This window comes from Lepisma saccharinum, chromosome 15, assembly GCF_977018435.1.
Source record: "Lepisma saccharinum chromosome 15, izLepSacc3.1, whole genome shotgun sequence".
NCBI lineage: Eukaryota > Metazoa > Arthropoda > Insecta > Zygentoma > Lepismatidae > Lepisma > Lepisma saccharinum.
In genome coordinates, this window is record NC_139243.1 from 69,875,015 (window position 1) to 70,019,193 (window position 144,179).

The following is a 144,179-nucleotide window of genomic DNA, read 5'->3' on the forward strand; positions in this document are numbered from 1 at the left end:
GTTTTTAGTATTCGTACAGCATAAAAAGCTATAACCCCCCTCTCAAAATATATACATTGTATACGCCAAGATGCCCAATAGCCTGGCAACACATCATGAAAAAACATGCCAAGAAGACCCAGTGGGTTTATAAGTCAGTGCTGCCAATTCCTATTTGTAGGTTAGCTTAGCCAGTGAAAGATCATATAGTGGAATTTTCTTCGGATGGGTTGGCAAAACCCAAGCCTCAAACAAAACATCCAATAAAATTGCCAGATGTAAACAAAAAGCAATAGACCCCCCTCATAAAAGGCTACAGTAAACCCACAGTGTTGCCGACACTCTAGGCCCCCAACAGTATTGCCAGACATAAAAAATACATGGACCCCTCAGGTCCTTTGATGAAAATTTACAGTGAAAAAACCCAGTAGGTTAACAACACTGTCAATCTACGGTAGTGTTGCCAGATGTAAACAGAGGGCAATAAACCCCCCCCTCATAAAAAGCTACAGTGCCCCCCCCACAGTCTTGCCAACTCTGCTCTCAAAATATACATCATAAAAAACTACGACGAGCGCCACAACCTTGGTGATTTTTTCGAGTAAGAAGTTGGCAACACTGCGAGCCCCACCGAGCCCCACTTCCGGTTTGTGAACTCTCAAGCAAAATTGTCAGTTCTTTGCTTTTTAGGTTAGGTTAGACCAAAAACCTTGGTGATTTTTTCGAATAAAGCGTTGACAACACTGCGAGCCCCACCGAGCCCCAATTCTTGACTTGGTACCCGGACACTGGGTCTACTGCTAAGAAAAAAAAAATCACGTCATGATCAAAATCACGCATTGTGTATTCAGATATTAGTTTCCATTTCCAGCTTCCACCAGTTTCAAACTTACAGGACGATACGAAACAAGGAACTGAGATGTTTCGATTTCTACAGTAAAGCACGGGTCTTTCTTGTCGCACAACAATTTTGCTACCTTGTGCATACATAGCTAGCCTGCCTAACCTAACATTAAACCTAAAATTAAAAAGCTTTCCCCCGTGACGTCAGAACATAAGGTTGCTCAAGTGTTGTGCGATAAGTGAGACCTGTAAAGCACGGATTAATTGACACAGATTTAATGAAAAACATGGTTGCCAAAGAAAAAAATTATCACAGACTATAAAATATTTACCACCAAAATGTGTTTTAAACACTTGTAAAAAAAACATGTTTAAAACACATTGTTTTAAACGTTTAAAACATTTGTAAAAAAACAAAGCCGTGTGTTTTAAACGTTTAAAACAAAGTGTTTTAAACACTTTTGTTTTAAACATGCCAACCCTGAATAAAGGCCAATTCCACGTTGGGGAAATGATGTTATGAGGCGCAAGCGCAGATACTTTCTTGTAGAAGAAGCGTGAAGAACTCGAAGGTCGAGACATTAATAATAACGGTTTGTTGATATAAACACTATTATTATTATTATTATTAATATGTAAATATTGTACATTTGACTACATGCGTTGTACCTCTCTATGCATGTTGTTGAGCGAAAAAACATGATGTTAATAGTAAGCATGCTTTCTAAACTTCTAAAAATATGAAGGTACGAGTAAAAATCATTTTAAAATTTACTCTAATATTTATTCGAGAAGATCATTCAACAATAAAGCGTGAATTAAATGCAACACACGTAATAAATAATTGACAAGAAATAAAATACCCTTGACCAGGACTCTAAATCGTATTACAAAACACAACACGCTCTGAAAGGTGGTGCCGCTAACCACTACACCAAATTACCGATTGATTGGAGATTGTCCCGCCTAGTAGACTCGATATCCTGACCACAAATTCTCTAACACAACCTTACCAAGCGAATTCTAGCAACTATGCTGCTTAATTTCCATATTTGCATTGACGTTGGTAAGCTCTGCCAAACAAAACAAGTCTTTTTCTGTACCAATTTAAAAGTTTTATGAATCATATCTTGTTTAATCTGACAGTGAAGTTGCGAGTGTGGAACTCCGATAGCTGCATGGGGCAGCCATGTTGCTCCGCAACTTCCAGTTAGGCTGGTAACTGCAAGAAGAAGTACCAGTAAAGATAATCGCCACCAGAGTTACAGTTACGAGCTAACTGTACATTGAAAAACCGAAATTTTCACTAACTTCCAGTTACGTGCTAACATGAACCTTAACCCTTCGTCGGTAAGGTGAATTCTCAGAACATAAGCGGTAAGGTTGGGTCGCATCCGACCCATCTGAAATTTTGTCAATTTGATGTTCAAAAAAAGAAAGGTAAAGCATGATAACTTGTTAGATTTAAAATTACTTTAGTCATAAGACCTTTAATACTATTTGATTACAAAATTTTCTAGAAAAGAAAAGTATTTGCCTTCCCGCGTCCACTGATTTCCAAAACTAGCAACTTTTCTTTATCTCATTTACAGAATGGATGGATTCAAAACAACTGTAAAGTGAAACGAGATTGTCTAAAAAATAAGTAACAAATGCATATAAAAATCTTGAAAACTAAATGCAAAATTATTAAAAGTACATCCATATAAACAGAACACGAAATTGTAGTTTCAGCATTTGAACAGGTAAAGTGTAGTGTAGTCTAGATTTCTTTCTTTTCAAACTACAAACAGTTATCACTACGAATGAATACATTAGTGGTGGAAAAGTAGTCATTAACACAGTTTGTAAAACAAACTTAACACATTTTGTTTTCTTCATCACTACAGTCATTAGCACAAGACGGGCCCAATACTACCTTATGCTCACCACGCAAGCAACGATGGCACATCCTACAGAACTCGTTCCCTTTTCTGTCTTTTGAAGAATTGCAGAATTCACACCTTCTTTTCTTTTGGAATTGGGCTTCTGGTACTGTTGATTTTCTTGCTTCCTTGTCGCTTTCATGTTCTTTCCCCATCAACTGAACGATTGTTCTGCGAAGCTCCTTCGGAAGATGTTGGTTTTCTTTTATTTTCTTCGTCAGAGGTGTAGTCAAGGCAAATGCAAGTCACTTTAGGAAGGTGGAGCGTGCATCATTAGGGTGAGAATCCTTGTTTACATTGCATTTGTAAAGCACAAAACTGTTTACTGCTGCAATATCTAGAATTCCATAAAAGTTCCTCATTGGCCATCTTCTGCTTTTTCTCTTAGTGCTTTTGTCATGGCACAGCTTGTCTAAGACGTCAACACCCCCCTTAGTCATGTTGTAGAATTCCGTTGCTTCGGATTTCTTCGATTCATCATTTATGGTTCCAGCGAAGTGCATTGAAGAAATTTGTAGCACACTTTTGTTCTTCTTTGGAGTGTAAGAAACCAACATTTTGTTATCTTGATACATGAACCGAGAAGACCCAACTGGAGCTGCAGATAACATTGAAGGAGGAATTTGTACTTTATTTTTACGCAAAGTGCCCACAAAGGTTAGTTGCCTTTCAAGAAGTGCTTCAGTCAGCTCATATGAGGAAAACCAGTTGTCAGTAGTCACATTTCTGTTGCTCCCTTTCAGTGATTCTGTTAGTCGTAGAACATACTGTGCTGGCAGAGGCAAATCCCTCTTCTTCTTTGCTTGCTCTTTACCGATGTATGGAATGCCTCCAAGAAAATAAAAGGTTCTCGCATCACAGAGGGAGATAATTTTCAGGCCATATTTATCAGGCTTCGATGGAATATACATCCTGAAAGGACATCTGCCCCTGAAACTTAGCAAAGTCTCATCCACTGTGACGTACTCAGAAGGACTGTAATACTGTCCACAATTATTTTCAAAAGCTTTCCGCACTTCTCTGAACGCAGCAAATTTGTCCGTAGATTTTCGTGTATTCCTGGAGGCCTTGTCATCAAATCTTAAATTTTGCAGAAGGAAGGCATATCTCTTTTGGGACATTTTGCAGCGGAATACTGAAGGGCCATATATGGGAGAAAACATGTCACAAAGTCTCAAACCATAATTTTTTAGTAGAGCACTCATGTACAGCAGTCCGATCAGAGCTCTGATTTCCATCGGATCAGTAGGAGATATTAACAACTGTCTTGAATTGTACTTGAGTTTGGACATTTCTATTTCTTCATTAGTATGGCATACAATTGTTTCGACGATTTCATCACTAATAAATAAGGAAAATAATTTGAATTCATCAGTAATTCCACGTGCATTTCCTTTGGGTTCAGGCAAATGAGTGATGATATTCGAAGGTGGTGTCTTTGAAAATTTTGAACGCAGCGGCTTGTTGGTCCAAACTGTTTCGCCATCTTTACCTAGTTCAAATTGTCTATCATCATTTTCTACCACTGCAACTTGAGAATCACGATCCTCCTAGTCTGAAACGTCCCCACCAACAGAATCAAACACATCTTCACAATCGTCACTGTTCGCTAATGTTTCATCTTCTGACTCTGAGATGTTTTCACTTATTTCATCATCCCAGTCTCCTTCGGAGTCCTCTTCTTGTCTTTGCAACTCAGCTCTAATCTCATCCGCAGAGCAGATAAACTTCCTGAACGCCATGGTGCACAACAATTGGGACAAACTGAAAAAAAAAGAAGTGAAATTACAGGGAGAATGTCTACCGTGAATGGTAAGGTGGGGTCGGATCCGACCCAGACAGCGACAAGGGCTAATATAAATAAGAATAAAACCGGACAGTGACGTACCTAGGACGTGCAGTCGCTCAGACGCCTTCCTCATGAGTAAGGTGAAGGTTACCTGAAGCTATGTCACCAGCAAATATGGGAGGGGGAAACAGTGACCAAGCAACTTCCGCTTGGGTCGGATCCGACCAGCACCTTACCGTTTGAAGGTTAACTGGACATTGAAAAATCGGCCCTAGTTAAACTACAGACAAATGAACTAACTTGTCTGTGGTTACTTTCGACCCGGACGTCATATCTGGCAACACTGCAGCTATTTTGGCTCTTGGTGGTTTCTTTCTTGCACAGATTAGAAATAGGTTTGTTTCTTGCTTCATCTTCCTTGTTTACCTCGAAAAGATTGAGTTGTGTCAAGCTGGTTACTTTGTTCCCGTGTAAGAAAATTAGTACCGTTTCTTGTGTAAAATTGAAGAAATGTGTCTCCGATATATGAAACTGTTACCAGTACCCGCATATTTTTTTCGAAACCAATTTTTAACTATTGTAACCTATACGTGACCCTACCTAACCTAACTTTACCGGAAATGGTTCGTGGGGCTATGCGTCAATGATTGAATTTCCGCTATGAAACATTCCCACATCACACAAAACAACTTGGTACTACTTTACTATACCGGAGACACCTATCAATGATTTATTTCGCAATTTTTTACATTGCTAACGTACTATTCTCCATTGGGGAACATTTTTTTAGGTGAAATAATGAATTTCTAACGAAAATAATGTATATTTCTTACATTAACGAGTACCTACTGTTGTTCCTTATTTCCCACAAACCATCCACGGGCAGCCCCAAAAACCATTGATATTAGCCCAAAAATTCACGATAGCCTCATGAACCATCATGGGGACGAGGTATGCCTACTAGGTTAGGTTAGGCCTGTTAGGTTAGGTTCCATTAGCACTCCTTTCGTTCAATTTAGCATATATGGACAATACGAGAGCGTATTGTGCTCTCGTGCAGAAAGCAAATGGCGGCAGCAGCAATAGCGCGTCGGAAATAGATTTTCGTAGAAAACCACATGCATTCGCATTAAAATTGATCAAAACTACATTCCCGAACATCAACAACGCTACAGAAAATGATTTGCGTAAGTACTTTCTCCTATAAATTTGAAGAAATCCGTCTCCGGTATAGTAAAGAGTTACCCAAGAAACTACTTACGGAAACGAGTTTCTCCAAGGTTTACAACCTTCGTCGATATATATTCTTCCTAAAACTTCATCGTACAATGCAGCAGAACAATAAATAATCACTTTTCATGTAATAATATTGCACATTTTGTGAAAATCAACAACATCATGCCGTTGTTTCCAAGATGTACCTGCAGATGGCTCTAGCATTGGAAGCCACGCGATCTTGCTAGTGGAATCAGGGTTTCCAAACGCGCGATTTTTTTTTTCGAGAAATGTGCCGTTTTTTGTCGAGAAAGGAAAATGTTTTTTTGATGAATTTAGGGGTGAAATGAGTGCTAATGGAACCTAACCTAACAGGCCTAACCTAACCTCGTGTGAATGGTTCGTGGGGCTACCCGTGGATGGTTTTTGGGGCTAACGTCAATGGTTTGTGGGGCTAACGAACAATGTTTCATCAAAATGTACAATTTCCAGACGTGATCCCCGGTTTTTTACAACTTTCATGCACAATAGAGTTTGAAACATTGATATTCAAAAACAAAAGAAGCGTTACCATTCGCAAAGCAAGCGATATCGTACAGTGACGTGCTTTCCGTAGCATTAAGGAAAATGGTTTATTTTAGCAGAAAAAGTGTTTGTTTTCGTGCAAAAAGCTTAATGGCACCTTCCACTATGTTCCGCAATACATAATTGGTAAGTACTAACCACGAGAAAGACAAAATATCCGATTTAAATGTGTCTCCTATGTATGAAACTGTTCACATCGGTACTTGTTTACTATCCTTCGGACACATTTATTTATTTTTACAGAAGAAACTACTTACCGTAATAAGTTCCTGTAGCATTGTCGAACATCGGGAAGGTGTTTTGTGTGATGTGGGAATGTTTCATAGCTGAAATTCATGTTGTTTGTTGAAAATTAATTATCCGACGGAGAATAGTTAGCCCCACGAACCATTGGCACGTGGATAGGTTAGTTCTGTTAGGTTAGGAAACAGTTAAAATTTGGTGTCGTGTTAGTATCAGGATCTAGAAATTGGAAATAATTGCGAACCATTGGCGTGTGGTTAGGTTAGCTCGTCTCAGGCAAACGAAAAGACCTATCAGAAAGACGTACTGGTAATGTGAAAAATTGCAATTAATTTCATCAAAACAACGTTGATACACCTTCAGGAATGTTCCGTGAAGCAGATACGTAAGTACGAATGTCAAAAATTGATGAAACAAAAAATTTAGAGGTGTCCGAAGGATAGTAAATGTTTACCGTTAGCCCAAAAATTCACGATAGCCCCACGAACCATCACGGGGACAAGGTATGCCTACTAGGTTAAGTTCGGTTCCATTAGCACTCCTTTCGTTCAATTTAGCATATACGGACAATACGAGAGCGTATTGTGCTCTCGTGCATAATGCAAATGGCGGCAGCAGCAATAGCGCATCGGAACTAGATTTTCATAGAAAACCACATGCATTCGCATTAAAATGGATCAAAACTACATTCCCGAACATCAACAACGCTACAGAAAATTATTTGCGAAAGTACTTTCTCCTGTAAATTTGAAGAAATCCGTCTCCGGTATAGTAAAGTGTTACCTTACGATTGATTATTTGTCTTCCTTGTTCCGCTTGTGTGATAGATAATATGGCGTGCTCTCGTAATGGATCATCGCGCGTCATGATGCGCCAGCTTGTGTTTTGTCGATTTTCATTGCGCAAGCAGTGTTTCAAACCTTCATGACGGAAAATTACGTACTATTTCGATTTTTTTTTTCATGTTTACCTCCACAAACCATGCACATTAGCCCCAAAAACCATCCATGGGTAGCCCCACAAACCATTGACGTTAGCCCCAAAATCCATCCATAGGTAGCCCCACAAACCATCCACGGATAGCCCCACAAACCATTCACACAAGGTTAGGTTAGGTTCCATTAGCACTCACTTCACCCCTAAATTCATCAAAAAAAGAAAGCACGGCGAACATAGTTAAAAATAGAAATTTTCTTAAAAAGAAGGCACGTTTGGAAACACTGCCGAGATCGTGTGACTTTCAACGCTCTCGCCATCTGCACGCACACAATGGAAACAACGGCATAGTGTGACAGGCAATGCCAATTTCTTACGTAAAAAGTGATTAATTCTTGTTTGGCAGCATTAAACTACGAAGTTTTTACTTTCCGTGAAAGAAAATACCTCGAAGAACGTCCAGAATGCTAAAGAAACTCATTTCAGTAAGTACTTTCTCCTGTAAATTTGAACAAATCCATCCGGGCGATATCGCATATTTACCACCATTTGCGGAAACGTACGTTCTTCAGTTACAAAAACACTTTTTTTTTTAAAAAAAAAATTGCAATTACTTTGATCAAAAAAAATGTGAATACACATTAAAGAATGTTCCGTGAAGCAGATAGGTAAGTACAAATGTCAAAAATTGACAAAACGAAGAATTTGAAGGTGTTCGGGGAATATCAGATTTTTACCAAAATTTACTATTCCACAAACACATCTAAGTTCTTCGTTTCGTCACTTTCAACATTCATACTTACCTATCTGCTTCGCGGAACATTCTTGAATGTGTATTCACATTTTTTTTGATGAATGTAATGTCAATTTTTCACATACGAGTACTTCTTTATTTGCGTTGTTTCATTTCCATAAGAAACAATATGGCGCGTACACCTTCCCAGGTCATCGCGCATCGTGCTTGTGTTTTGTTGATGCAGTGTTTTAAACCTTCGTAACCCAAAAAATATTCAAGTGAAATTTTTTTGATAAATATGCGATATTGCCCAAATGGATTTCTTCAAATTTACAGGAGAAACTACTTACTGAAATCAGCTTCTATAGCATTGTCGAAGTTCTTCGAGGTGTTTTCTTTCGTGGAAACTGAAAAGTTCGGTAACAGTTTCATAGATCGGAGACACATTAAAATTGCATACTTCAAGGTGCCATTATGCTTTTTACACGAAAACAAACACAATTTTTCACATTCTGAGTGCCTTTTTTTATTCCTTTCTTCGTTTCCAGAACACACAGTATGGCGGGCACATCTTGACTCACGTTGTGGTTATGCAGTGTTTCAACCTTCTTCACCGAAAAATACCTACTATCATGTTCGTCACCAGTGGAAATTATACATTATGCACGGATAGCTGACGGATAGCCCCACGAACCATACACGAATAGTCCCACAAACCATATCCGATAAGGTTAGGTTGGGTTAGGCAAGCATAGTAAAACAAGAAAGGGGGTTGAAACACTGACAGGAGCTGACGTTATCAGAGGTATGCAGCATCTGGTTGTCGTAGTGCAAGCAAATGAAAGCAACGGCAATTGTGCTTCGCTGAGATATTTCTCTTGAAAAATACTTGATTTCCCGGTCAAATATATTCCAGATGAAAGAAAATACCTCGACGAATGTTGTAAACCTTGAAAAACTCATTGCCGTAAGTAGTTTCTTCTGTAAAATTGAAGAAATGTGTCTCCGATGTATGAAACTGTTACCAAAACTTCACCATAGAATGATGTAGAATTAAGAAATAGTCGCTTTTTATGTAAGGAACTTGCATTTTCTGTAAAGCGACAACATTATGCCGTTGTTTCCATTATGTACCTGCAGATGGCGCGAGCATCAAAATTCATGCAGTCTCGCCAGTGTTTTGAAACGTGCCTTTTTTTACGAGATTTTTTTTTCTTTTTTTTTAACTGCTTACCTAACCCAACCTGCCCTAACCTTGCCGGAAATGGTTCGTGAGGTAAAAAAAAAGGTAAAGTGCTCCCCTGTGCATAGCACCATGCCATGAAGGCGTATAGGGGGTGTGGGGGTAACGCCCCACACTTTCTTGATCCCGGTCATGAGTGGGGGTGATGTGATCAGCATCACGCCCCTGACCGCCTTTACCCCCCAGGGTTTCCCCCAGGTACCCATGTTATTCGACGCTGGGTGGGCGCCGGGGCCGCTTCCATCGTTAGAAAAGTTCCCGGATTTGAACCGGCCGGGGATCGAACTCGGGACCTTGAGCATGGTAGTCAGACGCGTTACCGACTGAGCCACTCCATCTTGAATGGTTTTGGGGCCTATCTGTCAATGGTTTGTGATGACATAATGAACACAATAGTAGGTATTTTTTGGTGAAGAAGGTTGAAACACTGCATACCCACTCCGAATCGACAAAACACAAGCACGACGTGCGATGATTCATGATGATATAATGCCATTTTGTCTGTTACCCAAGCAGAACAAGGAAGACAAATAATGACTGGTAATATGAAAAGTTGACACTATTTTATAGAAAAAGACATAACATCACCTCAAAGAATCTTCCGCAATGCAGAATAGGTAAGTATCAATGCTAGAATTAATGAAATAAATGAATGAGGTGTTCGGGCGAAATCGCATAATCACCAATTTTTTTTAAGCTTCTTCGCATTATTTTACGAACAAAATTTTAACTATGCTTGCCTAACCTAACCTAACCTACCAGAAATAGTTCGTGGGGCTATGCGTGAATGGTTTTTGGGGCTATCCATCAATCATTTGTGGGGCTACCCATTTTTCAAGTACCCAATTACAAAATCCAGTGGATCTTCCACACCCGGTATGAATTTCACCATGCGTCCACAACACGTTATCTTTTTGGAAAACAATGGCGTGGTGGGAAACCCTGCAAAAAACAAGCATGACGCGCAATAATCTACGCAAGGTGTACGCGCCAAAGGCTATTGTGCTTCAGAGAATTAATTTTCAACAAAAATAATGAATTTCCGCTATGCTATATTCCCACATGACAGGAAACACCTTCCAGATGTTAGACAATGCTAGAGGAACTTATTACCGTAAGTAGTTTCTTGTGTAAAAATGAAGAAATCTGTTTGTGTAATAGTAAATTAGTACCATGATTTCATCATGCTACGAATGCAATTTTTACATGGTTCGAATGCGATTTACGTCTGTTAACATCAGTGACGTGTGGTGACCTCAACACTTGGGGTAGCAATCAGAGGGGTGAGGATGGGTAGTTGGTGTGGGTCATAACCCTTTCCGCCCCTCACACACACGCACACCCTTTAGTTCGCAAGTTCGTTTTGTTTTATTGCGATTTCATCATGCTACGAATACAATTTTTACATGGTTCGATTTAGATGTATGTGTGTTAACACATAGTGCGGTGTTTTCCTTAAGATTTTGTTCATATTTGTTATATGCTTTCGTGGTTAGGTTAGGTTCCCTTAGCATTAAAATAAAGTCCCTAAATGCAATCTACTGAGGTTCCGATTTACTTCTACATTCATTCCATGCTTCTACGATATTTACTATCGCTTGTAGACGGAGAATCATCTGTCCATGAGAAGTGCACCTGCTTGCGTAAGGAAATATTCAAGTTGTTTTTTTTTCAACATAAATAACTTTTTTCGAGTCCAAGCAGTGCTCATTACTTTAAGGAAGGTTCATATTTTGTGTTACTTAGGGTCGATTTTTGTCACATTTTGTTAATCACTAAGATGATTTGATATAATTAAGGAAATTACAAACACAAAGAACGCCATCCCCAGGTGGTGGTTCAAAACCGGAACACCTGGTGTCATAGCACACTGTGATAACCACTCCTCCACAGTTGGTTGGTTTGGTGTTTTAAGCCCACTTAATGCACAGAAAGGCTAATCGGGACTGGCCCTACAGCTAAAAGTGGGATCTGAACCACTATGTGCCTCTACCAGGTACCGATCCAGGACTGCTTGCATTCCCTCACAGAGATCGGCTGACAACAAAGGGCTAACCCTTTGGATACATGGGTATCGGTAAAGCAAACTGCATTTTCCCTCAGTGGTAATTTTCACTTGGATTTTTGAAACACCATCTTTGTGTATATTTAACTTTTTTTCAAAAATTTTGCATTGCTTGATTTCCCTTATTTCTCCATCTCATGATCTAATTACTGAAGGATCCGAGTTCAAGCCGTGGCCTGTGCATGGGTGTTTCTTTCTATCCACCCTTCACCCATTTAATTTAATCAATGTTCATCATCATGGCAGAAGTTAGGTAATGTGATGGAAGAGCAGTGCTAACAAAGAAAGAAAGAAAATACAAATAATTTCCTCCAAGTACATTTGCAGGGCACTATGAAATCTAAAGTCCAGAGTTCTCTGTTTATGATTGCCCTCATGACTTCCATAAGTTTATTAGCTACTTACTTATTGCGATTAAATCTATACAGCTAGAGAAAGTAATCGGAGGTAGCAAAAATTCAATATATTAAAGAGATAATCGGGTAACAATACAAACCTTTTTGTAGTTTCTTCAATAATATTAATTTGGCTTTTGAGTTCTGGAAAAAAGTTTTCATCTCAAATGATTTCATTCACTGCACAGTACTACACACAGGAACAATAATGTGCACTTGTCACAGGTTCGAATCCCGGCCTTCATCAATTCCATCATATATCATTCTCATCCTCATTTTCGCGATACCAAGATGTGGCAGAAAAGCTAAGTAAAATAAACTTAATCAACAACAACAATAAGAACTTGCATTCTCTTGCCCAAATAAATACATCCATATTTATGACTGCTTAGCTTACCCAATTGTTTTCATTGGAGGCCAAGAGATTAGTATATTTAAATGAAACACTACTAAAACGAGACTAAGAGAGTGAGCGTGAGCAGATATTTGTTATTTAATCATTATATATTTCTTATTTAAAAAAAAAAAGCATAACATTTTTTTTCTGCATCGTTGTCCCCGTGTGTTGTGCACATATGCTGTGAAGGCACATGGGGTGATGTGGAGGTATAGAGCTCCACATATTCTTGATCGTGGCCATAGTTGTGATGGCGATCAGCATCTTGCCTGGCTGCTTTTACCCTCCAGGGTTGCCCACACGTACCCATTTATACGAGGCTGGGTGATCCTCAGAGCCATGCAGAAACAGCGAAATGAGTGGAAGATTTCCTTGTGCAGATCACCTGCCGTGAAATGAGCCTAGGTCTTCCGAGTGATAGCCAGATGCTCTACGAACTGAGCTAAGCGAGTCTAAATGACTAAAATTTTAATAAATACCCAGTATTTACCCAAATTTTATTTAGCTACCCAGTGTCTAAATACCAATGTTTGAACCCTACCCTACTTATGACTTCAGTCTTCTTCAATCTAGATTTCAGAGGATGACAGTTTGCCAAAGTTTGTGTGCTATCTGAGCATAGACAAGCCAGAGAATCTTGCAGGACTTCCATAACATGTCTTGTGAATCGGAAATCCTTCTCAATGAATACCCATTATCTACAGAAGAGAAGCAGAGAGGAGAGACGGGCTTTGAGGTAAAGTTAATTTTCTTACTTGAATATGTTGTAATACTAAAAAATAGTCTAATCTTATATCAGGGTGGCGACAGACCTGGAAAACCGGGAAAAGTCAGGGAATTTGACTTGTCAAAAAAAGTCAGAGAAATGTCAGGGAATTTCGTCTTCATTGACTTTTTTATTTTTTTTATTTATTTATTTATTTAAAGATATTGTTATGGAACTCTGCACGGGAACAGGAAATCTCGTTCGTAAGTTTCAGCCTCAAGTTTTATGTCACTTTTATGCGCAATACAACCACGGCGCCAGAAACCAGTGATGGCAGGAGGAGAGACAGAGAAATTTCTCTCGGTCGGGCTTCTCGGCGGGAATTTTAAATTCGAACACTCTTTGGAGGAAAATTGTTATAACTCTGGCACTATGGGAGCAATATACTTCGGATAACTTTTGATTTTCAGCTAAAACATCAGCGCATGCAGCCGTGTACAGTTCAGAACGCCGAAACCGAGGAATGGGGTTTTGGAGGCGCGACCCCCGAATTTCAATGGAAAAAAAAAACATAAAAATCTGGAGTTTGCCCCCTCTTCTCTCACTATTTTGGAGAGAAGCTGCGAACTCTAGTATTCTTTTCAAAGAATGGATATTTCTGAAGAGAATGAACCATGTTTCATGTTTTTGGGAGCCATACGAGTTGAATAATAAGCCAAAATGTGATTTTTTTTTTACGAAAAATAGGTAATTTGCTTTTTTGGAGGAAAATTGTTATAACTCAGGCACTATGGGAGCAATCTACTTCGGATAAGTTTTGTTTTTCAGCTAAAACATCATAGCATGCAACCGTATACAATTAAAAAAGCCGAATCGATGAAGAGGGGGTTTGGGGGCACAACCCCCGAATTTCAATGGAAAAAAACATAAAAATCTGGAGTTTGCCCCTTCTTCCCCCCTATTTTGGGGAGAGGGCGCGAACTTTAGTGTTCTTTTCAAAGAATGGACATTTCTCAAGAGAACTTAACATGTTTCATGTTCTTGGGTGCCAAATAAGCCAAAATGTGATTTTTTAAAATTTTTTTTTGCGAAAATAAGATAATTTGCATTTTTGGAGAAAAATTGTTATAACTCTGGAACTATAGGAGAAATCTACTTCGGATAAGTTTTGTTTGCAGCTAAAACATCATAGCATGCAACCGTATACAATTCAGAACGTCAAACCGAGGAAGAGGGGCTGGGGGGGGGGGCGACCCCCGAATTTCAATGAAAAAAATCTGGAGTTTGCTCCCTCTTCTCCCGCTATTTTGGGGAGAATGCGCAAACCTTAGTATTCTCTTCAAAGAATGGACGTTTCCAAAGAGAATGAAACATGTTTCATGTTCTTGGGTGCCATACAAGTTGAATAATTAGCCAAAATGTGAAACTCTGTTATTTACGAAAAATAGGTAATTTGCATATTGCTCAGAAAATTGTTATAACTCTGGCACTATGGGAGCAATCTACTTCGGATAAGTTTTGTTTTGCAGCTAAATCATCAGAGCATGCAACCGTGTACAATTCAGAACGCTGAACCGAGGACGGTGGGTTTGGGGGGCGTGAGCCCCGAATTTCAATGAAGAAACCATAAAAATCTGGATTTGCCCCATCTTCTCCTGCTGTTTGGAATGAAGGCGCTAACTTTAGTATTATTTTCAAAGAATGGACATTTCTCAAGAGAATGTAACATGTTTCATGTTCTTGGGTGCCATACAAGTTGAATAATAAGCCAAAATGTGATTTTTTTAAATAATTTTTTTTTACGAAAGATAGGTAATTTGCATTTTTGTAGGAAAATTGTTATACCTCTGGCACTATGGATTGGATTGATTTGGTGTTTTAAGTCCACTTTATGCACAGGAAGGCTAATCGGGACTGGACCTACAGTTTAAAGTGGGATCCGAACCACTTGTGCCTCTGGCACTATGGGAGCAATCTACTTTGGATAAGTTTTGTTTGCAGATAAAACATCATGGCATGCAACCATGTACAATTCAGAATGCCGAACTGAGGAAGGATGGTTTGGGGGTGCGACCACTGAATTTCAATGAAAAAATAAAAAATCTGGAGTTTGCCCCCTCTTCTCCCGCTATTTTGGGGAGAATGCGCAAACCTTAGTATTCCTTTCAAAGAATGGACGTTTCCAAAGAGATTGAAACATTTCATGTTCCTGGGTGCCATGCAAGTTGAATAATGAGCCAAAATGTGAAACTCTGTTCTGAAATGTGGCATGCATATGTTTCGGAGAGGGGGGAAGTTGGTCATGAATGTGAATTTCCCAGGTTTGCTCCAGACCTGTGCCAGAGTTTCCACCCAAACATAAGAGTATGAAGGTCCAAAAAGCACATTCATTTTGTAATCAGCACCATGATACCATATGGTATCATCGGGGAGTAAAGGTAAAGCCTCTAATCTGTATTACGTGGAAAATGCATTGAATTACCATTTTTTTTTCTTGTCCGTATGGGAGTAGTAAGGGGACTTGTCAACAGATGGAGGGGATAAGAGTGGGTGGTGCCGTCCGATAGTTGTCCGACGTCGTAGTAAGGCATTTTGTTGGGCAAACTAAAGGAACATGGAAACAAATAGGTTCCATTGATACATACGATTTTTGTCGAATATCGCCACCCGACAAAGTACCTCACTACAACATGCGACAGAAATTGCATGGACTGCAACATCCAACAAAAATCGAATGCATAAACAAGAAGAGCTTTAGACTGGTATTACTGGTTTCGCACAAGTTAACATACGTTTACAATGACATTGCACTATTCTTAGATATCAAGAAGAATCCAACCAAATGGGATATATATTGAATACTATCACGAAAAAGTGAAACATAAACCTGCATTGGTGAACGTTAAAAAATTGACAAGTGCATGCTCCCAACCTCAAATTTCCTGCAACACTAGTATTGCAATGAAATTAACGCCACTCCCTGTCCTGTCTGTTTAAACTCTTGATAGATGGTCATTAATCTCTCACTGAGTAAGGTTAATGTCCTATTATGAAATAAAATACTAATAATAAATATGTAAATATGTTAATATCATATTTACTCAAATCATTCAATCATAAAAGCAAATCACTTTCTTCAAGAATTGACTTTTCTCTGCGAGCCCTGCTAAATTTTCACTTTCCATCTACTGATTTATACGGAGGATGGCCAGAAAGTAATTTCCAATTAGTAGGGACATTGATTTTTCGCAAACGCCAAAACCATGAAAAATTGTAATTGCTACGAAGTTATGTTTAGGAATGTGCAGTGATGTCTGGACACATTTTTCGCCGTTTGAAATATTGAAATTTGGCATAAAATGCGAATTGTTGGCGTTTTTAGCGATTTTTTAAAAAGAAATGTCCTAAAACAACGAAAAATTCCATGAAATTCAACATTCTTGTCTTTTCTAGGCCATGTTTGTGTACATAGAACATGCAAGTTTTCCAACATTTTACTCAAGAGCAAACTATAGAGTTATACGTACATGGAATAATTCTGACAGCCACATTAAATCATGTATTTCCCACGATTTTTCCAACTTCTATCAAAACCATTTGCATCACAGAGCAAAGTGGCAGGGTTCTAACAGGAGATCGAGTGCGTATCTACCGTCACATGGGAGCCACATCTTCGTATTTGTCGCACGAGATATGTTTTGAATTACCAAGCTAAGTGCGCACCATTGGCATTTGTCGAGCTAGTAATAATGGAACTCAGTCATCATTAGGGCATCTGACTACTATCCGAGAGACCCGGGTCGATCCCCTGCGGGGGAGAACTGGGATGTTTTCCACCTATTCAAACTTCTCCGAAGCCAACCTAGCATCATATGAAGCTGGTACCTTGAGGAAATTTTAATAAATAAAGGTAGCCAGGAGCATGGTGCTGATCACATCACCCCTATACAGCTTCATGGAAAAGTGCAGGGAGCACTTTACTTTTACTTCCTCAAAAGTCTGCTCCAACATATCAAACTGTCACGAAAATACGTAGACCATGTGACTCACAATTTAAAATAATAGTTTAGAAGCACAATGGAGTATTAAGTTTCAGTATATTTGGCAGATAAATGTTCTAAAACAAAAACGTGAATTTTGGGAAACATAACACTAACAAGTCAAAGAAAGATAATGCCAATTTTTGGTGCCTTAATATATCGGTATCTGTCACATGAGATTGATTGATTTTAATTTTTTGGGTGCATCGCCACTTATGGTCATTATGCACCCTTCAGAATATACGGGGAAAAATCCATTATCTAAAATCCGTACCTTAAAATTAAAAAAAGGGTATGGAAAATAACTTTCCCAAAAAAAAATTCAAGATATCAAACTCTCACGAAGAGGCGTAAGCCATGTGACTTACAATTTGAAACAGTAGTTTAAAAATACCATGAAGGTATAATTTCAGATATTTGCCAGAAAATGCGCTAAAATGAAAATGTGAATTTTGGGAAAAATAACACCGTATAGTAAAAACTAAAAAATAAGAAAATACACCAATTTAAAAAAAAATAACAAAATATCAAGGTCCCTACCGATTAGGCATAAATAAAACAAGAATATCAGTTGTAATTTATTGCATTAGTAACAGTGATTCCTAACCTAGTTTTTGGCATAATCACCACCATTGTTCTGGCATTTGTCGTAGCATGGCACTAAATTTTGTATGCCCATGGTATATGTGTCTGACAGCAAAGACTGGAACTATCTCTACCACAGTGTAGCTGTGCCTCAGTTAAACAAAGAGATTAAAGTCGGTACATTCAAGGCCAGGGCTGTACAGGGAGTGGTCCAAGATCTCTCACTTGAAGTGATGCAAGGGGCCCGTGTGTATTCAACTGAATGGGGTTGTGCACATTCGATTGGCCTTCCGTGAATTGTCTACACCATCGTCTGACCATACTGTCACTCACGACGTCCGGTCTGCACATTTCACACGATTGCTGGTGGCTCTGTGCCAAATTCTGAGCGTGCAATGTAGGCTACATCGCAGTCGGTGGGAGACTGTATGAGAACTGCAATCTTTAACCTAGAACTGTACCAGATTACAGTTACATGCCACTTCTTCCTGCCTGCATATGTGTGTGTGTCGCTCTCCAACCACTAGTGCTGCGTATAGGCACCATTGGAGCTTTTTTCAGGATGCCCCTCGTATATGAACTTTCAGAAGCTTTTATTATTAGAGTGTTCCTGTTTTAATGTGTGGTTAGCTAAATCAGGTACCTATGCAATGCAATTCTATAAATTCCTTGCGTTAAATTGCTAATACCTACATACCATTTTCGTCAGCATTAATGGTATAACTGCACATTGTCAGTTTCACAGTTCTTCACTTGGATATACTGTACTGAAGCAGAAATCCCATTCATAATGTAAGGAAATATGACACTTTATTTTGTTCGATTCAGTTGTTTCACTTATATGCAAGAGTAGAGAGAAGTAGCTTTATGCATTGAAAAATGAGTCCGCACTCATGGTTCTTGCAAGCAGAGGGTTCCAAACCTCAGTGGAAATATCAACATATAATACCGAGAATGTATTAGGAGACTGATAAATTACAAATTGTATTTCTTGATCATTCACTCTTCACTCTTATCTCATTTAGTCGTAACTTTAAAAAAAATCAAGTATTTTATTTTAAACGTACTGCGTATGATAAAATTCCATAATCCTTCCCTAGCTTTTGAATTGTAATAAATTTCCGAATTCACTGTTTTGCTGTTTGAATAGAGAATAGAGAAATTAAGTCAATTCATATAAGATAATACAAGTATTGGTCCTTAACAAATCCATACCTGGATCTGTATGAGTTTATTATTCCCATTTGCAAAAACATTGAGTTAGTTTAGTTTGTAATTGTCAGGGAAAAATTTAAATTTTGTCCTGAAAAACCTGGAAAAGTCAGGGAATTTTATTTCTGCTTGTTTGTAGCCACCCTGTATATGCTCTTGGTGTGGTAATAGATGCATTTCTAAGGTAGCTATAGAAAGTATTATTTTTGCACCTGCTGTTACTAATAATGAAATCTGCCTCCCCGATGGTGCAGTGGTAGCGTTGTTGCCTTGTAATCAAGGGGTCCTAGGTTTGATACCCAGTGGAGGCACATAGTAGTTCGAATTTCACTTGTATTCATTCTACTTTATTCTCTCGTATGTTCATGTGTGTGTGTGGCATGGACCTCATTGTAAATGTCTTTCAAAGTATATGAGGAATGGAATATATGTAACGAGAACAAGATATTGCCATGCTTAAAAAAATAGTTTAAAAATTCATTATATTTTACCATACATTGTTTATAAATGTCTGTGTTAATGCACTCATCATAATAAAATGGTAATAATTAAGGCCACACATAGAGTGGGTAATAAGAACACCACGTTCAACTTTTCAGTTTTCTAACATGAGTGTTCATGAGGAACTTTAAACAATGAGGAGGTTGAAAGGCTAATTTGTAGGACAAATGTAGTTTTTTTTACAACATTCCTGGTGGAAACCTTTATTTAAAAAATCAAAACACTGCATTTTATATTTTAATAACCAGTCCCAGTAGATCTTCTATAACTAATTTGTATATTTTACACAACAAAATCAGATAACACTCAGTGGAACCCCATCTTTAAGTTCCTCGATCTTATTTTTTTCCTCAGAATTCTAAGCTCTTTAGCTACTGTCAACTGAGGAATATTTATGGAGCGAATTTACAATACCAGAAGTATCTCCAATGTGTTTGAAATTTGGCATACTCACTAATTTTGGCCTCCTAATCACGAATCTGCAGTTGAAATTTGACGGTCACGTCTAGAAATTGGAAAATAATACAAAATAAGTGGGTCCGTGAATGGAGTAAACGCCCTTGATTTATGAAGAAAACAACTATTTTTAGCAATGATTAGTGTTTCAAAACTATGTTTATGATGACCCTTAATTTTTACTATGCTTGCCTAACCTAACCTTACCATGAATTGTTCGTGGGGCAAACATTTTTTCCACCTTATGCAAGATGCCATTTTTTCATATGCAAATCAACACTCCATGCAACAGGTATCACTTATTGCACAACACTGTAGCAACCACACCGTTGCCAAACTTACCTCTATTCGAAGCAGCATTCCCCAATCTCTTCTCCCTCCATTTTCATTTAAATAACTGTACCACATTAACGATCTTTTCATTCCTTTCCTCCTCCATTCTTCCACGAGCAATGATCTACAAATAACAAGTAACACTGTGGCAACGCTGTAGACTGCATAACGAATAGCAAACTTCACTTGTTCACATCATCAAACATGGCTACCATAATAGTGTATCAACAATCATCGCATTAATATGTGCACGTAATTTCGCAATTTCTGGAAATAACTGCCAATTTTTAACTGCATATTCTTGATTACGAGGCCGAAATTAGTGAGTATGTGTAATATTTCAAAGCAATCGGAGATACTTCCGGTATTGTACATTTATACCATATTTATTCTGAATTGCACTGGAAGGCCAATTACTGTTTTGCATTTTCTGACTTGAAGCACCATGAAAAAAACAGATACAAAATTGGTTTGATTGATTTGTTGTTTTAAGTCCACTTTATTCACAGTAAGGCTAATCTGGACTGGACCTACAGTTTAAAGTGGGATTCGAACCACTTGGGCCTCCACCGGGTATTGAACCCGGGACCCGATTGCTCCGTTGGAACATGCTGACTGTCTTCTGTATTATTTCAAGTAGTCTGCCTGTCTTCAAGTCTCTGCCCATCCATCTTTTTATACAAAGCATAGTGCATGTTTGGTGCTGTCATGGTCTAGTAAATAGGACATCTGACTGCCACGAGGGAGATTCAGGTTCGATTCCTAGGTTGGGTGATCTGAGGTAAGAAATTTTCTGGTCTTGTCCATGCACAAAGTATCTCTTTGATTCGGCCAGCCTCAAATAAATAGGTCCTGGGAGCATAGGTGGCTGGAGAATGGTTGCTGATCATATCATGTCTAAATTGGCCAGGATCGAGAATGTCTGGTGCCCTACCCTCACATCCCTTAAATGTGGCTTAAAGGCACAGTGCAATATGCACAGGGATCTTTTATCATAGGCATGTCTCAATTGACAACAAAAGGGGTGCCACTAGTCCCTATCCTTGACTCTGCAGTTTAAGTAGCCAATTTTCTTTGCCTCTGTATCCACTAGGGCAGTGGTTCTCAACCTTTTCCAATCGGTGATCTACCTTGTAAACTATTACACTTCGTGGGACCCCGGGAGCGCCAAAACTGGGGCAGGGAGCCTCCCTCCCTGTAAGGGGTCCAATGTATAACTTTCCACACAATTTCATTTTGTTTCAAAATATTATTTGCATGATGGAAATTTCATAAATTATTTCAGGACTTGGTGGAAAATGAAGCAGGATTCTGCTCTGAAATGGGCATCTTACTCTATCTCAGTATTTCTGTTTCCAAATACAGAGGTAATTAAGGAAAACTCATTGTATATTATGATTAGGTACAAGAATAGAGAAAGAAGCAAGGGAATACTGTAGTCCTCGTGTTCTTGAGTGAGTCAGTTCATCGAAAAATAGGTAGGTTTTGCTCATGAATGTAAGCTACTTTTAACTTCCATTGTCGGCGTATGTTGGTGCATCATTTAACTCAACTTATGAGCTGCCAAAATTTGGAAGGTTTTGGCTATCACATTCAAAAGAGAGAAATGAAAGGAATGAGAAAACGAATTGATCGTCTTTGTTCAGCACATAGCAGTGAATGGACGTTTCCACTAACTTTTTTTAAATACCATTTTTAAAATATATACCATCGACAAATAATCCCTGCAATTTCCCACATTCATGTGCGTTCCTTTTTAGGTAAAAAAATTACTTTCCAATTTTCGAGCCGAGCGTTGTGCTCAAAGCACACCTGCGCCATGTTGTGACGTTATGGTTTGGCTCATCTTGTCGTCTGCACGTTGTGTTGGCTTCATTTGATATTAGGGTGCGTCTGTGTCTGCTATGAGATAATTTATTGAAAAAGAAACATAATTACTAGAATCGGAAGTGGTCCTTACCACTGTCAGCACTTTACTACAGTTTTCTCCGCGGAGTTAACATTGCAAGAAAGAGTTTACGATTGCCTTGTGCAGAAACAACAAGTTTCCATCTTGTTATAAGTTATAAGAGCCGAGCTGCCCGAATTTTGTAATTGGTCAGTGTTGTAGGTATCACAATGGAAAATAAAGAGGTATAAGTTGTACATTTTAACATTATGCACAAATATGAGTACCAGATGACCCAATATGATATTCCTCAATGTACCCACAACTGAAAAAAAGGCGACTTGCTTGTGTGCGATTTGCATGGCGAGGCCACATCACTGATAAGCTACAAGAACAATGAACCTGGTCTGTGAAAGTTATGTAAAAGTGCAAATTACTAAAAACACTGTTCTACTTCATTACAATGGAATGCATTACTATAGGAGTAACCAGAAATACGGGGTTGAGGCTCATAACCGTCAAATAGTAGAAATATTAAACATAATAATGGTTATGTTTGTCATCAGTGGTGGCGATTGGGTTCCAAAATGGGGGGGGGGCAAAGGCAGTACATTTCCCTTTGTACATAAGGTTTAGCATAGTGCGGGGGCAAATGTGGCAAAAAGTGGGGGTGCAACTGCCTCCCTCTCCACCACTGATTGTCATTATAGAACACCTATAAGCTAATAAAGTAAAGGAGTTTTATTCCTGTAATAATGTTATTACATCCTTCCTTCGAGGGGCTGTTGCATTCAGTCCACCAGGTGAGCGAATATGCAGCACAACATTTTTTCACCACATTTCAATACAGTTATTATACTGATATGCATAGTACTATATTTTGTTATTTACATTCACACGCCTTGTTAAAGAAAATAATTTAAGTTAGGGGTAAATTTTGGTCATAAAGTTTATGTTGTGTGACCTCTTACATAAAAGAAATCTATTTTTTGTAGAATCATTTGTTCTTTGGTTTAAATGGTAAAATATGGTTCTTGCATTTACACAACTCTTCCATCTCGTACATTTTTTTAACTTTGTTTTTCTTTTGGAATCATGGGCATCGGAAATTGTCCCGATTTATATAATAATAATAAAAATTGGAATAAAATTTGTTTATTTTATTAATTTATGATATTTATCATTGTATAATAACAACTTTATTTTTTATTAATTTTTATTAATGTTATTACTTCCACTATTCAAGTTTTATCATTGTCCTGAGTTTATGCATAAAATTCTGGCAACACCCTTGGTTGGAATAATGCTTAATTGAAATTAGTGTGTTATTATTATTAACAATAAAAACTTACTTTCTGTTTATTGTAACTTGAAATGAACTATGCCAACTTCTAGGAGCTGGTCAATGGATCAGTTCGAAACCCCCACCCGTCGTGACGATCATATGCATTACATACATTTATTTTCAGCTACGCAGAAAAAAATAAACTCTGGTTTGTACTGTTCTGCAAGAAGACACTGGGCCTCCCCCATGGTGCAGTGGTAGCGTCATTGCCTTGTAATCAAGGGGTTCCGGGTTCGATACCCGGTGGAGGCACAAGTGGTTCGGATCCCACTTTAAACTGTAGGTCCAGTCCCAATTAGCCTTACTGTGCATAAAGTGGACTTAAAACAGCAACTCAAGCAAGAAGACACTGTAACATTTTTCTCTAGGTAAACTTATTGCACTGTAGCAATACCACCACTACTACTAATAATAATAACTGAAGATTAGGAATGATTGCTACTCAGAAAAGTCTTGCAACAGAATAATATTGATTGATTTTGAATATTGTGTCGATAATCGTAGTAAAAGTAAAACATTCGAAATTTCCCTTGGAAATCTTAACTCGCTGCTTTCGCTCCTCTCATTTCTGCAAAACATTAAACTACCATGAATGCATGTACACATGTTAGATTACCGGAATTGGATTTCGTATATCTTTCATCTGTTCTTAATAGAAACATTAATTATGAAAATCACAGAGAATCTTTTGTGTTCTGTTCAGCATTACAAGCACGAGGAGCAGTGCCTTCTTGCAGAGTGTGAAGCAGACGACCTGCTTTCACTGCCGAATGAGAACGTCATAACTGCAATATCCAATCAGAGCCAGTTTTGATTTTCGTGATGTATATCATCAATCTGGTACAACTTCTAAGGTCAAATTTTAGCAACCTATGTCGGATTAACACAAACTATTTTGCACAACGTTCATATAAAATGAATGGCATGCAGTGATTTAAAATCATATTTTAGGTTAGAGTGGAAATATCCATTGTGGTGGTTGGATGTTGTTGAGATAGGAGAATGGAAGAAAGAAAAACTGAAACACTTTTTGACTATTTCAAGAAGAAATCCAAAAATGTGAGTAGTAACTTGGTTTGCAAACTCTTATATAAAACTTAGTTCGCTTATTGGATCTCATCAACCTATTAATTATAAACTTTATTATTATTATCATTATCATCACATGTAAAACACTTGGCTTGGATCCATCCTGAAATACAGCGTGTCCACAAAAACACTCCTCGATTTTATTTGGTTATAAAATGAAAACTGAGGAATATTGTGTTCATTTTTTGGGTAAACGTGTAAAAACTCATAAAGTTTCATGTGATAGAATTTCATTACAGACACTCAATGTGTGCCCCACCTGTTACACGGCAAACATCTAGGCGATAATCGAGCTCATTCCAGACTCTGGAAAGCATATCGGGCGTGATTGTGTTTACAGCTTCTGTGATTCTGTCCTGCAGAATTTCAATGGATGCAGGTAGGGGAGGTACGAACACTATGTCTTTGATATACCCCCACAAGAAAAAATCGCAAACCTAGGAGGCCAGGGAAGAAACACCTGATCATGGCGTCCAGCATGACCTATCCATCTGATTGGCACGACCTCATTGAGAAAGTTACGGACGTTACGATGCCAGTGCGGTGGTGCCCCATCTTGTTGGAAAAGGTAGTCACCTACCTCAGTAAGTTGAGGCATCAACCAGTTTGGTAACACATCCAAGTAACTGTCGCTGGACACAGTTTCGCCTTCAAAGAAAAAAGACCATAAACTCTCTGTTCAGATATGGCACAAAACACATTACACTTAGGAGAATCACGTTGTATCTCCAGCGTGGCGTGGGGATTCTCCAATCCCCATATCCACACATTGTGTCTGTTTACCTTACCATGCAGGTGGAAGGGTGTTTCATCACTGAAAATGATCTTCGACAGAAGATTGTCATCATTTTCCATTAACTGCTGGAGATCTGAACAGAACTGCTGTCGCTTTGGACGGTCTTCATTTTTTAACTTCTTGACCAGTTGCAGTTTATATGGCTGAAAGTGCAAGCGTTTTCGTAACACCTTGCTAATCGTACTTTTTGGGATTTGTAGTTCAATACTCGCTCTGCGCACTGACTTTTTGGGGCTCCGAACAAAGGTTTCCCTCATACTCTCAACAACTTGCTGTGGGACTGTCGGTCGGCCAGAGTGCCCTTTCCGTTTGTCACAGATGCACCCTTCTTCGACCACTTCAAAATGGACTTGTTCGAAGGTGGTTCCACACCAAATTTACGCCTGAACGAACGTTGAACACAGACGACACTCTTTGTTGTGTGTAATTCTAACACACACCAACTTCGTTGCTGTTTTGAAAGCGCCATCTTGAATTTACTGCCCTCTAGCGGAAAAATGGGTCAATTTCACAACCTGTTGGGAATAAACAAAAAATATTTTGAGTTACTACACCTTCTGACATCATACTTACAAACATATTGCAAAACGTTTTCATTTTATAACCAAATAAAATCGAGGAGTGTTTTTGTGGACACGCTGTATAGTTCTCTATACAGTACGTACCTGTGATGGGGATATATAACTAATAGTTTCACACCTGCAAACGGCCTAATCCTGTCTCTATCTCAGAGAACTAAAGTCTTTTGTGGAAATACCAGTATGACAACAATTTGGTGGAGCATTAATTATCCAACTAGGACGGTAAAATCAATATATGATATATATATATATATTAGGGGGTATCGAAAAAAGCAAATTTTTTATGATGCTTTTGCGGTAGAGCGGAAAAGTTGCCTCTATACATAAGTAACTTCTGTTCAAAATTTCACCACCCTAGGATAATGTCTTCTGTTCTGGCAAGGGACGTGAAATTTCAAAAATTTAGTAAAATCGGCAATTTTTTTTTTATTTTTGAATTTTTTTCAAATTTTACAGCACTTTGCGGTAGTGTGCAAAAGTTGCACCTATGTATGGTTAATTACAGTGCAAAATTTGGCGCCCCACGTACAATATGTTCTGTTCTGGCAAGGGGCCTGAAATTACCCAAAAATCGACAAATACACTGTTTTTTCATTATTTAACTAACATTTATTAAACATAAACCAGAATTGTCATACACTCGCATACTATTAGATATAAGAATTAAGAAATAAGTATTCAAAATTAAAAGTACGAAAATGTGTGTTTTGTAGGTAATAATAATGTAAAATATGTGTCTTTAGGTTTTGTACTGTCTCTTGCACCTAAATTCAGGCATGGCCTTTCTCGATTTCAGAGTGCAGCGAATAAATCCATCCCGTTTTTTATGACCACACACTTTCTTTGAGGCCTCCGTAACCAATTTTACTGTTCTTTCCACAGCTTGTGTGTGGCATGGGAACTTTGTAAAAGTCCAGTCAATTGGTATTGGTTCTTTCAGCATACTTTTCAAATCTTCTGTAGTCACATCATCGAGTATTGGTGGTGGAGTTACTTCGCTGGACGACCAGTCAATTAGTTCGATATAGTCGTTTGCTTCGAAGTTTATGTTTGGAATATCGAACTTTCTAATCCCAACGTGTCCAACCGTCTCACATGATTCTCGTGCTTTTATGACTCTTCGAATGCCAAGGGCTCTGATATGTGTTCTCTTATCAGTCAGCATCGCGAACAGAATGTTTTCTGGAGATGCGAAGTAAGCATTCCGAGAAATCACTGGGTCGATGACGTTGCGGTTAACTTGATCCAAGTATCTGGATGACTGAATGAAATGGTAAAGATGCCGAGCTCCATCCTTAATTGAATGATGGATTTTGATGCGGAACCAAGATGGCACATACACCCTGATAACGAACTTTACTATGGTACGTAAGTTGTCTTATGGTTCCGTGGTGGAAACATACAGTCTTAATATCCTGTTGGCTGTTGTCAACCACGGGACATGTTTAGGGGACCTGGATCGCGCTTAGCAAGACCTGGAGGACACATGCCTGAGCTAACGGCGAGAGCAATATCCCTCAGATACTTCTGGTCCTTACTCAAAGTGGATATATCATCTGATGGCAAGGTGCAGTTAACTGGCTCAAATGTTACCACTGGAAGCAGCTCACACGCCTTCAAAGATTTTCCAATGCAACCATTGTAGGAATTGTGTCCGGAGGTGGGACCATCGAGGGACTCGAACAAGTGGCGGAGAGGCAATTCGTTGAAATGTAGTTGACAAACAGCCCATTGCACAGCTATCCCGATCTTCAGTTGAAGACGACGCAGTACCCCATTGTGAACTCCAGTATTTACGACCGTTCCATCACACCCTAGAACAAGAATATGGTTTAAACCTCCGGGCACTTCTGCTGTGATATAGTCGTAAATACTTTCAGCAATGGCCAGACTTGATCCTGAAGCTGGTGTAACATGACCAACGTAGCTAGATCCTGGTTGTTTCACCAAGGAATAGTGTTCCTCTACAATTGTTCTTTGGTAGTATTTATCATCCTCCTTTTCTGTTGACAATGTTTTGTCACGTCGGCCATCGAAGTAAAGACCTATTAAATGATCATTGTCAATGTCCGAACTCTCACTCTGAAATCGAGAAAGGCCATGCCTGAATTTAGGTGCAAGAGACAGTACAAAACCTAAAGACACATATTTTACATTATTATTACCTACAAAACACACATTTTCGTACTTTTAATTTTGAATACTTATTTCTTAATTCTTATATCTAATAGTATGCGAGTGTATGACAATTCTGGTTTATGTTTAATAAATGTTAGTTAAATAATGAAAAAACAGTGTATTTGTCGATTTTTGGGTAATTTCAGGCTCCTTGCCAGAACAGAACATATTGTCCGTGGGGCGCCAAATTTTGCACTGTAATTAACCATACATAGGTGCAACTTTCGCACACTACCGCAAAGTGCTGTGAAATTTGAAAAAAAATTCAAAAATAAAAAAATAATTGCAGATTTTACTAATTTTTTTAAATTTCACGTCCCTTGCCAGAACAGAAGACATTATCCTAGGGTGGTGAAATTTTGAACAGAAGTTACTTATGTATAGAGGCAACTTTTCCGCTCTACCGCAAAAGCATCATAAAAAATTGATATTCTCATTTAGTTCTGGAAAAGTCTGTAAATGATATGCTATAGATCAGTACCCATGATGCAGAGTTAGGGCAACTATTCAGGAGGGTATTTTTATAATTTAGGCCCCTAGTCTATTCTTTTTTTTTGGCCCTGCCGACATTATTATCATCATTACTTTCATTATTTGCATGCTCTGTATTAAAAACACTTCTAAACTTTAAAATGTACACACATCTGAGAAAAAAAAATGACGAGTCGAAATGCAGTACTGCAAAAAGAAGTTATTTAAAAACTAGAAACCCTTCCCTCTATCTTTTTTCATTTAAAAGGAAGTAAAAGGACTTGATATGTTAATTTACTTTGCAATTATTACAAATTTAAGGAATTTCAATAATCACTTCTGCATCTAGCGACCCTTAGGCTATAGCCAGTGACGTCGATATTTGGGGTAGCAATCAGTGGGGTGCCCAAGGGGGGTTGGTGTGGTTCATAGCCCCCCCCCCTTTTATCGCTCAGTATTTCTAAGAAAAATGTCAAAGACAAGAAAAGATTGTAAAATAAGGAATGACGTAACTCCCATCCCCTTTCGAGAATCAAAAACAATTTGATTTGACTATTAAGCCAGAGATCCCAGGTTCGAATCCCAGCTTGGCCGTGGGTGTACTTTGTGTTTGTCCCTTCATCAATTTTATCATATCATCTTCACGGTTAGTCAAAAGTGGCAGGAAAGCGAAGGAAAATAAACCAAATCAATCAATGATTTGCTTTGATTTTTGTTACTTAGCATCAATTTTTGTCTCATTTGGTTAATTGTGAAGATGGTACGATAAAATTAATGAAGGAACAAAGACAAAGAACACTCATGCCCAGGTTGGAGTTAGAAGCCAGAACTCCTGGTTTCGTAGCATGCTGTGATAACCACCCTGCCATGGTTGGTTGATTTGGTGTTTTAAGTACACATTATGCACAGAAACCCTAATCGGTACTGAATCTACAGTGTAAAATGGAATCTGAATCATTATGTGGCTCCACCAGGTGCCGATCCAGGACCACTTGCACTCCCTCTCCCCCACGGAGGTTGGCCAATAACGAAGAAGGAAGGAAAGCACTAACCATTCGGATACGTAGATATTGGTAATGCAAACTGCATTTTTCCTCAGTGGTAATTTTCAATTGGATTTTTGAAACACCATCTTTGTGTATGATTAACGTTTTTTTAAAAATATTACATTGCTTGATTTCCTTAATTTTTCCACCCCACAATCTCGTTACTGAAGAATACGGGCTTGAACCCTGACCTGTGCATGTGTGTTTCTATGTAACCACTCTTCACCCGTTTAATTTAATTGACATTCATCGTCATGGCAGAAGTTAGTTAAAGTGATGGAAGAGCAACACTAAAAGCAAATTAAAAAATAATTTCCTCCCAGCGCATCGGCAGGGCACTGTGAAACCAGGAGTCCAGGGTTCTCTGTTTGATTGCCCTCATGACTTCCATAAGTTCATTAGCTACTTACCGCGATTAAATCTATATGGTTAGAAAAAGTGGCAGGGAGGTGGCAAAAACTCAATATATAAAAGGGGATAAACTATACACACCTTTCTGTAGTTTCTTCAATAATATTCATTTGGCTTTTTGAGTTCTGGCATAGATTTTTCATTCCCCGTTATTTCATAATTCACTGCAGAGTACAACACACAGGAACAATAATGTGCACTCGTCACAGGTTCGAATCCCAGCCTGGATTGTTCTTTGTGAGGTCCCTACATAAATTCTACCATATATCACTCTCATCTTCATTTTTGTGATAACCAAATGTATCAGAAAAGCGAAGTAAAGTAAACCAAACCAACGATAAGAACACGTATTTATCGACTGTTTAGCTTACCCAATTGTTTTCATTGGAGGCCAAGAGAATAGTATACTTATATAAAACACTGCTGAAACGAGAGAGAGAGAGAGAGAGCGTGAGCAGATATTTTGTTATTTAACCATTATATATTCCATATTCGAAAAAAGAAATAGAAAGAAAGCATAACATTTTTGTCTGCACATAAAACAGTGTCTTTTCATAAATAATAAAACTACATTCCATATTATACATACACATTGTACAACATGTAAAAAGTTGTGGTGTAAGTACAGAGAACATAAGTACTGTACAAATCGCCCCAAGTTCTTTAGAGGATTTACAATGGAATGGAGGGGAAACCAATCCCCTATCGGTTCCTATAGGAGATAGACTGGAGCACTTGAAACCGCGACCTTTCAACCATTACAGCGGGGACAAGGGTGGTAGAGGCAGAAATCTTCCCTTTCCCTTCCATCGGTTGTGTCTACCTGGAACTGGTGAGGTGGAGGAAAAGCCAGCTAGAGTAGCCTTCTAGCTTGGTCACAGATCCTGAGAAGCGTGTGAAAAACTGTTGCTTCAACAAGAGAATAAATATTGTGATTTGATAATAATTAGAGACGTGAGATTGATTGATGTATCTCTGCTAGACTAGCTACTCCTCAGTGCATGTCTCTGGCTATAGCCTAGTAGCAAATACCCACTGCTTCTATTTAAGAAAACAGAAAGACTAGTGTGCTTGCTTTTATGCTATATTTTTCTTGTTAGTTTGTTCATTCCATCGCCTCAAGAACTATTTACGAAGTACGATGACTCAAAAGCATCTTAACTTTGTGGCACTGTGTAAAGTACATAAGGAGAAACTGGATAATATTAATACTATATGGACCATGAAATATTTCATTGAATGTTGTTTCCTTTCGTAAAAGTTGAATAGAAATTAAAAATATTTTGTTTTGCAAAATGCTACTGCTTTGTTTAATCAGTGTTAGTAAAATTTTACTCACACGTTATGCCTGTAAACATGTGTGTGCTACTTCATACTGCATTACTGTGGGTAGTGCCACTTGTACAATGCGTAACCAATGCATATGTACCGTGCGTCCATTTCGATCTGCAGCCGAGAGATCGGGAGAAACGTGGCGGTCAGCGCTGACGGAGGTGCCGACATTTGCGGCCTGTAATGCCCGCATATTTTTATGGACATATGCAGACATTTATATAAATATTGCAAAACTAGCACTAACCTGTGTTATAAGAGTTGTTCAAAGTGATATCCACCTACACGCCTGGGAATTTCTGTACAAATTGCCTACACACGTCTCGACACGAGTCTGTTTTCACGTAAGTGTCATACATAAAAATTCTTTGTTCTAACGTGAACCTTGCGGCTGGCATTCCAATCGTCTGACTGACACAACACACATACACACTGCAATAACACAAACAAGTAACGGCAAGTAACCAAGAATAACACTCTTACGCACAGTACGAAATTAACACGCTCTTGGTTTACATCTGCCTGCCACTATATTCACAGCTCTGTAGTCGCGAAGGAACAAAAAACTTGAGCTAGGAGATTTCGGATTGCAAGGAAGCTCACGAACACCATTAGCTTTTAACGGTTCGTCTGCAGCGTAATCTTGATACAGTGTTGCACATTCGAAACCTCCAAACGATCCCCATCGACACAAAACTCTTTCAAGGATATAAACTTAAGCAGGACGTTACTGGTCAAAACTATGATTAAAATGTTTTACAGAGTATTATCTGTGGCTCTTAATATAATTTCTAAAGCGTATTTATTTGTGTATATAAGGGTGGAACTTGGAAGAATTACAGAAGAACTTTTGCGTGTTATAACACAGGTTAGTGCTCGTTTTGCAAGATGTCCACAAAAATAAGTGGGCATTACAGGCCTCAAATGTCGGCATCTCCGTCGGCGCCGCCCGCCACGTTTCTCCCGATCTCTCGGCTGCAGATCGAAATGGACGCACTGTATGTGTGAGCAACTGAGCATGTGCGAATATATTAAACTCCCATAAAGGATTGTGGGAAGAAGTATAGCATACAAACAGTTTATGATAATCAAATTCTCAATCAAAAGCTGCAGATAAAATATTATGTTACATAATTTGAATGTGTAGCTCATAAAGTTCAATGTACAGGGTGTTTCAATAAAATTGTAACCAGACAAGGTGTTTTGGATAAACACCCTGTACCTTGATAGGTATATTATTGTCGTTAGAGCTAGTAATTGTAATTTACAAAGTTTCTAAGGTTAAGTCAAGTGTGTATATTCATAGGTCCGTACTACGGATTCTTGATTTAATAGAATAGGTCTTTACGCTTTGGTTAGCTTTCAGGGTTGGCATTTTGTCCAGGCTGGGTTTTTCAGATAAAACCCAATTAAACCTGGGCAAAACTGGGTGTTATTGGGGTTTTTCAGGTTATGTTTGAAAATATATATTTTAAAAATGAAATACATTTTCCCCCTTGTAGTAATGCATCATAACATTCAATTTGTATAGCTTTGTACCATGGCTCAGTTATCTTTGGTGCAGGCAAACGAAAACAAGTCTGCGCAAGTAGTGATGCGAGATGGCTCCACCAATGAAGTCGTGAGAGGGAACTGGATTGCTGGTGAGGTTAAACGACTGAAGTTACCAGCCTTCACAGCAGCATGTACTGCTTCACTCTGACACTCAATTTCCTCCCCTTCTCTGATGCTATGCGCGGCCTTGCCACAGAGATAGTTGCGACAGGATATGGTTGACTGAATCAAAAACTATTAAAATTTCTGTTCTAAAATATTTTGTCCAATAGTTTTGATTCTACTCTTCCTGGATGGTGAAATAGTTAATACTGTTGATTTGTGACCAATTTTCAGGATTGCATTCCCTGATGCATCCCTGGTGCATCCAACAATCAGACTCAGGCCCGTAGCTAGAGGGGGGCAACTGCCCCCCCCTCCCTGTGAAATATACAGAACACCTGATATTCTCACTAATCTTTACAATTATATCCTGTATTACTCTAGCAACATAACAAAGACACTTATTGATTTTGTGATGTAATGAGGTGTGTGGGATTCCAAATAATGTCGTACTAGGATTGGAAAGGGGGGGGGGATCCTTTACTGATTCAGACTTTGGGAAATTATTTCGTAATTTTCAGTATCTAGAACAGTTATGACATTTTGAGAAGTCTTATATTAAAGTTGGCTAATGTATTTGGATGTTTTCCTTGGATGTGTTGCTATGAAGTTTGAACTACTTAATTTTTGGTTTCCCAAGTCTACCATTTGGTAATAGTGATTCATGCAGTAGAGAGGGGGAATGGATATTTAATTTTTGTTGCTTAGCTTTGCTTTTCTGCCACTTCTAGCTAATCGCGACAATCAGTGATGACATGAATTTGATGAAGAGGAACTCTCAAACAGTGCTGCAATCACAGGGGGAGGGCATTGTCCCCCCAACTTTGAAAGAAAGTCCATTCTAGGGGGGCAAACATTTAATTAAAAAAAAAGACTAGCAGAATCTAAGAATAGTAGGAAAAATGGATACTCAAAATGGAATTAGTTTTTTCTTCCAGACGGCCAAGGGAACTTGCGGGGGGGGGGGCAGAGGGTGAATTGCCCCCATTGATTTCAAATTTTCGTAAAATTTTCTTGCTCGCTTCGCTCACATTGTCTGCTATTATTATAGTCCAAGTTCAGAGCCATAGCTATGGGGCAAAGCAGTCTAAATGAAATAAAATATGTGGTAAAGAAAATGCCATGGTGCTGTGTGAAATTTTTTGCACCCTATTAAGTTTTCAGTTTGAAAAATTTGGATCTAAACAATTTTCTTGCTCGCATCGATCCCAATATGATTGTTTTCTGTAATGCATTCTAAATTCCCCGAGAGAGAAGTAAGACCAAATATGTAGCTACTTCAGACTGTTGCGGTTAAAAAGGTTTCTCTCACATGCACGAATAATCCTTTTGAGGAAAAGACACAAAATTTGTATTATTTTTACTGTTGATTTGTTATGAGGCAGATGAATTGATTATGTAATGTATTTAATGTATTCGCATTAATAAATATATTAACGAAACTTTGAATGCATACACAATTTAGCGTTAACATGTTGCATACTTATGTATTTTCTTATTTTACGTCCTTCCATGTTTATGGAAAAATATAAATATGCTGACCAAGGCAGTAATTTATTTTATTAAAAACATAAACTAAACGTAACGTTTCAACCTTCTAGCAAGGTCTTCATCAGACTCTGTATCAAGTACAAAAGAATAAAATAAATTACTGCCTTGGTCAGCATATTTATATTTTTTCATAATCATGGAAACAAGGCTTAATGGTGTTACCTTCCATGTTGCATAAATAAAATATATGTTGTACATGAAAGTAATACATGTCATATGTACAAATAGAATTATGTTCATCATGCATTTTGTGTCTTTCAAAAATACAGTTGTGTGCTTATTTTCCAGTATTAGCTAATGTGAAATTGAACGTGTTGGAAAAATATTTTCAAATCATTTGTTCCATGACAAATGCTTTAGCACAGACTTCTAACCCCTTCTTGCATAATTTTTAATAATGTCTTTGATGCTACTATTATTACTACCACTACCACCACTATATTACAATTATTATTATTTGCACGTTTGTCCTGGTACTGGCCCTCCTCCAGACAAAAATTCGTGCTTGCACCCACTGGCGTACGCAGGATTTTTATTCTGTAGGGACTGGAATTGTATAGGTGGATGCTTTCAGTGGCGCAAACTTATGGGGATCCTTGGGAACATAGCGCACCTAATAATTTGTCATGTTATTGTTTTATATTTTCATATTAAAATCAATAAATAATATTTTTAAAATAGCAAGTATGTTGCATATTAATATCATAATACATGGAAGGGAGAATTTGAGATTTTTTAAACTTATAAGAACCCAATGTTTTTCAAAATTTGCATCCCTGACTGCTTTCTAGTGGGCGGCATACACGATAAGATATATCGTATATTTACAACTTTCCTTATGGTGCTTTTACTTAAAATGTCGATTTTTCAAAATTTCGGAGGGGACTGTAGCGTACGCTAGTGGTGCCTCTGCTCACAAAGAACACTCATGCCCAGGCTCGAAACTGGGACCCTTGGCTTCGTAGTGTGTTGTGTAACCATCCCACCATAGAGGTCGGCTGGTGGAAGATGTAGGACAGCTTAGTTTGTCAAATTATTATCAAACATGATGAAAATGTGATAGTGTTTCACATTTATTATTTTGGTTAATGTGCGTACAAATCTTGCATGCTGGAAACTAGAGGGAAACATTATGAAGCACGATTTATAAAGGACTCCCTTAATCAGCTCTGCATAGAGGCTCAAAGCTGTTGGTACATATTAATCGTCTATTAACATTATCAACCTGTAAATATCAAGTAGATACAGTCCCAACTAGACTTTATCTTTGTATTCTTTGGCAGCCCGGAAAGGTCATTATCGAAATACTGTTATTTGATAAAGCTGGAACTTTTTTTTTGTTCGTTGAAGTTTCAAGATGATATCCCTTTCCTGTTACTTATAGCCTTAACTATATCTTCCAATATGACACAATATGTTAAAAATTTGCCCCTTCCCCTACTAAGAATTCCTGGCTACGGGCCTGATCAGACTATGGTGGTGGCAGGTAGGGGGAGGGTAAAATATGTTATAACCAGTGCTTTTTCCCCCGGCAGTCAACAACGGTAATCCACAGTAGCACCTTATTGATTTTGATTTGAATGTTGATTTGGTGTTTTAGCTCTACTTTGTGCACAGTAAAGCTAATTGGGACTGGACCTAAAGTTTAAGGTAGGATCCGAACCACTATGTGCCTCCACTGGGTATCAAATCTGGGATCCCTTGATTACAAGGCAACGATGCTACCACTGCACCATCAGGGAGGCCCCATTTGGCACCTTTTTGTAGGTGAGGACTAATAATATTTTATTTTAACAAGAGAAATTCCTACAATGCCAGAAGTCCTGGGTTCGAATCCCAGCCTAGGCATGACTATTCTTTGTATGTCCCTTCATGAATTTCATCATATCATAACTCATTCTTATCTTTGCGATTAGCCAAATTTGGCAGAAAATAGTATTAAAATAAACCAACAAGAGAAATGCGTGTGTGTACTTGGATTTATCATCATTTATGAAGATAACAGAATTTTGTTATGATGAACACAGTAACATAACAAATCAACTTGAATAGTGCCAAAAACATTCTTTCCAGAAAAAAAGCAGTAGCTGTAACATTTTTACAGTGAGACTGAATTTAATCAGTCAGGTTTGTTACTTTCTTCCTTCTGCAACAATACTCAAATTTCTGCCAATTATAACACCATTAAGCCTTGTTTCCATGATATGAAAAACTCAATATGCTGACCAAGCCAGAAATTTACTTTATTTTAAAACATAAACTAAACGTAACGTTTCAACCTTCTAGCAAGGTCTTATTCAGACTCTGTACCAAGTACAAATTTGTACAGAGTCTGAAGAAGACCTGGCTATATGGTTGAAACGTTATGTTTTAAAATAAAATAAACTTCTGCCTTGGTCAGCATATTGAGTTTTTCAAATTTACGTATGTTAAAGTTTTGTTTTTTACGATGCAGCACATTTTTTAGTAAATACTGTTTGTGAATATTCCATTCTGAACTTCAGTTTATGAAACAAATTATTTTGTGAATGCAGTGTTGTGCCTAATTTGGAATGAATTATGCTATAAAGAGATTTTTTACCTCATTTATTTCATTTCCTTACAAGCTGCCATAGACTATTAAATAATCCAAAAATACTATGCAACAATGTTTTAAATCTGCTTCAATACAGTTTGTTCACAGTTGTTTTTTCCCATAATTTTTCTGGATGTTTCAAGCAAGCATAAATACCTCCTCCATGCATTAACCATGCCAAATTACAAGTTTGCCAAATTTAATTGTCTGGCTGATTTCGTCATTATATATCCTTCAAAATATCTAGCTGATACGAAATTCGCAATTCTTACGGTAAAAACATTTGTAACCCCAAATTTGGTGCCAATGCTCCCTAAAAATGCACTATATTTCAAAACATTTATTGTCAAACTATAGCTTAAGTGACACCCCAAAATTCTTAAAAGAGTTTCCTTCGTTAATCTCCAAAAATGTAGTTTAGGTATTTGAAAGTGTCATCAGAATTTGGAATCTACTTCAGCATATGAAAAATCCATTTGTCATCTACAATCTTGAAATGTTTTGAACAAATGTAAATGCAAAACAAAGTCACTGCTAAGGTGTATCTAGTTGCGGTTAATTTAAGCAAAAAACCTCTAAATTTTCTGCAGTTATCATGGTCCCAAAATTTGTGACTTACTCCCACCCGTTGTAAAACACACTACATTACAGAGTTCTTATCTAAAACTAAAAACTCAGGTGATGCCATAACATTGCTGAGACCTGTTTTTCTTAATCTACGAAAATGTAACCTAGTCAAATATGACCTTTTAAACTGGTCTGTCATCTACTATCTTTAAACATGGTGACCAATTCTTCTCAAACGTGAGACCAATCCATCAAGATATCTTGCAATTATATAAATTGCAACTCAAAAGCTTTGCATTTATGGTGGTTATCATAAACACAACGTTTGTGATTTTACCACCACTCCTTTCCTAATCCATGAAATATTATTTTAAAAGCTTTACTGCAAAATTGCGAACCAATGAAATATTGCATTCTAGACAGTTTTGAAAGAAAGAAAGAACAATGTAGAGCATAGAATAGAGCCTGCAACATTGGGAAAATCAGTTTTTCATCCACCATCTTGAAACACATTTTCTAGCTGCAGAAATAATTTCACCTAAATGATTCTAAATTTGCAGCTGTTATTAAGGCCACTAAATAGATGGTTTATCCCTGTCTGACCATCCACTCTAACTCATACATCATATTTTGATAATTCTACTGCCAAATTATAGTGCAAGTACATAATGCTCTTGTAAGTTTCATACACAAAGCTCAAAACAGTAGTCTATTCAAAGGTTTGAAAATGTCAAAAATGAACAAAGTGTATGAAACATGTCTATGAAAGTATACATGTACACTGAATTTACTTGAGTACCCTACAACCTTTATATATATAAAAAAAAAACAACTGAAATTATGGAAGATCATGAAGAAACATGCATGACTTACATGGGTATAGAACTCCTAACCAGACATAAATAGCATTATATCAAATAACGCGTCTGATCCATGCTAAAGGTCCCGGGTTTGGTCCCTGGCTGTTTCAAATCCGGGAAATTTTCTAACGTTGGTAGCGGCCCCGGTGCCCACCCAGCGTCGAATAAAATGGGTGCCTGGTGGAAACCCTGGGGGGTAAAGGCGGTCAGGGGTGTGATGCTGATCACATCACCCCCACTCCCTATATGCCTTCATGGCGTGTGCTAAGCATAGGGGAGCACTTTACTTTTTTTTTTTTAGTTGAAACTATCATGTGCCACTATATGGTCCCCTTCCCGAATAAGGAAGTGAGTGATAACCAAAGCGCTACCACATTTGAAAATTATAGCTTTGTTCAGCTATGCTGTATCAATCAATGCAAATATTTTATTTAAAAATGTCTTGATACTTTTTCCTTTTTGTTTCTTGGATATATATTCTTTTTATTTCTGTTAAAAGTCCATTTTTATCATGATTTGGGGAAAATAGCCTGAAAAAAAACACTATGACTTGTACTACATTCATTACTTTCAGTATAATATGCTCTGCTAAACCTTTTCTTTGCAACTTTTTCAAAATTTTTTGACAATCATAGAACCTCACAAGTGTTTAAAGCAATAATTTTCAACATTTTCTGAAAAAGAAAAACACTTTTTGACTGGTTTTTTTCAAGGTGAGTTTTCTGAAGAAAAAAAAAATCCCATGTGGGGAAAACTGGGCCTGGCCCACCCGGGCCAACCCTGCTAGCTTTGGGCCCCCCTAAATGTCTGAAGGAATCAGCACTTATGTTGGGCTCATAAGCATGGGCACCGGCAGAATTACTTGTAAAGGTGTGCGTGCACCCAGTTTATAATCATATTTTTGCTAACATCGACTCTTTAAGATACCCTTTTTTATGCATGCTTAAATAAATTACACATACTTCAAGAGAAGTAAATATGTAATTTTAAAAGACTAATTTACTCTAGTCTAAAATCTAACTAAATATCTGGGTGAGTCAAAAATTATCTACACTTTTCGTTCTACAATTTATTTACACAAAGGTAGGGGTTCAACACATACATAATTTTTCGACATAGTCACCTCCCTTGTCAATGCACTTGGTCTAGCGGTCCACAAGCTTGCGTATTCCTTCCAAGAAGAAGTTTTTCTGTTGGTCGTGGAGCCACTTTTTCTTCCTGCACGTTTAAGTCAGTTGAAAATCGACGACCTCGCAAAGCATCCTTGAGCAGTCCAAACAAATGAATGTCAGAGGGAGGAAGATCTGGGCTGTAGGGAGGGTGTTCCAGTACCTCAAAATTCAACTTGTTGATGGTGTTAACGGTGTGCCGAGCTGTGTGTGGGTGGGCATTGTCATGCAACAACAACACTGTCTTAGACAAGAGACCTCGGCGTTTGTTGGGAATTGCTGGCTTCAGCTTCTTCTCCAACGTTTCACTGTAACTTGTGCTGTTGATCGTAGTCCCCTTTGCCACATAGTCTTCCAGTATAGGCCCTTGTGCGTCCCAAAGGACAGTTAGCAAAACCTTTCCCACCAATGGCTCAGTCTTGAATTTGGTCTTCGCCGGAGATCCCAGGTGTTTCCACTCCATACACTGTCATTTCGATTCTGGCTCATGGTGATGTACCCATGTTTCGTCACCGGTGGCTATCCTACTCAAAAATGTGTCGGCTTCCCTGTTGAAGCAATTGAGTAAGCGTTGGGAGATGCGAACACGTTTGCGCTTGTGTTCTGCAGTAAGCTGTCTTGGTACCCATCGCACACACACTTTACGGAAGCCGAGCTCATGGTAGATGATTTGATAGGCAGAACCATGACTGATGTTTAAAGAAGACGCTACCTCATTCATGATAACTCGCCTATTTGCCAGAACCATCTCTTGAGCTTGCTGAATCTTGTCGTCCATGGTGGAGGTTGACGGGCGTCCTGCTCTCTCTTTGTGCATTACACTCTTCTGGCCACTTTTAAACTTCTCGATCCACGAAAAAAACACTTTTACGTGATAAAGCGTTGTCCCCATATTGTGATAACAGTCTACGATGAATTTCAGCCCCTTTCACACCCTCCGACCAGAGAAATCGGATCACTGCTCTCTCTTCCTCCTTGGTGGATACTTGGAATGGAGCAGCCATGATCCATCTGTAACAGAAGAAAGAGAAATGGAGCAATTAAGATCAAACTTTTATGACATAACCACAAGGGTACAACATTATAACATCCGAGGGCAGAAGGCAATGTGGCCAATGTAAGGAGGGTTATGTTAAAAGTGTAGATAATTTTTGACTTTCCCCTCATACACATGCTGAAATTGAAAATATTTTTTTTTTTTTATGAAGCTAGCTTTGTAATCCAAGCAGTCTCGATAGCAACCTCTCAGCAACCACATACACACACACGAAGGTGGTTGGAAATATCAAGTGACACCTTAAGTCAACATTCATGTGACTACGTGCAACCAAGTTGAATTTATATTGTTAAAACAAAAAGGTTTTTAAGACAGTAAATAATTTTTCTAGCCCTACTTCGCGAACTACCAAATGCCCTCTCAGGACCCACCAGTGGGCCATGCCCCATAGGTTGAGAAACTATGCACTAGGGTGTATGAAACCTGACATCAATTTTTTTTTAGAAAGTCAAAGCCATAAGGTGTCCAGAAGTTTGTGTGATATTTTTTTTAAATATCATGAACTGACAAAGAAAATCTGATTAAATATTTTTTAAAAAAAAATTAAAGTCGTGATTTTAATCCACCCTCTTTGTGATTGTATTTCAGAAGTGGTGCTGGTCTCATGATAATCAAGAAAATATGGCTGCTCTGATGTCTGATACGGGTTTCTCCTCTGTGGAAGTGCTCATTGAGTCTGAGACAGAAAGTGCTGATCCATTAGTTTGTGAACAAACATCTCTGGAGAATGTGTGGCTTCCGGATGAGTCGTGTGTCAACACTGAAACAGAATCATTCGAGGAGCCTCCTGATGTTGATATCTCTGTTGACATCAAACCATCTAATGAGTGCATAGAGGATGCTTCTGTTGACATCAAACCATCTAATCAGTGCATACAAGATGCTTCTCTTGACATCAAACTATCTAGTGAGTACATGAAAGAAATGTCAGTTTGTAAAGTGGAAAGTGTGAATGGTGATAGTTGGATGCACTTTGAAGGCAAAACTCCGGAAGTTCCTGGTGGACAAAATGTTCCTAAAAGTGAAGGATTTTATCCCTGTGATCTTGGACAATTTGTTGAAAAAATGCCAGCTGAAGACAGTGACAATGGTGAATTAATTTTAAGTGAAGATAAGGACATGAAGTATAGTGTAGAGAATCCTGACCAAGTAGAAAGTGAAGTGGCAGAGCCTGGAGAAAGGTAGGTGAAGGAAATTTTAGTACATGGATTGAAAATGAGCATGAGAGCACTAAGGTTCAAGATTGGACCTTATTACTTAAGAGTTATGATTCATGTAATTTCTGTATTGTGCCACCAGTGCTGCAGGGTTACATATAAGATTGTCCATGAGTGTCCACCCCACCATGTCAAATTAGGATGAAATTTGTTATGTGATATTGTTAGATATATATATAAGAACCCATTTTTTTTTTATATTTGGAATATTCACTCTAGTTTGGAATTTATACTCCTTTGAAATTTCCTGCCATTTGATGCCCCCTCTTTTTTGTGGGATCAAGCAATGTATACAGTGGCTTGTCCAGGATTTTCGAAAAGGGGGTGGGGGGAATATATATACTTTTTTGGTTGTCAGCCTGCATTTTGTCATCTTTTCCTGCATCCTAGAGTTGGCGTTTTGCTTTTTTTTATATATAGAAAAAACCCAGGCAAAATTCGTTTTTTTGTTTTTTTCAGTTTATGTTTATAAATATATATATTTTAAAAATGAAATACATTTTTTCCTGATAGTAATATATTGAAAGATTCAATTTGTATTGTTTTAGTTCACTGAATCAAAAACTATTTAATATTTTCTGTTAACATGCTGAAGAATTGACAATCAAGGTCTCTCACCTTGAAATGATTAAACTAAAAACATACATAACCCGTGCTGCAACAGACAATTGAGTGCCCAGGCCTACCTACAGACTGCCGGCCGCACTTCCACCTGATTCTACTCTGAGGTGGGAGATCATCAAACCAGTTACCGGGTGATGTGTGGTCAGCACGACGAACCCCCAGTCGTCGTCATAGATTTTTATGATCGGGTTACGCTACTCGTTCGTAGCTCCCCAATTTTATCATGATGGCGAGTGTTCACCAGTCTCATACACAGGCCAAAATCTCAGGAGAAAAGCTGTTACGTTTCCCCAAGGAGACTCAAACCTGCACACGTCCGATAGCTGGAGCCCAAAGCATGACCGCACAACCACAGTGCGGGACAAATGATTAAATTATCTAAGATATTATATTCTGAAAAATTCTACTCTTGCTGGATGGTGTAACAGTTAATATATCTGATCAGTTCCCAGTGTTGTGCATTGCAATTCTATACTAATACTTGATAGCTGTGGTGGTTTAGTCGACCTTAATGGCAGAGTGGTTGGCACAGCATGCAGTGCAATGCCAGGGGTCCCTGGTTCAGACATGGATGTTTGTGTTTGTTCCAATGAGAATACAGAAAAAATAGAGAAAATTGAGAAAATAGAGAGAAAAAGGGGGGATACTACTGCTTAGGAGGATTACTTTTATTACAAATGTAAAGAAAAAAAGTAGACAGGTTGTCTGACTGCCCATGCAGAAGACCCGGGTTTGAATCTTGGGGTGAGTGATCTAAGGTCAGAATTTTTCCAGTTTTGTCCCTGCATAAAGCAGCTCTGGAACTCACCCACCCTTACATCAATGGATCCTTGGGGAAGGGGGGGTAGAGGCAGCCGGAGTTTGATTCTGATCACATTATCTTCAAAATGACCGAGATGAAGAATATATCTTTCCCTACTCCCATATCCCCTGAATGTGCCTTCATGGCATGGTGCTATATGCATGGGGAACTTTACCTTTACCTACTATACAACATACAGTAGCTGGACACACACTTTTAATTCTGCTTCAATACAGTTTGTTCACAGTTCAAGTTTAAATATCTCCTCGGTGTTTTAACCATGTCAATATTATAATTATTTTCCTGTAGTTTACGGTTATTACAAGCATAAGAAAACAGAACAGGAAAAGAATTCTACAATGCAAGCAATGCGTACATACAAGAAAAACAATATTATAAAGCTGACATATTTAATTGTCTTGACTGATTTCATCCAAATGGAATACTGTATCAATCCTCCAAAATATCTGTTTGCTATGAAACTAACAGTTCCCATTAGTGACCTGTATTTGGATCCCAACATACATATGCACTATATTGTTAAAGAAAATTATTTGTCAAGCGATAGCTTAAGAAATGCCCTAAAATATTTAGGTATCTTTTTTTAATGTCCAAAAATGTAGTTTAGGCAGATATTTGAAAGTGGCATCAGAATCTACCTCAGGATATGAAAAATCATTACCACTTCGATCGGGTGAATACACCTATAACTTATTTATTTCGTACATTTTTACATTGCTACTTACGTATTCTGCATCACGGAACATTCTTTAAGGTGTTATTATGAATTTCTCAAGGAAATAATGTCCATTTTTCGCATTACGACTACTTATTGTTGTTCGTTTTTTCGCTTCCCTAACATACAGTATGGCGCGAGAGTAATGGTTCATCGCACATTGTGCTTGTGTTTCGTTGATGTTCCAACCTTCTTAACTGAAAAATACCTACTTTCGTGTTACTAATTTTGTATTTTTTCCTAGGTTTGAAATTGTGGTTCGTGATCGCATTGCACCACAAACCATTCAATGATACACCCACAAACCATTCACGAATAGCCGTACAAACCATTCTTGCATAGCCCCAAAAATCATTTACGATCGAATAACCATCCATGGGTAGCCCCATAAACCATCCACACACCATCACGGTAAGGTTACGTTAGGTTGCTTACATTAGGCAAACATAGTTAAAAAACGGTGTGGTAGGAAACACTTACAGGGGGTTACATCATCAAACGCACGGGACATCTGGTTCACGTAGAGGAAGGAAATGAAAGCAGCATCAATTGCATGTCGGAGATATATTTTCCTAGAAAAAAAACATGAATTCGAGCTAAAAAAAGATAGAAAACACATTCACGAACTTCCACAACTCTGCAGAAAGTGATTTCCGTAAGTAGTTTTTTCTGTAAAAATGAAGAAATCCGTATTCACTACATCGAAGTGTTACCGAAAAATCTATTTTTCATCCACCATCTTGAAATACTTTCAACAAATGCAAATGCTAAATAAAATCATTCCTTGGGTGTATCTATTTGCAACATGAATTTAAGCTTAAAACTGTCCTAACGTAGCTGAGACTTGTTTTCTTAATCTACGAAAATCTATTTTCAAATATTTGCATAATTTCAAACTCTCGCAAGTCATGTTAAATCAGTCTGTCGTCCACCATCTTTAAACATTGTGACAATTTTTTGTCAAACATGACACCAATCCTTTAAGTTATCTTGTAACTCTAAAAATTGCAACTCAAAAACTTTACATTTATGCATTATACATGTCTGCAAAATTGCAGACCGAGGAATTATCTACAATGACTGGGTTTAGTTTCTTATACTCTGAATATCACTGTAGACACTTTTGGGGAAAAAGAGAACATGGTATAGATTGTGCATGCAACATGAGGAAAATCAGTTTTTCATTCACCATCTTGAAACACATTGTTCAATTTCACTGTCAAGTTTTCTAGGTGCAGAAACATGTTATCATGGTCACTAAATAGATGACTTGTCATTCTTTGCCCATCCACCCCACCCATGCTCCTCCTAAGTCATGCATTATGTTTTGATACTTTTATTGTGAATTTTCAGTGCCAGTAATGTCAGAATGTCCCTGAAAGTTTTATGCACAAACCTCGAAATTGTAGTCTGTAAAAAGGTTTGAAAATGTCAAAAATGGTCAAAATAAGAAAGTATACGTATGCATTGTATACCCCCTATATTTAAGATAAAAGGAAATCGTGGTAGATTATGAGTAGAGCCCGGAAGTTCAGGCATTTATTTTCGTTAAAATAGGCAGGCAAAAAGGCATTTATAATGTGGAAAATAGGAACTAGAAATGAGAAAAAAAGGCAAAATAAACTGAAAAAAAGGCACATTTGGAAGTCGCTTACTTTTATCTATAATTTCTGGCAACATGTTAAAATCTACATTGGGAAGAGCATTTCAATTTTCTCCGTCTTGATTGCACATAACTACAAGGTGTTTTTTAAAGTTCTCAACATTAATTGATAGTCGTCTGTCAGAGAGAATGTTTTTCATAATAGAAAATGATCTTTCTACTTCGACAGAAGTTATTGGAGCATACATAAAACAAGCTAATGTAGCTGGACTCATTTTGGTAACAGCATTTTCACCTTTGAGAATATCACAAATTGTTTAAATTGTTTCAAGTCCTCATTTGCACTCACTACCCGTTTGCATTTTTGCACTTTTCCGCAACAGCTGACCCCTTTTCTCCTGGCACTTCCATCATCTGCTGCATAGATTCCTCGTAGATTTTCACGGATGCTATAATTGTAATTGTCTCTGGCAATGCACCATAATGTGCAAAAATAAACTTGAATATCACAGGAGATTTTTCACTTCACAAATTGAAGCCGCTTCATTTTCTGGAAGAGCATCGATCACCTCACTGATTTTTTCAAGGTTGTTAGCATAATATATAGCTGCTGATATCCAGGCTCCCCATCTTGTCAAGACTGGTTGCGGAGGTAAACTATGCTCAGATGCAACTTCCTTAAATTTTCGGGTTCGAGAGGTAGATTTCAGAAATATCTTCTTTGTGTTCGAAATCAACCTGTCCACTTCAGCAGTCAATCATGCACAAGGAAATGTTAACCGAAAGGCAATATCCTAACTGAGCATGAAATACATTTTTCTCACACTTTTCTCCTTCAGCAATGTTGAAACATGCATGAGTTCAATATTACTTAAATAAGGTGAAAATTATTCACATAATAAACGGAAGAAAAATAAATGCCAACAACGTTTCTTGGGAGAAAAATAATTTATATACACATTTTTTTTAAAAAAAATGGTCAAATTTAATTGAAAGAGGCAAAAAAAAAAAAGGCATTATAATTAAAAATAGGCAGTGGGGTCCCAAATAGGCAAAATGAAAAGGCTTCTAAAACATTCGAAGCAACATAAGAAACGTATATCCGGAAAAAAATTATCAATATATGCAGTAGATAAAAAGGCATTTTGCCAAACTTCCGGGCTCTAATTATGAGAGTGCTCGTCTTCTTGGGTATAGAGCTCCTAACCACAAATAAGATTTATCCTACATTGGCAAGGAACCCATTACGTTCAAGCAATGCACTGAACTGGAGGGAGAGGTCAGTGCCCAGTGCAAGGCATTGGAAGGAAAACAGAACATTTGCACACATACTAAATTTTGAGAAATGAAATGAATCTTTTGAAAAGTGTTTGGTTTAATTATACCACAGTTTACTTTATTCTGCTTTCACGACTTTTCAATAAAATGTCCACTCCAGACTCAAAATTGTATTGAGTAACTGACAGTAAAATATTTTACTTGGCACCCAGTTGGTGTGTGTGCTGGTAGCGGGGTTATTACTTTGACCATGTGGGGAATCAAAACTTAGGTATTTCAGCTTGTTGGCAACACTTGTGACAGTAACAAGCATCATGTGCCTAAATATTGACCATATATTTATATGGAGAATCATAAATCGTAAGTTTGCACTGGAATTTTGTACACTTGGCAACACTGTTGCTAGATGCCAGTCCACGTAGCTTGTTTTGAAATTCCAAGAGCTAGTCATAAATACAGCAACTAGAAGTCTCTATTTTGTGGAGACTGTATATTCATTTTAATCTCTATGACTTGTTACATTTTTCTACGCGGATTAATAATAAAAGCATTACGTTATATTACCGCATAAAAAACCTCACAGTTTTCCTCATTGCTTCGGTATGCATTGCGTCAGTTTTTTGTTAAGTTTCTAGTTGTCTGAATCGCCGCTAAAGGCCCTCAGCTTCATCATTTGTTTCTGCGATTACGCATAGATACAGCAGTAGTTTCAGGAAGCAGTCTCGACTCGAAAGAACACGGGACACGTTGGTCACGATATATTTCCTCCTCCTCTTGTTCAATCTTCGAGAACAGTGTCTGCGTTTTAACTCCTACTCTCGGATCACGTCGAAGAAGTTATTTCGAAACTGTATTGTGACGAATACCTGAGAGAGTTCCTGCTGTTTAGAAGGAATGAACATGGTATTGGGACTATACGAAGTGTTTGACTGTTGCCCACTTTGATTCCTGTTTTCTCGAAGTTGACTACGCACGAGGCGATGTTCGAGGGAAGGATAGAAGCTGTCGTCAGGAAGTTACGTCGCGTGAAGTGTGGTTAGAATGCTGACGTTGGAGCGATTGCAAGTTTGAACTATTCGCCTTTTCTTCACTGCTGCAACGTATGGACGTCGTTTTGAGAAGGGACGTGTTTGGTCAAAACAACGCTTAGGGAGAGGATGATTCACTTTTGACGTTACGATTGTTCAAGGAACCACGCAGTCGAACGACTTGTCGCTGAGGTATGTACTTTTTTGTGGTAGTTGGTAGTGAATAACGAAGTGTCATCATGGAACGTACATAGTCATGGTGGATTATTTGCACGTGTGAATTATCAAGAAATATTGTAAAGAGTGTAAACAAAAGGGTTACATTTTTCTCTTCACAACTGTCAAGACGAACGTCACGATTGGCCCAGAGTGACGAGGTGCGACTTTTTGCTCCCCTTTTTTGCCCACTTTTGCCTAATTTGGCGAACTACACGTGTACAGTATTATCGTAGTGTTACGCTTTATAATTATTGAAGAAACATGTTCCCTACGAGTATCTAAAAGGGATTTAAAATGCACTTACATAATTTCACGCCGATGTATTGGGAAGAAATTGATACGCAACGTACCTTAGAAATACCTTGTAAGAGCACCAAAGAATTGAGATTTGTATAGTGTCGTTTATAGGTCGAAAATTCATGATTAGGTCTTCATAGTATAAAAGAAGGAACATTTTTATAGAAATCGCTGCTAATCTAGTGTATTGTCAAATTAGTAATGGTTTAATATGGAACATGTTGATGTCATTTCACTTGGAAGTAATTTTAAGAGATAGATCTAATCTATTGTTATAATTTTCGTGAAAGGTTGAACTATTGAATGGACGCCGGTTCGTCTAATTGTTATATTGATGTATTTGATGTTGGGAAATAATAGTCATTCTACGTTGCAGGACTATTATAATAAAATTTGACCATGTGTCGCAAATCATAAATTGTGTTACCTATTTGTCCTAGAAACTATACGCTTGATCAACTTGGACAATTAGAATTCTACGTATTTGGACACGGAACGGACCCTCAACTCCTCTTCTAGACTAAAGTGCCTTTTTTTGAGAAACTAGCATCTCTTTGCATTAATACTGGTGGTATTCTTTTTAGTTTAATCAATTGGGTTGTCCCAATTTGTGGTTCTTTTACGAGACTGAGGCGACTGTGTAAAAACACGTCATTAGCTTCAAACAAAACAACTTTTGTAACTGTTGGGTTTGGGTACGTTTAATTTTGATCCCACGGCCTCAGTTCACGACTTCCCCTTGTAATATTATTTAACTACCCACCTAATTAGTTACAGACTTATTTTCCAAAAAGTACAGATTGGCCTTTAAATGTCCCAATTTAGTCATTCATTGAGTGAATATATTTATATGGTCCTACATACACCTCATGCATTGCTGGTTTCCAGAAAATGATATTACTTACTGGGCGTCGTGTTTAGCACAAACCCTTGCCTCTGGAGTGGAGGACCATATGTCGTGTTCCTTAGGGTTAATTCAACTCGGATGTTTGCAGAATGGCACTCTCTGATAACAAACGATGCTATATTGATTAATTGTACCGTATATACAACTTGCTGTAATGCAACGCGGTAGACGGAACAAATTACCGCACACACTCCACCATATTGTCTAGCTAACTGTATGAGTGTCGCTCACCTGGATTTGAGAGTGTGCAAAACTGAAAGCCCCTGACATCTATTGTTAACAATATCAAACATATTAATTATGATCTGAGACAGCTGGTTTTTAAAACGTCCACTATGAGCATGCGAGCAGGAATTTAAAATGAAATATATCTTCTCTTTCCACAAAACCTTTTCCTGGTAGTTATGTGCCTTCGAGAAGTTTAGTCACAGCTTTCCCTTTACCCATGCCTTTGACCTTGTCAATCATCTGCTTTCCAGGAGGTGGGGGGGGGGGTTGTTTGCAAATTCTCCATAAAACTAATCTGTCTCAAGAAAGACTGAGCGAATGTTTGGAAAGGACAAATGTTGCTCTTGGCCTTGCTTGTAGCAACTCAAGAACAATGGTGCCAGTTGGAAAATTTCAACCAATACTTACCAATAGCACTTGTATCGGCCAATGCAGATACATCAGTATCTGTATTGGCTCAGTTCTAGCAGTTATTGTAGTTAATTAATACATGACTTTTTCCTTTTTGCCCTCTCAGCCATCCACCCTTGCCCACTATGCTGTTCAGCCAAAGTTCCCACATGAAGAAGTGACTGGTAACTAAAGTGCTACCACACTTTATTTCAAAATTATAACTTTGTTCAACCTTATTCTGGAAATGTGTACCTTTTTTTGTTGTTATTGCCAACAACCAATTTTAGTATGATTTGAGGAAAATTGCCTAATGAATGAAACCTTGAACTTGTTGACTTTTACTGTATTAATTATTTGGAGTGCTGCCAGCTCTTCTAAGTCTTTACTTTTCTTTGAATTTTTCTAACTTTTGACAGCCGTTGATCCTCAAAGTACTTAAAAAGACCCAGCCAGCTCTGAGTGCCGTGGCGAAGAGCATTGAATTTACTACAAGAGGGTGGAAAAATAATTGTGGACATTTGCATCCCTCCCTCCCTTCATTACAAAGTTAAAATGTCAAATGTCTAAACAGCTTTCTTTCAACAATTGCCTCAAGTTGATATTCTTTATTTGAGTACCTGCATGGATTGTGCAACTATAGTCAACCCCCTTCCTCCCCTCTCTCCCATACTTGCTGAATTTGTTTGTTCTTCAAACTCAAGAGATTTTGCCAATGCTGGCTTATATAATTACGGGGAAACTTTTGGTATCATCCTTTCATCATAAACAAATGAGAAAAACAGCACTTTGTGAGATTTCACACTGTAACAATCCATTTAGCTAGCAGAGCTTTCTGGAATATAAAACCAAACCAAATTTTGACTTTCATGCTCATTTTTAGTCTTATTTGAGGTGTTGTAGTGTTTATTTTTGTCTCTTGTTTGATGTGTATGGCTGGAAAGGGACCAAAGGGGCTAATAGGATTTCAGTGGCCTCAGTGCAGGTTTATCTAGGGTAGTGGGTGAGGTACATCAACAATCAATCAATCAATCAGTGACACTGATCTACCTATCCAACAATGTGTTGCAGCAGCCAATCATGGCCATTTGTAGCAGATCGTAAATCTTGTTTATAGTATATTATTATTGGATACTACAGGGTACACACAATAGGAAATGTGAGAACATTAATATCACACGAACTTTTGTATATGAAAATATGGAAGACTGAAATGGTATGGTTGCAAGATGATCCTTTTATGTCCACATTTAACCTTTTGAGTCCCAAGGCCATTTTCACATGTAAGCCTCTTGGTCCCGAGCCGATTTTGAGCAAAATGCAGAGTTTCAATTAAATGAGTGTAGATCGGAGACTAATTGCCCTAGAGAGATGAGTGATATACCGTTGTACACGGAATGAACCAGAGATTCAGACGATATATATATAGTTTATGCACATGTGGCGTACATATGGAGGGGAAAAAGGGGGGAAATCCCCTGAAAATACTTTTTTTTAAAAAAAGGGGTTTATCCCGCCCGCCCCCCCAAAAAAAGGATATGAAAAGTTCAAAATGCACATAGAAATTATCGCTGGCATGTAAGAAACAGAAAAATATTTGCATCATTGTCGTATGACCAATTGAACTCGAGTTGTACTCCCAAAAGGAATGGTCGGCACACCACTGATTCAAGCTTCAAAATGCAGCGGTACCTTGCAATAACTATAGCTCAGAAACTAAATGCCCTAGAAATATGAAAGATATACCATTGTACCCAGAATGAATCACAGATTCAGACGATATATAATTTATGCACATTCGGCGTATATATGGATGGGGAAAGGGGGAAAATCCCCTCAAAAATACTTTTCTTAAAAAAATGGTGTTGCCCCCCGCCCCCGAAAAAATGTCAAAATGCACAAAATGCAAAATTTATGCAAATTTGGCGTATATATGGAGGGGGAAGGGAGAAAAAAAATTATTTAAAAAAAATTGTCACCACCCAAAAAATGTCCTTGCACTTGGGCACAAAACGACACCTACGCACAACATTCACGGACGAAAAGCTAGAACGCAGTGAGAAATGAACGCGAATTCTTCCAACTGCTTGACATTCTATTTTTAGACAATGCAGGGTAACCTATGTTCAACCTTGTGGAACACTTGTGCTCACAAACAAAGGTTTCCTTCAGCACGCTTCGAAATTCCATTCTCATAACGCAGATTCAACAACCAGTCTTCCCCCTCCCCCCACCCCCTGCTTGCGCCCTCAGGGAAAACTTTCATTTTGACATCGGATACTGATAAACAAGCTTCCGTCGAATGCATTAACAGGATGGAGTGAAAAGCATTGCTTTAGAACAACAAAGCCGGTCTTACTTTGTCGGCAAAAATTTGACCTTGAAAAGAGATGCAAAAGAGAAGTCCCTTTTCCAGCATTTTCCCCTCCATTTTCATTAAGACAAAAAAAATGCAAAAAAAAAACATTTCTGTTAAATACATGTGTTAGGAACAATATATATAAAAAAAATCGAAATTCTAGCCAAAAATAGAAAAGTTATAACGTAAAAACTACGACCTTGACACGGGGTATCTCGATCGAGATACTTGGGACCGTGAGGCTTACATTTGGGTATCTCGATCGAGATACTTGGGACCCAAAAGGTTAATAACGATGTATTTTGAACTTCTAAATTGCCAAATTTCCAAGTAAATCTCAATATCAGCAGAAATCTGTATGAGTAATATTCGTATTGGTTCAGGCTAATGTTACCTCAAATCTAGTATTGTGCTGTTCTGTATATTCAAGGTACTTACGTAGGATGCAATTCAATGGGTTTGTCATATTTTGTATATGATTTTGTCAAATAGGTTGTTACGTACCCAATAGGACCAAGAAATATAAATAGTTTGCTAAAGAGGAATAGAGATGGCAGCACCAGGCATGCTAGATTAAGAATTAGCATAATATATTAAATGTCTTTATAAATAAGAACAAAGCAAATTGGAAAGATGAAAAAATAATAAAATGTACTATAAGAAGATAAAGAATAAATATAAAAGAAATAAATTAATATGTATATATTCGATTAATCAAGTCAGTGATCATATGTAAGTTAATATGAAAATGAAAGAAGTCAAAGCACTGATACAAGTTTGTGTCTTTGAACAAATATTGCATCTGTCTGATTGATTTACCATTCCCATAGCGGAAATTTTGTTTATATCAGTGGCGGCGCATTCCAGTCGACACCCCACAGCACTTTTTGTTGTGCGTTTCAAGCGTAGCACCTACTTGGATGCACGTGTCAGTCGTTTGGCACCAAGTATACACTCTTTTGTACCCAGTTAGTGTTGGCGCTTTCCAATCGCAGCCGCAAGGGAGAAGATTAGTATATTTCCCAAAGTTTAAGAGAAAAAGGATATATGAATTCATAAATCGTCAAAAGCTGAAATAGAAGGAAGTTCAGATCCAGATCTGTTCATTAAGAAGGAAGTCCAAATCCAGATCTGTCCATTAAGAAGGAAGCTCATGTAGAAAATCCAGGAGGAAGTTCTGACCTGTCCATTAAGAAGGAAGTCCAGATCCAGGTCTGTCCATTAAGAAGGAAGTACAGATCCAGACTATCGATTAAGATGGAAGTCCAGATAGAAGAATATACAAATTGAAGAAAAGAAATAATAAAAAAACATATTGAGATAACACTTGACTGTAGATGAGAATTATAGAGAAAAGTAGCTCATCATGGAAAAAGAATATTTCCATGTATCCTTGTTTATATAATATATTCATTTAAACATCTCCATTGGAAGGCATCCTGTCTGGTTTCATTGTCTACAAAGAACCCTACCATGTAGATATTCTAGCTGAGGTTTAAGATTAAGATTCATGCACCTTGCACCAAAATGGAGGTAGCATTAATAAATGGCGACCTACTTTTGGGGCTAGAGAATTAGGAAGCAGACAGCGAAGAGAAAAAGAATAATTGAAAATGCAAGAAAGGGATAAAGATGGGAGTGAGAATGCAGAAGCTACAATGAAGGACGATGGAAAGAAAAGGGAAACTTTCAGTTGTTGTGGAGAGAAAGGAAACAAGGAAGATTATTGTTTGTACCACATGTAAGGAAACAAGACATTGGATGTGTAAAGGAATAAGAAAGGAAAAATATATATCAATAAGCAAAAGAGAAGAAGGTTACATATGTAAGAAATGCAAAAAAGAAAAGCTGAAAGAAAAAAAGAAGAAGACAGAAGAAATAAATATATTAGAATTGTTTCAAAAAATGTCAATACAGCTGGAAGCCAACGCCAAAAGGGTAGAAGAAAGTAACAGAGAAGTAAAAGAAAAGTTAGAAGAAAGCAATAGGAAAGGGGAAGAAAACAGCAGAGAAGTATGAGAAAAACTAGAGTAAAATAATAGAAAGAGAATGAAAATAATAGGAGATTAGAAGAGAAATTTGATAACAGGTTTGAAGAGAGTAATAAAAAACTGACAGATATGATAGAAGAGGGAAGAAGCAAAAGTAGAGAAATGTATGCAAGAATAGCTAATGCATGCGAAGAAAATAGGAAGTTGGTGGAGAAGGAGATAGATGAGGCAAAATTGATGATAGATGATAGAAGTCTAGAGATGAATAGAAGGATAAAGGAAGAACTGGCGAGGTTGAGAGAAGAAAAGGCATGAGAACTTCAGGAAGTTCAGGAGAGAACTTTGATCATGGAAAAGGAAATTATGGAAAATAGAACCAAACTGAATGAAGCTACGATGAAAACGGATAAGAAGGAAAAGGAAACAGACAGAAAATTAAATGGGGCAGTGTCAAGAATAGAGAAGACAGAAAAGAAAGAAGTAGAGAGGAAGTTAGGAAAGCTATTCGTCAAAGAAGGAAACATGAAACCTTGGTTTTGAGAAAGTGAAGAAACGAATGTTAAGAAAGAGATGAGAGAAGAGAGTTCAAGCGATGAATCGACAACGGAGGAAGAAGAGAAGCATAAGAGATATAGAATAGTGGGACGTCACAAGAAAAGGAAATGGAGTAGCGAAGAGGGAAGTAATAATGAAAAGCTCTTAGACATATTGGAAAATGAATTCCAGAGAGATGAGAACTATCGGACCAGGATACCTAGGCCACAAGAATTGCAGCATCTTCCAAAATTCAACGAGAATATATCTGATAAATGCCCCAGAAAGTTTTTAAGGGAACTAACAACAAATGTCAGACTTATGAGAATCCTCAAAGCAATGATTTTAAACGTCATAGAGACATGTTTTGAACAGTCGGCAGCAGGATGGTATCAACTGAATCAGCACAAATTCAGAAATTTTAAAGAATTCAACCGAAAATTCTTAAATTACTACTGCAGTGAAGATATAAAAGAAAGGCAGCTAGAAGCATTGAAGAGAAGATATGTAGATTGGTCCAAAGTCGACAACCTAGAAGAACTTATGTGGGAGACCCTTAGAAATTTCAAAAATCTGAATGAAGGCCGCCATTAAGAATACAGAGAGCTATAGCAGCGGTTAAGATAAAAGCAGTTGATGATTTGATTGAATATCTAAGAACCGAAGATGTGCTGAGATAAACTCAGAATTCCTGGAACGATAAGGAAGGAAGATTCTATGGAAAGAGGCAACATTCAGAAGGAGGAGGGTGCTCAAAACCAAAGTTCCGGAGACAGGAATTTGATGTAAGAAGAATAGAAGTTAGAAAGCAGAGACCAAGTGCAGAAAGAAGAGAAGTAGGAAGAAACAATGGAAGATATGAAAGAAACATAGACTCTGTGGAAGAAAGAGAGAGAAACGATGATAGATATCGAGGAAATTGGAGAAACTTTAGAGGCCCAAATAATTTCCGAAGATATGGAAGAGGAGGAAATCAGCGATGGAGAAACAGATATGAACCGAACGAAAGAGAATACCAAGAAAGTGTGTTCAATGAAGAAATGGAAAGACGAAATGAACTGTTGGAAGAAGAAAGAATCGAAGCAATAGAACTGACGAGGAATTACTTTAACGACGAGAGAAGGTTTCCGGAAATATTGCAGGAAGATCATCACCGAAACCCACAAGATATAAAGGCAAACAGATGAAAATGTAGTAATATCGTCAAACTGTAAATAGAAGTAATCTATATGTAAATATTTGCAAATAGAAGAAATTATAGTTCATCAAAGAATCTGATGTAGATAAAACAGAGAAGAAACTATATGTTTAGAAGTTAAATAGAGGCCAAAAGATTATTCAGACAAGAGACTCACAAGCTCACTTGAAGACGTCAGACAAGTCATCGCCATAGAACGGGAACGTAATATAGGAACTGTTGATGGGAATATGAATCTCCAAGGAATAAGTTTCACTGACGACTCAACCTTACCAAAAAGCTGGATGCGTAATGCCAATGGTGGAACAATATTTTGAGAAAAGTAGGCTGGACATGATCTACGTTAACGAAGGGAAGGCGTGAAGACAATTAATGTAAATGATATGCTACGTATTCCTATGAAATAGAAATTTCGAAGAGGAAAAATGGAAATGTGCATTAAAAATGAGAATTTTGTGTATAAGACGAAGAATAACATATGAGTTATTGAAATGAATAGTGAAAATGAAAGATAATTATAATGCATATGTCGATGATACATGAGATAAAGATGATGCATGTAAGAATGTACTGAAAGTAGACAGTAGAAGCGAAAAATGTGCTATTTGAATTGTAGTAATTCATTTATGAAGAGCCTAGACCATCTTTAATATATGTTTGTCATGTACAGAAAAAGACTGATATCTGCCGACAAGAAAAGAGTTGAGTGTTACAGAAATTATAAAAATAGAGCGTCTTAGGAGAAACAAAAGAATAGAGACGTTCCAGTTCCTGAAAAGAAAGCAACGAAACAGAAGCCAAACGAAGATGCTGCGAATGCTAAATATAGTTTGTGAAAAGGAGAGCTGTGTATACATAGGGAGTTTTGTGAATCCAATGTGAAGATTGATGAAGATCGAAGAATAGATGAAGGAAAGAAGAAATTTAGAAGGAAGATTTAAATATAGATGTACGTAGGTGTAAATTAGGAAGAAGAAAAATTTTCCTATCTTCATATTGTTACGATGAAAATTTTTGATGGCCAACAGGGGGAATATTGTGTTACGTACCCAATAGGACCAAGTAATGTAAATAGTTTACTAAAGAGGAATAGAGATGGCAGCACCAGGCATGCAAGATTAAGAATTGATTGATTATATTGATTGATTGATTTATTAGCATCCATTCAACTTTACAAAAGTTTGGAATTGTCACATTGTACATGTACATTTAGAATACATCTATAAAATTATAGGCATAATATAATATAAAATACAATAGATAGTATGAGATACAAGATATCGTATAAAGAGAATAAATGCATGCTCAATGTTATTTTCTTGAGACATATTGGCTAAAAATATGTTTTCTATATTCGATGTTTGCTTAATTTGCTATGACATTATGTACACACATGTATATATATATATATATACATACACACAAACATAAATTGAGCATTAAATAGTCACCTATACTTACATCTAGATAAATTAAATCGAACAGCAAAGGAAAATTAAAAAAATAATGATGATAGGGCAGTCCTACTTTGTTATATTATTGTTGCTATTCCTGTCACTTACGGTATCAATGTACTCTTGCACTGTGTAAAAACAATGTTCCTTTAGGAATCTTTTTAGATGTAACTTGTATACTGGCAATGACTTTATATTTTTGAATGCATTTGGTAGCATGTTAAATAAGCGTATACCATTATATGTTACCCCTTTTTGGTAGAATGTGGTATTGTGTAATTCCATATGTAAGTCATTCTTTCCCCTGGTGTTGTAGGTGTGGTAGTCCTTATTTGCTGTGTGTGTATTTTGACAAATTTTCATGCTTGTTAGGATTTCATATAGGTATATGCATGGAACTGGCAATATCTGTAATTCTTTAAATAATGGTTTGCATGGTGCATCTGTTGGAGCATTTGCCAGAATTCTAACAGCTCTCTTTTGTAGTCTGAATAATGTAATGCTTTTGTTCATGTTCCCCCAGAAAATGATGCCGTACCGTAATACAGAGTGAATGATGCCATAGTATAGTGTTTTTGCTGCTTCTAGATTTACTACATTTCTTACTGTTCTTATCGCATAACAAAACCCACTAACCTTGTTTGCTGTAGCTTCAATGTGTAGATCCCACTTTAAATTTTCAGACAGTTGTACGCCAAGAAATTTTATGTTAGATACATATTCTATGTCCTGATCTTGAAAGTTAATTTCTGGAGTTTCACTGCTACAGCTGTTGATTTGAAATCTAATTGCATTTGTTTTTTTAGTGTTTACCACAAGACCATTTTTTTCTATCCACTCTGAGATGTGAGTGATTGTATTCTTTACGTTGTGTTTTAACCGTTCTGTGTTTGTTCCTGCTATGAGAACAGTTGTATCATCAGCAAAGAGAGTTGTGTTTGCATCTTTACAGTTTTGTGGAAGGTCATTGATGTAAATTAAAAAAAGTAAGGGTCCTAAAATGGATCCTTGGGGTACACCATATGTAATACGTTGTTTCTTTGATCGATAATTTTCCTTGTTATTATCCTCATCGATGTGAGTTATTTCTACTATCTGATTCCTGTCTGTTAAATATGATTTAAACCATTCTTTTGCTACTCCCCTGATCCCATACTGGTCCATTTTTTTTACCAAGAGTTTGTGGTTGACAGTGTCAAATGCTTTTGTTAGATCAAGAAAGAGCCCTACACAGTGTTCTTTTTTATCCAAAATTTCTCTAATTGCTTCTGTGAATGTGTGTATAGCAGATTGTGTAGATTTTCCTTTGCAAAAACCATGTTGTTGTTCAGAAATGATGGAAAATTTGTTAAAAAATGTTATTAATCTGTTGTACATAACCCTTTCGAGTATTTTTGAGATGACTGGGAGAAGAGAGATTGGTCTGTAATTACTCATTTCATTTTTTGACCCTTTCTTGTGCAGAGGTTTTATTATGGCAGTCTTTAGCTGTTCTCGATATTTACCGGTAAGGAGACTTAGATTAACTACATGACGTATTGGGCCACATAGGTGTACGGCACATTTTTTTATTACAATGTCAGGTATCTTATCTATGCCGGCAGAATAATTGTTTTTCAAGCGACTTATTAAGCTAAATATTTCCTTCCATAATATATTAAATAACTTTATAAATAAGAACAAAGCAAATTGGAAAGATGAAAAATAATTGGATTGATTTGATATTTTAAGTCCACTTTATGCACAGTAAGGCTAATCGGGACTGGACCTACTGTTTAAAGATCCGAACCACTATGTGCCTCCACCGGGTATCGAACCCGGGACCCCTTGATTACAAGGCAACGACGCTACCACTGCGCCTTCGGGGAGGTCCAGATGAAAAATAATAAAATGTACTATATGAAGATAAGGAATAAATATAAAAGAAATAAATTAATATATATATATATATATATATATATATATATATATATTCGATTAATCAAATCAGTGATCATATGTAAGTTAATATGAAAATGAAAGAAGTCAAAGCACTGATACAAGTTTGTGTCTTTGAACAGATATTGCATCTGTCTGATTGATTTACCATTCCCATAGCGGAAATTTTGTTTACATCAGTGGCAGCACGTTCCAGTCAACGTCCCACAGCACTTTTGGTTGCGCGTTTCAAGTGTAGCACCTACTTGGATGCGTGTGTCAATCGTTTGGCACCAAGTATACACTCTTTTGTACCCAGTTAGTGTTGGCGCATTCCAATCGCAGCCGCAAGGGAGAAGAATAGTATATTCCCCAAAGTTTAAGAGAAAAAGGATATATGAATTCATAAATCGTCAAAAGCTGAAATAGAAGGAAATGCAGAAGGAAGTTCAGATCCAGATCTGTCCGTTAAGAAGGAAGTCCAGGTCCAGACTGTCCATTAAGAAGGAAGTCCAGATAGAAAGAATATACAAATTGAAGAAAAGAAATAATAAAAAACATATTGAGATAAAACTTGACTGGATGAGAATTATAGAGAAAAGTAGCTCATCATGGAAATATTCTATTTCCATGTATCCTTGTTTATATAATATATTCGTTTAAACGTCTCCATTGGAAGGCATCCTGTCTGGTTTCATTGTCTACAAAGAACCCTACCCTGTAGATATTCTAGCTGAGGTTTAAGATTAAGATTCATGCACCTTGCACCAGAATGGAGGTAGGAGGGTGTTATTCTGTACAAGAGTAGCAGTTCTGCTAAATTCATTGACCCTGGACTAAAACTAGTTTCATTAATGGAATTAAAATATCTGAATTAAGGTCTGTCAAAGGAGAGAAGTCTTCTATAAAACTTTTGAGAGGAGCAAGTTCTTCATGATTGACAGATTCTAGGATGCCACTTAGTTTGCTCCACCATTTATCATATCGTTTCCAAGCTAACACTACCCACCTGCACTGTGCCCTTAGACTAAGGAACTTTAAGAATTGTGAAAGGATGCAAGCACCCTTGTGGGGTGTCTATCAGTCAATAAGTAAGGATGTTTGATAAACTTGCTTCATTGCATTTAAGATAGGTAAGTCATGTGATGAAAGGGACAATTTGATTTCCATGTTAGTTGATAATTTCATGAAAATATCACTTTTTTTGGTGTATGCACTTGACTATGAAGTGGTATCTGTATTGCTGTGGTAACTGTAGCAATGAAATTGGATAAGTAGGTATACAGACATGGGATTTCACCTCATAGTGTTTGACATTCAAGCACTACGTACATGGGAAATGGAAATCTACTTCCGTAGTTTTTTTACTTTTTATCAGGTAGACTACATATTGTATTCCTATGTTCTTCTTAAAGATTCGCATAACCACTTTTTATATATGCAAAATAATCTAACACAGTTATTTTTAGTGGTTATTATTTTATTTTATCTGCGATGTTTCATTCTGGTTTCCAAGAACTTTCCGAAGCTACACTAAGAGATACATACAAAAATACAACCTCACATGGCTACTCACTCTACACTTCTCTCACTTGGGTCTCTACAAAAGTGTAGATTGACTAGCCATGTGAGGTTGTATTTTTGTATGTATCTCTTAGTGTACCTTTTACAAGTTCTGGGAAACTCACTCACATTATGTATTTGTTTGCACCCAACTAGTGTGATCTGGAATACAGATAGCCAAATCCCGATAAAATGTTATCCGGATGTTGGAAAATTTTCTATCTGGATTTCAAATATCCAAACATCAGATATTCTGATATGAAGATATACCGATTATTTGGATATCTGAATTGTCTGGATTATCAAGATATCTGTTTTACAAGCTATCCAATCTTTTATTTGTCATATTCGTATTTCACTACACGAATTTCCTACAGAGTGACCACAAACAAAATAACCTTCTGCTAAAATGCTTCTCCCCTCGAACCGTTTCGCTTTGTCCACAAGGAAGCATGCTCACCTCTGCTCCACCCCTCCTTGCAGAAGTGTGGTGAACAGGAGTCGTGGGTCTGCGCAGTTTCATTTGCTGGTGGTTGCATTATACAAATCATCCATGAGCTCTGTACTATCCGAATTATCAGGATATTCAGATTATCTGCTGTATCCAAAATGAATGAATATCAGATGATTTGAATATGGATACCCATTACCTGGATTTTGTTGCCACCGCTAACCTGGTAGTGGTTGCAACCTTTAAGAATTTTACAACAATTAGATAGTTAAGTTCTTGTGCTTATTCTAAATTAGACATTTCATAACCACTTTTGTGGTTAGTCACCTAAAGCTGGACTGGCCAACCACAACATTACTCTTTTTCTGACATCGATTTTGGCACTGTCTTCAACCTGATGGTCTGGTATTGTTAAACTTTGCATTTCCATGCGAGGAATTGCATCACTCTTTGTCCAGCCCATGCGTGAGTTGACCTTAACATTTCCACCTGCATGCTGAAGAATAGAAGCAGGAAGAAGCAACTTGGCAGCTGTCAGCACTACATTTGTTGTCCAATCATTGAATTGAAAAAGAAGAATGCCGACTTGTTTCCAATTTCACTATCTGAAGATATTTTCCACAAGAGGCTCAACTTTGTCTAAATATTTCAGGTAACTCAGCTTCATTATTTTTTCTTCATTTTTTTTTTTTTAGTTGTTTGCATAAATTTTATTACTTTGATTTCTCTAAAAACCGTTTCAATGACTGTCGAAAGTTTTGGCAAAGAGCAACTTCTCATAGTTACTTACATTCATAATATATCTGAAGTGACACAAGTGACAGGAAGTAAATGTGTGTGTCTTGTATCTCTCTTCTTGGTCCCCTGCTTATGTTCAGGTCATACTTACTATGGTCTAGCACTGACTGAAGGGTAACTTCAACACGTGATTTAGTTTTCATGAACTCCTTCAGGATTGCCCCTTTTCATGGCATCCAGAACCTGGTTCTATGGAGTGTGCCTGTTTTGCTGAATGATTGATTCATAAGTTCTTCGAATCAATACATGTTAAGTGGCGACGATGGATTGGATACATATGTAAGTTTAACAATTAATAAGATTATTGTAGTTGAATAGAAGATTCAAATCTTAGAAGTTCGAAAATGAATACATTGCCATTCTTCGAGTCCTATGAGGTAGGAAGTAATATTAAAGCTTATGTACGAAGATTTGATTCATTTCTAAAAGCACAAGAAGTCAAAGAAGATAAAAAGATTCATTTATACTTTACAATATCCACTTCCAACTTTTGACGAGCTTTATCATAAGTTAGGTTCATATAAGTGGTATATGAAGATTGGTCTACGTTCAGCTTTTCATCAATTATTAGTCGAAGAAAAGTCTCAACGTGTTCTTACCATTGTAAATGAAAGTCATTTGTATGTACATAAACGTTTACCGTTTGGAACTAAAATAAGTTCTCAAGTATTTCAAAGAGCCATGGACACAATACTTGGTGGTATTGATGGATTGGTATCATTTATTGATGACATTCTTTTAGGAGCAGATACATTGTATGACTGTTACAAACTAACTGTATTAGTTTTGGAAGGATTGATGCAGTACAATGTGAAAGTAAATTTGCAGAAGTCTGAATTTTTTGTTCATGAAGTAAATTTTCTAGGAAGGAAATTCACGGAACATGGAATTTTTCCTACGAATGAACATGTTCAGGCAGTGTTAAAATGTAAGGTGCCTGAGAATAAAAAGGAATTGGCGACTTTCATGGGTTTAGTGGCGTATCATGCATGATTTTTGCCTAATTTGAGTTCTAGGATACCTATTATTTATTTATTGCAAAAGAAGAGTGTACAATTGTTTTGGAACGAAGAATGTGAGACGGAGTTTCAGCTAGTTAAGCAGCTATTAGTTTCTGCACCTATTTTAGTAGCATTTGACACTCGATTGCCATTAGTTTTAGTCACGGATGCAAGTGGCTATGGGATAGGTTGTCAGTTGACACATGAAATAGAAGGAGTGCTGAAACCTATTGCATGTTTTTCAGCTACTTTAACAGATAGTCAGAAAAGTTACTCTCAAGCTGACAAGGAAAGTTTGGCAGTAGTGGAAGGTATAAAACATTTTCATATATATTTGGCAGGAAACAAGTTTAAAATTCTAACAGATTCTTCAACAGGTAAATCGATATTAGATCCGGACAAAGCAATTTCTCCTGCAGTATCTATGAGATGGCAAAGATGGAGGTTACTTCTAGCAAATTATGATTATTCCATTCTTTACACGAAGAATGTAGGGATAGCTGATGTCTTGTCCAGATTACCTGTGTCATGTTTAGTGAATGAAGAAGAGGATTTACCTATTTATTTTTTGGATAATGAGACATTGATGAGTGAAGATCCTTTAAGAGTTGAGGAAGTAATTGAAGCAATGAAACAGGATGAAACATTGTTACTAGCATATGAATACACAGTGAAGGATTGGAGGAATATAGCACGTAAAGAAGCTGATGGAGAATTGAAAATTTATTCTCAACATGTCTTAAATTGCAATAATGGAATGTTATGCCATGGTGAGCGAATTGTAGTGCCAAAATTATTGAAAAATAAGGTTCTAAAAGACTTGCACAAATTTCATTCTGGAGTTGTGAAATCCAAACATGTTGCAAGAAAGTACTTTTGGTGGCCAAGCATGAACCAGGATATAGAGAATTATGTTCTGTCGTGCGATGTGTGCAGAAGACATTCAAGAGCACCAAACAAACAAGAGTATTTTCATGGAAGCCTGAAGAGGAACCATTTCACAGAGTACACATAGATCATTTTTTCTTTCATGGATATAAATTTCTTATTTTAGTGGATGCATTTAGTAAATACGTAAATGTTTGGCAAGTTGTTCATTTAATGGCTGAAGAAACTGTTGAGAAGTTGACAAATCATTTTTCCATATTTGGAATACCAAATACCATATGTTCTGATGGTGGCGCTCCATTTGCCAGCAGGGATTTCCAGAGATTTTGTAACAATCATGGAATAAAATTAATTCACAGTCCACCGTATAGACCATGTGCAAATGGAGAAGTTGAAAGGCACGTACAAATCATCAAAAGGTGCATGACCTTAACAGGAGAGATAACAAAAGGCAACGTCAACAGATGCAATGCTTCTGTGGATAAATTCTTAAAGAGAATGTTGTTCTATCACAACAATACTGTAAATGTGATTATTGGGAAATCACCAAATGAAATTTTATTTTCATACAAAGTAAACGCCAATAAATTAATTGATAATGATAGAACAAGGGTTATTTATGAGGCAGAGCATTATAAGAAAGGATCTGGAGTATATTATTATTGTCCAGAAAAAAAGCCGTATGTAAAATGCGAGATAATAGGACAATTATCGCACTCAATTTTCAAAGTTAAGAGGGACAATTACACAAGAAATGTTCATTTTTCGTTTTTGAAGCCAGAGATTTCCAGAAGGAACGAGAGTGAAAGGTATGGTGAACGCTCGAAACGATGTACAGAAGAGTTTGGTGGTGAGCATAATCAATTTGCTAACTTGGACTATATGGAATTACCTTCTGTGGCTCACAATGAAGAAATGGAGCACCAGAGACAAGGAGGTATGCAGGGCCTGGAGAAGCCAGGATGTTCGAAACAAGAGTCCACTGCAGCAGCAGCATTTCCACGAAGGTGTGCAAGGATACATAAACAACCTTGCAGATATGAAGCAGTTTAGAATGGTTATGATTGTTGTTGTTATTATGTTTCATTTTGCAACCAAGGGGAATATTGTTATATATTAGTGAAGTTAAGTTATGAAGCCATGGGCTGAAACAGCCATAAATTTCAAATGATAATATATATTGTTGTTATGGTTACTTGTTGTTGATTTTCTACATGTGTATTGAAGTTAATATAAGAATGTTCGAACCCAATGTGTTACATTGAATAAGTTCTTCGAGTCAATACATGATAGCTAACTGGATGAAAAAGTCTATACTATTACAAATTAAAATAGATCACATCATCAAGAGATGACTCTCATCTTATAACCGCAGGTAGCTTTCAATTCTAGGATTCTTATATTCCAGTAGTAGCTTTCTGTTCTTGAACTACAAGTCTACTGACTCCATTTTCACAACTTCTAGTTAATGGTAATCTTGTTTGGACCACTGTGCAAAGCCTGGTCCTTGAGAAAATGTTACATACTGGACATTTGTGTGTGTGTGTGTGTGTGTAAATTCATGTAGTCTTATAATAGCTTATTAACTTGCCATATCAATTGAAAATATTAAAAAAAAGTTGAACAAATCAAAAGAATAAGAATAAATTATGCAATCAGAGCCACACATGTCATCGAAAGATTTGAAACCTGTCTTAAATTCAATCTTCAAACAGCAATCTTGTTAATTACAAAATCCAACTGTATAGATTTCTTTATGTACCCAGAGAATCTGCACTTCTCACAATCATCTGATTATTCAGACATGCGGCACTATCCATAACAAAACTCACAATATTGTCATATAAATTATTTTATTCCTAATTGGGAAATGAGAGACGCGGTAGTAGATAAATACAGAGGAACTAGTACTCACTTTATCTGTGAAACTTTTTTCTTTTTTTTTTTTTGTTCCATTATTTTCAGTGGCCACTCACTGCCACCATCCTCGTTGGAACTTGTTGTACTGTTGCCTGGCGTGCTTCTATTGTTCGTAGTTCTCTGGCTGCCGGTAGGTGCCCTGTTGTATTAGGGAAATCTAAGTGTGATGTTCCTGTTCCCTATCGACAGGAATTTACATTAATTTATTTTAATGTAAAAATATTGAAATTGAAATACAGAACTATGACTTTGGATGTTCAAACTCTCTAAAATATAATAATAAATAAGTAATAAAATGGGATCGGCTACTACCTGGAAAATGTAACTTCATGCAAAAGCTTTTAGAATTAATTATAAGAAATGAACAGAATTGATTCATTACCTGATGTCAGCCTGAGACCTGGAAGACACTTATCTTGAAGAAGTTTCACCTAATACGTATAATATGCAAATGCATGTCGAGCAAGGTGTTGGCGATTGTGTAAGAAATCTGCCTTACACAAAGTTTTCCTGTTTAGATGGTAGTTACAGAAGAACTAGGATGTCACTTGAAACCTGATGGTGTTTCATCAGTCCAATATTAGCATCACTGTTAATGTTGCCATTGTGAATTAATTTTACATACACATCAAGGAATTCAATTTATGTTAGTCACAGGGACTTTGAGATTTTAAATGCTTAGCCCTTGTAACTTTTACATTCACATAAGAATGTGTCACGATTATAACAAACTGACCATCAGATAGGTATTCTCCAAATTTTTTGTGATAGATTTGAAATATGTGTTTTTGTGTTTAGCTTATTATACATCACTTTTCTGGTCTTGAAATCGTAAATCATCTTTTGGTTTCAGTTTGACTACGTTTTTTCTTTTCACTTCCACGTTTATTAAAATGTGTGTGTGCATCGGGACTGCCAGCTATTTGCATACATCTCAAGATACTAACTAACGAAAAATTATTTTGCATCATGTTACTATCACTGTAGTCTATAGAACTAGATAAGTTTGCAACAATGTGGGGAAATGATGAATTGTTGAAAATAAACTGCACATAATTCCCAGAATTGAGAGAATTCCCATTCAATATATACAGCCCCTTCAGTATTGGTAACTACACAATGCCTCCTTGATGGTTGAGTGTGTTGAGTGACAAATGATTTCATTACAGAAGGTTGCAGGCTTCGTTGTCCTGATTAGCCAAATAGAAAACAAAACCAACAGTAAATAACAAATATACATACACTTATAGAATGCGGTTGTTAACATTTTATGCTAAGATTTTCCAAGAATTTACCAATCATTCACTTTCTGAATATTCAACTGTGCAGTGGTATCCATTAAAAGAAATGCCTATTCATGTTCAAACAATGTTATTACAATGATAATAGAAATGAAATACAAAATATATTTGTCATTTACTAATCATAACCAAGATTCCGATAGAAGTCCCCACTGTTTAGAATGAGGGAAATACAGACATCATGAAACATTAATTTTCTGGAAATTCCAATAAGAAGACTCGGCTCCTCTCTAGCTATGTCCCTTATGAGAAACACAATTCTGGGTATTCTCTTTTGTAAGTATTCTGCAAATATTTGTGGTTTGTCAACCATACAATTAAAATTATATTCCTTTATCAGTGATATGTAAATAGCATTCATTAATCTGCCTAATTCCTAGGATATAATGCAATTGCTAAAAAAATAACAATTATAAACAGTGTGATTTTAATGACAGAGATACATGTTACTCATGGTTTCTGCGAAGCAGTTTATTTTATTTTTTTAAAATGAATTTTGGTGCCTATTGCCATCTTACTTAATGTTAATAGAACATTTAAATAATAAAAGGTTATTTTAATGTTACGTTTTTGAGTATATTCCAGAGAGAACATATTAGTTCACACAGCAGAACCTTTAGTTCCAGAACCTAACTTGACTGAAGTTAAACATGCTATTAAAAGGCTAAAGAATAACAAAACACCTGGCATTGATTTAATACCAGCCGAGTTAATTAAATATGGTGGGAATTAGTTAATATGTCAAATTCATAAATTAATTTGTTTAATATGGAATAAAGAAGAAATCCCTCAACAGTGGAAAGAATCCATAATTGGTCCTGTGTTTAAAAAAGGTGATAAAATGAACTTCAATAATTATCGTGGAATTTCTCTACTCTCAACAACATATAAAATATTATCTAACATTCTTTTAACAAGACTAACCCCATATGCTAATGAAATTATAGGTGATTATCAATGTGGATTTAAACGTAACAGATCAACTACAGATCAAATTTTTCACATCAGACAGACACTTGAAAAAAAGTGGGAATATAATCAAAATGTCCATCAGTTATTCATTGATTTCAAAAAGCATATGATTCGGTCAAAAGAGATAAATTATATAATATATTAGTAGAGTTTGGAATACCTAAAAAGCTTGTTAGTATGATAAAAGTATGCACCAGTGAAACAGAAAGTAAAATTCGTGTGGGTATTAATGTGTCTGACAAATTTGCAATTCATGATGGGTTAAAAGAAGGAGATGCATTATCTCCATTGCTCTTTAATTTTGCATTAGAATATATTGTTAGGAAGGTAAAATAAACTAAAGAAGGACTAAAATTAAATAGTATGACTCAATTGTTAGCATATGTAGATGATGTAGACATATTAGAGGATGATATAAATAGAATTAAGAATAATGCTAAAATGTTTTTCAAAACTGCTAGAGATAGTTTTGGAAGTTAACAAAGAGAAAACTAAATATATGCTTACAGGCCGAAACCAAGTGTTAGGTAATAATCAAAATCTAATTATTGATAACAACTTGTTTGAACCAGTTTCCAAATTTAAATACTTAGGAGTAATATTAAAAAATGAAAATTATATTAAAGAGGAAATAAAAAGTAGGCTTCATTCAGGAAATGCATTTTACTTCTCTCTTCATAAACTTTTGTCTTCTCGTTTAATATCTAAGAAACTAAAAGTTAAAATATACAAAACAGTAATTTTGCCTGTAGTATTATATGGGTGTGAAACTTGGTCCCTTACATTGAAAGAGGAACATAAATTGAGAGTATTTGAAAATAAGATCCTTAGGAAAATATTTGAACCTAAAAGGGATGAGGAGACAGGTGAGTGGAGAAGGTTACATAATTTAGAACTACATAATTTATATTCATGTCCAGATATTATTAGAATTATTAAATCAAGAAGACTTAGGTGGGCAGGCCATGTGGCACGAATGGGAGAGGAAAGAGGAGTTTACAGGATTCTTGTTGGGAAACCTGATGGTAAGAGACCTGTAGGAAGACCAAGAAGAAAATGGAGGGACAACGTTGAGATGGACCTAAAGGAAATCTGTAGGGATGGAAAAGAGTATATAGATCTTGCTCAAGATAAGATCAGATGGAAGGCCTGTGTTGCTGCAGCCATGAATGAACCTTCGTGTTTAAGAAGGTTAGAGAGTTAGTTAGTTAGTTAGAGAACATATTAGTTAGCTAGTGAGATATTCTTTTTGGGTACAATTTTTGTAGCAAATTGATCAGGTTTTTATTGTTTCTCTTTCATATGAACATTTTGTGTCTTAAGAGATCTTTCTTTTAGGGAAAATATTTGCTAATACTGAAACATACCTAGTCTTACCATAAATACTATCCCAACGTTTGAGGGTGGCTGTACTTCCACCCCGACAAGCGAGAGACGGCAAGAGCGGTAGCGTTAAGCGTGAGTCATTGCTTGTTGAGCTGGGCAAGTGGAAAGGTGTCTTTTGTAAATGTTCAAGATGGAATGGGGTGAGTACGAAAATCGTGTGGCCGTGGTAGCGTTGCACAAGGTAGGCAAATCACCGGGGGAGATTTTCTAAACCCTCCAGAAGCTGAAAATCTCCAAGAAATTTGTGTACCGCACTATCCAGTGATTTGTTGAGACTGGTACTGTTAAAGATCGCCCACGGCAAGGAAGACCACGCACAGTACGAACACCAGAACTTGTAAAAGCAGTGGCGGCAAGAGTGCGACGAAATCCTGCACGGAAACAGTCAGTGATGGCTCGTGAGCTAAAGATTTCAAAAATGTCGATGTCTCGTACATTATGCAGTGACCTATGACTCCGTGCCTACAAACGACGCAAAGGACATCTCATGACAAGTGAACTGAAGCTCTAGAGGCTCCGGAAATCAAAGCGGTTACTTCAGCGTTACGCGGCAAATGGGCACCGTCAAATCCTTTTCACTGATGAAAAAATTTTCAGTGTTGAGGAGACTTTCAATGCCCAAAATGACAGGGTGTATGCCACATCCTCTCGGGAAGCTGTTGACAAGATCCCCAGGATTCCGAGGGGTCGCTATCCTGCATCAGTCATGGTGTGGTGGGGTGTGAGCTACGAAGGCACAACGGATCTCCATTTTTGTGAAAAGGGTGTCAAAACTTGAGCCGAAGTGTACCAGTAGACAGTGCTTGAGAAACTATGCAAGAATCTTACAGACACCATCTTCCATGGAGAGAACTGGAGCTTGCAATAGGACTCAGCCCCAGCACACAAAGCATGCACCACCCAGCAGTGATTGGAGGCGAATGTTCCAGACTTCATTTCCACGTCAGATTGGCCCTCTGCCAGTCCAGACTTAAACTCTTTGGACTACAAATTGTGGTCCAAGCTTCAGTAGATGGCTTGCAAGAAGAGACATCCCAATATTGACAGTTTAAAGCGGTCTCTTCAGAAGGCAGCTGCGGAGTTAAAACTTGATGTGTTGCGTAATTCCATTGATGAGTGGTCACGAAGACTTCAGAAGTGTGTCAGTGCTAAAGGTGGCCATTTCGAATAATTATTTGTGATTTTGGTTCATAATGCATCCATGCACCTCATGTTATTCTGATATTAAAATATCTCTCACCATTCTGTGTCTATTTACTTACAACTTTGGGACAGTATTTATGGTAAGACTAGGTACATTTGTTTCTCCTCCTCTTAGCATATTGAGTAATCTCATTTTTACTTTCTGGAAGTATGGGTGAAAATACAGGCTTCATTATTCTCCCATTCATGTACACATTATAAATAGTTATTTGGGTATTCTTGTAAACTTGTTCTTCTAGAGTTTTTTTTTATGCTAATGGCATGCATGTAATTGGGATATCTTGAATGCTGATGATATATTCCTTGTAGTATCTGTTCTGGCGTCTGAAAGAGGGGGAAGTAATAATGAGACACAAATGTCAATTTTGGCAGATTAACATTCAAATTAATGCACTAAACTAAGAAAAGAATCTACGGTTATAATGTACTAGTCGGGAGTAAGGTTTTGATTGGAGTGCAAGTGAGGGTGTGGATGTCAAATCCCAAACTAGCATTATCAAAAATAACTTTGTTGTGAAGCAATGGCTTGTGGTTAATGCACCGCTTCAAGACTCTTTTTAAGAGTTTCACCAGGAATTGGGATATTGTAATCAAAAACACTAATATGTTCAAGAACACTCATAATCCAACATTCAATTAATTCAAAATTCAGGATCAGCAAAATGGTGACGCAATTCCAACACTTAATCATGCATTAACTACAATTCTACTATCTACGCTGTTTCCCCATCTACAGCTACTGTATGACACCTTAATTAATGTTTCTTTAATTCTTCATGTGAGAAAAGATCAAAACTAATTTTTGCCAATGTTTATTTTGTACTAGATACAGGTGATTCAAAAAGGACTTTACAACTTTCAAAGCATATAGAAATGTATTCAGGTAACTTAGAGTCTGTTGAGATGCCATTGAAAAGCAAAACACTTCAAGTTTGTCATACAACATTCATGTTGGGTCTATGTGGCTACCATTTGTAATGTGGCATATATCCCACCTGAAGTCAATTTCATTCAAGACTTTCACCAGTAAGTCAGGCATCACTTCTGCAGCAGCGGCGGTAATGCGAAGTCTCATTCCAGCAAGAGTAGCAGGTAAAGGTTGTAAAAAATTATCTTTAATGAAACTGATGAAGCAAGCTGAACCCATCCATTAATTTTATCAGTTTCCACACTTTTGTATGAGTAAATGCAAGACCATCACTTTGATTCATTTTTCGCAGTACTCTTGACACACTTATTGAATAACGCTCTAACATTCATTGGGTGTATATCTTGATATTCACGTATACTTGCCAATCGTGAATTAGGTTATCATAAGTTCCAACAATTGATGCATGCTGCTGTATCATTCCAAACAATGAATCCTCTTACTTGAAAATGCCACAAGGATGAGAAAATCTCCATCATAAAATTGTGGAAATAAGTAATTTGCTGTGCAAGATGAAGACCTAGGTTATCTGACCCCCCCCCCCACTCTGCTCCTTGATGCACCTATCCTTGCATACACATATTGTATGTGCTGCGAAGTATGTAATTAGCGCCATTTAATAAGTGATATCAATTCATTCATGCATATCCTGAAATTTCACCAAATATCCCCCAACTAGGAATTTTCACTTCGTTCACTTTCTAATCCAATGATAATGTACAATCTGTTGATATGCATAAAGCAATAAGGCCAGCCTAAAGTGAATTACTGCAAAAGTGCGAATAATATTTGATGACCTTAATAGATTTGGCAAAAGTTGACGAAAAATATTGCTGAAACAATAACATACAGAAGGGTCCAAAAAATGTACTCTCTGTTTGCAATGCAATAATTTCGAAGAAAACAGAGTTATACACACTAATCTCATGTGGACGTGTAGTGTAACTGTTTAATTTGTCACGGGTAGGTGGCGCTGGCAATTTGCACCGTGCATGAGCGAGTGTTGGAGCGATCACGCCAGTACAGCGGAAGAGAGTCGAGTAGCAACAATGGCTGCGGTACGGTAATCTCTTGTGGAATGCAAGGCTGTATTGGAATAGTTCTGGAGGTGCGAGAACATTCAAGTGGTTCAACGGCAGAGGCAGAATGAGTTTGGAACAAGGCCTCCCAACAAGTCGAACAATAGCCCGTATTCGTGATAAGTTCGAATCCAACGGAACTGTTCATGATGTGCACAAGGCAAGATCCGGCCGACAATGAACAGCTACAAGTCCAGAGTCCAGTGCTGTGGTGTTGCAACATTTCACCCGATCACCGCAAAAATCAGTGAACCAGGGAGCACGCGAAAGTGGGGTGAGCCGGTCTAGCATAAGACTCATTCCAAAGGGTGCACAGTGGAAAGTGTACATTCCAAGACTGCTACGCGCGATCAACGAGGATGGTCGGGATCGTAGCGTTGAATACTGCGAATGGTTTGAGCACATGGTTCACGAAATGCAGGGACATTTGTGTGGTCTGACGAGGTGTAATTCAAACGTAATGGTACTGCGAACCGGCACAAATGTGTCTACTGGTCGCCTGTCAATCTTCACGTTTATGTGGAGAAATCAGTGAATCTACTGGTGCTTAACATGTGGTGTGGTCTGTCATTGCCTGGTTTGATTGGTCCCTTCTTCTTCAAGGGTACCGTAACCGGTGAGGTGTATCTTGAAATGCTTCAGTCAAGGATTTTGCCTGCCATCCGATCCCTGTTTGGTGATGAACTGTTTTACCTGCAGCAAGATGGAGCCCCGCCTCACTACCATCGCGATGTCAGGTCGTACCTGGATGACACTCTCTCCGTACAATGGATAGGTCGACGCGGTGCTGAGTACCCACCTTGGTCCCCTGATTTGACACCACTGGACTTCCACCTGTAGGGGACCGTCAAGAATGACGTGTATCGCTAAAAACCAACTACACTCAACGAGCTACTTGAAAAAATAATAGTATCATGTGCTGGCATTACGCCAGATACACTGACGGCAGTAGTACGGTCTGCAGTTCGGCGCCATCGGAGTTCTTTAGAAGTTACTGGTGGTCATTTTGAACATCTGATATAACTCTCTCTCAGTGCCAAAAACTGTACCAACAAGTCAATTTTGTGAGAAGATATGGAGTATCAAACAGTGAGTACATTTTTTTGGATCCCCCTGTATTTACATTTTTCGAAGTATGTTCTTAATGACAGTATGTTCTACTCAGTGATATGTAAATCTTAGTGACTAATTCTTTTTTTTCCCCTCCAGATATCTGAAGAAGAACTACATGGAAGGACAGAGCCAAGATATTTCAAGGTCAGTTACACTTGTACCTTCAGGAAAATTAAGTGAACAAGAGCAACCAAAGGACACTACAGAATGTGTCAATAGAGAAGGTAACTTTGAACCTGAACCTTCACCAAAATGCTCCAAAACCAAGGCAGATATTAAAGATACCAAGCACTGTAACAGGAAAAAACAACATATCTCTTCGATGTTCAACCAAGTTTTCTCCAATGAAGGAAATTTATTTACTCATTCAAATGTCCTTGCAAAGGAGAAGTTTTTGAATCGCTCAGTTTGCAAGAGAAAATTTATTCCTGAAGATAACCTTTACACACAAAGAAGGGTTCACACCAAAGATAAACCTTTTAATTGTTCAATTTGTGACAAAGCTTTTTCCCAGAAAGCAGATCTTCGAGTGCATGTGAGGATTCACACTAAGGAGAAACCTTTTAAGTGTTCAATTTGCAACAAAGATTTTACCCGGAAATCAACCCTTAATAATCATATGAGGGTTCACACCAAAGATAAACCTTTTAAGTGTTCAATTTGCAACAAAGATTTTACCCAGATATCAACCCTTAATAATCATATGAGGGTTCACAACAAAGAGAAACCTTTTACTTGCGCAATTTGCAAAAAAGAATTTGCCTGGAAAAATTATCTTAATCTACATATGAGGGTTCACACTGAAGATATACCTTTTAAGTGTTCAATTTGTGGCAAAGGTTTTGCCTGTAGAGGAAGTTATAATCGGCATGTGTTTGTTCACAGCAAAGAGAGGCCTTTTAGATGTTCAGTTTGTGACAAAGATTTTGCACGTAAAGAAGACTGTAATGTGCATGTGAGATGTCACACCAAAGAGAGGCCTTTTAAATGTTCAATTTGCAACAAAGATTTTACCCAGAACTCTATCCTTAATATGCACATGAGGGTTCACACCAAAGAGAGGCCTTTTAAGTGTTCAGTTTGTGACAAAGATTTTGCCCGAAAACATCACCTTAATATACACCTGAGAATACACACAAAAGAGAAACCCTTTAATTGTTCTATTTGCAGCAACGTGTTTTCCCAAAAGAACTCGCTTAATATACATATGAGGACACACACAAAAGAAAAACCTTTTAAGTGTACAATTTGCAACAAAGATTTTGCCCAAAAACATCACCTTAATATACACCTGAGAATACACACAAAAGAGAAACCCTTTAATTGTTCTATTTGCAGCAACGTGTTTTCCCAAAAGAACTCGCTTAATATACATATGAGGACACACACAAAAGAAAAACCTTTTAAGTGTACAATTTGCAACAAAGATTTTGCCCGAAAACATCACCTTAATATACACCTGAGAATACACACAAAAGAGAAACCCTTTAATTGTTCTATTTGCAGCAACGTGTTTTCCCAAAAGAACTCGCTTAATATACATATGAGGACACACACAAAAGAAAAACCTTTTATGTGTACAATTTGCAACAAAGATTTTACCCAGAACTCTATCCTTAATATGCACATGAGGGTTCACAACAAAGAGAAACCTTTTAATTGTTCAATTTGCAACAAATATTTTACCAAGAAATCAACCCTTAATGATCATATGAGGGTTCACACCAAGGAGAAACCTTTTAAGTGTTCAATTTGCAACAAAGGATTTGCCCGTAAAGCAGAATGTAATGTGCACATGAGGGTTCACACCAAAGAGAGACCTTTTAAGTGTTTAGTTTGTCACAAAGATTTTGCCCGAAAACATCACCTTAATATACACCTGAGAATACACACAAAAGAGAAACCCTTTAATTGTTCTATTTGTAGCAAAAAGTTTTCCTACAAAGACTCGCTTAATAAACATATGAGGACACACACAAAAGAAAAACCTTTTAAGTGTACAATTTGCAACAAAGATTTTGCCCGAAAAGATCATCTTTATAAACACATGAGAGTACACGCAAAAGAGAAACCCTTTAGTTGTTCTATTTGCAGCAAAGTGTTTTCCCAAAAGAACTCGCTTAATATACATATGAGGACACACACAAATGATAAACCTTTTAAGTGTACAATTTGCAACAAAGATTTTGTCCAAAAATATCACCTTAATATACACCTGAGAATACACACAAAAGAAAAACTTTTTAAGTGTACAATTTGCAACAAAGATTTTGCCCAAACATGTCACCTTAATAGACACATGAAAATACACACAAAGAGAAACCCTTTAATTGTTAAAATGTGACAAGTATTTTACCCATAAATATATATATACATACTAAATATGTGAAGTGGGTGCATAGCAAATATAACTTAAATCTATTTGCACACAGGAAATGGTGTTTCTGTGTAGAAATCTCTGGAAATTCTTGTCGTTCTGTGCATATGCCATTTGGGATGGGATCCCGAGCTCTCTACTGTACAAATCATTACTTCATGTCTACAACTATGGTGCAACCATTTTATTAATTAAGATCTCAACCATCCTTTCCAATGGTACAGTGCAAACCTATTTTTAATAGCCCTACTGAAAATTCTGTCTACTGTTTTCAGTAGATCAGTGGGTGTTTTGAAACATCTACTGTTCTCAGTAGATGAACTGTAATGCTAGTGTCTTATACTGTTTCCAGTAGCCCAACTGTGTCTACTGTTTTCAGTAGCTGAACTGTACTGATAATGTTTTCTACTGTTTTTAGTAGCCCTTCTGTGTCTACTGTTTTCAGTAAGTGAATTGTACTACTAATAGTAAGACTTGAAGCTTTCCTGGCTATTGTGTTCAGCATATTTATGTATGAAAACAGTACTATTATCAGTAATGAAATATTTCTTATCAATACAACTGAAAATGCAATTGAAAATTCATATAAAGAACTAAAATGAATGTATGGTAAAGCATGTGGAACTTGCTACTTAGGAATGTGCCCACACAACAAAAAATCAAGTGTAGTGAACATGTTTTTAAGTGTGTAGCTTCACTGTGCTTAATGCACTTGTAGAAAATTGAAAAACATACTGTTTTATACATGAATTGACATATTGTTTTTCATATATTCACACGAAAACATCAAAAAATTATTTTAAACAAGACCTGATCCTCATTGCTTGAAATTAGCAAAAAGTGGCAGAAATGTGAAGTAAAATAAATCAACCAATCACTGCTTGAATAATTATATTGAAAACATTGTTACCAGGTATCAAAATATCTTGAACTTGATTAGGTAAATTTGAGTTTGAAATTTACATGCAATTAACAATTTCTTATAGATTAGTATATCCTGTAACATTTGCGACTCATGTTTGTAGATGTATTTCATGTCTAAGTATGTGAAATGGCAAATGTAAACTTCACATATTTAATAAAATATCTTAAATATTGACTTGAACCTTTTAATTGAATTGTATTAGAATGTTTTGATACAATGGAATCTCATTTATGCTTTATATTGTTAATATATTTGTGTGCTTATGTGTGTGGGTGGCGAGAGGCGGTAATACGTAATATTGAAATAGAGAAAACATTTGATTGTACCCTGGAATGTTCGAAAAGTTCGTCTTGGATACCAGGAATTATACTTGAATTTTATCATGATCCTGCTGTGGCCACCTTATACTAGCAAAGTTATAATAACTTATGGACACAGATTTTGTGATATGTTACTGACAAATTTATTTTTAATGGTGAAAAAGTTTAATGCACAGATAAACTCTACCTCTTTTGAAATAATGTTTAAATATTATGTTGTTGTGGTTGAATGAGATTGCATTGATTGAAATTAATTTCTTCTCTTCGAAAATTATTGTGATATTTTATGTTCAATTTTGTGCATGAAGTTTTTGTGTTTCTTAACATATTGAATTATTTTGATGAAGAATCTTGTAAATATGTAATATTTCAAACTTCCAATTTTTCAGAAAGCAATACTCAATGCCAGTGATTCATGAATAGTAAGCAAGGGCCAGTTCTAGATTATTCTTCTGAAAAATGTAGTTTTAATTAGCAATTTTCAGGAAAAAATCGTTTTGCAACACCTAAACCTCATCGCACAGCTGGGAAATGCTGTGTTTGCAATCGATTCCATTTTAAAATAATGAAGGTTAGTTACCAAGTCGCATATCACATTCTTTTCATGACATTAATTAACTCAATAATTATTCTCCTGCAGCATTATAATATTTTGAGCCACGGAGGTGTATTCTGTAGGGTGTCTGTTTCGATGCAGGAGACCTGGGTTCGATTCTCAGGGTGTGTGATGTAAGGTCAAAATTTTTCTGGCCTTCTCCCCGCTACCCCCCTAAAACATCTCTGGGGTTCACCCATCCTCAAATCAATGGATACCTGGAGGTAACCCCGTGTGTATAAATGCAGCTGGAGCGTGGTTCTGATCACATCACCTACGAAAATGGTAGAGATCGAGAATGTGTCCAGCCGTAACCCCACATCCCCTAAATGTGCCTTCATGGCATTGTGCTAAATGCACGGGGAACTTTTTTCTTTTAAGCATTATGATACTTTAAAACCATTATGATACTTTAAAACGTCTTGTGACATTTAGTAATGTTTTTTTGTGAACTTCTCTGTAGACCCAGAGGATGCAAAGATAGGATTTTTGAAGTGTTGCAAGACTTTTTAACATGCTGCAGTTAAAATAATAATAAAAAAAAAATTAAAAAATCGGTTGATTGTCTCTTGTTCAGTTTCACGTAAATACTAAACATTCCTGCCTTTTGGGTTAGCCTGAAGATGGAGAAAAGAAACATAATAATATACACATTTACAGTTATTAAAATAATGCCTCTTTATGCCATGCTGTCAATCATTCTCTGTCATTTGCAACAAAAACAAGTCTCTGCGGTATAGGCTGATACCAAAAGTGACAGCGTAACGTTCCCCAAGGAACTGAGATCGAATCTGGGTGGTGTAGCTCATGTATGCGATGATGGCATATTCGTTGCTCATGGAGAGCTTAATGGTAACATGCAAGAGGTAACACATACACACTGTATGGCAAACACAACACTTGGCTTTTATAACCTTTAAAATTGGATCACCATGCTAAATGGAAATACCTGACTCTCACTGTGTGGAGGTGCTCCCTCGAGGTGTCGAACTACGGACTGGTTAATAAACGAGGTGTCCGTTTGTGGTGGTAGTCTGAATTCTCAGACTTCACTCTCCTTTACTTGGATTTCTTGATCGTAATTCTGCATGATGAACCCCATTGTCCTAGATATTTTTTGCGATGTATTTTGCTAAGCAATGCCGAGTCAGTCACCTGCAACTTCTTCCTGGGTTACACCTGTTTACGTTTTGATGGCTTTGGTGACCCAGTAAAGCTTACGTAACATCTGACACTGCATTCCTTACTGTTGAGTTCCTGGCTGGAAAGTGATAGCTAGTGTCTGGGATTTGGAAGATCATTTGTACCAATATATTTCCATTATTTGTGGATTTCAGTGGCCACAGTGCAGGTTTATCTAGGGTAGTGGGTGAAGTATGTCATCAATCAATCAATCAGTGACACTCATCTACCCATCCAACAATGTTTCGCAGCAGCCAATCATGGCCATTTGTAGCAGATCGTAAATCTTGTTTGTAGTAATTTTTTATAACATACTACAGGGTACACAAAATGTCTTTATGGCTGAAAAAAGCAAATGTGAGAACATTAATATCACATGAACTTTTGGATATGGAAATATGGTAGAGTGAAATGGTATGGTTGCAAGATGATCCTTTTATTTCCACATTTAATAACGATGTATTTTGAACTTCTTTAAATTGCCAAATTTCCAAGTATGTCTCCATATCAGCAGAAATTCATATGAGTAATATTCGTATTGGTTCAAGCTAGTGTTATCTCAACCCTAGTAAGTGTGCTGTGCTGCATACAAAGTACTTATGTAGTATGCAATTGAATGGGTTTGTCATATTTTCTATATGATTTTGTCAAATAGGTATTATTCTGTACAAGAGTAGCAGTTCTGCTAAATTTATTGACCCTGAACTCAAACTCGTTTCATTAATGGGACTAAAATATCTGAATTAAGGACTGTCAAAGGAGAGAAGTTTTCTATTAAAATTTTGAGAGGAGCAAGTTCTTAATCATTGACAGATTCTAGGATGGCACTTAGGTTACTCCACCACTTATCATATAGTTTCTAAGCCAACACTACCCACCTGCACTGTGCCCTTAGACTAAGGAACTTTAAGAATTGTGAAAGGATGCAAACACCCATGTGGGTTGTCTATCAGTCAATAAATAAGGATGTTTGATAAACTTGCTTCATGGCTTTTGAGGTAAGTCATGTGATGAAAGAGACAATTTGATTTCCATGTTAGTTGATAATTTCATGACAATATCACTTTCTTTTGTGTATACACTTGACTACTGTTTGACCAGCGATCCGAGAGCTCTCGAGTTTTCTGCGCATGCCCGAAGTAGAAGAGTCCAGTCGTAAATTGGGGGAGTTTGCGGAACCGCTTCTCTGAAACGCAAGCAGCGCGAGTGTCACATGGGGAAAGAGAGCAATGTTGCCAACCGGAGAATATTGACACAAGATATTGGAAGTGCTCTGACCGTGGAGAGGCGTCTTTGCAAAAGCTGAAGTCTTGAACGTAGCGCCAGTTCGGCATCTTTGACCCAACCCCAGAGGAAGCCGACTGGCCCCGTATCTGGTTTCGAGCCACCACTATGGGCGTCCGGAAGGGGGGGGGGGCAACGGGGGACGCCCCCCTGAAAAATGAAAGTCGTCCAAACTTATGTATTTCGCACATATAATTTCATTTTAGCCACAATAATATGTGTTAATTATTGCATGATCACCATAAATTCAAATTTAAGCAATGTGTTTTTAGGGGACAGCACTATTTTTGGAGAAAATGTGCCTTGTTTGCCCCCCCCCCTGGAAAAAATCCTGCGGACGTCCATGGCCACCACCTGTTTTTCCGTAAAGCGCTGTTGCCTTCAGTGTTTAGACATCCATTCATTCACTGCGACGTTTTACTCCCAAGGTCTTTATATTATATATAAAAAAGTAGCACAGCACAATAACACTAATCGAGATTCAACTCTTCAATACCAACAGTGAACCTAAAATTGACAAACGGCATGGTTGTGCATGTCCCTCGGTTTTCGTTACTTATGTTCTGGTGGATAAGCATCCTCGCAGATTGGTAACACTGTTCAACTTGCAACCGCGAGTGGCGTTCTCACGCCTGCCTTCCTATCGCCAACTTCCCCTTTTTCTTGGCACTTTGCCAACTGGAGCTCTCGGATCGCTGGTCAAACAGTATGAAGATGTATCTGTAATGCTATGTTAAATGTAGCAATGAAATTGAATAAGTAGGTATACAAGCATGGGATTTAACCTCATAATGTTTGATATTTGAGCGCTACATGGGACATGGAAATCTACTTCCATAGGTTTTTACTTTTTATCAGGTAGGCTACATATTGTTTTCCTATGTTCTTCTTAAAGTTTTGCATAACCACTTTTTATAGATTCAAAATAATCTAACACAGTTATTTTTGTGGTTATTATTTTATTTTATCTGTGACGTTTCGTTCTGGTTTCCAATATCTTTCTCAAGCTACACTAAGAGATACATACAAGAACACAACCTCACATGGCTAGTCAATCTACACTTTTATAGAGCCCCAAGTGAGAGAAGTGTAGAGTGAGTAGCCAAGTGAGATTCTGTTTTTGTATGTATCTCTTAGTGTAGCTTCGGAAAGTTCTTGGAAACCAGAACAAAACATCGCAGATAAAATAAAATAATAACCACTAAAAATAACTGTATAAGATTATTTTGCTTATTGTATTCCTTAGTAGGTTTGCAACTTTGATTTTTATACATCTTCTAGGGATTTTTGCATGTGATTTTACAATCACATACTCAGACTGAACACTCAACAGTTGTTGTCACCTATACAACGCATTTGACATTGATTAATAACTAAATATTGTACCATAATTGGTTGTGCCTTGTAATCAAGGGATCCCAGGTTTGATAACCAGTGGAGGCACATAGTGGTTCGGATCCCACTTTAAAATGTAGGTCCAGTACCTCAATTGGCTGTGCCTTGTAATCAACGGATCCTGGGTTTGATAATCGGTGGAGGCACATAGTGGTTCAGATCCCACCTTAAACTGTAGGTCCAGTACCTCAATTGGCTGTGCCTTGTAATCAACGAATCCCAGGTTCGACAACCGGTGGATACACATAGTGGTTCGGACTCCACTTTAAACTGTGGGTCTAGTACCTCAATTGGCTAAAATCAGGCAAACATACATAATTTATATATATGTATGTATGTATGTGTTTGTGTGTGTGTGTGTGTATGTATGTATGTATGTATGTATGTATGTATAATATAACCTTTGTTATTTTAAATTTGGAATTACACAAGTATCGGTATCGATTCAAAGTGGTATCGACTCACCCCTACTCAAAATCCAACATTCAATTAATTCAAAATTCATGATCAGCAAAACCGTGACACAATTCCAACACTTAATCATGCATTAACTACAATTCTACTATCTACGCAATTTCCCCATCTACAACTACCATAGGACACCTTCGTTTATGTTTCAGTAATTCTTCATGTGAGAAAAGATCAAAACTTATTTTTACCATGTTTATTTTGTACTAAATTGGCATATAACAAGTACAGGGTGATTCAAAAAGGACTTTACAACTTTGAAAGCATATTGAAATTTATTCAGATAACTTACAGAGTCTGTTGAGGTGCCATTGCAAAGCAAAACACATCAAGTTCGTCATACAACATTCATGTTGGGTCTATGTGGCTACCATTGTAATATGACATACATCCCACCTGAAGTCAATTTCATTCCAGACTTTCACCAGTAAGTTAGGCGTTACTTCTGCAGCAGCGGCGGTAATGTGAAGTCTCAGTTCAGTAAGATCAGCAGGTAAAGGTTGTACAAAATCCGATCTTTAATGAAACCCCGCAAGAAAAAATCTAGCGGGGGTCAAATCTGGGGAGCAAAGGTGCCATGTAATTGGACCTGTACGACCAATCCGCCAACCTAGGAATCGGGTATCAAGAAAATCTCTGACTGCTATGTGGTAGTGAGGTGGTGCCTCGTCTTGCTGAGTAAAGGTCTACATCTTGGTCATCCTTGTCGAACTGAGGAATTAGAAAATTTTGTAGTATATCCAGATGCACGATACCATTTATGTTTTCCTCCTGGAAGAAGAACAGGCTGTACAATTTTTGTTTGCTAAGGGCACGAAAAACGCTAACCTTAGGGCTATCACTAGTTTAGACACTAAAAACTGTAACTAGTTAGGTGGGTGCTCAATTAAATAGCAAAAATGGGGGAAGACGCGCAAAGAGGCCGTGGAGACAAATTACACGTACCCAACCTAACACTTACAAAAGTCGTTGTTTGAGGTTAAGGACACGTATTTTGTACAGTCACCTCAGTCTCGAGCGAGAACCAATTAATCGGGACAAAGCGACAAGTTAAACAAGGTGATTCCTTCGTGCTGATGTCAAGACTTGCCTCCCTTTTGTAACAACGTTAAACCTTGAATTAAAACGTAAATTTTGCCACGATTCCGTATTCGAACAACCACAACCTCATTTTGCTCAGTTTCTAATCTAAGGTACAGTTTTTTTTTGTGTGACAGACAAACATCCACTACAAGATATAGTTTGTGACGCTTGGTGAAATTTATTATATTAACCGCGCAACACAGAATGGTTAATATTTTTTCTCATCAATAACACATACATCCATATAACTACAACATTTCTTTCTTTTGATGAATTCAATAAGTGTTCAAAAGTTTTAACATTCCCCAGTAGTAATATAATAAATTAGTTAAACGAATAACATATACATATAGATATATATATAACGTATGCAAGAAACTGTTAAAAGGTATAAAGATCCATCATTGGCTTTTGTAGGAACACTACATTTCTTGGGAAAAATACCCCCCTTTTTTGATGCTCTTATACGTTTCGTCAAAAATGCGTAAAGTGCTTATTTATGCACAAGAGTGCCAACAGAAATTACATAATTGTATTCCCCTCCCTTTTTTTGTGCCCAATTAATTATGGTCAGCGCCTGCCTTGCATATAGAAGGAATGAAGCAAAAGTCACGTCACGTCCTATCAGTGCAATCGCGACGACGAAGTAAAAGTTGGGGAGAATACCACTAAAAATGCTTTCAATTTGAGTTCCCTTTTTTTGGTATTCCACTTAATATTCCAACTCGTGGTTTGTTGCTGAGTAACACGTACATTTGTTGGGAGACACTTCACAGTTCACTACGTAATGGTTTCAAAAGTACATACCTCAAAAAATGGAACAATCAGATTGCGTGGCTTATCGATGGTGGCGACTGGAGAACCAAATGAGGCCTTTCCAAAGGTCCTGTCCACGTACATCCAATGTATCCTGTCCTGCTGCTTCTATACTTCCTTCTTGAGATTGTCCAATAACATCTTCGTAGCTTCAGGTTCCGCTACGTCCGTGAAAGAAACGACGATCAAAACGGCCAATGGTCAAAAATGCTTCGTGTAGTCATTGTCGTTACTTGCTGCCGTTCCTCCAACACACCAACTTTTTCGCGTATTGCTCGCGCGCACTGCGAAAATAGGGCAGCTTCTTGTAGCGATCGATCAACAATGGTAGCCCACTACTACCGAAGATCATCGAAGGGTAATGAGGTATGTCTAGCCATACGAGTTCCTGCTCTCCCACACAAGTCGAGGCCGGCTCTTGCTACTCCTCTGCAACTGAATCGCCGGATCGGGAACTGGCCTTTCCTTTCGACCGTGATCGCACAAAAAAAGAATTTACCACTGAGGGCCTCTAGCGGTCAATCGATCAACTAATCCTCAATAACAGGCTGACGCAGTGAAAATAGCTTTGATGCAGATCCATCGAGCAGTAAAACCATTTTCCTCTCATCGATTAGAGGGTTTCGTTCAAGTCATTGATCGCGATGGCGTCAAACACTTTGTTCGCATTATGCAATCTAAGATTCTGGACCATGAGGTATTTTCCCTTGGATTTTTGCACGAGAAAAACCGGCGATATAGATTCTCGGGTTATCCCGTCTTAAAAGCGTGTCAATTTGGTCATTCAACTCTTTACGCAGGTATATGGGGATCGGATACGAGTTAGACCGGAACACAAAACCATCCTTAAGTCGGATCCGGTGTATGTAATTTGTAGCTCGACCTACGTCTTGCTCCGACCATGAAAAAACATGAGAATATTTAAGAAAGAGTTGCAACAATTCTTGTTTTTGATCCGTGCCCAATTCAGGGTTAATATCAAAGGTTTTGCCGTCCGGGGATGCATTACTTGCCTTTCCCGTCTCCTCAGCGACACTTACATGTTCAGAGGGAGTACTTTCTCCAGCATTTTGAACGTGGGACGGAAGTTCACACGATTCAGCCTCGCCGATGCGTTTGCCTTTTGGAATAGCAATTTTGTGTCAGTGGATTGGTAATCCAAAGGAGGTTAGGTTCCTAGTTTAAAATGACTTTGGGTATCAACAATCCAGTTTGTTGTTGAATCGTCACGTCTGATTCCAATAAAGTATGTGAACTGTCCCCACCGGTCACTAACTGCACGGGGATACAAAGATGGGTGTAACTCTTTATATTCCGCGCCACGGCGAATTTTGGTTTAGGATTAATCCTTATCATATGTGCTACTTTAACAGAAACGTCAAATGCTCTTCGGGTATTAGACCGAACACTTAACAAATGGAGACCGAAAACGATATTATGTGAGTCTATTGCTATGAAAATCCAAGTTAGCCCTCTGATTGTTCAAAAAATCGTTTCCCAGAATAGCACCCTGTTCAAAATTTAGGATAATCCTAAAGGGATGCCCAAGAATATACCCGTTTATGGATGTGTTTGACACACCTTGTATTATTGTGTCGATCTTAAAACGTCTAGCACCATCTGGAACGTTCTTTGGGCCAATGACCAAGATCATCGAGCCCGTGTCCAGGAGGAACTTATATGGCCGTCCTTCCTGTAGGACATTAATACACGGTCCGCCCATAAAAGAACTGAAATTTTTTTTAGGAAAGAAAACAAGTAATTGCCTTCAAATGACTATCACCTTCAAAATAATGACCAGAGGAGGCAATACACTTTGACAAGCGTTTGTACAGGGCTTGGAAACACTGTTGATAGTCAATGACAGTAAGTGTTCGCAAAATACACGTGACATTTAATTTAATGTACGCGAAGTCGTCAAATCTTCGCCCTTTCATAGCCATCTTAAGCTTGGGAAAAAGGAAAGATTCAGCAGGCGATAAGTCCGGAGAATATGGAGGGTGATTGATCACTGTCACTGAATGCTTGGCAATGTATTGTTGTACAAACAATGCGGTATGAGGCCGAGCGTTATCGTGTAACAGAAACCATTGGCCAGAATCACAGAGGTCCTTCCTAACCCGCTTCATCCTGTTTCTGAGTCTACCAAGCACTTCCTTGTAATACCACTGATTGACTGTTTGGTTTTCAGGGAAAAATTCATGGTGGATCAGTCCTTGGGAATCAAAAAATACAATCAGCAGCACCTTTGTCTTCGATTTCGACATCCGTGCTTTTTTGTTGACTTCGAGAACTGTTCTTTGCACTGCACACTCTGTCCTTTTGTTTCGGGGTCGTACTGTAAACACCAGGTTTCATCTCCCACCTGATTCACTTTAGGAAGTAGTTGTCCTAGTCCGAAGCTGCCACCAAGTCCTCACAGCACTCTTTCGTTTTGTCTTTTTCTCGTTCTGTCAAAATGCGAGGCACAAGCGAGCACACACTTTCCTCATTTGCAGGTCCTCGTTTAAAATTAACCTACAGCTTTCTTTGCTGATATAAAGCATGTCTAGCAGTTGCTGCGTGGTTAAACGTCTATCACCTCTCACCAGTGCACAAACGTTCTCCACATTGATGTCATTCCTTGACCTTGAAGGGCGTCCTGATCTTTGTTCATCCTCGACACTTTCACGCCAACCTTCGAAACGATTTTATTACTCATACACCTGGGTTCCTGATAATGCTGCATCACCATACATTGCCCGTATCATCTGTAACGTTTCAGTAAACGATTTACCCAATTTGTAATAAAACTTTGTTGTAACGTTGTTCCATCTTTGTGCGCGTATTTTGTACGCCGCCAGCACACGACCTTCATCTGACGCACACGTGCCCCGATACCGACTGCTTGTAACAGGTTGAAACATGCACTGACTGGATGTTTAGATATAGCTCTTTGCAGTGTTGCCAGAATACGGTACCTTTTTATTTGGTTTGGTTATCTTTTTGACAGTTCGGTTTCTTTATGGGCGGACCTTGTATAAATCAACTCTGCCTTAGGGTAGGTTTGAGCTTGAGATACATTTAACAACCGGAGGTACCTAGAAGTATCGGCTCAAAGTAGCTATAGGCAGTTTAAATCACTTTGACTGGCTTTGTAATTCCTTCTCGCCGTTCCCCTTTGTCCACTCTGCTGCATCGCGACGATGATGATTGAAAACGTGGAGGCTGAAAACGGGAGTTTCCGCCCCGCCACTGTGGTCTTTGGTCATATTGGTAAGACCTGTTGAGATTGTTATTCTGCTGGTGATACTGGCCTTGGCCGCGATTCAAAAAGGCTCTACAGCTATTACAAAAACCTCTATACGACTAGCCATGGTAGTTCCGGTGGTCATCGTAAAAATCATTGCGGCGCCCAGTGGCTGGTGACTGTTGTCTGAGTGGTGCTGGTGAGTTCATCGGCTTCAGGGACAAGCTCTTTAACTGATCCTCGAGACCTGTTTCTGTGGACGAGGCTCATGGGTTCGATTTCCCTTGGGGTTTATGCTTAAACAAGTTAAGCTCCGCTTGAAGGGCCTTCATTCTCGTTTCAAGGTCCGGAGACCCTTGGGTACGTGGGAACTCGTGAGATGGCACGGCCATGTCTTGTAACACGAGATTCCGCGTACTTGGCATGTTATGGTTGCTCATCGGGCTTAGCAGTGAGTCTGGATTTGATTCAGACAAAAGCTCCTATTCCTTTCGTTTCCGTATAAGAAACTGGAGCTTCTCGATCTCCTTCAAGTCCTTTAACAAGTCCGGGACGGAAGCATATTCCCGCTTATACATCTCGCGGATATATTCCGGTTGAAGGCCCAGAGTCAGGTGTTTGATGAGTTTGGCCGTGGGCATATTGGAATCGAGACAGTACAACATAAGTTGTTTATCGCGAATGTAACCTGAGACTGATTCTCCATCCCTGTGGAGGCTACATTTGATGTTATCGGTCAAGTGCAACTTATCGACCGAGCGTGTGAATTCGTCGATCAGCTGGATCTTAAGATGCTCGTAGGTTACTGCCCTGTTTTCCTGTACAGCTTTCCAGGCCTCGTACCAACGAAGTGTTGGGCCTGTCAGCAGGGTAGGGACCATGTGCAACTTTTTGGCGGCATCCCATTTATTAAGCGTGGCGATGCTCTCCACTCGGTCGAAGAATCGCATGACGTCCTCTCCAGCTGTTCCATTGAACTGGAGGCCTTCGAGCATAAAGGGCGTTCACAAAACCGGGAAAAGCCATCTTCGGAGGGGGCGGTGGGGCGTGAACCAAGGTACTGGCAGGGATAGTTCAGGCATGACTACGCGTCAAAATCGGACTTAAAACAGGCGTCGACGCAGCACTAGGTACCGTGTCGTCAAAACTAATGCCCACTACTACGATGTAGCGTATCATCAAGTTCATCCGCGTGGGGGGAGGTTAGGAAACTATCTATTATGAGGGTCGTCTACTTCGTTGAAGGACATGAAACATACTTAGAACGTGTTGAAAGCCAACAGAAAAAACAAGGGGTTGAGAATCACTCAAAATTTAAGATAAAATTGAAAGTTAACGGGTAGCAGTAAAAGGAGGTCATAAGTTGATTATCTCAAAAAAAAAAAAAGGAGTGTAAGGCTTAAAGCTCAGGGAGCAAAAGGAAGGAAAAAAAACTGTTCATGCATTCTGCGGGTGGAAATGAATACAGTAGAAAGTAAACTGTCCTTGCCCCCCCCTTCCCCCTGCATACATTTTTAAACAACAAAAACAACATGTAAGTAACAAACGTCACATGAAGGAAACACTACATAAAACAATGTATTACATTCTGAACAATATAATACGTAATCGCGCTACGATGCCAGGGGTCTGATTCGAATCCCGACCTGGGCATGGATGTTTGTGAGTGTTCATTCATCAATTTCATCATATCATCACTCATTCCCATCTTCGCAAATTAGCCAAAAGTGGCACAAAAGTGAAGTAAAAAAGAATCAAATCAATCAATCAGTCAACCAATATCATAGGAAATAGAACACATAAATTTAGGGAAACACATGACTCTGCATTAAACTACATATCTCTTCAACCCCTGACTCTAAAGGCACGAAATATAAACCAATCCCTAGAGGAAATCATAAGCTATGAATTTGGTTCAGTGACTTTAGGACGTAAATTACATAGTTTCTTACATATTTGTTGTTCTTTGTGTCAGAAACCAACTTTTACGCTAATTCAAAAAATCAAGGAAAATATTTGAATCTTTCTAATTCAATTAAGATTTATGGTAGCTCTATCAAACAAAAACCTTAATTGAACAAATTTTCTGTTCTTTCATTTTTGTTATTTTCACTTTTTGTGTACAATGCACAGTTTTCGAGATATTAATTTTTTAAAATTTTTAACTTGAATTTTTGCCACCATTTTCCAAGATGGCGGATTTTCCCAAACATTTGGATGGCGGATTTTTAATATATTATTCACACTACCATTCCGCACAATCTGGTACAAAAAAAAAGTGTTGCAGTTATTTCCCGGTTAGGCTTTTAATCCCGTTCATTTCCTCTACTACTACTCCGGAGTCACTTCAGCCAACCACCTCAAGAAAGGCTAACAGGGCATGAAGTAAACAGGTAGGACATCCTTCATGGAAGAAGTCTACGGTTATAGACGTGACTGTACCAAATGTTCCAACTGTGATGCCCAGGCAGAAGGTTCGAGATATAAAGAAATATTTCCACGTTATGGACAATACTCAATTGAAACAAGGGGATAAACTTGGAAAAATTTCACCATCATATGATGAGGTAAACAACAATCTTCATCAATATGGAATTTTTCATAAACAACTCAGCATCGACGAATCAATGGTTCCCTGTTATGAGCATCATTCTTACAAGATGTTCATAAAGGGAAAACCGATTCGTTTCGGATTCACAATCTGGACTCTTAGTTCAAGTGATGGATATCCTTAAGTTATGAAAATCTATCAAGGAAAGGAAGAAGATGAATCTAACTCTCCACTTGGGACTAGAGTGGTAACAGCCTTATTCTTATTGAATGTTGTCACTAATCCTCTGCTAGTTGAGGTTTTCTTTGATAATTTTTTTAGCTCATACACATTGCTGAAAGAGCTGAAAGTGTAGAGGTTCAAAGCAATAGGTACCGTACGAGAAGGAAGGACTGGTAGATGTCCCTTGGTTCCCACAAATGAAATGAAGAAAAAGAAAAGAGGAGAGTTTGACTTTCGATGTGAGGGTGATATTTACATGTGTAGATGGAATGATAATTCCGTAGTCACCTTGGCATCCAACTACCAGACACACTTGCCATTAGGAACAGCAAAGCGGTACTCTCGCCAATCAAAGAAGAGGATTGGTGTCCCTGAACCTCACTAAATACAATAAAGGGATGGGGGCGTCGATGTCTTCAACCGTATGCTGTCCAGCTACAGACCTCAGCTGATAGGGAAAAAATGGTGGTGGAATTTATTTTCCAATTCTTTGAATGTGGCAGTTATTGCAGCCTGGAAAATTCACCAAGAACTTCATAGGAAGAATTCAAATATTCACTTTGATTTTCGAAGAGAAGTAGCTACCGTCCTCATTCGCAAAAATCCATGAACATCTTCGAGGCCAGGACCATGATTTGAAATCACAGGGGTTATGAGGAAAACTGATTTTGCGAGTGCAAGAAATATGCATTTACACTGCTTCCCAGCTTTCCATGGCTTATCACAAGTTTAGGACCTTCTGTGTGTCCGTGTTTCTTTTTCATTTTCAAATGTGTAAACTACATATATTTTAAAATTTGGTATTGCTACATTTCCAATAAGACAAATCCTTTTCTCCTTGAGTAAAATTGCACACTGACGTTTTCTCATTTTTATACAATTATGTTATGCTATTATGTATTTTTTATTTTGAAGGTTGTAATGTTGTCTCACTCTCTGTAAGCTTATATGTAATATTTCTGTACATTTACTATGCTAATATATAAACGGCAAAGATGCTGGTCCAGTTGAATTATAATTAGAAAACTCTGTAATAATACTTCACATGAAACGCCAATGTTTCCAATTGGGAACACTCCAGTTTACATATAGAGAAAATAAAAAATAACAATCTTTTTGAATAATTCTCTTTAATGTTCACCAAAGAGACGAACAATTTACTGATAAACTCATTAATTTCAAATCCAAAGACAATTCGGCGTGTAAAAGGTTAATTAAAACAACCTTTAACATTTATCGCTATTAGTGAGTTAGTGATTTACGTTTCGATTAGATAACCACGCGAAATCTGTTGATTAACATTAATGACTGCTTAATATTAATGATGAAATGCTGTAACTTGAAGCGAAAATTGTGATATATCCATATTTTAAAGTTTAAAACAATATACAGCGTATTCGGCTTATATGTATAATAAAATAAAATTTTATAACGTAAAAAGTATTAGTGCTAATGAGAAACGTTTGGCACCATTGAAAGGAGCAATGTTGGAAATTTTAAATTCACTCATGTGCATGTGCAACGTGGAGACAAGTCGCGCGCCAATGCACATGAGCAGAAAACTCACACCATGCTGTGAAGAGTGAGTCACAATGTGGACGGCTCAGCAAAAGGTTTTCTGTGTGTTGTCGCTTGTGGAATGTAAATCTGTGGTGCGTGTGCAGTGCCTTTTTCTTCGTGAGTACAACCTTCCACCGAGGACAGCTGCTCCAAGTTACCTGTCAATTATGAGAGACTGGAAGTCTGCTGTCAAAAGCAGGTAAGCATGCCAAGCGTAAAGTGTCAGAGAAGAACGTTGAACGCATTCAAGAGGTGTTCCAAAGAAGTCCACGCAAATTCATCAGACAAGCTAGTGTACAACTAAACATCCCACCAACAACTGTGCATACCGTGGTTCACAAAAGATTGCACCTACGGGCATACAAGATGCAACTCCATCAGAAGATTTTGCCGAATAACAGAAAAGTGCGACAAAAGTTTGCTATTGACATTAGAGAAGATTGACACTAACAATGCATTTCTCGAATATGTTTGTTTTTCAGATGAGGCAACATTCCATATATCTGGTAAGGTAAATAGGCACAACTGCTGCATCTGGGGGTCAGAAAATCCCCGGGTCGTCATTGAGTATGAGAAAGATTCGCCTAAAGCCCCTATCATACGGAACTGGATTTCTAGTAGGAATGCCCTAGTTGGTGCAGAACTGACTTTCTAGGTAGATATCATGGCCGCCTGGCTGACTGCTTGACTGGTTTTGAGGGCCTCCCCGATGGCGCAGTGGTAGCGTCGCCGCCTTGTAATCAAGGGGTCCCGGGTTCGATACCTGGTGGAGGCACAAGTGGTTCGGATCCCACTTTAAACTGTAGGTCCAGTCCCGATTAGCCATACTGTGCATAAAGTGGACTTAAAAAAACACCAACTTGACTGGTTTTGAGGAATAAGAAATTCAATGTCCTCCTAAATAAAATTTGCCTACTCCACAATGAATGCTTTTCCGTAAAACAAGTAAATATAAGAAATAAAGAAAAATCCTGGATAACAAATGGAATAAAAATATCTAGTAGAAAAATAAAATTACTTCATGCAGAAAGTAAAGTAAATAATGACCCAAGTTTTATAGCCTACTACAAAAAGTATAAGAAAACATATCAATTAGTATTAAAACAGGAAAAAATCAGACATAATGATATAAGGATACAAACATCGGATAACAAATGCAAAGCCATGTGGGATATAATCCGAAGCAGAGGCGGCTCAAGGCATAGAGCCGCCATGCCATGGCACTACCCTCAGAAGATACGCATACCCGCCCAAGTATTGTTAAATGAATACATTGATAGTTTACAGACAAGGAGATTCGAATCTTGCAACCGGTCAAGCTGACGTGACGATTGCCCCAACCTCCTCACTGTATAGCTAGCTGTTTCGTTCATACCCTTGTGAGGCAACAGTCCGTGCCGCCCAAGAGCTGGCCTAACCAAGTTGACACACGTGCAGAGGGTTGAAGTCTCAGCGAGGAACATTTCCACCATGAGCCAAGAACAAAGTGGCAGGGGGTGGGCGTGGAGTTAGCCCATAAATAAGACACCAACCATGCCTGTTTTTGCCTTGCACGGCGAAGGAACTTTCGCAGTGTTGACACAGTTGCACCCTTCAGATTCTTACGACTGATTTGTAAGACCCGTTGGGGAAGTAATTTCTGCCTACTTTTGGAGAAACTAACCTAGTATTTTTCCAAAGTTAAATGAACATTGTGATAATAGATAGATGCACCTAGAGGGCCATACAGAATTTTTTAAAAATATAAAAGTAAAAAATCCTATGATGATGCGAGTTTCCAGTTGGAATACGTGTGCATGGGGGAGGAGAAGGTGAGAAGATTTGTTTTTACTTCCTCTTGTAATTGTTCTGTTTTTAGGGAAGTGACCTGTAGTGTATAGAGATAGCTTAGTGAGGGAAGATGAACCCGAATAGTGTGTTATTACTTAAACACATATTGTTTTCCACGTTACCAAACAAGGATAAATATCTTGGCCAGTGGTGCAACCTCAAGGAGGGTGCAGGGGTTGTGCATTGCGGAGGGGTTTTTTTTTTATTATAATTTCTTGGTCGCGTTGGCACTACCCATCATAGTTGTCACCGGCTGCCATTGATCCAAAGTGTAACATGTCCACACTCAAACACAAGACAAAACATAACATTAAATCTAAAAGGCAAAGAATTAACTAATCCATATCATGTAGCAAATGTATTCAACACCTTCTTTATAAACTCATTACCATGTGCTGGCCAAAATAAAAAGATGACCAAGACAGGCGCAAAGGCTTTAAGAGCTCTGAAAAATGAAAAATCAATCTTCATATCACCCATTTCTGAACTAGAATTAAGTGAAATATTCATGTCATTAAAAAACAAGCACTCTTTTGGATTTGATGAAATACCAGATTTTCTGATTAAAGGTTGCTACAAACAGCTTTGTAAACCTCTCCTACACATCATAAATCATTCCTTTGAAACAGGTATCTTTCTTAACAGACTAAAAATAGTAAGTGTAAAACTAATATACAAGAAAAATGAACCAAAAGATGTAGCCAATTGTAGACCTATATCACAACTTTCTGTGTTCTCAAAAATTTTTCAACGTGCAATGTTAATAAAAGTTGAAAAATTCTGTGAAAAGTATTCAGTACTAAGCAAGACACAACACGGTTTCACAAAGCAAAAAAATGCAAATTAAGACCTGATTGATCTCATTGAACAAGTGGGTGAATCACATGATAATTACAAACACACTTGGGATTTTCTGTGACCTGACAAAAGCCTTTGACTCAGTCAATCACGAAATGCTCCTAAACAAACTAGAAAATTATGGCATACGAGGACTAGCACATAAATGGTTTAGATCATATCTTCATGAAAGAAAACAATTGGTAGAAATATGTTACTTAAATGGTGATGGAAATACAATATATAATCAATCTCCAGTTCAAAAATTTAATTGTGAAAAGTACCACTTTTAAACAGATATATCCATAAATATACCTGAGCCGCGGTGGCTCAGTCGGTAACGCGTCTGACTACCATGCTAAAGGTCCCAGGTTCGATCTCCGGCCGGTTCAAATCCGGGAACTTTTCTAACGATGGAAGCGGCCCCGGCGCCCACCCAGCGTCGAATAACATGGGTACCTGGGAGAAACCCTGGGGGGTAAAGGCGGTCAGGGGCGTGATGCTGATCACATCATCCCCACTCACGACCGGATCAAGAAAGTGTGGGGCGTTACCCCCACACCCCCTATACGCCTTCATGGCGTGGTGCTATGCACAGGGAAACACTTTACCTTTTTTTTATACCTGGTCTTCTCCAGATGGTAAAACTCATAATCAGATACATCATATTCTCATTGATAAGAGAAGGCATACTAGTATGTAACGCCCCCTCGAGGTTCGACCCACACGCACACAACACACACCCTCACGGCACAAGGTTGCAGTTGCGGTATCTCAGAATAGTACTTGACTGCAACGTACCGGGTTCGACGTTGTGACGGGGAACATTATTCAGTTTTACCCATGATGTTAGCTCTTTTCTAGCCGGAGATATGATGTTCTTATACACTCAGGGTTCGGGTATATATGTATAATGAAAGTTAGCGTCGACGTAAACAGTTTATTGAACTGGGGTGAAATTAGATATCCGCACAAAACAAAGTCACAATATCTCCTGATAAGATTTCACTGCACTTTTGTCGTTCTTGAAGTCCAGGTTCGAATCTCCTCTGCAGATGTCTTGGAGAGGGAGGACAGGGACCATTCAATTTTCCTCCAGTGGGGAATAAAGGACCTTATTTTTCTTGTATGGCATTGGGTCGCCTCTGTGCTGACTTGGGGACAATAGGGCATTAATTAAACGACTCAAGGAACATTTAAATCTGCTTTCCTAGTAAAGAGTAATATCAACAAAGCAACGGAAATTTTCTGTAAGCTTACAAAGGATAATGCTTAGTTAAACTTTATTTACTTTTATTAATTACTTGAATAATGCTAAACTGAAGGCAGTAATAAAACATTGCTCGTTTTTCCCTTAATGAAAAATTAACTAACGATGAACATCACCCTTCGTATTTTCTACCTGGTAGGCCAAGAAATATTGCTATCGCTCGTATAATCTACCACAGTAGGCCAAAAGATGACGTCATTTCTGCATCGACTGTTGTGAAATGTATAATCTACTAGTAGGCCAAAGAATACGGATACCCTTCGTATAATCTACTAGTAGGCCGTCTCCCAACAGTAAATATGTCCACGAGCTAAACCGTAACCCAATACAATGCGTATAATCTACCTGTAGGCCGCACAAGGAGTACGTTTCTGTTCTACAGGCAGGCCACACTGTAGGAGGTTGAGCTTGAAACAATGCGTATATTCTACCCAGTAGGCCGAGAAATATTGCTACCTCTCGTATAATCTACCAGAGTAGGCCACACTGTAAGAAGCCCTCTTGTATCCCTAAGCACCCGTGTGCTTGCAATGCTGGGCTATTGGCGGGAGCAGAGCTCGACCATGAGTCGTTGAAGAGTCAACACAGAACTGCTGGTCGGGGCAGCGTCGCTGCTTATATACAATTCCGAGCGCAGCGCCAGCGCCTCTAGAGGATTCTCGTGAACTACGAGAGCGCTGCTTAACATGAGGTGCCATCTATACATGTTAATAATGAACTATTATAAACAATAACGCTTCCTAGTGATATATGGTAGAACTACGTTCTCTACCAAGCATAGCAGTGAAACCCTATGCAGAAGCGATAACACAATAGATAATATTATACAATGCTATTCAACAATGACAATAAAAAGAACAAATGCGTAACTTGTGGCGATCTCGCAGGATCGTTGCAAGTATAATTGACGTTCGTACACATAGAGGTGCTGACTGTGCCAGTGACCATCATTTGGTAATTGCTAAATTAAGAGAGACTCTCAGTTTTAAATCATAAGCAACAAAATCTAAAAGTTATAAAATTTGATACAGGAAAGTTTACTGATGAAAGAATTAAGAAAGATTACCAAATTAAACTGTCAAATAGATTTGATGTTTTGCAGGATTTAAATGATGATGAAAATATAAATGAGACAGACGTAAATAAGAATTGGGAACACATACGTAATGCAATATAATCAGCAGCTAAAGAAGGTATAGGATACCATAAACCAAGAAAAAGTAAGCCATGGTTTGATATTGAATGTCATAATCTAATAGAAATACGAGATCAGGCTAGACTTTGGTTAAATAACTCTGATGATACAAATCTAAACAATTATAATAGAATAAAGCGAGAAGTTAACCGCACGTTTAGAAGTAAAAAAAGAGATTACTTGAAAAGCAAAATTAACGAAATTGAAACAAACAGCAAAAATAAAAATATCAGAGATTTATATAAAGGTGTAAATGAATTTAGAAAGGGGTGGCAACCTAAAGTAAACTTGATAAACGATAGAAGACAGCGATTTTCTAGCTGACCCAAGTGATATTATAAATAGATGGAAGAACTACTTAAATGACCTTTTAAATGTCCATGTAGGAGATAAATCAGAAGTAAATTAAGTTCACACAGCAGAACCTTTAGTTCCAGAACTTAACTTGACTTAAGTTAAAGATGCTATTAAAAGGTTAAAGAATAACAAAGCACCTGGCATTGATTTAATACCAGCTGAGTTAATTAAATATGGTGGAAATTCATTAATATGTCAAATTCATAAATTAATTTGTTTAATATGGAATAAAGAAGAAATCCCTCAACAGTGGAAAGAATCCATAATTGTTCCTGTGTTTAAAACTCTTTCGCTGCGGTCGTCGCATTTATGCACATCACGCCAGGTGCCTTGCTCTGCGGAAGTCGCATTATTGCGAGTTCATACTTCCACTCGCTGCGGGTGTAGCATTTCCGCAGTACGTCGCTTTTAGTAGCCTTCAGACATCTGTTGATGCTATTTGGAACTATTTGAACTTGTAGTTTTGTTTATATCCGTATGATGTCGCTAATTACGCCTCCGTTTAGAATACGAGCGTTGAGTGCTCTGACATGTCAGTTTCAAATGCATGTTCGAATGTAAACAACATGGCTTCGTCAAGTCGTCAACACTTGTCTGATAATGATGTTACTCAAATGTTGAATCAGAAGGTGAATTAAATTGTGACGATAATAGCGACAGTTTTTATGAGACTTCAATTGGTGACAGTGATTGTGTAGTGTCTGATGAAGAATTTGTACCGCCGTCCGTAACATCATGGAGCAGAGTGCAAAGCAGCATTCATCTAGGTGCGGGAAGTTCGACACAGGCAAGTGCTAAGTTACTTGGTGACAGTACAGTATTTAGCACACCATTTTCTTGTTTTATCAAATATTTCCCCTGCTCAGTATTTGAACACACAGCAGAACAAACTGAAGTTGATACTACTTACGAATTTCCACGCCGCTCCACCACTCTGTCTCATCCCCTGTTTTGAGAAATACCATACCATCAGGGACTACAGAATGGTTTGCCAGTGCAAGGAATGACTTTTGTAATTTCTCTATAACATATTTTGCAATGTAATATTTTAAAATTATTCTTTCTAAATTATTTTTTTCAAAATTTCAAAATATTTCAAAATTTTTCAAAATATTATAACACCAGGGACTACAGAATGGTATTCCAGTGCTAGAATGAATTTTGTAAGTTCTCTCTCATATATAACGCAATGTAATTGTGAAAACTATTTGTTTATAAAAAAAATATTTTTTCAAATTTAATTACGCAGCCAAGGGATATTGTGTGCCAGAGAATTCCGCAGCGAAAGAGTTAAAGAAGGTGATAAAATTAACTGCAATAATTACCATGGAATTTCTCTACTCTCAACAACATACAAAATATTGTCTAACATTCTTTTAACAAGACTAACACCATATGCTAATGAAATTATAGGTGATTATCAATGTGGATTTAAACGTAACAGATCAACTACAGATCAAATTTTTCACATCACACAGACATTTGAAAAAAAGTGGGAATATAATCAAAATGTCCATCAGCTATTCATTGATTTCAAAAAAGCATATGATTCGGTGAAAAGAGATAAATTATATAATATATTAGTAGAGTTTGGAATACCTAAAAAGCTAGTTAGTATGATAAAACTACGCACCAGTGAAACAGAAAGTAAAATTCGTGTGGGTATTAATATGTCTGACAAATTTACAATTCATGATGGGTTAAAACAAGGAGATGCATTATCTCTATTGCTCTTTAATTTTGCCTTAGAATATGCTGTAACGAAGGTAAAAGAAACTAAAGAAGGACTAAAATTAAATGGCGTGACTCAGTTGTTAGCATATGCAGATGATGTAGACTTACTGGTGGATGATGTGAATACAATTAAGAATAATGCTAAAATATTTTTCAAAACTGCTAAAGAGATAGGTTTGGAAGTTAACAAAGAGAAAACTAAATATATGCTTACAGGCCGAAACCAAGTGTTAGGTAATAATCAAAATCTAATTATTAATAACAACTCGGTTTGAACCAGTTTCCAAATTCAAATACTTAGGAGTAATATTAACAAATGAAAATTGTATTAAAGAGGAAATAAAAAGTATGCTTAATTCAGGAAATGCATGTTACTTCTCTCTTCTCCTTTAATACGTATCTAAGAAACTAAAAGTTAAAATATACAAAACAGTAATTTTGCCTGTAATATTATATGGATGTGAAACTTAGTCCCTTACATTGAAAGAGGAACATAAATTGAGAGTATTTGAAAATAAGATCCTTAGGAAAATCTTTGGACCTAAAAGGGATGAGGAGACAGGTGAGTGTAGAAGGTTACATAATTTACAACTACATAATTTGTATTCATGTCCAGATATTATTAGAATAATTAAATCAAGAAGACTTATGTGGGCAGGCCATGTGGCATGAATGGGAGAGGAAAGAGGAATTTACAGGATTCTTGTCGGGAAACTTGATGGTAAGAGACCTGTAGGAAGGCCAAGACGAAGATGGAGGGACAACGTTGAGATGGACCTAAGGGAAATCGGTAGGGATGGAAAAGAGTATATAGATCTTGCTCAAGATAGGGCCAGATGGAAGGCCTGTGTTGCTGCAGCCATGAATCTTCGGGTTTAAGAAGGCTAGAGAGTTAGTTAGTTAGCTCTAGTTCAAAAAATAAATTGTGGAGTTCCCCAAGGCAGTATACTTGGACCTTTTCTATTCCTTCTCCATGTAAACGAAATACCAAAACGTTTGGATGAGGCACAGGATATACTGTATGCAGATGACACAAACATTATATTACCAGATCACTGTGAGCATGCCTTAAAAATAAAGTAAACGACACATTGCTCAAGCCTCTCAAATAATAAAAAAAAAAACACTTAAATATTAATGTTATGTCCGAGAATACAGACTTAATGCACACAAAAGACTCTACATTTCTGGGTATTGTTTTAGATGAACACTTGAAATTCTCAAACCACATCGACATGCTTCAACAAAAATTAAGTAAAGTCTGTTTTGCACTGCGTGTAATGGTAAACATTACCAGCTTTTGGTCTGTCAGATGTCTCTATGTAGCAAACTTTGAATCAGTAATAAGGTATGGAATCATGAACTGGGGAAACAAGGCACATAGCTCCATATTGTTTAAATGAGAAAAGAGAGCACTTCAAATTGTTGCAGGGGCCATTGGGAAATATTCGTTCAGAAATCTCTTCCGTAACTTCCGCTTGCTGACATTACCCTGTTTGTATATCTATGAATGTCTGGTATACATCAAACAAAATATTAGTACTTTCGAAACCAATAAAGATATCCATAGCCTAAACACGAGAAATAAAGATAAAATTCGAATGAAGACATGCCATGCCGTCTTACTCTCTACAAGAAGGGACCTAAAAACTCAGTAGTTGACCTGTATAACAAGTTGCTCAGAGAGTTAAGGCATGAACCAAAAGTGGAAAGGTTTAAAAGTAAAATCAAAACCATGCTAATTAAACATTCATTTTACAGCATGCAAGAATATAAAGAGGCAACACTCATCTTTTTAATGCATACAGACATATCTATTGGTCAGAGTGTGAAGGACTCAATGTCTTGTGTATGTGTAACCAGAATAAATGTTAAAAGGAATGTTTAGGTTAGTTACCATACATGCAGAGCTTGCTGTTGCACATCAAACTAAAATTGTCACATAACATATGCAAGGGTTATAATACACCAATTTAATATGTATGTGTGTATCTTATGTTAAAATTACCAAACTTTATTATCATCTGTTTCTATTTGACATGTCCTATAATACTATGTGCAACCAGAATAAATGTTAAAAGGTATGGTTAGTTACCATACATGCAGGGCTTGCTGTTGCACATCAAATTGAAATTGTATAGTATAATATCTTGATATGCAAGGGTTATAATACACCAATATATATGTGTGTATCTTATGTTAAAATTACCAAACTTGATTTTCATGTACTTTTATTTGACAGTCCTATACTACAGATGTACCTACTTGTACAAAATTGTAGTCCTTGGATGCAAATAAATCATATTTTCCTAAAATTATCAAAGAAGTGGCCAGGGTTGAAGAGCATCTCCCCATTTTCCTTTTCTTTGACCACGGAATTTGGCAGGAATGTGAAAGTTTGTAACGTATTTCCTCGTTTATTATTACGTAAATTTCGTTACAAGTTTGTCGCTGGCGCTTGTCGACTGATTGCTCCCAAGTTTGTGTATATGGACCACGTAGTTTGTTGAAATGATACGAGATGGCAGCACTAGGGCTACTTAGAGTAGGTATGACATAACAGCATCACCTGATGAACGATTTCCCAGTGGGTTACGGCAGCTCGTAATCTCACTCTCCCTTCCGTCACGCAACGAGTCAACATGTGCACTACGAGACTGGGAACATTGCGGAATGTACTGCCCCTGCAAACTTTGATTACAGGAGTACACGCAGTGAAGTGCTATGTTTCTTCAATACCCCCACGAAAACAGCGAAGGTTGCCTGCATCAACAGGAATGGTTTCTTCGGCCGCCCAAAGTAGACGATGCTTGGAGAAGAAAGCATGGAGGCTGTGCTTGGTGAAGAAAGCACTTAGATGACGCTAGGTGAAGAAAGCAAAGGAGAATTGGGAAGAGCTCCTTCGGATAGAAGCCATGTAAAATTACGATGGGAAGACGTAATTTGGGACTTCATTTTATGAAGGAAGCCATTTGACCATTTTTGCTGATACATGGAAAATTGGAAGCCTCGTGCCTAGTACACTTCAGATTTCTATACAGGTATGAGTAGTGAACTTCATAGTGCAACGCGTGTGTTTTTGACAAGTACCCATTTTGACCCCTTTGAAAATTGCGTCGAATGCCGAAATAGCACAAGTACGCGTAATTTGATTTTGCAGCCGTAATTTATAGTGTTGGATTACGTGACAGTAAAGAAGTAATCGGAACAATTTGGTGGTTTGTAATTTGCCGATAATTTTTGCATTGTGTTACGTAAGGAGGTCACGAGTGACCACTGGATATTAGGATATGTACTTTACGATTAGAAACGGCACGTATTAAATCAATGACATGCATCTCATGCTTTTGATATGAATGCAAAAACACGTTATTGGTCTCTAAAAATGTAAATTTGAAAAAATCGCGACAGTCTTGTAGTGCGACTCCCAATCTTTACCTAGCTTATCAATTTGCTTCCCTTTTTATGAGCAACTTATAAAATGATATTATCATTGTAAATGTAAATTGAAGGCATGCAATGGTTGATTACGAAAAATTGAAAATTACGCGAGTTTGTTAAAATCGTAATTGTCACAATAAGTATAATTGATGTAGTACAAGATTGTAGTAGTTTTGCTGGTCAAAACGAAAGAAGTAACTTTGGATTGTTCATTGTAGTCAAAGTGAAGAATTAGTTACACTCCAGCTTAATTGAGGTGTTAGTGATGGTATGAACGAGTCTGTTGAATCAAAACCAAAGAAATGTTCTTTAGATACATTGGTATCTCATATTTTCTGTGATATTTATACATATATGTAAGATACCATGAACCAAATAAATTGTTAACGTATAAAATTACGAATATTTAAATTTTGAATTGTTGAGTGCGATATAATTTATATACAGGGCGATTTTGTTGAATTGCCGACTTGCGTAGCGTCGCAAATTCATAATTGTTTGCGTTATCGTTTGATACAATTGTAGACAAGTATACGCACAATAAAAGATATGTTATCAAAATAAATGCATTATGAATATTTTTTGATATTTGCCAAAAACTTGAAATTGAGTACAACATTCAAAAAAGGGGTCTAGTATTTTTGGATGTAGTACGTATTTGGTGATGGTAGAGTTTAGTATATTGCAAGAATACATATATTGCCTAAGGCATTTAAAAAAAGTGTTCCTTGTGAATTTGTATTATTTGTGAAGTACTATTTTTATAGCTAACTTTCTTGTGACGATTTTTTGACCCAGCACAAATCAACTTCCAGTGTTATTTGAGGCGTCGCGAAAAACGTGGCAAAAGCCTCCTACCCAGCAATTTGTACGTTCTACTGACAAAACGCTTACTTAATCCATGGCCTCATCCATTTTTTAAATTTTACGGTAGCTTGTGAATCTTCAGGGAACTAAAGCGAGTAGAACGTTACAAAATTCATGGTACCAGAGCAAGGTTCTTTTACTTGAGCTGCCTACATGTAACATGCACAGTGGAAATTTTTTTGGGGGGCGGGGGCAGTCAAATTTTTTTTTTGTTTTGATATTTTTTTTTGCCAGAATTAATTTTGATCTTCGGAATTTTGAGAATTTTTTTTCCTATTATACATTTGAATTTGACATAAATTATTTCTGCTTTTGACCTTTACGGTTCTAAAACGACATTTGTATAAGGAATATTAGGATTGGTGATCTAAATTTTTTTTTTCCTCATTCAATATCCCCCTTTTTTCCTCCCTTTTTGTACCTTTTGGGAATTTTGTAACATTAAGACGTGAAATTTTTAATTTGATTTTGGAAATTGTTTTTGCTATTATTTTTGGCCATCATTGTTTAAGATACCCAACATCAATCCTGTTTTATATAAATTTCATTTTTTGATTGTGCATTTGTAATTTTAGGGGGCATTTTCATTATTCATTTATTCCCTTAAAATTTGCAAAAACGCCACTTCAGGAATATCCTCTTAAAGATAACTAAATAGTTGCCTCCCAGGTTAATGCTTCGTTTTCCTTGCCAGGACACTTGGTCCAATACTGCTGGAAGAAAAATTCCAGAATGCATACACAACCATGATCATGAGATAGTATTATTCCTTATTGTTGGTTTTAATAAATATTGAAAACTTATATTGAATCTGTCTCTATAATGTTTTTCATGATTGTTATTATATTTACAATCTAATCAACATTGCCAATGAATTTTACAAATTAAGGCTCGGTTGAGGTTTTGGTAGTATATATATTGAATAACGTGTATCTTATTTTGATTGATTCAGGTATTTCTCATGTATTTTGATGGTGTACACATGTTTATTTACTATGTTCTTTGAAAATGTTATAGCATTTATTTATTTAACTTATATCCAGGTTTTCAAAATTTTTCAATTCATAATTACTAAATTCCTCTTGACTATGCCTTCAGACAGTACGTCATGCTTATATATATTTTTTTTGTGTGGAAAGAAATTAACTTTTTCAATTAGAGATGCCTTTTTGCTATCTTAAAAAAACTTATTGTGCTTGATGTAAAGTTGCTCATTCCTTTTCCTTTCTTATCATGACTGAATTCCAATTTTTCTCATTCTATCCAATAACTTCTTCTCTTCCTTATTCTAATTTTCCGTTATTTTTTTGTTTCATGTCATTTTCGAGAAAAAAATTGTCTATTAAGAATTGCCGTCCCATCTGGCTTCATATGGAATTGGATCTGCACATCTTTACTTACTTCACGTTCCTTATCATAAGGCTACTATGTCAACTGAAGCTCTTCAATTCTTAATATCAATATGCAAAAGCCTATTTTTCATGAAGGCATTGTTGTTTAATATATTAGTGAAATATTATGATTTCTTGAATTGGAAATTAATGCTTTTTCCTTAAGCTTAAAAAAATGATGGTATTAATATTTATTCAAAACTTTTCATTGTCTTACTGTAATCAATTATTCAATAATATTTTTCAACTACCTGATGAGATATATTTATGCTGTTTGTAATCTTTTCCTTGTATGTGGTGATATGATAATTCCTAGGAAAAAGGTTTATATTTAAGGATTTTATAATCGTATAATTATGTGGATGTCTGAAAAAAACTTTACTAGTATCATGCCTGGTTTAAAGGAATATTTATTATTGTTGCTCAGGTATAGGCTCTAATTCTTTTTTGCCAGTTGCGGGTGATTTGTAACGTATTTCCGCGTTTATTATTACATAAATTTCGTTACAAGTTTGTTGCGTGATTGCTCCCAAGTTTGTGTATATGGGCCACATAGTTCGTTGAAATGATACGAGATGGCAGCACTAGGGCTACTTAGAGTAGGTATGACGTAACAGCGTCACCTGATGGACGATTTCCCAGTGGGTTACGGCAGCTCGCAATCTCACTCGCCCTTCCGTCACGCAACGAGTCAACATGTGCACTACGAGACTGGGAACATTGCGTAATGTACTGCCCCTGCAAACTTTGAATACAGGAGTACATGCAGTGAAGTGCTATATTTCTTCAATACCCCCACGAAAACAGCGAAGGTTGCCTGCATCAACAGGAATGGTTTCTTCGGCCGCCCAAAGTAGACGATGCTTGGAGAAGAAAGCATGGAGGCTGTGCTTGGTGAAGAAAGCACTTAGATGACGCTAGGTGAAGAAAGCAAAGGAGAATTGGGAAGAGCTCCTTCGGATAGAAGCCATGTAAAATTACGATGGGAAGACGTAATTTGGGAGAAGGAAGCCATTTGACCATTTTTGCTGATACATGGAAAATTGGAAGCCTCGTGCCTAGTACACTTCAGATTTCTATACAGGTATGAGTAGTGAACTTCATAGTGCAACGCGTGTGTTTTTGACAAGTACCCATTTTGACCCCTTTGAAAATTGCGTCGAATGCCGAAATAGCACAAGTACGCGTAATTTGATTTTGCAGCCGTAATTTATAGTGTTGGATTACGTGACAGTAAAGAAGTAATCGGAACAATTTGGTGGTTTGTAATTTGCCGATAATTTTTGCATTGTGTTACGTAAGGAGGTCACGAGTGACCACTGGATATTAGGATATGTACTTTACGATTAGAAACGGCACGTATTAAATCAATGACATGCATCTCATGCTTTTGATATGAATGCAAAAACACGTTATTGGTCTCTAAAAATGTAAATTTGAAAAAATCGCGACAGTCTTGTAGTGCGACTCCCAATCTTTACCTAGCTTATCAATTTGCTTCCCTTTTTACGAGCAACTTATAAAATGATATTATCATTGTAAATGTAAATTGAAGGCATGCAATGGTTGATTACGAAAAATTGAAAATTACGCGAGTTTGTTAAAATCGTAATTGTCACAATAAGTATAATTGATGTAGTACAAGATTGTAGTAGTTTTGCTGGTCAAAACGAAAGAAGTAACTTTGGATTGTTCATTGTAGTCAAAGTGAAGAATTAGTTACACTCCAGCTTAATTGAGGTGTTAGTGATGGTATGAACGAGTCTGTTGAATCAAAACCAAAGAAATGTTCTTTAGATACATTGGTATCTCATATTTTCTGTGATATTTATACATATATGTAAGATACCATGAACCAAATAAATTGTTAACGTATAAAATTACGAATATTTAAATTTTGAATTGTTGAGTGCGATATAATTTATATACAGGGCGATTTTGTTGAATTGCCGACTTGCGTAGCGTCGCAAATTCATAATTGTTTGCGTTATCGTTTGATACAATTGTAGACAAGTATACGCACAATAAAAGATATGTTATCAAAATAAATGCATTATGAATATTTTTTGATATTTGCCAAAAACTTGAAATTGAGTACAACATTCAAAAACGGGTCTAGTATTTTTGCATGTAGTACGTATTTGGTGATGGTAGAGTTTAGTATATTGCAAGAATACATTTATTGCCTAACGCATTTAAAAAAAGTGTTCCTTGTGAATTTGTATTATTTGTGAAGTACTATTTTTATAGCAAACTTTCTTGTGACGATTTTTAACCCAGCACAAATCAACTTCCAATGTTATTTGAGGCGTCGCGAAAAACGTGGCAAAAGCCTCCTACCCAGCAATTTGTACGTTCTACTGACAAAACGCTTACTTAATCCACGGCCTCATCCATTTTTTAAATTTTATGGCAGCTTGTGAATCTCCAGGGAACTAAAGCGAGTAGAACGTTACAAGTTACAAAGGAGTTTTCACGTGACTCAAACTTGTCACCACACAACGTATGTATTTGTATGAATGCCAAGTACTAGAACAATAGTGATGAAGATAACCTACTTGGAATTTTTGATGTGAGCACGATACTCCTTTACAAAGTCTTTTTTTTTTAAGTTAAGTGTGTTTTTTTTAAAAAAGAAAAACAATGAGCTAGATTTCTTTGTGAAGCTAGAATGTTAGTAAAAAAGGTGAGCATTACGAGTTCCAGACTCTGCAATGTCTGGAATCTGCCTTCAAAGTGAACGAAAACAGATAAAGCTGGTGGCGTTGAAGACTGTGTTGATCGAAGGATCGGTTCTGAAAATTTACAACTGCATCTACACAAGAAGGCAGTAGTAGTAAAGAGTCAAGTTCCTTTTGATTGTTGGTTGCCCTTGAAAAATTTAACAATTGGAAAAATTACACAGATGTAGCTTGATGTACTCATATATAGTGATGAAGTTAGACATACATAATCTATAACAATTCTATTCTTTGATTATTAGAAAAGTTGGGGCGAGTGAGAAGGTGGTATCCTTTGTTGGAAATATTTTTCGGTTTCAGCATGCGTTGTCAAGTTGGTAGTTTTGCAATTTTGCAGCAAGTTAAACACATTTGTAAAATATCATGACTAAAAATACAGAAGAATCGAAACTGAATTCATTCAGTTCTGTAACAACAATTGATCATGAAATTATGTATACAATGATGGACGTTATATGTACACAGTAGTGGTAATCACTTATGTTTTGTTTTCAAGGAGACCTGGACTAATTATGTGTAACTTGGTGGGGGCACTCACCCTCCTAACGAATTTTCAGAATTAACAAGCTAATGGAACTGTTATTTTTTTTATTTATTTAAGTTGGGGGGGACCAACAGGCATTTAGCTGCCCAATTATAGGTCTCCACTAATTAAGATAATATTATATAAAACTGCAAATTATTGGTATGTACAGTCTTGGACACAGCTGGCTTGTGACGAACCTATTGAAGAAGCAGTGAAGCAAGCCATCAATGTCTGACCACCAAGCGCCTTGTGACTAGACAACCCAAACAGCATTGCAATTTTGCGGCTTGTATACCAGTCACGGGTATACATCTCTGTAAATTGAGTAGTGATGCCAAAAAGAAATACCAGATGAAGATTGCCGATCGTAATGTCTCGTGTACTCGACATGGAATAATACTCGGTCCACGTTACGTTCCATTATTTAATGTTGTTTGGGAATGAACATGACGGACTAGGTTTATATTTTCAATCCTTGCATTACAGTAAATTCCATATTTTACAATTATATTAATGCTTTGAACGAAAATAATGCCCAGAAAAACATCGAAGACACGTTCACACCATTCTTCTCACACACATGCACGTGAAAACAAACACACAAAGCTAAGTTTTAACTTCCAAGTGAATGTCCAAATAACAGTAAATGGAGAAGCACGATGTGCGAAACGTGGGATTTTTCACAGAAAGAATGCGTCTATTTGTGACATACGTGGTTTCTATTAATAGACAATGAAACAATTATGAGAGAAATTAACATGCATTTTCGTCTTCAGGTGCTGAGGAAGGAAACAGCCTGACTGGAAAAAAGAAAGCATGGTGCTATTGATAGGCTGTTGGTTAGCGTACAGAGCTTTCATCAGTGAGGTCTAGGTTCGATCCCCACCAAGGACATTTATTTTTATTCATTTCTATTAGTGAAGAAGTATGTAATATTGTTTTCTAGGCATTTTGACGAAAGGATACGCATCAAATTTGTTCGTTTAATCTGTATTTTCATTCTTCTAATAAGTTCTCTATCGCAATGGGATATAGAGATTCTCTATCAAAGCGATGGATATCTTCTCAATGGTTACGTAGCTGCGATTCTCCAGTCCCTTACACCCACTTGTCTTATTTATTTACTTCATTTCATATCTAACGAAAACACACAGATATAGTTAGAACAAGAAACACACCTCGCGTCGAAGGTTCCAGACTCGAGTTCTGGCTTTTTTTTTTGCGAGGGTGATTATTCTTGTGTGTCTGTTTATCATCTTTGTCAAAAAAAATATTCCTCATTATTGACGTGATTAACCTAGGGGGAGACCAAAGCTACTGAAATAACAAAAGTACAGAAAATGCAAGACACATCTGCCTAGGCATGTTATACCTTGGGAATTAGCAATCTGAAAATTAACTTGCGTTTCAGTCGACTACTTGCGAAAGAGTTTCGTGTTGCCTCGTTTGGAGTGTTGGTTATCGTGTCGGACCAGCATGCGGGCAACCCGAGTTCGTGCCCAGCGAAAGGCAAGTTTTTTTTTTTGTCTAATTTCATCCAAACTTATTTATAAAACTGAGGTTTCTGCAAAACCTTTTGAATTTCATGCCACTTCGTATGTTGGTAATCTGAAAGCATCAAAGATGAAAATTTGATGTTTCGAAGCGACGATGTATATGTGCTTGTGTTGAAAAAACGCAGTTATTTATTAACGAAAAACATGCAGCCACGTGTTCATTAGAACGCTTCCTAGTTGTCAGTGCTAATATGGCAGTAATTACAGTCTGTCAACACACACCAACTTTCACGTTTCCCGTAAAATTATTACCTTTCCACGTATCAAAATCATGAGTGCTGTCTAAAGCAATACTTTGATACTTGCGTTTGCATGTTCGAATCTAAAAGTAATACGAAACTTTTTTCCCAACAAATGACATTCAAACCATTAATAACTGTTTGAAATGTGATACTGATATCATATATGGAAAGAATAAAAATGGAGAATTTCGCTTAATACAACTTATAAATAGGGAGCGGAAGTTGATGAAATGTCATCTTTTTTCTCACATCTCGGACACGATGCCCATTAAATATACACAATATTACACTTCATCTAGAACCCAAAAAAGGTAATTTTAAAGTGCATTTTTTTGCATTTGTTGCCATTTGTCAGGTTTTAGGTCATTTTCCCGGATTTTCGGCATTTACCCGTCATTTTTTGCAATATTCGGTATATTGTTTCATCATATTTTGTCACTTCTTTAATTTTGGTAATATTCTTGAATCTTTTCACCAAGGTATATATATCTCGCAGGATTGCAATTTACGAGCAAAAGAAATGCTGAACTGGTGACAGTCTTTGTTGTGTCGGGGGAAACCACCAGGTGCCCGCCTGGGGCAAACTCAGATTTAACATCAGAAAAGGAGAGGCTTGAAATACCATAGCTAGACCCCGTTTGCACTGAAAATCCTCGTTGCATATTTTAATTGAATGTGCATGTGTTATCATTTGGTGCCCTTTTTTTTAAAGCAAGATTGCATTTTGTTTAATTTCATTTTCATTTCAATTTTTAAACTGAAACTAACAAATTTGATGGTCATTTCTTGCATTTTACGTCATTTTTTCCCCATATTTTAGGATATTCTATAGGTCATATACCTATATTTTTTAGGTCATCAACTTCCGCTCCCTACTTATAAATATATTAAATTATGTGGATACCTGATGTGAAACGTACGATGCACGATCAGAGAGTCTGAATGTTGCATTGAAAACTGCAGAGAACAATGACTGACTTATGAACAGTGAAAGGTTTTTCCATGCTCCAATGGGATTTTATTTATAACTATAAATAAACAAGGGAGAAGGTCACAGGTTGGTATGAACTAAATTGTAATCTAAAAGTTTTAATTGAAGAAACAAAACACGTTCGCGGTTAAAAATAGGGCGGTGGCTCAGTCGGTAACGCGTCTGACTACCATGCTAAAGGTCCCGGGTTCGATCCCCGGCCGGTTCAAATCCGGGAACTTTTCTAACGATGGAAGCGGCCCCGGCGCCCACCCAGCGTCGAATAACATGGGTACCTGGGGGGTAAAGGCGGTCAGGGGCGTGGTGCTGATCACATCACCCCCACTCCCGACCGGATCAAGAAAGTGTGGGGCGTTACCCCCACACCCCCTATACGCCTTCATGGCGTGGTGCTAAGCACAGGGGAACACTTTACTTTTTACTTTTTTACTTTATATCAACTGTCACAATATGGATATGAATATTGAAGTATATTAGAGTATATTTTGAATGCAATATTATCAGTGCAAATTAATGCATCAAGTAAAAATAAGTGAAAAAAACACACAAAAAACCTGAGATGCAAGTAAATGAGTAATTTTTATGATTTTGCAAATGTAGCAGTAATTAGCAAAGTATCTTAGGTGCTATTTTATGGTGGTAGAAATTTTTTGATTCAGATGTATGTGTGTGTTTATAGCTATGTAGGATATATATGCTGTCTCTAGACACTCAGTAGAATTCCACCCCCCTCTGGAAATTTCTTAATACCACACTGCAGTTACCCAATAGAAATCCCACCCATGCTTTCAAATGGCACATTTAAAGCATGTTGGCAGTAGTTGTAAGATGGAAAACCTTTTTTCCATGATGCAGGTTTTTTAACAGAGGAAACAATTGCTCATGTCTTTTCCTGATCCAAAGTGCAAAGCAAATAAGGAAACTTCATCCCTTGGTGTCACATATTATTACAGAGCAATTACAGCAACTGATGTGCAACCACAGTGCAGAACAGTTATTTTGACAAAATCCTGTTTCCCTACTGGTTGATTCCAAACACTAGGCCTAATTGGTTGTTTGACTGTGAGTTCCTTCGTAGGGAAATGTGGCAACAGAGTATCACTGCCATAAAGGCAGTTCTTGCACCGGATATAAGAACAGCTGTCCTGTAATATTTGGAAATTGTTTTGCATGTTACATTTTGAACATTTATACAATCAAATTTATTGAAAATTATCTTCTTAATGTGAAGAAGTTGGTATCAGGGTTCTTGTCCCTCGTTTTCCCATGGTGCTGATATTTATAGTTTACTGTTATGTAGTACAGTAATATTAGACTTGTTGTGTTGCATGTTTAATGCCTACTCCTGAAATTAGCAAGTAGATAAATCAGTTTATCTTGTGACTGCAATCTATAATTGTTCACATTGAAGAATTTAATGAAGTTAGTGTTGGTGATAGTAAAAGGAGTGAAAGTCACAGTAATGTTATCTTGGCATCTGAGGTAAGCAATTATTAAAGTACAGTCTCATTTCTTGATAGCACAGAAAACTAGATGCTACTCCCTTAAAGTATTTTGTACTGCAGATATTAGTAATTATTTTAGAAGCACACCTACATTTGTATGTTCATTTTTTTTCAGATGCTTGAACAAGAGCTATATGGAAGGACAGGTCCAAGATGTTCCAAAGTTATTTACCCATTTACCAATATCTGCAGGAAAAATGAGTGATCAAGAGCAACCAAAAAATAATCCAGAATATCTAAGTGAAGAAGGGATAGTAGAGGCTGAAACTTCAAAATCGTCTAAACCCAAGGGATATATTGAAGATGACAAGGGTGATAACAGAAGAAAGCAATATATTTGTTCCTTGTGCACCAAAAGTGTCTTCAAAGAAGAACATTTGAATAAACATATAAGGGTTCTTACAAAAGAGAAGCCTTTCAATTGTTCAACATGCAAGAAACATTTTGAATATGAACATGGCCTTAATAGACAGATGAGAAAGAAGAAACCTTTTAAGTGTCCAATTTGCAAAAATAATTTTGCATATGAAGGAGATCTTCAGATCAATTGCACAATTTGCGGAAAAAAATTGCACATAAATATTACCTTAAAATACATAGGAGAACACACACAATAGAAAAACCTTTTAAGTGTGCAATTTGCAACAAAGATTTTGCCCAAAAACCACACCTCTATAGACACATGAGAATACACACAACAGAAAAACCTTTTAAGTGTGCAATTTGCACCAAAGATTTTGCCCAAAAACTTAACCTTAGGAGACACATGAGAATACACGCAAAAGATAAACCTTATAATTGTTCTATTTGCGACAAATTGTTTTCCTACAAAGACTTGCTTCGTAGACATATGAGGACACACACAAATGTAAAACCTTTTAAGTGTACAATTTGCAACAACGATTTTGCCCAAAAACCACGCCTCAGTAGACACATGAGAACACACACAAAAGAAAGACCTTTTAAGTGTGCAATTTGCACCAAAGATTTTGCCCAAAAACATAACCTTAGTAGACACATGAGAATACACGCAAAAGAGAAACCTTTTAATTGTTCTATTTGCAGCAAAGTGTTTTCGTTCAAGGAACCTCTTAATATGCATATGAGGACACACACAAAAGAAAAACCTTTTAAGTGTACTATTTGCAACAAAGATTTTTTCCAAAAACCTAACCTTAATGTACACATGAGAATACACACAAAAGAAAAACCTTTTAAGTGTGCAATTTGCAACAAAGATTTTGCCCAAAAACCACACCTCTATAGACACATGAGAATACACACAACAGAAAAACCTTTTAAGTGTGCAATTTGCAATAAAGATTTTGCCCAAGAAAATTATCTTAATATGCACATGAGAGTACACACAAAAGAGAAACCTTTTAATTGTTCTATTTGTAGCAAAGAGTTTTCCCACAAGATCTCGCTTAATATACATATGAGGACACACACAAAGGAAAAACCTTTTAAGTGTACAATTTGCAATAAAGATTTTTTCCAAAAATCTAACCTTAATGTACACATGAGAACACACACAAAAGAGAAACCTTTTAATTGTTCTATTTGCAGCAAAGTGTTTTCCCACAAGAACTCACTTAATATACATATGAGGACACACACAAAATAAAAATGTTTTAAGTGTTCAATTTGCAACAAAGATTTTGCCAAAAATAACACAACCTTAATAGACACATGAGAATACACGCAAGAAAGAAACCTTTTAAATGTTATATTTGCATCAAAGAGTTTTTCTACAAAGACTCACTTAATAAACATATGAGGGCACACACAAATGGAAAACCTTTTATGTGTACAATTTGCAACAAAGATTTTGCCCCGAAAACAACACCTTAATGTACACACAAGAGTACACACAAAAGAAGAAACTTTTCATTGTTTAAAATATGACAAGTATTATACCCATAAATGTATATACTTACTAAACACGTGAAGAATAGAATAGAACAGAACCATAAAAACAGTTTGCACACAGGGAATGGTGGTTTGGCGCAGTGAGTGTTTCTGAGTATAAATCTCTGGAAATCCTTGTCATTCTGTGCATATATCATTTGGGATGGGATCCACAGCTCTGTATTATACAAATCTATACTTCATGTCTACAACTATGGTGCCACCATTTTATTAATTGAGATCTCAACCATCCGTTCTAATGGCACTGTGCAAACCTGATTTGATAGAGTTGTTAGAAAGTAACCATTCAGGAAGTGGTTTTTTTTAAATAGCAAGCCATTGCTTAAGAATTTATTTTTTTAGCCAAAGTACCAAGCAAAGAAAGAAGCTTCATCACCAGTAGGAGTAACTGGTTTTAAAGCTTCCCTATTTTGATGCATTTTTATTAATTCATGATAATTATTATCACTCGTATTATTCAAGTTTGATCAACAGACTGATCTCCCTCACCATGCAATATTTACTTGCGATACCAATGTCCATGACAGAGTGGTTAGCACAGCGCACTATGATGCTAGGGGTCCAAGGCAAGGTTGTTAAAGGTCCAAACATTTTAGGTAAATTCAATTCCGGTGTAGGAGAGAAAATTAGAAAGCGTAAATAGGTTCTGGACCGTATAGAACCATTTTATCTATGACGTATTTGAATTCTGTCCAGGATCCTTTTTTCCGGATGAATATAAATACAGTCTAGGAACCTTTTTCAGAATTAATTAAAATACAGTACAGGAACCTCATTTCAATGAAACAATATGCAACTTGGACCAAATTTAAATTGTGTGAGAGAAAAAAATTCCGGTCCTGCAGTAGAACCCATTAGATTTTAAGGGTTCCTGGACCTTTAACAACTCTGGTCCCAGGTTTGAATCCCAGCCTGTGAATGGATGTTCTTTGTATCTCTTCATCAATTTAATTATATCATCACTCATCCTCATATTTGCAATTAGGAAAACGTGGCAGAAATGTGAAGTAAAATAAATCAACCAATCAATGCTTTAATAATTATATTGAAAATATTTTTACCCTTGAACTTGATTAGGTAACGTTCAGTTTGAAATTCTTATACAGTTAATAATTTCTTATAGATTAATATATCCTGTAACATTTGTGACTCATGTTTGTAGATGTATTTCATGTCTAAGTATGTGAAATGGCAAATGTAAACTTCACATATTAAATAAAATATTTTAAATATTGAATTGTATTAGAATGTTTTGATAAATTGGAATCTTATTTATGCTTTATATTGTTAATATATTTGTGTGTGTATGTGTGTGTGTGTGGTGAGAGGCGGTAATAGATAATATTGAAATAGAGAAAACATTTTCTTGTACCCTTGAATTTCTGGAAAGTACGCCTTGGATACCGAGAATTATACTTGAATTTTATCATGATCCTGCAGTGGCCACCATGTACTAGCAAAGTTATAATCACTTATGGACACAGATTTTGTGATAAGTTAATAACAATTTTTTTTAATGGTGATAAAGTTTAATGCCCTGATAATCTCTAACTCTTTTCAAATAATGTTTAAATCTGATGTTAGTGTGATTGGAATGAGATTGCATTGATTGAAATTACTTTTTTCTCTTTGAAATTTATTATGATATTTTATGTTCAATTTTGTGCATGAAGTTTTTGTGTTTCTTAACATATTGAATTATTTTGATGATGAATCTTTTAAATGTGTAATATTTCAAACTTCTCATTTTTGAGAAAGCAACAATACTCAATGCCAGTCATTCATGAATAGTTGTAGATCATCCTTCTGAAAATGCAAGTTTTAATTAACAATTTTCAGCAAAAAAATCATTGTTTTGCAACACCTAAACCTCATTGCATAGCTGGGAAATGCTGTGTTTGTAATCGATTCCATTTTAAAATATCACATTCGTTTCATGACATTAAATAACTCACTAATTATTCTCCTGCAACATTATAATACTTGGAGCCATGGTGGGTAGGGTGTCTGTTTCCATGCAAAAGACCCAAGGTCGGAATTTTTCTGGCCTTCTCCTCCCCCTCCCCCTCCCCCCCCAAAGCATATCTGGGGCTCACCAAGCCTCAAATCAATAGATACCTGGGGGCAGCCCCATGGGGTAAAGGCAGTTGGTGAGTGGTTCTGATCACATCATCTCCAAAAATGGTCGAGAATGTGTCTCGGCCTACCCCCACATACCCTAAATGTGCCGTCATGGCATTGTGCTACATCCACAGGAAACTCCTTTTTTTATGTTTTTTTTAAAAAAAGCATTATGATATTTTAAAAAGTCTTGGGACATTTGGTACTTTTTTGTGAACTTCTCTGTAGACCCAGAGGATGCAAAGATAGGATTTTTGAAGTGTTGCAAGACTTTTTAACATGCTGCAGTTACAAAAGAAAAATATAAAACAATCTGTTGATTGTCTCTTCTTCAGTTTCATGTAAATACTATTCATTCGTGCCTTTTGGGTTAGCCTGGAGATGGAGAAAAGAGACATAATAATATATGCAAATACAGTTGTTAAAATAACGCCTTTTTATGCCATGCTGTCCATCATTCTCTGTCATTTGCAACAAAAACAAGTTGCTGCGGTAAAGGCTGATACCAACAGTCACATAAGAGACACGGAAGGGAAGAGTGCAAGAATAAATTATACAATCCACAACCCTCCTGCCTCGCTTGAATGTAGATAAAACAAATCGAATTCCACAGCAGCCTTCACACGTCTTTCGCAAGAACTCCAAATTATCTGACCTGGAAACAGCCCAAGATGGTAGTAATGCTGGTTTTAAAAATGTCCAACACGAGAGTGCAAGCAGGAATTAGAAATGAAATATATCTTCTGTTTCCATACAGACTTTACCTACCAGGTAGTCACATGCCTTCAAGAAGTTTTGTCACAGTTGTCCCTTTACCCATGCCTTTGATCTTGTCAGTCATCTGCTTCCCAGGAGGTGGAGGGTTTGTTCGGTAATTCTCCGTAAAGCTAATCTGCCACAAGGAAGGGTCAGCGAATTTTTGGAAAGGACAATGTATCCGTATGCCACACATCCATAAACTCTCATATGTTTTACTGTAGGCTTCCTTCCCGTCAAAGCAAATATCACTGAAGAAGCAAATAGGTATTTAGTACAAAGGAGAACATGGATGGGACAACATACAAAAGAAAAGCAAGATTGGTGGCAGTCGGTTGCGGGCAGAGAGAAGGCCTTGATTATGAGAGTTCGTTTTCACCAGTAATAAGAATGGTATCAGTACGTGTATTGTTAACTGTGGGAGCACATTACAAAATGAAAGTAAAACTCTATGATGTAAAAACTGCATATTTATATGGTAATTTAAGGGAAGAAATATACATGGAACAACCAGAAGGGTTCATGGAAGATAGGCATAAAAACAAAGTTTGTAAATTACAAAGAAGTTTGTATGGGTTACCACAATCAGGTCTTTGTTGGAATGAGAAACTGAACGAAGTTCTCACCAAAATAGGTTTCAAAAGACTGGAAAGTGATCCTTGTATCTATAAACTGAAAGGACAAGAATTTTTGTACATAGGAGTATATGTTGATGATTTTTTGGTAGTAGGTCCAAATAATGAAAGGGTAAATAAGATAATGCAAATAATTCAGAAATATTTTGTAATTCAATAGAATAATAGCTTAAGTTCATTTTTGGGTATGGATATAATTGTAACTGAAGAAGGTTATCAGTTGTCACAAAAGGGTTATATTTCAAAAATATTAAAGAAGTATGAACTTCATGATTGTAATCCAGTGAGAACACCAGGTGATTTGAACCAAGATTTGCATAATTTTGAAGAGTCAAAACCAGTTGATAAAACAAAGTACTTACAAATGTTAGGCTCACTTATGTATTTATCTGTAGGGTCAAGACCAGATATAGCTTTTTGTGTGAGTCAATTGTCAAGGTATAGTAAAGATCCAAGGGAAATACATCTAACAGCATTAAAAAGAGTATAAGATATTTGAAAGGAACGTGCAATTATGCATTAAATGTTTCAAGTGAAGGTGGTAAGCTTGAATTATGCACGGATGCAAGTTGGAGTACAGCAGTAGAAGCAAAATCTCGTACTGGCTATCTTGTCAAGGTTGGAAACTCAGTCATCAGCTGGAAAAGCAAATTACAGAATTTGGTTGCTTTGTCTACTTGTGAGGCAGAATTGATTGCATTATGTGAAGGTTTGTGTGATATAAAATGGGTCATAAGTTTAATATCAGAATTAGATGTTGGAAATTTTGTAAATAGACCAGTGATTGTTAAAACTGATAGTAAATCAGCAATTGATTGGATCTCAAGTAACACTGTAAAGGCAAGAACTAAACATATAAATAGAAAATATAATTTTGTAAAACTGGATGTAGCAAATGGGAATGTGTATCTTCAACATGTAAATTCAGAAAATCTAGAAGCTGATATACTAACTAAAAATGTGACTAAATCAAAAATGGAGAAAATATGTAAGGGGATATTCATGTAAAATAATTTAGTATTAGCTAGTGTATGTGTAAAAGTAGAAATACTATTGTTAGCGTGTAATGTTCGCAAAGGGGGGAATGGTGTCAGGTGTGGTGTATCAGATTTGCGGACTGGCAACATCATGACCATAACTCCAAAGGCTAACATTCTAATTATACTACCCCTTGATATTAAAATTCAATTAATATTAATTACTATTATATTACTAATAGCACTAATAATATTACAAATAAAGCATCCACTATCTATGGGAATTATACTAATTGTACAAACTTTCACTGCCTGTCTAACAATATCAACATTGACAAAATCCGCATGGCTTTCCTACGTATTATTCCTAGTATTTCTAGGAGGAATACTAGTTCTTTTTATTTATATAACAAGACTCACACCAAACAAAATATTCAAATTAAGAATAAAAATATTAATAGTAAATATAATCCCAATATTATGTCTATTTCTATTAATAGTAATAGATCCATTAATGACACCCTCCACACTACAAAATATAGATACATATACAACATGAAGTAATACTAGTTCTTTTTATTTATATAACAAGACTCACACCAAACAAAATATTCAAATTAAGAATAAAAATATTAATAGTAAATATAATCCCAATATTATGTCTATTTCTATTAATAGTAATAGACCCATTAATGACACCTTCCACACTACAAAATATAGATACATATACAACATGAAGTAATGCATTACTAGGAATAAAATTATATAATGAATCCATTATATTAATAACTATTATAACAGTAATCTACTTATTTATTACAGTAACTACAATTGTAAAAATTCACTAGACTTTCGGAGGGATCTCTAAAAATAATTAAATAATTACAAATGACAAATCCAACACGAGTTTATCACCCCCTACTTAAACTAGCAAACCATGCATTAGTAGAATTATCAGCTCCATTAACCCTGGAATGCTAGCTGGGGTGCACCTGTACCCCACTCACATGAAATAGTTAAATTTCTTCCTAACAGATGGCGCCACATATTACTGGCTTCTAGTAGTTTCATATTTCAGAGAGTTAGTTTCGCAGTGACCTTCAACAGTGAAAGAACGCTGTACATTTAGCTGCTAGAGCTTGTGTGGGGTGCACCTGTACCCCAGGGTAGCAATTGTGTTATTCTTCATATTTTTTTCAAAAGGTATATAGCAACGTGCAAACTGTTTTTTATGAAGTTCCAATAACAATTTTGTTCTTATGACAGGTAATAATAACTTATTTTTTATCAGAAGACTTAGAGATAGGCCTGTATGTCCGGTTCCATGAAATATATTTATCATTCAAATTTCATTTTATGATTTCAGTTTTCCACTCTTGTGTTTATAGTAGACTTATATTTTATTTTTATTTTTTCTTTAGGAAACCATGAGTTCAAAGAAAGTCTTCAACTTTGCCTAACTTTTTTTTTTCAATTATTACAAAGTTGAAATATGTTAAAACTTTGCTCTTTTTATGTTTGTTTTGAAAAATAAAAATCATACAAAGTTTATTTCAAGGGTAAAATGCGCTATGCGTAGAAAGTTCATTTGTTTAGAACACAAAAAAAGTGTGCCCTAAATGTGCCTAACTTTTTCATTATCAATTATTGAAAAGTTGAAATATGTTAAAACTTTGCTCTTTTTATGTTTGTTTTAAAAAATAAACATCATACGAGCTTATTTCTCACATTTATTATTTGGGGTACGTAAGTACCCCAGGGTACCATTCACGTCATAAAAATGATGGGTAGCATTCCAGGGTTAAATATTTCCTATTGATGAAATTTTGGTTCACTTATGGGTATATGTCTCTCAATTCAAATTTTAACAGGTCTTTTTCTAGCAATTCACTTTATTTCAAGAACAGATTTAGCCTTTACTAGAGTAATACACAATTGTCGAGATGTAAATTATGGGTGAATATTACGAACTATTCATGCTAACTGAGCCTCCTTATTCTTTATATATATATATATACACACACACACACACACACACACACACACACACACACACACACACACACACACACACACACACACACACACACACACACACACACACATATGTTGGACGAGGAATATACTATGGATCTTCTCTATATATTCATACATGGTCAGTTGGATTTGTAATTATAACAACAACAATAGCAACAGCATTTGTTGGGTATGTAGGAACCACATTAGTTCAATGAATTTGAGGTGGGTTTGCAGTAGATAACACCACCTTGACCCGATTCTTCACCTTTCACTTCTTACTACCATTTATTTTAAGAGCAATATCATCTACTTTTCTTACACCAAACCCGATCTAATAATCCACTTTCTATTAACAGCAATATGGATAAGATCTCATTCCATCCATATTTTTCTATAAAAGGTATATTATGGTTTATAATTACAATCTTAATGCTAATACAACTTTCATTAATATTTCCCACAATCCTAGGAGACCCAGAAAACTTCACTCCAGCAAATCCACTAGTAACACCAGACATATCCAACCAGAATGATATTTTCTATTTGCATATGCAATTCTACGATCAATCCCAAATAAATTAGGTGGGGTACTAGAACTAGTATTATCTATTATAATTCTTCTAATTATACTAATACATCATGAAAGAAAATTCCGAGGTTTACAATTCTACCCAATAAACCAAATATTATTCTGAATAATGTTAGCAACCACTATTCTATTAACGGATTGCAGCCCGACCGGTAGAAAACCCATTCATCACTACTGGGCAAGTATTAACAATTATATATTTTATATACTTCATCATATCCCCAGCAACATTACTAATATGAGATAAAATATTAAAAAATGGCTTCTTGGCCGAAATTTAAACATATGTCTTGAAAACATAAAATAGAATATAAATATTCTAGAAGTCTATACATTCTAACTATTATGCAATTAAAGATATATTGATATAATTAACCCCCTAAAACCAACCAAAAAGAAAACAAATAATTCAAAGAAATTGGAAGAAATCTCCTCCAAGCCAAATATAATAATTTATCATAGCGAAATCGTGGTAAAGTACAGTGGTGGAAAAAAGTTCTTCCCCATAAGACTTGAATGGCAGTAAATAATGCCGGAAGGGTAGGCAACACATGTTGCACCGTTAGGTGATCGGGTGATTCTGTCTGTCTCAAGAGCAACTCGCCTTTCATGCAAAAGCTAACAGGCACAGGAAATGTAGGAAAGTCACGTGACTTGTCAGGTGGAATGTTGTTCGTCAGAAAATCGCCTTTTCTCAACCCAGGTCGCAGAACCGACAAGAGCTACACGTTATATCTCCGAAAATGATTCCCCTTAAAACGTTGAAGGAAACGCTAAAACAATTCTTGCCTTAATTACTGTATGTGCCGCAGTAGCACAGTCGTTAGGGCGTTTTATTACCATGCGAGAGATCTAGGTTCGATCCTCGACGGGGGATAATCGGGATTTTGTCCACCTGTTCAAGCTGCTTCGGTGCCCACCCAGCGTCGTATAAAGTCGGTACCTGGAGGAAACTCTGGGGGAGGGGGGAGGGGATATGGCGGCCAGGGGCGTTGTGCTGATCACATCATTCCCACCTTCGGCCTGATGAATAAAGCATGGAGCACTAACTCCACACCCCCTATACACCTTCATGGCTTGGTGCAAAGCACAAGGTAGGACTTTACATTTTAATTTACTATACATCCCTAAGTAACAAAACTTCCCAATCTCTACGTGGGCTTTCTTCCAAGTTCCGTAGGGATGTGAATAGGCTCCAATATTTCTTGACACAATTCATACATGTTATATTTCCTTATAAGAACAACAGACGATATATATTTTGTGTCTTTTTTTTGGCGGGGAGGTATAATCCAAACATGTGAGGTGATCCTTTTCCCACTACTCACTCCATTCTCAGAAATAAATCGCAATTCCAAACACTGAAAATGAGGCACTTTCTACATCTTAGCATGCAAATATCTACATAGTAGCAAAGTAATGTGTGGAAAGAGAAAAATTAACGATTTGTAACGGCAATCTGGAAATCTTTTAGTTTATTTTTTTTCAATTTGAATTGACATTCATAACATTCATTAACAATTCCAATATTGACAAAAGAATAGCTTAGGCGTTCTGTTACTTTCAATTCTTCATTATCGTAGTCACCGAAACTCTCTCTCTCTCTCTCATCCTTCCCGATGGCGCTGTAGTAGAGGAGTCGCCTTGTAATCAAGAAGTCCCATGTTCGATACCCGGTGGAGACACAGTGGTTAGGATCCCACTTTAAACTGTAGATGCAGTCTCGATTAGCCTTTATGTGCATAAAGTGGACTTAAAATACCAAATGAAAATAAAAATCAAAATCACCGTAACTCTCTACAAAGCCAGAGGACCCATTTTTGAAACCTGATGAGGCTTAGATGTAGCATTGCATTCGTATCATTACCCATCATCTTCGTCGTCGCGATTATCGCAAGAGGTAAAAATGCGACACAAAATAACCCAAACAGAAGCTTGGAATCAATCTGAATATTGGTTACGTTGGATACGTGGTTGAATTGTTTTAAATATCACTTCCTGTGATGTAATAGGGTTTTTGATTAAGGACCATTTGTATAATGCATATCGTTGATGCGAACAATAAGTAGTTTCACGTTCACCACACTCTTCGGTTGTTTAGAAATCGTAAGGAAGAAGGATCTCTAAATTTCCGCTTTCACATGTCAATGAATAAGTTCAGTGTAGGTCACAAAAGAGATTTACATATTGTTATGGTATCTTTTAAATACCACGAAATCTAATTCCAATAGAATACGATACTACTCCTTACGTTCCTGTAAATGTTCACCATTAGTCTGGCGAAAGAAAGTAACTAAGATTTCCGTGTTTCCTTGAGGAAAGATAAGGCGCCTGCTTGTAGTAAGCAAGCACCAACTGCTTCGATCAGTGACCTTCACTCCCAGAGTGACTCACAGCTGGCCTGCGCTCGTTCCAGTGTGCGTATAAAACAGGTATTTTATTTCGTTCGTTCCAATCCACAGTTATATGAAGCTAACATTATAATATTTTCGTAAAATATGTAGTAAACAAGTTGTATACATTGTGGTTTTCCAGAGTGTTGTTGCCTGCTATTTACACGCGGGAGATGGGGGTGTAGTAAACATTTCTGAACCCAAAGGTCGAGCACGAAGGGAAAGTTGTGTAAGCATTGGAGGTAATAACAAGGTAATGGAGGTTGAAGAAAATGCTGGAATAAATTATATCAGAAATTGAGTAAAAACAGTTCTCATCACACATAGCGCTATCAGATCACTCGTCAGCGGAAAGTAGGACAAATTGTCTCAAAATGTTGAACACGATCGTATTTGCAGTAACTATAATAGGTTACTAGGACATCTTAGCATATAACGAGAATATGACACATCTTCAGCTGAAAAATTAATGTTGAAGTGAACGGTAAAAAAAAAAAAAAGGTAAAGTGCTCCCCTGTGCTTAGCACAACGCCATGAAGGCATATAGGGGGTGTGGGGGTAACGCCCCACACTTTCTTGATCCGGTCGTGAGTGGGGGTGATGTGATCAGCATCACGCCCCTGACCGCCTTTACCCCCCAGGGTTTCCCCCAGGTACCCATGTTGAGTTCAAAATTCCTCAACTCCTAATTAATAGCACGGCTGTATGTGATTTCAACTTGTGTATGTAAGACAGAACGTTTTTCGTCGATGTGGGGCCAGGAAGAGAAAACAATCCATGAATTCTGGAAGAAAAAAATTCACAATTTCGTAAACAAAGTCTGGAAGTTCTTGTTTATTAATATGTAAAAAAAAACCTACTATACACTGGGAAAAAATAGAATTGTGTGCCTTATTTCTCCAATAAGGAGAAAAATTACTTGTTACTTCGAACAAATTACCGACACTTATATCGATAAAACTTCACAAAGTAAGCATTTTTATACATATATCCGGACTTTTTCGGATCTAGAAAATCGTGAAGTAATTTCTGAGCTGGGATTGTAATTGTTTTCCGAACATCCAGTAGCAACCATGCACACTCTTTGATTTAAGCATACTTCTCCAAGGAACCACGTTATCTTAGACTTCCCTCAGTTTTTCTGTTTCTTCATCTAATTTGAAGTTACGTGAGGCTCAAAACACGTATAAGACATTTGAGATTTCTTTCAAATTCCTTCCGGAGGCCAGACACAACTATAAAATGTAGGACACGTCCGGAAATAAGAATGATTCTTATAAGTCTTTTTATTTTCTTATTTAGCGTCGTTTTTCTTTCACCTCTTGCTAATCGCGACGACGAGGATGAGTGATATGATAAAATTGATGAAGGGGCACTCACAAAGAACACCCATACATACGACGGGATTCGAACCCAGGACATCAGACATCGTAGCGCACTGTGCTAACCACTCTGTCGCGGACGGAATTCTTATAGCCCTAATCGTTCCTCAAGCAATTTTCCTATCTTTAACTACACACGAAACATAATGAAGAATCTAAATAAACAGGTGCCAGTTCACACTCTAACCGTAAAAAAACATATGCATGTGAAAATGCAAAATAATATTTATTTTTAGGTAGTTGTGACTTATTATTGTATATTAAAGAAATATATTAGTGATAAAATGACGGAAGTAGAGGAACATCTCCAATGAAACACTCATGCCTTATGGATATTTTTATTTCTTGCCGAACAAGGTTCCGAGTTCGAGTTCCGACCAAAATGGATTCATTGTGTATGTTCATTCATGTCTTTAATGTAATCATAAATCGTCGTCATGAATAATTTAACTTCAGAGGAAGAAAACTGAGGTAATTACTAATAAAAAACAATAACAAAACAAATTTGATCTTAAAGCCCTGGCTTTGCGCTACATATTCCATCACGGGGATCATAGGCGTGTGCCCATGGGGCCAGGGGGAGGGCAAATGCACCCCTAATCATGGACGTCTGCAGATTTTTTCCACAAAGAGACAAGCTAGGTATTTTTCCATGGGGCATATTACCCCGATAATAGTATTGCATTATCGCATTCCTGCATCCTCATTATAATAATGAATGTAAATTATTATGACTGAAATCAAATTATACATGTGAAAACGTACTTTTTGGTTGACATTAGTTTTCTAAGGGGAAGATGTGGCAATCCTTGCCTCCCTTTCAGACATCTATGCCCCTATATTATTATATTTTCACCTAGAAATTTAGGATAGATGAATCCTATCGCCGTTATTAAACTATATTATACTCTTAAAGAAAATTAAGTATTTTTAATCCGATGAAAGTTCAAGGCAACTAGGGGGGAAGGGGGTGCAGTGGCGAAACCACAGCCCCCCACAACCTTGAACGGAAATCAATTTTAGGGGCAAACATGGAAGTAAAGGAAAGCAAGAGTAGCAGAATCTAAGAGTAGCAGGACAAAAGAATACTCAAGATGGATTTTGTTTTCACGTCTTTCTTGCATTATTTCTTCCAGACTGCCAAGAGCACCTGCGGGGGGGAGGGGGGACAGCTGCAATTGCCCCCTTGATTTCAAATTTTATACAAATATAAATACCTTTTGTAAAATGTTCTTGCTCGCTTCGTCGCAATCTCTGCTTTTCTTGCAGTCTAGTCAAGTTCAGAGCCGTAGCTAGGGGTCGGCGGGAGTTAACCCTGGACGCCAAACGATGTAAATGAAAAAAATTGTAAAAGAGAATAATATGGCGCTGCATGAATTTTTTCCCCATATTAAATCGACATTGTTTTCATTTTGCAAAAATTTGGATCTGAAAATTTATTGGTCGCTTTGCTCGCAATTTGTTTTCTGTAATGCATTTTATATTACCGAGGAGAGAAGTACTGCTGCTAAAAGGTTTTCTCTTAAGTGCATGAACAATTGTTGGGAGGAAAAGGAACGCGCAGATTTGAGAGACAATTTATATGATTTTTACTGTTGGTATATATGTATATATATATATATATATACGTGTGTATGTGTGTGTGTGTGTGTGTGTGTGTGTGTGTGTTGCATATATATTTGTATTTATATGTTTGTGTGGGGCGGGGGAGGGGTGTATATATAAACACACCCATCAATGCAATAAAATTTAAACAAGTGAGATGAAATTACGTTATTCTTTTCCGGCCTGAAATATAATCAAGGCTATCCCCCCCTAATCAGAGGGTCTGCGCACACCTATGACGGGGACTGGCACTTTACGTAGGTGTAGACACGCTTCGTACAATTTGATGATATCGCGATTACGTAATGGATGTGCAGCCACTTAACTGAACCCCCCAAAATTCACATTTTATTACTAAATTGTAAATTAGCATAATATCACATAGTTTACCTATTCATAATATGCGCCGCTTTGGTGCACTTTGTGGATTGTGCATTAATCAACATCAGGTTAATCGCGGCAGGCAAAGTGGAGGGAAAATGACAATGAAGCACAACGAGGGGGCCCTTGGTTCCCGATTAATGAAACTTTGTCTACATGCAACTGAGTCGCTGCGTGAAATCGCTGAAAATGTAATTTCTTAATTTCTTAATTTTGCTTATTTTATATTGCTTTGCTAGCACTTGGCGTCAACAAAGGCGATGAGGATGATTAATGAAGTTATGAAATGGATGATAGGACATGATGATCCATGTCTTACACAAAATTCTAAGTTGGGACTAATGAATAGCGATTCGTCTTATCATTAGTCAAGTAGTTGTTTTTAACTCCAATCTTTTTCAAGGACTTCTGGGTTGACAGCATGTGTGTTGCGCGATGATGATTCGACCATTTCAGTGAACTTTCTTGACAATGACTCTAATATCAGTAAAGAGAACATTTTCTTACGAGTAGCTGTTGTTAAGAAACCAATTCCTGAAACTTTTTTCTGGTAGTCTCACGGCACCCAGCTGTCGTTTGTTATGGCTGGGCCTTGGGGTATGACTCACGCTGCTGTTAATACTCAATCATTCCCGAGAATCCAGATCCGCCAGGCAAACCCAAGCAACAATTTTGTTATTTGGGTTGCATAGACAACAGGCTTTAAGATGTTATGATATCGTAGGTCTCGTGGCCCAATAACTACTTTCCATGACTGTACCCCAAACCCAAAAAAAAAACTTAAATAAAATTAATAAGAAAAAGTATACCCCCATAATAAAATTCTAAATAAAACACTCATAAATGAGATACTAGCATATTCAGATATAAAAATTAGCGCAAACCCACCAGCACCATATTCAACATTAAACCCAGAGACAAGCTCAGATTCTCCCTCATCAAAATCAAAGGGAGTTCGATTAGTTTCAGCTAAACAAGACCTTAGTCAAATTAAACCTAATGGAAAAGCAATAAAAATAAATCACAGATAATATTGAAAAATATTAAATAAAAGTAAGTTATAACCACCAATTAAAAAAATAAAAGATAATTAAATCAAAACTAAACTCACCTCATTGCATCCACTCATATGGGATAAAGTAAACAGAGCTACACAACAAGTTGTAGAACACTACAGCAAGCTTTCAGAAAGGAGACTTGATAGGACATTCTACCAGCTAATTGAGGAGGAACAAGCTATATACAGCAACAATGAAAGAAGGGAAACAGTTGATGTCACTGGTAAAATAGAAACTAAGAACATTGACAACAGATTATTTATAAATCTTACGGATATTGAAGTACCTGATGAGTATATAGAAATTTTTCAATTCAAAATGAAATTTTCAGTTGGTAGAGCTTATACAGGGTGTTTTGTAAGTTCGTTTACAATGCATGGGAGGTGATTGTACGAGTGAAAATAAGGTGGAAAGTTCATGTAACAAAATTCCGGAAACGGCTTTGTTGCAGAGTTATTGACGTTTGAAAACGTGGGAAAATGATTTTCCGAAGTGAATAATGGCAAAACGGGTGGAGAGAAGTCGTCGGTGTTGGGCGGTCCACTAAGAAATTGGGTATGCTCTCAAAAAATCACGCGGCAATATTGTGCAATGTCGGCGCAAGAGATTCCCCAAAGGACATGAACGAAGATGTTGACGGGAGTGGGGTGGGTGTGCGTTCTGCGTGAGCTGGCATCGACGAAAATTGGCATGTGTTGAATGGCACCAAAAAACAAAGAAAATTTCCTGAACGAAGGGCACCATGCCGTAAAAACAAAAAAAATGAACTGTCATAGGTTGCATACCCTGAAGGGCACACAGTATGCTTAATGGAGATGTGAAGGGAACCTCATCACAGACGGTTTTCAAAGTGTCCACCATGTACTTCCAAGCAGAGATGACAACAGCGAATTAAGGATTGTCTAGTGCGACCCAACAATCCCGGCGTTTCTGCTATCGATGCTGCAGCTACATTGATACGGTCAACAAGGTCCTCGGCTGACACGACAGGTGTTTCGTAAACGAGGCGTTTCATCTCTCTCCAGAGAAAGAAATCCAGGGGCGTAATATCAGGCGATCGAGGTGGCCATGGCACAGGCCCTACCCTGCCAATGCACTAATTGTGGAATACGGTATTGAGAAAATGGCTCACATTCCGATCGAAATGTGGGGGTGCACCGTCATGTTGAAACCACAGTCTTTGTCTCAGTGCCAAGGGCACATCCTCTAGTACTTCAGGCAAAACATCACTGAGAAATGCTTGATAAGTGGGTCCACATAGGCAAACAGGGAGAATGTACGGTCCAATCAAATGGTCATGCAGTATCCCACAGCACACATTCACTGCTAATCTGTGCTGATGATGTGCCACTAGCAGTGCATGTGGATTTTCATGTTCCCACACATGACTGTTTTTACTATTGAACACACCAGTTTTCGTGAAGATAGCCTCATCAGTCCATAGTACCGTATTCTGAAAATTGGGGATAGTTTCAATTTGATGAACAAACCATTGGCAAAAGTCCTCACGTGGGCCAAAGTCCCGAGGTAAAAGGTCTTGCACTTTCTACAATTTGTACGGGTGCATCCCCTCTTCTGCCAGGACTCACCAAACATTCACATGGAAGGTGTTTCGTTCGTGGGCTAGTGCGCGCGTACTGGTGCCTGGATGATCCATCACTGCAGTTAGCACATCTTCCACACACCATCGTGTTTGCACACTTCGCAGTCGTCCAACTTCTCGATGAGGTGGCAACACTGATCCTGTTTCCCAAAGTCGAGTGTCTACATTTTGAAATAAGGTGTGCGATGGTAACACCCTATTTGAAAAACATGCCCTATACCGACGCCTTGCAGCATGGCTATTACCTCCAGCCTCCCCATAAATCAGATGCATGTCCGCCTGCTCTTGGGACGTGTATGCAGCCATCCCTTACACCGGGCTACAAGTGTTTATGGCCATTAACACTAGTACACTTCACAGAACATGATGGGCTGTGGCTAAGAATTAACACGTAACACTGCTAGGTCAAATGTTTGCCCAACACTACTGTCCAAGAACCTCACGTCTTTCCATTAAACTTGAATGTTTAACAACGTGCTGCTGTCACAGCACCTGAAGCACGAATGGCACAGACACGTGCGCTCCTTCATGAGGAAACCTACACTGTTGGCGCCCCTAGCAGGAAATATGGTACTTAACGTCAGATCACACAGACACCCATCTGCCCTTCAGGGTACGCAACCTATGACAGTTCTTTTTTTTCGTTTTTACGTCATGGTGCCCTTCGTTCAGGAATTTTTTCTTTGTTTTTTGGTGCCATTCAACACATGCCAATTTTCGTCTATACCAGATCACGCAGAATGCACACCCACCCCACTCCTGTCAACATCTTCGTTTGTGTCCTTGGGGAATCTCTTGCGCCGACATTGCACAGTATTGCCGCGTGATTTTTTGACTAGAGCGTACCCAATTTCTTAGTGGACCGCCCAACACCGACAACTTCTCTCCACCCGTTTTGCCATTATTCACTTCGGAAAATCATTTTCCCACGTTTTCAAACGTCAATAACTCTGCAACAAAACCGTTTCCGGAATTCCGTTACATGAACTTTCCACCTTATTTTCACTCGTACAATCACCTCCCAAGCATTGTAAACGAACTTACGAAACACCCTGTATACACAAGGAAGATTTTTTGATTTCAATAGAAAAAGAACTGAATTTCTTAGATGATGAGGAGGAAAAGAGAAAATTACAAAGTCTCACACATGATGCTCTTTTGAATACAACAGAAGAAGTAACATAGGTTGGAGGAAAAAGATCATAATTTCAAGATCTCGTTGAGAGAAAACGACATTTTCTTAATAAAATCGGACAAGGAAAATAAACCTCTCCTTGTCCGAATTAAGGACTATAAAGAAAAATGGAAGAATGTTTCAAAGTAAACAATTTCACAGAAAGTTCTCTAAACCCTATAACTAAAATAATAAATGAGGTAAAGAAATAATTGAAAACAGTATCAAGATACCAAGAGAAATGAAGAAAAAAAACTCATTGTCAAAAATTCAACCCTGTCGATTGCCTTTGGACTACCAAAACCTCGCAAACCGGGAACTCCAATACGACCCATCATTGGAACTTTCACACATCCTGCATACAAAGTATCCAAATATTTATTTAAAAGGCTTGCTATAATTAAACAACAAAGACCATTCAGTGTTCAAAATGCATATGAAGTGAAACAGAAACTAAAAAATATTGTTTGGAATAATGAGTATCGTATTGCAAGTTTTGATGTTGAAAATGTATATCCTAGTATCCCAATATAAGGTGCCACAGATGCATTACACAGATGGCTTATTGAGATGAAGGTTAACCCAGTAGAATCATGGGAAATGGTTCGATGGTTTACTGTATGTGCAAATTACAATTACGGTCTATCAATGGGAATACCAGTATCCGGAATCATCTCCAGCATTTTCCTTCATTACATAGAATCTCCAATTCTTAATGAGATAGGTGCGGATATCATACTACATCAGATATGTAGATGTTGTGCTAATTATTGCTAAAAATGAGAACACCATCATGGACGTATTTAAATTGTTAAATGAATCACATCATCGAATAAAATTCACTTGCAAACCCATGAATAACAATATAATTTCTTTCCTTGATCTGCAAATTAAGACAACTGACAGAACAATTCAAACATCAGTGCATAGGAAAAAAATAGCAGGGGAAAAATACGTCTATGCCAATTCAGAACATTCACATATAACAATGAATAATACATTTTAATTTTTTTTCCTGAGAGCACAAAGACTATGTTCTAATAATAAGGATATCAAAAATGAAGAAGAAAAGCTTTTTGATATAGCAAAAGAAAATGGCTTTCACACTAACAGAATAAACCAAATGAAAAAACAAGTCGCAAGAAAACTAAAGGAAAAGAGAAATACAGACAAAGATGAAAAATCTGTTGAAAAGAAATTTGTGTGCATTCCATTCCACAAGGGATTCTCACATAAAATTGCCAAAGTTTTTAGAAGATTTAATTTCAAAATTGTTTTTAGATCACCAAGAAGTTTGGAATGCACATTTAATGAATTCAAAATGAGAAAATCTCTACCACATGTCGAAACCACAGGAATATATAATATAAGTTGTTCATGTTCAAAGGATTATGTAGGACAAACAGCAAGGAAAATGGCAATAAGATGGCACAAACACGAACATTATAAATCTAAACCCAAGAACAGGTTTGTCAGCTCACATCGTCGAAGATAAGCATTTGATTAAAAAGAGAAGGGTTTTAAAAAGATTGACGGGAAACATACAGTTAAATGTCTGGGAAGCTTCATTCATTGCAGAAGAACACTGGAATAAATTAAATAATGAAAATGGTAACATAGATCCAGTTTGGAGTTTTCTTTTTCACAAATGGAGTAAGCCACCATCTTTAAAATTTAATGTAACAGAAAACATCAAGAAACTTTGTGAAAACCTGTTGATATTTGGGATTCATAAGTTTACATAAAGAATAATGTGATCAAAATTTTTATTATTTGAAATAAAAATAAAACAGACTGCTTCTGTTCACAGTTAAGTTGATATATTACAACAATGTAACATTGACAACATCCATTATGTAACGGTTCTTTTTGTTTAAAAAGTTGCCTACCATTGTTATAACTGTATCTTTAGTCAAAATGAAAACAAATGTCTGATGAAGGGAGTGTGTGTTCTCCTGAAACGTCACAACGAAAAACTATTTTCTTATGCTTGTAATAACCGTAAACTACAGGAAAATAATAAACTCACCCTGTAAGTGAGAATCTGAGCAACTGCTCGAAGACCCCCGAGCAATGCATAATTAGAATTAGATGATCACCCAGCAGATATTACTGTATATACTCCCATTCTTATACAACATAGAAAGAAAGAGGCCCCAAATAAAAATTAAATAATAAAGTATGATAGGGAAAAACAACCCAAAGAAATAAAGACAAAAACAATCTAAAAACTGGAGATATAATAAGAATAGTAATTTCTCAAAATAGGTAATGTCTGTTCCTTAGTAAACAACCTAATTGCATCAGCAAAAGGCTGAAAGACACCACAAACCCCAACCCTATTAGGGCCCTTTACGAATTTGGATATATCCTAAAACCCTGCACTCAAACAAAGTAAAAAAATGAAATCTAACCAAATCACATACAACTAAAATAATAAAAGAAATAATTCCAATAAATAAATCTAATATCATTTACTATAAAAAGGTAATTATCTTCATTTTTGAATCCTAAATTCAATGCACTTTTCTGCCATTATATTAATTATTATTAATCAATATTATATATATAAAAAAAATATTTGGTCCTTTCGTACTAAAACATTTAAAACATTAAGAGATAGAAACCAACCTGGCTCACGCCGGTTTGAACTCAGATCATGTAAGAAATTAAAGGTCGAACAGATCATCAAATTTGAAATGCTACACCCAATATCTTAATCCAACATCGAGGTCGCAACCCCTCCTGTCGATATGATCTCTCAAGAATGATAATGCTGTTATCCCTAAGGTAACTTATTCTTTCAATCATTAATTATGGATCCAAATAACAAAAATCATTGAATATTAAATAAAAAGAGTTAATCATTATCTTCCCAGCACCCCCAACAAAATATTACCTAATAACATATATAATCATAATCCTAACCAAAATATTATTAAAACAAAATAAAGATCTATAGGGTTTTATTGTCCCCTTAAGAAAATAAAGCCTTTTCACTTTAAAGTAAAATTATATATTAATTAATCAAAGACAGCTTACTCCTCGTCCAACCATTCATTCTAGCCTCCAATTAAAAGACTAATGATTATGCTACCTTCACACGGTCAAAATACTGCTGCGGCCATTAAACAAATGTCATTGGGCAGGTTATACTTCATATAAAACCATGAAAAGATGTTTTTGATAAACAGGCGAGAATTAAGTTTTGCCTAATTCCTCTAATTAATTAATTAAATATACTTATAGAATCATAATTTCTAAATCAAACTAATTAAAATATATAATTAGGTAATTAAGTAAAACTAAACTAAATTTTTAGCTAAATCCCAATAAATTATAACAAAATTACAAAAACTAGCAATCTCCAAACCAATAAATTTAATACTTTATTATAAAGTTATAACCAATATATTAACCAGAAGCACATCTCCCAAGTCATAACTAAATATTAACTAAATATTAATACTATAATATAAATTAATATAAAAATATTAAAACATAAAACTATATTAAATATAATTCCCTAATAACTAGATATAAGTCGAATAACATTTTATTACAAATAATAATTTTAACAGAAAAATATAACACTCTCACCTTAAAATTAACCTTACTAGCTCCTCACCTTTCGAGAAAAAAGAATATTCAATTAAAATTTAATCATACAAAAGGTATGATTATTAACATCTATAATAAAAATTAATATTTCGTATATTTAATAAATCCCTATATTATACTACTAATCTATCACAAACTAATTTATATATGATAAACATATTACCAAAAAAATATAAAATTCCTTTTCATATACAACCTATTTATAAACGAAATCAAATAGCAATAGAACCCCTATCAAAATATATCGAATTGCATGACTAAATATTCAATGTAAATGAATATCTATCTAATAGAAATATTTTGACATTAATCAAACTAGGTACACACATGCCTACTATGTTACGACTTATCTCACCTATATAAATGAGAGCGACTGGCGATGTGTGCATACCCTAGAGCTAATAAATCAAAATACTTTTCTAAAACAAAATTACAATTTAATCCAATTTCAAATATATTTTCAATATACCATCCAAATCAACACAATGTAACCTATCTCCAACTTCTCCTGAAATATATTACAAAAGAAAAAAGAAAATATATATTTAAATCCTCAAATTAAGGCGGTATACAAACTGATAACTTACAATAATAGGTCAAATAAAACGTGGAATATCGATTACGGAACAGGTTACTCTGAATAGAATAAAGCACCGCCAAATTCTTTGAATTTCAAGATCATAACTTTTACTACTCAAGCTAAATTTACAATGATTATAATAGGGTATCTAATCCAAGTCTAAATATATCACCTTTATAAAATTAATAAAAATAAAGAACAAATTATATTAAAAATTTCACCTAACAAATAAAATTCAAACAACCAAAAATTAATTATTACTACAATTAAGCCAACAACTCTCCATTTATGCCCCCTTGTCTAACCGCGGCAGCTGGAACGAATTTTGCTGGGCAACATTATTAAAAATTAAAATCCTGTAATCTAAATTATATTAAACTAAACAAATCCACGCACTGTGAACCACCAAACTTTAACCCTGCAACCATCCAAGCCACCAGAAATCGGCGGAATTTCTTTACCTCTCTTTAGTAAATACATATGTGAAATTTAATTAAAGAAAATTTAAGCCAGAATAAAACTTTAATGTAAATTATAAAGAGAGGTTCTTATTATTACATAAGATGAATTATATTAAATTAGATTATAATTAGGAACTATCTCACGAAAATTTCCCCACTATTAATTTTTCTCACTCCCATATTATATAGAACACAATTTTTTTCCCTCAATAAGCATTAAAATTACATATAAAGTAAGACAATTACTTTAAGTTAGATACAAACACTTTCAAAATTAAATAAAATTAAAGATAATGTTGAAATATTTTATATTATTTAATAAATAGATTCTACTTATTAGCCATAAAAATAAAAACCCAATAAATATTTTTTTTAACCCACTGCTATAATTAGCATATAAATAAGATGCCTGAAAAAGGATTAGCATGATAGAGTAAAATATACATGAAACCTAACATGTTCTTATTATCCTATATATTTTATAGCTGAAAGAATGAAACTTTCCTCGATGGTATCAAACCCCATAGTGCGTCATACACCAAAATATAATAAAAAGGTAAGCTAATTAAGCTAGAGGGCACATACCCCACATTTGAATGTTTATAATCAATCCTGCCCTTTTTAATGCTCACAACCCCTAAAAAAATAATATTCCTATTGACCTCATAATAGGAACCTTCCTTTCTATTTCTTCCACCTCATGATATGGAGCCTGTATAGGCTTAGAAATTAATCTAATATCTTTTATTCCATTAATTTCTACACCAAATAATCAACGAAATACAGAAGCATCACTTAGGTACTTCTTGATTCAAGTGCTAGCATCATCAATAATTCTAAAAGCAGCACTAATTATAATTAACTCAATAAATTTTAATTTACAAATTCATGTTGTAATCTTAGCATTATTAACAAAAATTGGAGCAGCTCCATTCCACAACTGAATGCCAGAAGTTATAGAAGGAATAACATGAATTAATTGTTTGGTAATAACAACTATTCAAAAAATTGCTCCATCAACACTACTTAGCTATGTAGTTGATGACATAAACATAATTTTAACTATCACAATCGGGATATCAGCAATTATTGGAGCAATTGGAGGGTTAAATCAAACTTCATTACGAGAAATTATAGCCTTTTCATCAATTAACCACATATCATGAATCATCCTGAGAATAACATCAGAAGATAACACCTGATTAACATACTTACTCGTATACATCCTTATAACCTCCTCCACTATTATGCTATTTTCAATAAACAAATCATATTATACCCACCAACTCTTCATACTAAAGCTTCCCTCTATAAAAAATATATCCCTCTTTATTTCAATACTCTCCCTTGGGGGTCTTCCACCATTAGGATTTTTACAAAAATGAATGGTTATCATCCAAATAACCAACTTTAAACAATTACTATTTTAATCAGTATATCACTATTAACCTTATATTATTATTTACGAACCTCGATCACCTCAATTCTAATAAATTACAAAACCAATTATTAATAACAAGCCACTAAATCTAAAAGAACAAGTATTTTCAGTAATCACAATTTTTATATCAATTTATGGAATCCCACTAGTTCAACCAATTTATATCTCTTTCTAAGGTCTTAAGTTAATTTTAATCTAATGACCTTCAAAGTCATAAATAAAGGGCACTCTTTTAGGCCTTAATACATTCTATGTATTACCTTGAAATTGCAGTCCAAAATTATATATTAACTATAAAGCCAAAATTAATGAGAGTAAAACTCATAAATAAATTTACAGTTTATCACCTGTAATTCAGCCACCCCATTCTTGCAACGATGATTACTTTCTACTAACCACAAAGATATTGGTGCAATATATTTAATTTTCGGGGTATGATCAGGAATGGTTGGAACATCATTAAGTATTCTAATTCATATAGAATTATGTCAGCCAGGAAGTCTAATTGGAGATGATCAAATTTATAATGTAATTGTAACCGCACATGCATTTATTATAATTTTCTTTATGGTTATATCTATTATAATTGGGGTGTTTGGAAATTATTAGTACCCCTAATACTCGGAGGCCCTGACATAACCTTCCCAAGATTAAATAATATAAGATTATGACTACTACCCTCATTACTAACTCTTCTTTTGTCAGGAAGTGGTGTAGGAACTGGCTGAACAGTATATCCCCCCTATCCGTAAGAATTCATGCTGGAGCATCTGTGGACCTGTCAATTTTTTCATTACATTTAGCAGGAGTTTCCTCCATCTTAGGGGCAGTCAACTTTATTACAACAGTAATTAATATACGAACCATGGAACGAGTACCACTATTTGTATCATCAGTAATTATTACTGCGGTTCTACTATTACTATCACTGCCAGTTCTAACAGGAGCAATCACTATATTATTAACAGATCGAAATCTAAATACCTCATTTTTTGACCCATCTGGTGGAGGAGACCCGATTTTATATCAACATTTATTCTGATTTTTTGGACTCCCAGAAGTCTACATCCTAATTTTACCAGGATTTGGTATATTTTCACACATCGTAACCCAAGATAGAGGTAAAAAAGAAACCTTCAGAGTATTAGGAATAATCTATGCAATAATAGCAATTGGATTCCTAGGATTTATTGTATGAACACATCACATATTTACTGTACGAATAGACATAGATACACGATCATACTTTACTGCAGCTACAATAATTATTACTGTACCAACACGAATTAAAGTATTTAGATGAATTGCCACACTACACGGGACACAAATCAACTACTCCCTATCAATATTATGAGCCTTAGAATTTATTTTTCTATTTACAACAGGAGTAGTATTAGCAAATTCATCATTAGATATTGTATTACATGATACATACTATGTTGTTGCCCACTTCCATTATGTACTATCCATAGGAGTGGTATTTGCTATTATGGCAGGGCTAGTACACTGATTTCCACTGTTTACAGGAGTAATAATAAACCCAGATTGGCTAAAAATTCAATTTATTTCCATATTTATTGGAGTTAACTTAACATTCTTTCCACAACATTTCCTAGGACTAAGAGGGATACCACGACGATACTCAGATTATCCGGACGCTTACACAACATGAAATATTGTATCAAGATTAGGATCAATTTTATCGTTTACAACAGTAGTTACTATAATTTTCATTACTTGGGAAGGCATAACAAGTTGCAGTTCTAACCAATCTATCTTCACCTGGATGAACGTTGATTACTCTGCCAAGTTTCCACTGTTGAGGTGCAAGTTGATCTTCTCTGACCACAACCAAGTCATCAGCCTGTAGATTCTGTTGCTCCCTCCTCCACTTAGGATGCTGTTGTAACTGAGAAAGGTAGTCCCTACACCATCTGTGTCAGAAATGCTGCTTCAGCCTTTGCACAAGCTGCTACTTTGACAGTCTGTTCATTTTTGTTCTAGCACAGTCCCTATCTGGGGTAGCTATCAATGCCTCTTCTATTAAGAAATGGCCTGTTGTTGGGATCACTGAATAGAGCAGTTAACTATCTGGAATTCAAACATGGTTTAATTTGGATTAACACTGTATATAACTCGTCAAAAGTAAGTATGTCATTTCCCACAACTCTTTTGAGGTGGTAATTCACTGATTTGATACCACTCTTCCACAAACCTCCTGCATGAGGATTACGAGCATAGGCGTAGTTAGGTAGGGGCTAGGGGGCGCTAAGCCCCCCCCGAAACACACATTAGCCCCCCCCCCCAGATGCATGTGACAAATGCATAAAATAATTAAGGAAAGAGAAACCACAATTTTTTAAAAAAAATCTCGTGAAACTTTCATATGTTACTCTTGTGGTGTGGCAGTCACATGTAAGGAAAGAAGTTCAAATTATGTCCTGATGTAGAATACAATGAAAGTTGAAGTGCGAGTGCCTTTTTACAGGAACCATATGTTCCGGACCAAATTTCAAATCAAATGCATCACCGTTATTTCTTTTGATCTTCCACCTTGGAGCACTTGGTAAATATTCTTATATTCAAACAAAGGCGGCATTGCATCCAGTGTTTACATAATTGTAGCCTTTCAAAAATGAGTTCCTACAATTGTGTTTTGTTTTTCGAACATAAAAAAGAGAAGCCGTCATTGTAGAGACTTGAACAGAATAGCAGTTTTGATGGGAAAAAAAGGCGTCAGTAGAAAGAAGTGAATTTAGTTTCTGTGGATTTGTATTGCATGCAGGGCTTTTAAAGATGTACACCTAAATGTCACGTGAATGTGTCGCAATCCTGTAGAAGCGATTCAATTGTGCGAAGTTGCTTTATTAAATGGTGATAACTACAGTTTATTGGCGAATTCACTCTTTTTTAAGTCTTTTTTAATCGTTGCACAGCGTCACCTATGTATACAGATGCGCGGGATTTATTTGGATTTGTCATTGTATGAAGTTGTAAGTTGTGTTCAACTCTCCTGGTGATGGGTGAATCTTGAGGATCACTTCTAGGATGCTGGTCTAGGAATCTCAGGTATCTATCTCTTGGAGTCTCAGGATAAATTGATTCTTCTGAAGGTAAGAAGAAGCTTATTTGTTGTTTCAAGTAACACGTGGGAAGTTTATCATGGAAGGATACACTCGTTATGTATCAAAAATAAATCGTAATCATCTTTTGGAGATTCGAAATTATCAGAAAATCATTCTTTGATGTTGTGCTTATACTGCTTGTGAAATTAAGGCAGAATGATCATTCCTTTTGATTGGAGAGTTTATTAATAGTAAAAGTCAGGCATCAAGCAAACAAGCTTAGACTATGGAATTTCAGAAAGAATTTCCGTAAATATGTAATAAATCAAATCTACGTCAGCTGAAAATAATCACCAGGGTGCGATTTATGATTTTATCAGAGAGGATGGGGGAGGCGATGAACTTAGTTGGTTTGCTATCTTATTAATCTTATAGATGTTTGTAAAGAGCTCCCCAGAATACTATTTATTAGGCTGTAATAATTTTCCATTCATTTTAAACTCTTATGCAGATCTTTTTGTACCAATATAAAGGGTGTTTCATAAAGTGCGCAGTTTTTGAAAATGCAATAACTCAGCCAAAATTGCATGAAAGTTGACATTTTTATTTTTATTATTTTACACATTCACTACGATTTAATAATTGAAAAGTGAAAAGTGTCCAGCATATGCCTGTATGCGATTTAAATGTGAAAAATGATGTCTGGCATATGTCCATATGGCATATTTCTTCGTTTCGCATGATCGGTTGCTTTGATCTCTTGCGTCAACTGAACCTTGAAAGGGTACATATGAAGGTCTTCTTTCAGTATTCGTTGTACTGAGGATACCGATATCCCCAACTGTTGTGAACAACGGTGAAGTGACTTCGCGGGGCTAACATTCACACTGTCTTGCACTACTGCAATGTTTCCATCTGTGCGACGACTACGTTTTTGCCTAGGTGAATTTGTGGTTGCAAGTGACCAGGATATCTCGAATTTCTTCACCAACCTCCTAACTGTTGTTGCAAGGAAAAGGGGAGGGTATTGTTACGTCCGAAGATCGCGCGAAGATTACGAACTGTCTGTGCATAAGACTGTAATGTGTTTTCAAGATAACGACACGTTGCTCGATAGTGAAACGCTCCATGGCAACTACACTGAACAAATGACAAGAAATTGCTCAAGTAATAATCTGAGTGATCAGAGATTACGAAAATAATAAGAACAGTGTTGCCAACCTTCAAACAAAAAAATGACAAGCGATTTAAAAACTGCGTACTTTATGAAACACCCTTAACTATACATTATTATAATTTGGATGTTAATTGCTTAATATCTTATCTGATAGAAATCAATGCCATTTTAAGTCTCATTGATCCAGATTATAGTCCAGTCCAGTACTGCCTATTGGCAAATCAAAGACCAAATAAGAATGAACAGCAATATAAGTTTTGCCAACGTTTAATGAGCAGCAACGTGTCTAAAAGAAAAGGCTTAACAAAATAATATGTATTTTTATATGTAGATACATATGGGACTCTAAAATTAAGTGAACTAAACTGGAACACTATAAGTAGTATGACGCTTTCGGCTCTTAAGAAATTGTCTATGGAAGAAGTTAATTAAGAAAACGAAGAATTACGGACTATTACTATTTCCTCGTAAGTTACTGAATTATCACAAAAGGTGGAATATTCTTGTTCTCTATGTGGGCTTAAGGATAAATTTATTTATTTATTAAAAAGAGTTACCATTTGTACCTGAAAAGAAAGTCTGAATGAAACAAAATATAAAAAAACAACATGCACTAGAAGGATATAGAAAGTTGCTATCTGTAGGTGAAATATTATTTAATTATCCTGAAAATTAGACTTTTAAATGAGGATCGTCGACCAAATAACTTTTATATACCCCTGGCCAGATGACTTTAAAAGAAAACAAATTATGACATTTGAAGCAGGTTTTATATGATCACTTCGCCCATGCATTCTTTAATTTTCTTTCTGAAATTCCATAGTCTAAGCTTGTTTGCTTGATGCCTGACTTTTACTATTAATAAACTCTCCAATCAAAAGGAATGATCATTCTGCCTTAATTTCACAAGCAGTATAAGCACAACATCAAAGAATGATTTTCTGATAATTTCGAATCTCCAAAAGATGATTACGATTTATTTTTGATACATAACGAGTGTATCCTTCCATGATAAACTTCCCATGTGTTACTTGAAACAACAAATAAGCTTCTTCTTACCTTCAGAAGAATCAATTTATCCTGAGACTCCAAGAGATAGATACCTGAGATTCCTAGACCAGCATCCTAGAAGTGATCCTCAAGATTCACCCATCACCAGGAGAGTTGAACACAACTTTCAACTTCATACAATGACAAATCCAAATAAATCCCGCGCATCTGTATACATAGGTGACGCTGTGCAACGATTAAAAAAGACTTAAAAAAGAGTGATTTCGCCAATAAACTGTAGTTATCACCATTTAATAAAGCAACTTCGCACAATTGAATCGCTTCTACAGGATTGCGACACATTCACGTGACATTTAGGTGTACATCTTTAAATGCCCCGCATGCAATACAAATCCACAGAAACTAAATTCACTTCTTTCTACTGACGCCTTTTTTTCCCATCAAAACTGCTATTCTGTTCAAGTCTCTACAATGACGGCTTCTCTTTTTTATGTTCGAAAAACAAAACACAATTGTAGGAACTCATTTTTGAAAGGCTACAATTATGTAAACACTGGATGCAATGCCGCCTTTGTTTGAATATAAGAATATTTACCAAGTGCTCCAAGGTGGAAGATCAAAAGAAATAACGGTGATGTTTTTGATTTGAAATTTGATCCGGAACATATGGTTCCTGTAAAAAGGCACTCGCACTTCAACTTTCATTGTATTCTACATCAGGACATAATTTGAACTTCTTTCCTTACATGTGACTGCCACACCACAAGAGTAACATATGAAAGTTTCACGAGATTTTTTTAAAACAAATTGTGTGGTTTCTCTTTCCTTAATTATTTTATGCATTTGTCACATGCATCGGGGGGGGGGCTAATGTGTGTTTCGGGGGGGGGGGGGCTTAGCGCCCCCTAGCCCCTACCTAACTACGCCTATGCTCGTAATCCTCATGCAGGAGGTTTGTGGAAGAGTGGTATCAAATCAGTGAATTACCACCTCAAAAGAGTTGTGGGAAATGACGTCATACTTACTTTTGACAAGTTATATACAGTGTTAATCCAAATTGAACCATGTTTGAATTCCAGATAGTTAACTACTCTATTCAGTGATCCCAACAACAGGCCATTTCTTAATAGAAGAGGCATTGATAGCTACCCCAGATAGGGACTTTGCTGGAACAAAAAATGAACAAACTGTCAAAGTGGCAGCTTGTGCAAAGGCTGAAGCAGCATTTCTGACACAGATGGTGTAGGGACTACCTTTCTCAGTTACAACAGCATCCTAAGTGGAGGAGGGAGCAACAGAATCTACGGGCTGATGACTTGGTTGTGGTCAGAGAAGATCAACTTGCACCTCAACAGTGGAAACTTGGCAGAGTAATCGACGTTCATCCAGGTGAAGATGGATTGGTTAGAACTGCATATGACAAAACGGGCACTTGTTATGCCTTTCCAAGTAATGAAAATTATAGTAACTACTGTTGTAAATGATAAAATTGATCCTAATCTTGATACAATATTTCATGTTGTGTAGGCGTCCGGATAATCTGAGTATCCTCGTGGTATCCCTCTTA

General features: G+C 36.9%; 3 protein-coding genes across 3 annotated transcripts; all 3 read left to right on the top strand.

Annotated features, from left to right (window-relative positions):
• The first annotated feature begins 41,355 nt into the window (after positions 1-41,355).
• Positions 41,356-113,248, top strand: LOC145999317 (uncharacterized). The gene is made up of 2 exons (XM_083136259.1): positions 41,356-41,937; positions 112,747-113,248. The coding sequence occupies exons 1-2, from the start codon at positions 41,378-41,380 to the stop codon at positions 113,246-113,248; spliced, it is 1,062 nt and encodes a 353-aa protein (XP_082992385.1). The 5' UTR covers positions 41,356-41,377.
• Positions 75,445-76,520, top strand: LOC145999507 (uncharacterized). The gene has a single exon (XM_083136470.1). The coding sequence runs from the start codon at positions 75,517-75,519 to the stop codon at positions 76,483-76,485; it is 969 nt and encodes a 322-aa protein (XP_082992596.1). The 5' UTR covers positions 75,445-75,516; the 3' UTR covers positions 76,486-76,520.
• A 5-nt stretch (positions 113,249-113,253) lies between the features above and the next one.
• Positions 113,254-114,777, top strand: LOC145999508 (uncharacterized). Its single transcript, XM_083136471.1, has one exon. It carries the CDS (start codon positions 113,314-113,316, stop codon positions 114,256-114,258), a length of 945 nt encoding a protein of 314 aa, XP_082992597.1. The 5' UTR covers positions 113,254-113,313; the 3' UTR covers positions 114,259-114,777.
• The last annotated feature ends 29,402 nt before the right edge of the window (positions 114,778-144,179 follow it).

What these genes read in the sequence shown, in the direction of transcription:
- LOC145999317 (XM_083136259.1), top strand. Translation starts at nt 41,378, where the DNA reads ATGGCTGCTCTGATGTCTGATACGGGTTTCTCCTCTGTGGAAGTGCTC. An exon ending in GTGGCAGAGCCTGGAGAAAG is followed by an intron (nt 41,938 to 112,746) that starts GTAGGTGAAGGA and finishes ATTTTTTTTCAG; the next exon opens with ATGCTTGAACAAGAGCTATA.
- LOC145999507 (XM_083136470.1), top strand. Translation starts at nt 75,517, where the DNA reads ATGAGGACACACACAAAAGAAAAACCTTTTAAGTGTACAATTTGCAAC.
- LOC145999508 (XM_083136471.1), top strand. Translation starts at nt 113,314, where the DNA reads ATGAGAATACACACAACAGAAAAACCTTTTAAGTGTGCAATTTGCACC.